General features: G+C 42.7%; 2 protein-coding genes across 5 annotated transcripts; both read left to right on the forward strand.

The window, feature by feature from the left end:
* Positions 1 to 12,828: 12,828 nt before the first annotated feature.
* On the forward strand, positions 12,829 to 66,280 carry PTPN12 (protein tyrosine phosphatase non-receptor type 12). Of its 3 annotated transcripts, none has more exons than XR_014026792.1 (19): positions 12,829 to 13,046; positions 35,868 to 35,976; positions 39,303 to 39,379; positions 42,351 to 42,446; positions 43,599 to 43,637; positions 44,143 to 44,214; positions 44,828 to 44,887; positions 46,463 to 46,605; positions 50,294 to 50,360; positions 50,675 to 50,752; positions 50,857 to 50,955; positions 53,373 to 53,458; positions 56,045 to 57,027; positions 59,555 to 59,626; positions 60,133 to 60,224; positions 61,545 to 61,575; positions 63,511 to 63,647; positions 64,110 to 64,226; positions 65,403 to 66,280. XR_014026792.1 is itself a non-coding variant. In XM_081330344.1 (19 exons), exons 1-19 carry the CDS (start codon positions 12,945 to 12,947, stop codon positions 65,462 to 65,464), a joined length of 2,472 nt encoding a protein of 823 aa, XP_081186470.1. In that variant the 5' UTR covers positions 12,829 to 12,944; the 3' UTR covers positions 65,465 to 66,280. The 3 variants fall into 3 exon arrangements, 2 of the variants coding, with proteins under 2 accessions (XP_081186470.1, XP_081186471.1); XM_081330344.1 differs by having other exon boundaries at positions 63,511 to 63,597; XM_081330345.1 differs by lacking the exon at positions 63,511 to 63,647.
* Positions 66,281 to 71,890: 5,610 nt separating this feature from the next.
* RSBN1L (round spermatid basic protein 1 like) lies at positions 71,891 to 106,050 on the forward strand. Of its 2 annotated transcripts, XM_081330910.1 has the most exons (9): positions 71,891 to 72,504; positions 79,756 to 79,875; positions 83,660 to 83,935; positions 84,254 to 84,318; positions 94,522 to 94,659; positions 95,601 to 95,743; positions 97,680 to 97,847; positions 104,642 to 104,750; positions 104,844 to 106,050. In XM_081330910.1, the coding sequence occupies exons 1-9, from the start codon at positions 71,934 to 71,936 to the stop codon at positions 105,495 to 105,497; spliced, it is 2,244 nt and encodes a 747-aa protein (XP_081187036.1). In that variant the 5' UTR covers positions 71,891 to 71,933; the 3' UTR covers positions 105,498 to 106,050. The 2 variants fall into 2 exon arrangements, with proteins under 2 accessions (XP_081187036.1, XP_081187035.1); XM_081330909.1 differs by having other exon boundaries at positions 83,660 to 84,318.
* Positions 106,051 to 116,856: the final 10,806 nt, after the last annotated feature.

A 116,856-nucleotide genomic window follows, 5' to 3' on the forward strand; every position in this document is an offset into this window, starting at 1 on the left:
GGGCAGAACTCAATAACTGTCTTGCTTAGTAATGGAAATTTTGGACTTTGATACTTTAAATTGGCACTGTATTATTGTATCTTGTTTTATTCCATGTCTGTTAGAGGCTGATCTATGAGCCTATTCCTTGCACTAAAAGCTTTGTGGCACTTGAAACATTGTTAACCCAAAGAAAAAAATATTCTTGCCTAATCAAGCCAGGATTTAGAAAAACAGTTAAGCCAGCTTGCAAGTTTCATCTAAATAATCATAGATCATATTGTAAATCAAGCTTAGGGAGAACAGAATTTTGCCAATTTTGACAAGCTGAAAGACAGAACATTCATTAGTTGCAAACCTATTGTTTTTTTTTAATTAAATATATTTTCCTCCTGATCATCTGATGTTATTCAGGCTATTAAATGTACATGTTTTGAGACTTGAAAGTTGTTTTAAAGTATCATTCTATGTTACTGTTTAACATTGTCATTAAAATTAGTAAGAAATATATCGTCCTAATCAAGGGATCAAATTGATTCAACAGGAGGCGTAAGAGTTATCCCTAATTTGATGAAATGTGTGGAAGAACTGGAGTGCACGTGTTGATTAGCATTACTGTATAAAATTAAATGAACCAATGTGACTTCACAATTAATAATTATATTTGTCTATACAGGTTTAATTGCATCCAGAAACTTGATTTAATATGCTCTTGACAAAGGTGGCATGTTTGGAAGCAATAAATTTTGCATGCTATATTAAGGTTATAATTCTGCATTAAATAAATTAAATTATTTTACTTTGTCAAAGTTTCTTAGTTATTTGAAAAACACAATATTAAAACATTTTGACAATGCTTGCTGGCATGACAATTGAAAGTTGTTGTCATATAAACTTGAAGAATACTGGATGCTTTCAATATTTGTTAAAATGAAGATAGGTAGCAGTGATATAAGTTATAGTTAGACAATCTTTAGTCAAAGAAAAACAATAGATTTTTCTGAATAGTTTTGTTAGGTAACATCATCAGTGTTAAGAGTTGCCTATTGTTGCTTTCACATTAGCTCCCAACTATTCTATTCTATTCTATTCTATTCTACTCTACTCTACTCTACTCTACTCTACTCCGGTCTGGTCTAAATCTAGTCTAGTGTAGTCCATTCCATATTTTCTATTCTATTCCATTCCATTCCATTCATTATTCTATTCTATTCTGTTCTACTCTACTCTATTCCGTATTCTATTCTATTCTATTCTACTCTACTCTACTCTATTCCATATTCTATTCTATTCTATTCCATTCCATTCCATTCATTATTCTATTCTACTCTACTCTATTCCCTATTCTATTCTATTCTACTCTACTCTATTCCGTATTCTATTCTATTCTATTCTATTCCATTCCATTATTATTCTATTCTATTCTATTCTATTCTATTCTATTCTATTCTATTCTATTCTATTCTATTCTATTCTACTCTACTCTACTCTACTCTACTCTACTCCGGTCTGGTCTAAATCTAGTCTAGTCTAGTCCATTCCATATTTTCTATTCTATTCTATTCCATTCCATTCATTATTCTATTCTATTTACTCTATTCCGTATTCTATTCTATTCTATTCTATTCTATTCTATTCTATTCTATTCTATTCTATTCTATTCTATTCTATTCCGTATTCTATTCTACTCTACTCTATTCCGTATTCTATTCTATTCCATTCCATTATTATTCTATTCTATTCTATTCTATTCTATTCTATTCTATTCTATTCTATTCTATTCTATTCTATTCTATTCTATTCTATTCTATTCTATTCTATTCTACTCCATTTCATTCCATTCCATTCCATTCGCAATGCCAACCTCAGCCACTAGAGGGCTCTCACTGGCTCGCAATAACAACCACAACAACAGGCTGCAACAGGGAGCAGTCGAGTTGCCAGGAAGAAGCAGGCAGCCATGATAGGGGCTGGGAGCGAATGAGGGGCACTGGCGGGCAAGGGGGAAAGGTGCTGATTCCCCACGAGCAATAACCACATTGTGTCTACACGCTTCCAGCGCTGTTTCTGAAGCTGTCGCTATTGTCGCGTGGCTGGCGGGCGCCGTCAGGAGGAGAAACGGGAGACTTAAAGAAACGGACCGGATGCGGGCTCCGCCGTGCTAGGAAGCTGCAATAGAGACAAGTTCGGAAGAGCCAGGCAGCCATGTTAGGGGCTCTTGAGTGGAAACAGGCGGAGCGAAGCGAAGAGACTTGTCGCCTCGATCTCCTTTCTGTTCTGATCAGCCTTCGCCGCCAACATCACGAGGGGGCAGCCACGCCGGGAGGATAGTACAAAGCAGAAGTGGAGGACTGCAATAGAGGTAGGACAGGAGGAAGCGGATAGCCATGTTAGGGGAGCTGAGTGGGAACCGGAAGAGTGCTGCGCGCAATCCTCCCACCACTCCCCTTGGGCTACGCTTAAGCGTACAAGCGCAGAGAACGGGTAGCTTTTGCATCCATGCCGCACTTCGGGGGTTATTTCTGGAGCTTCTCCTCTGCGTGGTTGTGAGGTTTGTCTTCCCCGCAAATCTCCGGGAATATTTCCAGAATTTGGGTTTGAAATTATTTTACCTCCCCACCCCGCACTGATACACAATTTGCACAACCCCAATTTGTGGCCTGAGCTGCAACTGGAGGGATTTAATTCAGACAGCTCAGTGCTGAAACCTCATAGCAAAACGCCAAAGCCATATCGTGGCTTAACGCGATGCTGTAACTTTAACCAGGTTCCTTTAATCCCCTGCAATGCTGCTGCTGCTGCTATTATTATTATTATTATTATTATTATTATTATTATTATTATTATTGTTATTGTTATTGTTATTGTTATTGTTATTGTTATTATTAGTAATAGTAATAGTAATAGTAATAATAATTTCACTTCGCAGTCCTCACCTTATGACAGTTCAGCCCAAAATTTCCACCGCTAAGCGAGGCAGTTGTTAAATCAGCTTTGATCCACTTTACGACCTTTCTGGCCACAGTTGCTAAGTGAATCACTGCAGTTTTTAAATAGTAACGTGCTTGTGAGGGGAATCTGGCCTCCCACTGGGACACTGCAACCGTCATAAATACGAGTCAGTTGCCAAGCATTTGAATTTTGATCGCGTGACCCTGGGGATGTTGCGATGGTCATAAGTGTGAAAAAAACGGTCATGAAGTAAATGATTGTAAATTAAGGACTACTTGTGCTTTCATGCCTCTGAACAAGGGGAAACTGTCCAAAACAATGTGTGTGGCATTAATTTATAACCTGTTTTTTGGTAAGTGAAAAACGGTCAAAGTAATATGCAATCAGTCATTTTAATTTGGTTCTGAACCTCACTCATCTACTTTTTAAACCATCAATACCAGCAACTCAAGCAATATTGATTTTTTCAGTTTAATGCTTGTTTTGTATGGATTTTCTTTTTTTTTTACCAAAAGATAGATTTTGGTAAAATTTCTTTTACCTAAAAATACTTATTTCAGTTCAGCACAAGTGTACTCTGAATTAGTCCCGATTCTGTGGCTCAGAAGTAAAAACTCCCCAGAAAAAAATAATACATTCTTAATGTTTATTTTAAAAGATGCTATCCAAATACATTACGCGGTTTCTTCTATATTTCCTCCTCAGCAGATTTTTTTTTCCCCTCTGGAAAGAAAAATGATGGAAGAAATGAGAAAAGCCGAGTGGTTTCCATATGAAGGATGTGACACAAACGAATGAATAAATGTATACAACGGAATGATTATCTGTAAAAATCTAGTCTGGAAGCTTCTTCTCCCTGAATGAGTAATTTCTATTTCAAATTCAGCACAAAAGGTGACAAAGATAGGGTCCTGATTATTATTTTTTTAAACAATTGCCTTTTTTTATTTTCAGCCGGGTTCCTGCATCATGCGACTTTTTCTTTTATCTATTCATCAAATTTCATCTTTCGGATTTAAAATTGATTCTAAAATTCTAATTCAGTGGGAAGAGATGCTGCAAAGCACAAGGGACAGCCTCCATCGTCAGCTCTTATTTCAAAGGATGCTTGTGTCATTCCACTTAGACCACTTAGATGTCTTTAGAAAATTCCAGAAAGTCCACAGCTCTCATTTGTTTTATTTATTTATATTGGTTATAAGTAGCCAAGTCCAACAGACGCTAGTATTTAAACTATACCTCCATACAGGTCATCCTTGACTTACAACCACAATTGAGGCCCAAAATTTCTGTTGCTAATTAAGACATTTGATAAATTAATTTTGCCCCATTTTATGACCTTTCTTGCCACAGTTATTAAGTGAATCACTGTAGTTGTTAAATTAGTGACACGGTTGTTAAGCGAATCTGGCTTCCCCCGTTGACTTTGCTTGTCAGAAGGTCGCCAAAGGGGATCAGGTGATCCCGGGACGCGGCAACTGTCATAAATACCGGTCAGTGGCCAAGCGTCTGAATTTAGATCACGTGACCGTGGGGATGCTCCAACGGTCGTAAGTGTGAAAAACGGTCATAAGTCACTTTTTTCAGTGCCGTTATAACTTTGAATGGTCACCAAATGAACTGTTGTAAGTCAAGGGCTACTTGTATACACAATGTCAGCTTAAGAGTGTGTACACTCAAACAAAACACACACACACACACACACACACACACACACACACATATATATATATATATATATATATTCTTTGTTAGCAAGCCAAAAAATTTACACAAATATGAGCTGCCACTGCTGTGGCTACTGCCTGTAGATGGCCTTGGGCTAGGCTGAAACAGGAAATAAGATTTGTCCTGTGTCTGGGACTAAGCAAGTGTATTCTGAATGCTTAACAAACATTTCACACACACACACACACACACACACACACACATACACACACACACACACACACACACACATTTGTATTGTATTACAATCCGTTATGTATTCCGTTATGTATTCAAGATGGACAGTGATTAATATTTATATGTTACTTATATGTAAGGGTATAAGTAACATATATATGTTGTATATAGTGTGTTTAAATGTGTATTATGTATGTGTTCACTTTGAGAGCAAGCCACTAAGTTTCATTTTTAATGTGTGCCATTGTGCCTACAGTAAAAAAAAATGACAATATTAATTCTTTGTTGGTAAAATCTAAATATAACATATAAAATCTAAATATCTATCTATCTATATATATCTCTATATATAATTATCATGCACAAGGCCCTAGATGTTACTACATGATGACAGGCCATCTCTAGATTTGTCTTGCGTGTAGCGATAACCCTACCACGAAGGCTGTTGTTGGCAACCCTGTTAGTTTTAGAGCATTTTAGATTACACCAGAATTCTAAAGATATATTTAAAATCCTGCCCTGCCATGAAGACACGGTGGGAGCTGCTTGCGAGGAAGATTCTCCAGGGGTCATTTTGAACACTGTCATCAGCCCTTAAAGATAGCTTAATGCATTCCACGCCCCACACTTCAACCACAGTGGAAATAAAAATGAAGAGTTAAGAAAAGGACACTTGGGTGTGAGTTAGAGAGTCGGCAAGGCTCTTTCATGGCATGAAAAAGGAGGTTTTCAAAGCTCGGGAGTGCTACAGAAAATTCACCTCAGTTCCTGCAAACAAGAGACACCTCCTGTACGGTAGTCAAAATACATGAGCCCAGTTGAAATAATAGGTCAAAGACAAAGAGGAAAATCTACATTAAGGGTGCTGGAAGCAAATAACATGGAAATCGGTAAAAATGATTATTATTTTTGAATGAACAACGTGCTCCCAGGACTCTTATAGATGTACTTGTGTATACAACACCCCTATGAATAATATTACGCGGACCACATTTGAGGTAAAAATTTAGCACGTCTTTTTCAAGTCCGGAAATTAGAATATTTTCGTTTTCCACATCGTATTCATCCTAGCTTTATACTATGCATTGAATACAATTCAATATTATTGCATGCGTACACACACACACACACACACACCTGTTAATAAATCAAAATCAGTAATTTAATACAGAGAGGCCTCGACTTGCAAGGGTTCATTTAGTGACCAAATTTGCAATGGCGGCGGAAAAAAAGTGACTTAACAACCAGTTTTCACACTTCATGCCGTCCGCAGTCTCCCCCACGATCACGTGAGCGAAATTCAGACGCAGCCTCCCCCACGATCACGTGATCGAAATTCAAATTCAACTGACATATTTATGACGGTTGCAACGTCCCAGAGTCAGGTGACTTTCTGACCAGGAAAGTCAATGGAGGAAGCCACACTCACAATTTAACAACTGCAGGGATGTGGTCGTAAGTCCGGGACTACCTGTGGCACAAGTGCTCTTGTCTTATATATTCAACACCCGGTTGATGAAGATCTTAAAATGGCATTTTTGGTGATAGTTATTTTCCAGTGGCAGCTTGAGAAATTGGAATAGGATCTGTCAACGGTGCTTTGATTTTTGAGACAAGAAATGAAATATACTTCAAAGAGTTACCTAGCTTTGTTCCAAGCTTTGAATTCGCTACAGGATTCTTTGTTTTTCCAATTCTAGCCCAGAAATTAGTAGAACACGTTGCCTTGGACTGAAATATACATGAGACTCTTAGTAACCAAGGCCGGGCTGCCTAATTTCCCATGATTAATGGTTTCCATATGCTCAGGAGATGCATAGAAAAAAGAAAACTAACAACAGGCAGAAAATTATATCCCAGCCTTCAAAGAATATTCCCCAAAGCATTGACGGAGGCCAGAGATATTTCAGTATTTAGGATGAGTGAATATAGAACAACCTTATCGAGATACGTTCTTTTTTAAAAAATTGTAATTTCTACCTAATTGATTGGGAATTGTGGAAATTAAGGGGCTAATGGATCACAGGGCTCCATGTCTTGAGCTGTTGGATACAATAAATTTCTTTTCTCCAGCCCGTTATATATATATATATCTTTTTTTTAATAACAGCTGAAATTAATTTAAGGTCTGATTACAAGAAGTTAAACCATTTTAGGCTTCTGATTGAGGACCACTGTCAGAATCCATTTATATCACATTTCATAAATGTATAGGTAGAACAATGTGCTTATTCTGGGGATTCTGCCATCTCTCCGAAGGGGGGGGGAGAGGATAGACTTAAGGTGATCTTCAAACAACAGGGAACATTTGAACTGGGGGAGGGAGGGGGAGAGACAGATCTGGATTGCATCTTCATTTACAACTGAAAAAGGAAAGTAATAACCATAAAACCAAGGAGAGTTCCCTTTCCCATGGAAGGGCCTGACACCTAAGCAAATGATGAGAGCCTGACCAAATGGATGAGGGGAGGGGCTGAAATGGGAATGCTTTATATAGGATTGAAATGTAACTTTGTTAGATTCCGTCTTGTATTGCCACAATCGATTCCATCCTAGTAAACATTTTCCTTTTAGACTAAACTTGCATCCAAGAGTTCTTATTTCCTAAGATGTGGATTGAGGTGGGTCCTGACAACCACAGACATGAGGTATAATTTCAGGGGTACATGTGTCGTGTCTGGAGGACAAAGTTGGTTAAGGCGTGAGGCGTGACAGCTTCCCGGGTTAGCAAATGTGTTTTGTTATTCACCTGTCCCAGGTAGACAGTAGCCGTGCTCAAGAAGGATCGTCAAAAAGCTGAAACGTTTCTTTCACCCGTTTCAGAAATGCGAACTTTTTTTTTACGATTGGGACACCGGCTTGTCATAAAGTGGGCCCGTTTTATTCTCACAGGTCAACGCGCCACAGAAATACACACCTAAATGAATGTGTTGGTATTTATGTCAGATTGAACGATTTTGGGGGGGGGGAACCAAAACCTAAACCTGGGTTTGTCTTGCCCAGGATCAGAAATTCATTGGTTTTTGAAATTGCAGGCTCCTTTTCTTGAGATTCCATTCAGGCGTTGCTTGGAGGACAGTTGAAGGTGTTCATTGTGGTTTTCAGTGCCCGACAATATACGAAGGAAAGTATATTGGGAGGGAGAATGCAATAAAGAGGTGAAACACAAGGGCAGCTGGTTCACCCTGACTGCTCTAGGAACGCTTTTTTGTGTAATGCATGTTGCAGGAAGAAATTCGTCCGAGCTTCATTTCCTGACACAATAGCAGTGAGAATGCACTGGGCACAAACAAAATATATTCAGTAAGCCTTAATGAACTAAACACCTTCATTTAAAGGCTAAAGCATATGAAGAACGGTTGCAAGAATGGGATATGTCTAGTACAGGGTTTCCTGCCTGAGCAGAGGGTTGGACTAGATGACCACCAAGGTCCCTTCCAACTACTACTTCTTCTTCTTCTTCTTCTTCTTCTTCTTCTTCTTCTTCTTCTTCTTCTTATTATTATTATTATTATTATTATTATTATTATTATTATTATTATTATTTATTTATTATTATATAACTTTTATTCATTAAACATGAAACTCAGTCATCTGAACACTCAAATTGACTGGCACTAATGATTGACACGGGTTGCTGCCAGCATCCTAGGTATCAACCAGGTATCTCCTTAAAATGTAAGATGTTCCGAGTAGCGCAGTTTTTTGTAGCTGTGCTTGATGTATTTTGCAAAGTTTTTGGACATAGTTCCCAGTGCCTGATGACAATGGGTATTACTATTACTACTACTTCTTCTTCTTCTTCTTCTTCTTCTTCTTCTTCTTCTTCTTCTTCTTCTTCTTCTTCTTCTTCTTCTTCTTCTTCTTCTATTGTTATTGTTGTTGTTATTATTATTATTGACATCCATTTAAAAATAGCAGACCTATTTTCAAATTGGGTTTGAAAGGAGCTAAACATTGTTCTTCTTAAGTTACATTTATTTGTAGCCTGCCTTTATTATTTTTACAAATAACTCAAGGCGGTGAACATATCCAACACACCTTCTTATTTTCCCCACAATCACAACCCTGTGAGATTTGTTGGGTTGAGAGAGTGACTGGCTCAGAGATACTCAGCTGCCTTTCATGGCTAAGGCGGGACTTGAACTCCTGATCTCTCGCTTTCTAGCCCTTAACCAATAGACCAAACTGACTCTAATAATTTTAGTATATGCCAATATACTGTATTTTCCACTGTTTTCTACTGGTCTGCGTTGATATAAGTCCAATCCAGCTACGCCAGCCTAACGTTTAATTTTATAACACTGTTGTAAGTGAAGTTAATGTACCTTAACAAATAAACCTCTTCTGCATTGTTCCTTATCTTAAGATTTAAGGACAAAAAGACTTTTATCACATCTTCTTATTCCCCATATACAGCAGAATACTAAGGCCATAGACTTATTTTTAATTCTTATTTCTGGACAGGGAAGCTGTCCACCTTACATCCTGATTCCATTTCCTGTTTACTTTAAATAATTTTGCATCTGCATCATGAAAAACACGTCACTCGGCTTCTTGGGAAGTCAGCCTATACTTCCTTCCGTGTCTCCAGCAGAAATTGTCGAGCTGTTGGACTTTCAGAGAAAAAAAACCTTCTGGTTAACGGCTAGCTGGATTCCTGTTTGGCCCGAAATAAGATTTGAATTCCAAAACGTTTTAGTATACGATGCTGCAGAAAACCAGTTTGTCGTGGCCTGAAAATCCCGACACGCGTGCACGTTTGTTGCACGAGGCTACCCAATTACAGCCTATAAAACCATGGTTAGTTAAGTCCTTGGTGGTTTCTGAGTTTGGTGGTTTCCTTCCCGATGTTTCATTACCCAACTCGGTAACGCTGTCGGTGGTGGAACGGAGGGGGCTTGTCTTGTACATAAGCAAAGAGCAAATCACACTCTCTTCTAGCACTGATGACATTATTTTATTTATTTTATTTTTTATTTTAATTCCATTTATATCCCGCCCTTCTCCGAAGACTCAGGGCGGCTTACAAGCTTAGCAGTAGCCTTCATTCTATGTATATGCCTGCTTATTAGGGCTTTCACACACACACACCCAAGCGGCATTATTACAAAGTCAGCTTAATTGCCCCCAACAATCTGGGTCCTCATTTTACCTACCTCGGAAGGATGGAAGGCTGAGTCAACCTTGAGCCTGGTGGGACTCGAACCTGCACTAATTGCAGGCAGCTGGTTGGGTCATGAAACGTTTGCAAGAAAACCACCCAGCTCAGAGAGCACCAAGGATTCTTGAGTTCCACTCCTCCTCCTCCTGCTCCTCTCTGCAAACTCCACCACCTTCTAGAACTGATGACGTTACCTGGTTGGGTCATGAAATGTCTGCAATAAAACAACCAACTCAGAGAGCACCAAGGACCCCACAGTCCTCCTCCTCCTCTTCCTCCTCTGAACAACCCTCCCTCCCTTCCTTCTAGCACTGATGACGTTACCTAGTTGGGTCATGAAACATCTGCAAGAAAACCACCAGGCTCAGCCAGCACCAAGGACTCCATAAAGGAGAAGCCGCAGCTAACTAAACCCCATGTTCCCATTTTCCACTTCTAGCGTGGCCCTTTTGGAGAGGTCAAACTTGAAACCCAAAGTGCTGAAGTGGCCCTTATTTGTGCGACTTGCTAATTAAGCAGCGCAGCAGCTAGAGAAACCCTATTGATATAGTCACAGGCAGCCTTGCGTGTTATAATGCGGCCGCGCGAGTTGTGATGGGGGTTTCCCGATACTCCCATGTAACACCTCTACTCCGCGAGCTGCATTGGCTCCCGGTTGCCCTCCGGGTGAGATTCAAGGTGCTGGTGATGACCTATAAAGCCCTGAATGGCTTGGGTCCGGGATATCTGAGGGAACACCTGCTGCCGGCATCAAGCTCCCTTCGTCCTGTGCGCTCCCACAGGGAGGGTCTTCTCAGGGTGCCGCCGGTAAAAGACTGCCGGCGGATAACACCCAGGGGTAGGGCATTTTCTGTGGGTGCGCCTGCTCTCTGGAACCAGCTGCCCATGGAGCTTAGGACTGCCCCCGACCTCCGTTCATTCCGCCGGGACCTGAAGACCTGGTTCTTTCAGCTCTCTGGCCCAGGCTGAGAATTTTAATTTTAATTTTAATTGGGGTTTTTATTTGTTCAGGGATTGATATAATTTTTAAATTGTTTTTAACTTTTGTATTTTTCGTTTTAATCACCCTGTAAACCGCCCTGAGTCCTTCGGGAAAGGGCGGTATATAAATACAATAAAATAAATAAAATAAATAAATATAAGATCTGCAGTTGCTTCCCAGTGGCACATACGTCCCTGTTGTGTCCCCCACCCTTTGTGTGCATGCTTATGAAGCCCTTCCTACATGGTGACGTGAATCAGGAGTCAGTCTGTGTATTGATTACGAGGGCTAATTTATTATTTATTCAGTAGGTTCCAGTTCACCCTTTGCTGAAGGATTTGGGCAAGGGATTCTCTCTTAGCCAAGCCCACCTCGCAGGGTTGTTGGGAAGAAAGCTACAGAAGAGGGACTGCTGGACCTTTTGTAATCTGACAAGCAAAGTCAACGGGGAAGTCATATTCACTCAACAACTTGGGGGTCAATTGTGGTCTTTAGGGCGAGGATTACCTGCTGTACAGGCGATCCTCACTTTACGACCACAATTGAGCCCAATACTTCTGTTGTTAAGTGGGACACTTGTTAAGTGAGTTTTGCCCCCCCCCTTTTACGAGCTTTCCTGCCACAATTGATAAGTGAATCATTGCAGCTGTTAAATTAGGAACCCGGTTGTTAAGTGAATCCGACTTCCTCATGGACTTTGCTTGTCCGAAGGTCGCAAAAGGGGATCACGTGACCCCCCCCCCCCCAGGACACTGTGACCTTCATAAATCCGAGTCAGTTGCCAAGTGTCTGGATTTTGATCGTGTGACCTTGGGGGGGGGATGCTGCAATGGTCGTAAGTGTGAAAAATACTCATAAGTCACTTTTTCCAGTGCTGCTGTCACTTTGAACAGTCACTCAAGGAACTGTTGTAAGTCGAGGACTATCTCTACATCCCAACTTTAGCTCTGTGCAAAAGGTGGGATAGGAACCCAGGAAGCGCCTAAAGAAATCAAGACCTCCTGTGCATTGCATTAAAGCCTAGCCCAGGGGTAGGCAACCTCGGCTCTTTTATGACTCATGGACTTCAACTCCCAGAATTCCTGAGCCAGCATGGCTGGCTCAGGAATTCTGGGAGTTGAAGTCCATGAGTCATAAAAGAGCCGAGGTTGCCTACCCCTGGCCTAGCCCAACCCCAATTTCCCTCTGCGAGGCTTGCTGAAAAAAAACCCGCATCTTTGGCGGCATTCACACAACACCCTTGACCCGGGTTGGCAGAGCCCCTTCAGGACCGCATGCAAAATGGCAAAAGGGGTCCCAGGTGAGCTCAGCCATCCAGCCCCCCCCTCCCCCACCCGTCAGCATCAATCACAGCCTCGGAAGATGAAGCCATCCCCCGCCTGGCCGGGGGTGGCCAGGCTTCCCTGTGCTTTCAAAGCCTCCCCCCCCGGCTCCTCCCAAACCACAATGGTACATCCCAGAGCCCCAGACCCGAACCCGTAGGACGAGCCCATTCCCAGGGAACAATTTAGGGGTGGGCAAAAAGGAAGCTCTCCCGCGGTACGCCGAGAAGGCGGGACTAGCGGCCGAGCCAATCGGCGTGGACCGGCCGCCGCCGGCCAATGTCGGAGCGGCGCGGCCCTGAGCCCCACGGCGAGGGGCGGGGCCGGGCGGACGGGACGGCGCTTGCGCGCGGGGGGCAAGGCAGGCCAGCAGGGAGGGAGCGTCGCGCCGTTCCGTCTTTCGGCGTTGGCGGCGGGGGGGGGGGGGTGAGAGAGAGGGAGAGAGAGAGGGAGGGAAGGAGCGGCCGTCGGCGCGGAGGAAGTCGGGGGGCCTTCCCGGCGGGGGGGGGGCGCGGCTGGCTGAGGAGGGGCCGGAAGTTGGGGCGGCGGCGGCGGGAGCGGCAGGCAAAGCCGGGCGGCTCCTCAGGCTGGGTCGCCGGCGGCGCTGCTGCTGCTGCTGCTGCGGAGGAGGAGGAGGAGGATGGAGCAGGAGGAGATCCTGAGGCGCTTCATCCAGCGCGTGCGGGCCATGAAGGAGGCCGCCGAGCGCCACGGGGAGGACAACTTCGCCGCCGACTTCATGGTACGCCGGGAGGGGGGAGGGCGGGGAGAAGGGCGGGGCCGGCTCTCTGCGGGAGGGGGGAGGAGGAGGGGGGATGCTCGCGCCCCCCGGGAGGGAGGGAGGGAGGGCCGCCCGCTCTTCCCTTTCCTGCTTCCCCGGGCTCGGCGGGCGGGCGAACAATCGAGCAGGGTGTGTGCCGGGATGGAGCCCCCCCCCCCCGGGCAGGAGATGGGCTGCTGCTGCCTTGGGCCCTGCCTGGAAGGGCCCCCCCCTCGGCGCCCCTTTCCCCGCGGAAGCCCCCCTCCCCTTTCTTTTCTTCCCTCCTCCCTCCTGCCCTCCACCTTCCTTCCTTTCCCCTTGTCCTCCCTCGCGTCTTTCCTCCTCTTCCTTCCCTCCCACTTTCCTCCTTCCTCCTCCCTTTCCCCTTTTCCTCCCTCCTTTCCTCTTCTTCCTTCCCTTCCACTTCCTTCCTTCTCTCCCTTTTTTCCTTCCTTCCTTTCCCCTTGTCCTCCCTCGCGTCTTTCCTCCTCTTCCTTCCCTCCCACTTTCCTCCTTCCTCCTCCCTTTCCCCTTTTCCTCCCTCCTTTCCTCTTCTTCCTTCCCTTCCACTTCCTTCCTTCTCTCCCTTTTTTCCTTCCTTCCTTTCCCCTTGTCCTCCCTCGCGTCTTTCCTCCTCTTCCTTCCCTCCCACTTTCCTCCTTCCTCCTCCCTTTCCCCTTTTCCTCCCTCCTTTCCTCTTCTTCCTTCCCTTCCACTTCCTTCCTTCTCTCCCTTTTTTCCTTCCTTCCTTTCCCCTTGTCCTCCCTCGCGTCTTTCCTCCTCTTCCTTCCCTCCCACTTTCCTCCTTCCTCCTCCCTTTCCCCTTTTCCTCCCTCCTTTCCTCTTCTTCCTTCCCTTCCACTTCCTTCCTTCTCTCCCTTTTTTCCTTCCTTCCTTTCCCCTTGTCCTCCCTCGCGTCTTTCCTCCTCTTCCTTCCCTCCCACTTTCCTCCTTCCTCCTCCCTTTCCCCTTTTCCTCCCTCCTTTCCCCTTCTTCCTTCCCTTCCACTTCCTTCCTTCTCTCCCTTTTTTCCTTCCTTCCTTTCCCCTTGTCCTCCCTCGCGTCTTTCCTCCTCTTCCTTCCCTCCCACTTTCCTCCTTCCTCCTCCCTTTCCCCTTTTCCTCCCTCCTTTCCTCTTCTTCCTTCCCTTCCACTTCCTTCCTTCTCTCCCTTTTTTCCTTCCTTCCTTTCCCCTTGTCCTCCCTCGCGTCTTTCCTCCTCTTCCTTCCCTCCCACTTTCCTCCTTCCTCCTCCCTTTCCCCTTTTCCTCCCTCCTTTCCTCTTCTTCCTTCCCTTCCACTTCCTTCCTTCTCTCCCTTTTTTCCTTCCTTCCTTTCCCCTTGTCCTCCCTCGCGTCTTTCCTCCTCTTCCTTCCCTCCCACTTTCCTCCTTCCTCCTCCCTTTCCCCTTTTCCTCCCTCCTTTCCTCTTCTTCCTTCCCTTCCACTTCCTTCCTTCTCTCCCTTTTTTCCTTCCTTCCTTTCCCCTTGTCCTCCCTCGCGTCTTTCCTCCTCTTCCTTCCCTCCCACTTTCCTCCTTCCTCCTCCCTTTCCCCTTTTCCTCCCTCCTTTCCTCTTCTTCCTTCCCTTCCACTTCCTTCCTTCTCTCCCTTTTTTCCTTCCTTCCTTTCCCCTTGTCCTCCCTCGCGTCTTTCCTCCTCTTCCTTCCCTCCCTCTTTCCTCCTTCCTTTCCCCTTTTCCTCCCTCCTTTCCCCTTCTTCCTTCCCTTCCAATTCCTTCCTTCTCTCCCTTTTTTCCTTCCTTCCTTTCCCCTTGTCCTCCCTCTCGTCTTTCCTCCTCTTCCTTCCCTCCCTCTTTCCTCCTCCCTTTCCCCTTTTCCTCCCTCCTTTCCTCTTCTTCCTTCCCTTCCACTTCCTTCCTTCTCTCCCTTTTTTCCTTCCTTCCTTTCCCCTTGTCCTCCCTCGCGTCTTTCCTCCTCTTCCTTCCCTCCCTCTTTCCTCCTCCCTTTCCCCTTTTCCTCCCTCCTTTCCCCTTCTTCCTTCCCTTCCACTTCCTTCTCTCCCTTTTTTCCTTCCTTCCTTTCCCCTTGTCCTCCCTCCTTTCCTCTTCTTCCTTTCCTCCCTCCCACTCAACTCCCTCCCCCTTTCCTCCTTTCACCTCCACCTTCCTTCCCTCCTCCCCTTTTTCCTTCCTTCCTTTCCCCTTTTCCTCCCTCCCTCCTTTCCTCTTCTTCCCTCCCTCCCTCGCTCCCTCCCACTCACCACCACCTCCTCTTTCCTCCTTCCATCTCCACCTTCCTTCCCTCCTCCCTCCCCTTTTCTTTTTCCTTCCTTCCTTTCCCCTTTTCCTCCCTCCCTTCTTTCCTCTTCTTCCTTCCCTCCCTCCCACTCACCTCCTCCCCTCTTTACCTTCCTTCCCTCCTCTTTTTCTTTTTTCCTTCCTTCCTTTCACCTTCTTTCCTCCTCCCTCCCCTTTTTGTCCCTCCCTCCCCTCCTTCTTCTCTTCCTTTTTTTCTCCTCCCTCGTTCTTTTTTCCCTTCCCTTCTTCCTCTCCCCATTTTCCTCAGTGGGGATGCAGCCCTCATCAAGGTGGGCAAATTAACAGCAAAGTCTTTTTTCTTTTTTTTTGGAAATCTTTCTCCGAACTGGTGATGTAATTCTTCCCAGGGCTTTTCATCTCTCTCTCTCCTCACGCTAGGCTGTGTTTGTGAGACTCTTTCCAGGGCTTGCTCACCTTAGTCCCTAGCTTTAAAAAAGGGGGACTCTGGCCTTTTCTCTCTCCTTGCCCTCTCCAGCTGCATTTTTCTTAACATTTTATCTTTTTTTAGGAGACTTGCGGCCCCTTTAGCTGTAGGCTTAACAGCATGCGCTTACCCATATTTAGCCAAACAACTGGTTACAGCTACCTCTTCTTCAGATGTATTTTTACATCCCCTGGGCTATATGGACGTGATGGGCGACATCCGTTTCTATGGTGGTGCAGTTCCTTTTAAGGATCAGTCTTAAGTGCATCCTAGGCAACTCTCCGAACGAACGGGTGGAAGAGTGTGACCACCCTTTCTTCCTGCCCGTTTTGGTTTGGAAGATAGAAATTTTGAAGCAAATGTCAAACTGGGCTGCCTGTAGTACGGGGAGGCAGCTGGGTGGGTGGGTGGGTGGGAATAACATTGTGAAAGATCAAAGGAGCTGTTGAAAGTTGTGTCAGGTTTGAGACATGGAAGGGGAAGTGGATCTAGGAAGTCGTTTCCTCCTCCTCATTTAAGCCTGGAAAGAAGAATGACGCTTCGGGCTGAAAAGATCCCATTGTTCCTCAAGCAAACGATAATAATAATAATATTTTAAAAAGGGATCTAGAAAACCGATGCAGATCTAGCTTTTTAACTTGCTCCGGAGGTTTTCTCCAAGCTGTCAGACGGTTTCATAAATTTGGAATATGTGTTGCACAAAGTTAAGAATGTTATCACTACGTGTTTCCTCATAGCTCTTGTGCTCTGCGTGTTGTTGTGAAATGAAATGTGCAAATCCTTCTGCTCCAATAGAAGAGAATATATGGAGCTCTGGAGTTGCTGGTGCTGGTGAGTGTGGGGTTTGCTCCCTGTATAAAGTCACAGGTAGTCCTCAGCCATACGACCATAATTGAGCCAAACATTTTTTTGTCGCTAAGTGAGACACTTGTTAAGTGAGTTTTGCCCCATTTTACCACCTTTCTGGCCACAGTTGTTAAGTGAATCTGGCTTCCCCATTAACAAGTGGGGTCGTCGCATGATCCCGGGACACTGCAAGCGTCATAAATATGAATCAGTTGCCAAGCGTCTCCATTTTGATAATGTGACTGTGGGGATGCTGCAAAGTGTGAAAAATCGTTTGAAGTTGCTTTTTTTCCCAGTGCCGTTGTAACTTTGAATGGTCACTAAATGAACAGCTGTAAGTTAAGGACTGCCTGTACGCTGTTTACTGCAGGAAGCTAAGTAACTTGGAAATTGCAGCAAATTTCTAGGAAGTCACAGCAAGATTCCATCCTAATTGTACTTGAAATTACAGAGCATTTATTAAGGCCTTAACTTGCCTGTTACCAGAGCAACAGATGTTGGAAAATAATGTTGAGAGGAAGTTTGTTTTTATTTATGAATTTATATTCTAAGGAGTACAAAAAAAAAATTGAAGGGGAATTTCGTTTAGGCTCATTGCCTGCAATTTGCTTTGACCCCTGAATTAGTGCAGCTTTTGAAATATGTAGTGAATATTACATATTTTACTGTAATAAAAATTTTCTTTTAAGAGACCTGCCACAAATAATATGCCTTTACAATGCATCTTCCAATAAAGTTAAATGTGCTTTCCATTTACATGTGAAAATGGGAGGGGGGGGAGGTATTTATCTGTATTGATTTCATAAGCTACATTTCAACCAATTGCTTTCCAGCTGTATTAAGCTTATGCAGCAAAACCTCAATTTAATGGACCATTTGGAGTGCTTGTCCATTAAATCCAAATTTATTTCTCTTACATCAGTTTGCATCAATTACACAATTATGTAATTGACATTAATGGCACCATTTGCAATAAAGCCTCTATTTAATGGACAGGTCTTTGATTTAATGGCTATTCATCCATGAAAGACAGATGAAGTTTGAATGATTTATCCGTTGTATCCTACTGCAAAATGGAGGTCTGGTAAACTTGTGGGTTTACTACACAGGCTTGCGTTTTCAGTCAATCTAAATGTCTTAATATTCAAACAGATTTAGTAAGGTAGGTTTGCTCCAGGTCTCCTGCCTTAGGTAAAGCTCAAGGAGTTGAGTCTTCTCTGTTGCAACTGATTGTCCAAGATTACTCGTAGGTCCTTGACTTACGGCCACAATTGAGCCCAAATGTTGGTTTGCTACATGAAACATTTGTTAAGTGAATTTTGCCCCACTCTATGACCTTTTGTGCCACCGCAGTTGTCATTAGTAACACGGTTGTAAAGTGAATCTGGCTTCCTCATTGTCTTTGCTCGTAGGAAGGTGATCACATGACCCTGGATCACTGCAACCGTCACAAATATGAGTTGGTTGCCAAGCATATGAATATTGGATCATACGACTAGGGGAATACATCAATGGTCGTAAGTGTGAAAAGCCGTAAGTCACATTTTCCAGTGACATTGTAACTTTGAATGGTCACTTGTTTTGGTCACCACGATGTTAAAAAAGATGTTGAGACTCTAGAAAGAGTACAGAGAAGAGCAACATAGATGATTAGGGGACTGGAGGCTAAAACATACAAGGAACGGCTGCTGGAATTGGGTATGTCTGGTTTAATAAAGAGAAGAACAAGGGCGGACATGATAGCCATGTTCCAATATCTCAGGGGCTGCCCCAAAGAAGAGGGAGTCAAGCTATTCTCCAAAGCGCCCGAAGGCAGGACAAGAAGCAATGGATGGAAACTAATCAAGGAGAGAAGCAACCTGGAACTAAGGAGAAACTTTCTGACAGTGAGAACAATTAACCAGTGGAACAACCTGCCTCAAGAAGCTGTGAATGCTCCAACACTGGAAGTTTTTAAGAAGAGACTGGACAGCCATTTGTCTGAGTCGGTATAAGGTTTCCTGCCTGAGCAGGGGGTTGGACTAGATGACTTCCAAGGTCCCTTCCACCTTTACTACTACTACTACTACTACTACTACTACTACTACTACTACTACTACTAAATGGAACTGTCCTATGCCAGAGTTCTACCTGTAGCTTCTATGCTACTAGTATCTTAGTAGAGGCATTAAAAGTTGGCTTTTTCAGAACATCCTGGTGGATATGAGGTCCTAGGGCAGGGGTCTTCAAACTTGGCCCTTTTATGACTTGTGGACTTCAACTCCCAGAATTCCTCAGGCCAGGCATGCCGGCTGAGGAATTCTGGGAGCTGAAGTCCACAAGTCATAAAAGGGCCAAGTTTGAAGACTCCTGTCCTAGGGGATATTAGACTTTTCCCCCTGCCCTCTTTGGCTGTTTTTGTTCTAAGTGGCCTTAATGTCAGTAATGTTGGTTGTCCTCGTCCGGTTTAGTTTATTTAATTTTTGTCATATTTGAGTGACAGTTTGGTGTAGTGGTTAAGGCGTCAGGTTAGTAAATGGGAGACGGTGACCTCTTGCCCTGCCTTAGGCATAAAAGCCAGTGACTTTGGGCCAGTCACCAGGTGCTTGTGAGTTCTAGTCCTCCCTTAGCCCTGGAAGCCAACTGAGAGACCTTGGGCCAGTCACTTTCCCTCAACCCAACTCACCTCACAGGGCTGTTGTGGGGAAAAATAGGAGGAAGAAGGAGCATTAGGTACATCCCGTCCCCTTGAGTTACCTATGAGGTAATAAATGCGGGATAAAAAAAATCTAACAAAATATTTTATCTTTTAAGCGGTTCACAGTAAAGAGGGAATATTAAGCCAAACCTCCTGGATTGGGTGATGCGTGATGCCCAGTTAATAAATAGAAACTTAAAACAGCTCAACCTCCCATTTCCCAGGCTTTAGTGCAATAGATTTTGTACCAAATGGATTATTACTGTTGTGACCACCTACTTTGTGTAGTGGCAGGTGTTACGTGGACGATGTCGTATGCATCGCCGCAGTGATGTAGACTTTGCACAACACGCTGACTCCTGAATTCACCGTGCTGTCTGCATTTGTACTGAGCTGCAAACTAGGCAAATACATTTTAGTTCGGGGTGAGCTTCTGCAGTTATTTATTTTTTTGGAAGGCCTGGAAAGAAGTTGAGTGCGATGTTTTATTTAGGCTAGGGCTTTACCCCACGTTGTGGAACTGACTGCATTTTCAAACGTCCATTCAGCGCTCTCTCCCCTTTTGATCGTGTTCTTTGGTTAGGCCTGTTTTGAGCCTTTTCATACTTACTAGTTGAAGTTCCTATAAAGATGCTTTTAGAAATCAATTTCTGTTGAAAGCTACAGTATTCAATTTTAGGGTGATGTTTATGCATGCAGCAGGCTGCTCGTGAGATAATTTAGTAGAAGAGCAGGATATTGATGATTAAGGGTTATAATAGATTTATGAGATTTAGAGGCACAGACTATAGGTCTGTCATCAAGCTAGCTCTCATCTGACTATCTGTCTCCATCCATATCTATCTATCTATCTATCTATCTATCTATCTATCTATCTATCTATCTATCTATCTATCTATCTATCATGCCTGACTGTCATGCCTGCCTGTCTGTCTGTCTGTCTGTCTATCCACCCATCCATCCATATCTATCCATCTCTATATCTATCATCTATCCATCCATCCATATCCATCCATATCTATATCTATCTATCTATTCATCCATCCATATCTATTCATCTCTATATCATCCATCCATATCCATCCACATCTATCTATATCTATCTATCTATCATGCCTGACTGTCATGCCCATCTATCCATATCTATCCATCCATATCTATTTATCCATATCCATCCATCTCTCTCTCTCTCTCTCTCTCTCTCTCTCTCTCTCTCTCTCTCTCTCTCTCTCTCTTTCTCATGCCTGACTGTCATGTCCGCCTGTCTGTCTGTCTATCTATATCTGTCCGTCCATCTCTCTCTCTCTCTCTCTCTCTCTCTCTCTCTCTCTCTATATATATATATATATATATATATATATATATATATATATATATATATATATATATCCATCCATCCATCCATCCATCCATCCATCCATCCATCAATCCATATCCATCCATATATATCCATATCTATTCATCCATATCCATCTATCTATCCATCCATCTATATCTATATCTATCTATCTATCTATCTACCTACCTACCTACCTACCTACCTACCTACCTATCTATCTATCTATCTATCTATCTATCTATCTATCTATCTATCTATCTATCTATCTATCTACCTACCTACCTATCTATCTTTATCTATATCTATATCTATATCTATATCTATATCTATATCTATATCTATCTATCTATCTATCTATCTATCTATCTATCTATCTATCTATCTATCTATCTATCTATCCATCCATCCATCCATCCACCCACCCACCCACCCACCCACCCACCCTCACTCACTCCTCCATCCCAATGCCTCTCTGGTTTTCTGTAGGAGTTGAGTGAGACACTGTTAGTCCAGGATCCTGGGCTCACGGTCTTCCCATTACAGAATTGATTGATCGTTAGGTTCATCAGGGAGTTGCTGCTTCCGATGTTGAGACTGACCTCTTGAGTTGTTGTTGTTGTTTTTTTCCTTTCCTTTTTTTGTAGATAGGCCTCCTGCACCCTGCCATGCTTTGTGAGGTGTGTGCTGTTACGTCCTTCAGTTGCCTTCCAAAGACTTTCTCTTTCTCTAGGCCTCTCCTGCAGGAATGGCACTTATTCTTGCTTTTGTTTCTCCCATTCCTGGAAGGCAAAACGCACCCTGAATTGTTTTTATTTGAAGAAACCTCACATTCTGTCAAATTCTATTTCACAGAACACAAATCAGAATTTTATAATTTTATTGTAAACTTCAAGAAACATTCCTGAGGCGAGCGGCATAGCAGTACCTTGAATATACGCTGGAATTATGTGCCGAGCCACGGTGATAGGATTTCTTACGGCTGCAGTTCTCAGCACCATGGGGTATTTTAAATTTTTGAGAGGAAAAAAATATTGGGCAACGTCTATCAGACAGTGGGCAAAGCCCAGGTTTCGGCCTAGTGGTATGAATTTTGATCCTTTCTCATAAGGATTCCCTAAGAGAGGCAGCTTGGTCTAGTGCAGGGGTAGGCCACCTTGGCTCTTTTATGACTCGTGGACTTCAATTCCCAGAATTCCTAAGCCAGCCATGCTGAGGGAAAAGCGAGAGGTTTCCAAGCTGAGCCATGCTGGCTCAGGAATGCTGGGAGTTGAAGTCCACGAGTCATGAAAGAGCCAAGGTTGCCTACCCCTGGCCTAGGCCTAGGCCGCTTTATGACTTGTGGACTTCAACTCCCAGAATTCCTGAGGCAGCCACGCTGAGGGGAAAGGGAGAGGTTTCCAAGCTGAGCCATGCTGGCTGAGGAATTCTGGGAGTTGAAGTCTATGAGTCATAAAAGAGCCAAGGTTGCCTACCTCTGCTCTAGTGGTTAAGACACCAGGCTAGAAAGCTCAAGTCCCCTGCAGTTCAATACTCACAAATTTACTACAGCAAGCTCTGCAGCATGCCACCGTCTGACTCGGGATATTGGTTGTCCTCGTCTTACAACCGTTCATTTAGTGTCTGTTCAAAGTTACAACGGCACTAAAAAAAGGGACTTACGACCATTTTTCACACTTAGGAACATGGCAGCATCTCCTGGATCACGTGATCACAAATTCGGATGCTTGGCAAGTGACTCACGCTTAACGATGGTCGCAGCGTCCGTGTGTGTGTGTGTGTGTGTGTGTCACATAATCCCCTCTTGCGACCTCCTGACAAGCAAAATCAATAGGAGAAGCCAGATTCACTTAACAACCTTGTTACTAACTTACCAACTGCAATCATTCGCTTAACAGCCGCGGCAAGGAAAAGGTCGTAAAATGGGGCAACCCTCACTTGACAAGTGAGCATACATTTTGATCTGAACGGCGGTCGTAAGTGGAGGACGACCTGCACCGCACCCTGTCTTGTCTTTTGCCAAAGGGAAATGCCTCCGATTAACAGTCCAGTTGAGCGTCTTCCTTGCATTGCATTAATAATACCAGTATTTAAAAAAAAACAACCTCAGCATTTTCAATCTAAGGGCTGATTTTCTCACCAGCTCTAGAGAACTTTCTCCGAGGGAAATTGGTCCGTTCTGGCTTTGTTGTTGTAAGAAGACTCGACACGACCTCAGATGCCTGTTTTGTAATGTGATTGTGCAAAGGATGTCGATCATCCTCCAATTGTTCTCTCCCATTCTGACTTGCCGCAGTCCACCGGATGTCTAGAGACTCTCTTCCTGTAAGAAAATAACAGCGTATTTGTTTTAGTTGGCTTTCAACTATCTGTGGCGGTTCAATAGTGGCTCAATTTTTCTTGCCCCCGTAGAACATCCTTACAATGAACGTATATATTCAGCCCTTGATTATAAACGATCAAGGTAGAACATAAGTTGATAGAATGTTCCTGCTTGAGCCTGAACAGAAATTTCTAGGTTTTTGATAACATTACTCTGGTTGTTTCTCCCATTTTTCTGTCTGTGTGTTTGAAATACCGGTAGTCCTCAATTTACAACCGTTTGCTGAGTGACCGTTTGAAATGACAACAGCCCTGACAAAGTCACGTGTGACCCTTTTCTCTCTCTAATTAGTCCTTGACTTCCAGCAGTTCAAAGTTACAACGGCACTGGGGAAAAAGGGACTGGTGGCTGTTTTTCACACTTAGGAGGACCACTGCAACATCCCCGTGGTCCCATGATTTATATTCCGATGCTTGACAATTGACTCACATTTATGACGGATGCAGTGTCCCCGGTTCACGCTAATCACCTTTTGCGACTTTCCGACAAGCTAATCTGGGGAACCAGATTAGCTTAACAACAGTGTTACTAATCTAACAAGTGCAGTGGTTTGGTTGACAAATGCGGCAAGACAAGTTGTAAAATGGGGCAAAATTCACATAACAAATTTCTCACTTAAGAACATAAATGCTGGGCTCAATTGTGGTCATAAGTTGAGGACTGCCTGCAACAGCATAAAATCCAGGATCCCTTGACTGTATATTGGGTGATTGGCTCTGATGCAACCGTATCCCACCCCAGTTAATTGTCAATTGCTGGTTTACGTCTGGGTGGCACAAAGGAAGGGGCTAACCAGTGTCTCATATTTTGCCCATGTTAGCTGGCCTAACAGCTGGCAAGTCTTCTAATGATGATACTGCTGCTAATGTCCTTTTAATAAGGGTAACTTCCTTTCCCTGTGTTGGTATATATTGTCAGCATAGATCAGGGGTCTTCAAACTTGGCCCTTTTATGACTTGTGGACTTCGACTCCCAGAATTCCTCAGCCAGCATGCCTGGCTGAGGAATTCTGGGAGTTGAAGTCCACAAGTCATAAAAGGGCCAGGTTTGAAGACCCCTGATTTAGTGATTGTTTGACAGTCCTTAAAAAAATGACTTATGGCTGATTTTCACACTTAGGATCGTCGTAGCATTGTCATGGTCACGTGATGCAAATTAAAACACCTGGCAACTGTCTCACATTTATGACGGTCGCAGCGTCCTGGGGTGGTGGTCACGTGATCCCCTTTTGCGACCTTCTGACAAGCAAAGTCAACGGGGAAAGCGAGATTCACTGAACCAACTGTGTTCCTAGCTTAGCAGCTGCTGTGATTCACTTAACAACTGTGGCCAGAAAGGTTGGAAAATGGGGCAACCCCCCCCTTCACAACCGCCTCGCTTAGCAGCACAAATTTTGGACTCCCGTTACGGTTCCACCTCGAGGACCCCCTCGTAATCTTTTGAAATCCTCGAAGCTCCGTTTCTTGCTTTCTTTCGTAAAATGGCAATTGACGGGACTTTTTCGGTAAAGCGAAATCTGAGTAAAGCGATGGGAGAATGCTCGCCGTCGCTTTTGAAACTGTCACTACGCAACTCGCCAATCTGCCTTTCCTAGACCCATGAAAGTTATTTATTTTAGACCATATTGCCAATCTGTCCTGGATATGGGTGATCGAGGCTAAGAACTACAGACCTAGCGATTCGTAATTTCTGCCCTGCCAGTGTCTCCGTCAGAGAATCCCCACGATAGAAAACGTAATCCAGTTATGTTCTGGGAAAGACGTGTCTTATTTATGAAGGTTGTGCAAAACATCTGAACACAGAGCATCTGAGCTTTGGGCAAAGTCTGCTAAGGGAAATGAAGCAGTGGCTGGAAATGAGTCCTTCGGGAAATGGGACAGTTGCTTGGAGACTTCCTGGTGATCACACACACACACACACACACACCTACCTTTGCTCTGTGATTGTTGGAGAAGTTATCTGAGAAGGCTTTGGAGGGTAACGGATTTGTTTCATTGGAGAAAGCTGCTTTTTGCTCGTTCCAATTTACAAAATTCCCTTTCGAGTTCTTTGCATTGGGCCGAGGGGCAGTCCTCGCCTGCGTGACCGCAATGGACGCCAAGGTCTTGCTAAGCAAGACATTTGTTAGGTGAGTTTTGCCCCATGTTACGACCTTTCTTACCCCAGTTGTTAAGTGAATGACTGCAATTGTTAACTTAGTTAATACGGTTGTTAAGTGGAATCTGGCTTTCTCCATTGACTCTGCTTGTCAGAAGGTCGCAAAAAAGGGATCACAAGAGACTGCGACTGTCATAAATATGAACCAATGCCAAGCACCTGAATTTTGATCATGTGACCCTGGGGATGCTGCAGCAGTCGTAAGTGTCATAAATCGCTTTCTTGGGTGCCGTTGTAACTTTGACTGGTAACTAAATGAATGGTTATAAGTCAAGGACTTCCTATATTGGTGGTTGAGTTTGAAATTTCTGCATTTTGTTGAATGTCCCATCATATAAATCAAGGGGAAGGAGAAGGTCAATGTGCAAAACGTAATGCTAGCTAAACAAGGATTATGGTGAAATACAGTCGAAAAAGACAACTGTGAATTATAACAGGGGGTCTTCAAACTTGGCCCTTTTATGACTTGTGGACTTCAACTCTGGGAGTTGAAGTCCACAAGTCATAAAAGGGCCATGTTTGAAGACCCCTGAATTATAACTTCAATTTGGGTGATACTTTGATTAAAAAATCTGAGGCAGGAAGGGAGGATACGTTAATTTATTATTTTGCACACCAAACTGGAAAGTGTGGAAAGAAGTTGTATGTTACAGTCATCAGGGAAAACGACATTCGTAGTTGTCAGCAGCAGAAAATAGAAGATAATTCTATTTTGGGCATTTTGCAGCGGTGCTGATTGTGATAGGCTTGTCAAGAATGTACGACTTTGTGAGTAGTGCATGGATTGACAACCTGAACCAATTTAATATAGATACCTTTCTTTGATTGAATACACACACACACACACACACACACACATTTTTTTATTTTATTTATTACTATGGTATATTTTATTTTTATTATTATATTTATATACTGCCCTTTCCCGAAGGACTCAGGGTGGTTTACAGGGTGGTTAAAACAAAAAATACAAAAGTTAAAAACAGATTAAAAAATTATATCCGTCAATGAACAAATAAAACCCCAATTAAAATTAAAATTAAAATTCAAAAATTCTCAGCCTGGGCCAGAGAGCTCGAAGAGCCAGGTCTTCAAATCCTGGCGGAACGAACGGAGGTCGGTCCTAAGCTCCACTGGCAGCTGGTTCCAAAGGGCAGGCGCACCCACTGAGAAGGCCCTATCCCTGGGTGTTGTCCGCCGGCAGTCTCTTACTGGCGGCACCCTGAGAAGACCCTCCTTGTGGGAGCGCACTGGATGAAGGGAGCTTGATGCCGGCAGCAGGTGTTCCCTCAAATAACCCGGACCCAAGCCATTTAGGGCTTTATAGGTCATCACCAGCACCTTGAATCTCACCCGGAGGGCAACCGGGAGCCAATGCAGCTCGCGGAGTAGAGGTGTTACATGGGAGTATCGGGAAACCCCCATCACAACTCGTGCGGCCGCATTCTGCACCAGCTGAAGCCTCCGAGTGGTCCTCAAGGGCAGCCCCATGTAGAGAGCGTTGCAGTAGTCTAAACGGGAGGTCACGAGCGCATGAGTGACTGTGCGTAGGGCATCTCGGGGCTTTACCTCGTGAGACTAGAGATGTTGCAGTAGCTATATAAATCACTGGCTTTCTATATTAAAATACGGCAGGAACACACACGGATTCTTGGCCTTGCTCTTATATTATTGCATTAGTGAAAATGGGTCCCTGTGTGATCATATGGGGAGTCTGTAATGTAGCACAACAAATTTCTCTCTCGTTTTGTCTTTTTTGTGTAAATGGTACTGTCTTTTAAGCCCTTAAAAAGTCTCCAAATCTAATATATGTAGATAAAACAGATAAATACCAATAATGGGGATCCTACCCATATTGGAAAAATTGATGTTTTGAATTAAAATGTCTCTCTTTCCCCCCAAAATTACAGGTAGTCCACAAACTTAGGACCACAATTGAGACCAAAATTTCTGTTGCTAAGCGAGACATTTTGTTAAGTAAATTTTGCCCCATTTTACAACGCTTGTTAAGTGCATCACTGCAGTTGTTGAGTTAGTAACACGGTTGGTAAGCGAGTCTGCCATCCCCGTTGACTTCACTTGTCAGAAAGGTCGCACAAGGGCATGACATGACCCCAGGACTCTACACCTGTCATAAGTACGAGTCAGTGGTCAAGTCGCCAAATTATGATCACCGGACCAAGAGAATGCTGCCATGGCCGTAAGTGTGAACAATGGTCACGTCACTTTTTTCAGCACCGTTGTAACTTTGAACAGCCACTAAATGAACTGTCGTAAGTCAAGGACTATACCTGTACAGTATTCGCCTTTACATTGATGCTGTGAAGCACTCAGCACCTAGAGCAGGGGTCTTCAAACATGGCCCTTTTATGACTTGTGGACTTCAACTCCCAGAATTCCTCAGCCAGCATGCCTGAATTATAACTTCAGTTTGGGTGATACTTTGATTAAAAAAATCTGAGGCAGGAAGGGAGGATACCTTAATTTATTATTTTGTGCACCAAACTGGAAAGTGTGGAAAGAAGTTGTATGTTACAGTCATCAGGGAAAACCGACATCCGTAGTTGTCAGCAGCAGAAAATGGAAGATAATGGAATTCTGGGAGTTGAAGTCCACAAGTCATAAAAGAGCCAAGCTTGAAGACCCCCGATTTAGAGGAGCTAATCCTGATAAAAGATAGGATAAACTGCCTGGCTTGTTTCCATCAAAGCAAAGGACCTCCTTAGCTGTAACCATGGGGGTCTCCAATCTTGGCAACCTGCTGGCTGGGGTATTCTGGGAGTTGGAGTCCAAGTTTGGAGACCCCTGGTGTAGCCTAATAAACCCTCCTTTTTTTAATCTGAATTAATCCTAGGTGAAAATGGATTTAGAGGGGGCGTTGCAATACGCTGCATGCCTCTTCAGATTCTTGCCTCGGAAAGTCTCTGGGGAATTAACAAAAGACTGATATTTCACTTGTTACTCGTGGCTTTCCTCGACCATTCGCTTCAAAATGAGTCTGTGGATGCTTTTATTATAAATATTGATGAATAATCTGCAAGGTTTCCACTATTGCTGATTGTCTGGTCTAGGGGGACTTGATCTATGAACTATTGGGGGCTGCTAGAGGGATGGATACATTGCAGGACTTCTGCAACTATATTCTTTTGATCTTTCCTCTATGGCACTAAAATATTTTTTGCCTTGGAAGTTGAACGAAAAATTTACAGTCCTCTGAACCAGTACCAAAAGTTTTGTGAGCGACGTGAGAAAACCTTTTGTTACTTATACGGATTTAAAATAAGCCAGACTCTTTTTTTTTCCCCAAAGGGGTTTTAAGCACGATCAGTGTATTGATTTTCAGTGAATTAACACCTGCAGCCCTAAAATGGGATTGCTAGAAAAAAAAATTCTTACTAGAAAAAAAAAAAGAAATTATATATTCTAGGATCCAATAACCTTTCAAACAATAGTTTATAGATAATATAATAGTAAGATGGATTTATTGCCCATAATGACAACTCTCCGTTATTAGCAATTTTGGTTGGTGATTTAATGGCTGATGTTTTTTTTTAATTTAGTTTTTTTTATGACTCTTATATTGTCCGGTGTCGAGACTTAACAGAATAACGAGAGTTGGAAGGGACCTTGGAGGTCTTCTAGTCCAACCCCCTGCTCAAGCAGGGGACCCTATGCCATTTTCGACAATCGGGTTGTCCAGTCCCCTCTTAAAAACCTTCAGCGTTGGAGCAGCCGCAACTCCTGAAGGCAAGCCGTTCCACTGGGTTGGATTGTGCTTACTGTCAGGAAACCCATATTTGTGAAATGAATGCCGTTAACAATTGGGAAATAAAAAAAAGAAATAAAGAAATAACTTCAGTAATTCAGCTTTTTCAGCTTTGATGATCTTACAGGGGAAGGTGGGAAGAAAATCAGAAGAGAGAAATAACGTTGGCCAGGCATCCATCCGTCTTTTTCATTTGTTGGGGTTATCTGGCAGGTTTTGCAATATTCCTGTAACTCGGTTTCCTGCCCTTGGGGCTCTGGAGAAATGGAGAGAACTGAACCTGTCCTTAAAAAAAAAAACACACACACACACACACACACAAAAACCTGTAATTTATGTAAGGCTCTTTTGAAAGGACATCATAAAACACCCCCTCCCCCTCTTTTTTTTTTAAAAAAAAGACCGGTGTTTTTTTTTACGCCCACGTTCTTCCCTTGAGACCCAAACCACACCACACAGCCTAACACAATAGCCCAGCTTATTATCTCAGCAGTAAAAATAAGGCAACAACTTACAACAGACCCAGTCCTTTCTCTTCCCTCGTCTTTGAACTCTTTGCTTTTTTAATCACTTGCTGACCTCTGGCTATAAATACACCATTTGAACAGGAACACCTTATGTGCCTTCAGTCAGTACCTGCTGCTGTGTGTGGTGTACATTTGCTACCTGTAATTTACAGCTGTCCCAGGGGTGGGGTGGGGGGGAATTCCAGAATTAAAATCCTTTTTACCAACCCTTTTTACGGGTTGGTAAAATCTGAAGCTGCGGTGGTTTTTCCCCCCATGATGTGAATATTAGTATTTTGCCTAAGGAGGCAAAGCAAAGTTTCTAGAGCCGTATTAAATAAGAGAGGACGGGAAAGGCGTTCTTGATGAGTTTGTGATATATTTTAACTCAGAGGTCCCCAACTTTTTGGGGCACCAGGGACCGGTTCCGTGGACAGAGGTTTTTCCGCGGACGGGAGGGTGCGTGGTTTTGCGTGCTGCCTGCATCCCACGGATGGGGCTTTGCTTGTTTGTGCGGCCCGGTTGCTGGCATGCCGCGGCCCGGTACCGGTCCACGGACCCGGGGGTTGGGGACCCCTGTCTTGACTGATGGAGAAGTACGGGGTAGCACAATGGAGCGCAAAATTTTCTGTTGTAAAGTGGCTCATTTGTTAAGTGAATTTATACCCGGGTTTTGAGGATCGGTTGTCTGTCAACGCAGCCGCCGCCAAAAAAGCTAGTACAATCCTGGGTTTGCATAAATAAACAGAGGCACAGAATCAAGATCACGTGAAGTATTGGTGCCGCTTTATAAAACCCTAGTGAGAGCCCACCTGGAATACTGCAGCCAGTTTTGGTCACCACACTGCAAAAAAAAAAAAGATGTTGAGACCTTGGAAAAAGTTCAGAGAAGAGCAACTAAGATGATCCAAGGCCTGGAGACCAAAACATAAGAAGAACGGCTGCGGGACTTGGATTTAGCTAGTCTAAAGAAAAGAAGAAATAGGGAAGTCATGATAGCAGCGTTCCAGTATCTGAGGGGCTGCCACAAGGAAGAGGGGCGTCACTTTATTCTCCAAAGCACCTGAAGGAGGGACAAGATGCAATGGATGGAAGCTGATCAAAGAGAGAAGCAACCTGGAATTAAGGTGGAAGTTCCTAACAGGACGATTAACCAGTGGAACAGCTTGCCTCCAGAAATTGTGGGCGCTCCATCACTGGAGATTTTAAAGAAGAGACTAGAGTCACCTGTCTTGAGCAGGGGGCTGGACTAGAAGACCTCCAAGGCCCTTCCAGCTCCTATTCTATTCTATTCCATTCCATTCCATTCCATTCCATTCTTCTAATTCTATTCTATTCTATTCTATTCTATTCTATTCTATTCTATTCTATTCTATTCTATTCTATTCTATTCTATTCTATTCTATTCTATTCTATTCTATTCTATTCTTCTATTCCATTCCATTCCATATTTTCTATTCTATTCCATTCTATTCCATTCCATTCCATTCTGTTCCATTCCATTCCATTCTTCTAATTCTATTCTATTCTATTCTATTCTATTCTATTCTATTCTATTCTATTCTATTCTATTCTATTCTATTCTATTCTATTCTTTATTCTATATTCTATTCTGTATTCTCTATTCTCTTCTCTCTTCTATATTCTATATTCTCTTCTCTTCTATATTCTATTCTGTATTCTATATTCTATATTCTATTCTATATTCCATATTCCATATTCCATATTCTATTCTATTCTATTCTATTCTATTCTATTCTATTCTATTCTATTCTATTCTATTCTATTCTATTCTATTCTATTCTATTCTATTCTATTCTATTAAAATATAATAAATGTTGCTCTCCTGCATGAACAGAGCAAACTTTGAAAATATTACTTACGTTGATTTCCAGAGCAGCATTTTTGCAACCTTGTCGAACAAAGTTACAGAAGCGGTTTATCCATCAACCCTGCAAATGCCCGGCAAACAACACTTTTCTCTTTCGAGACAAATCACTTGCTTCCTATCCTTGTCTCCAAACCTTTCCTCTACAAATGTACTTCATTGGGTTAGGCAAGGCGATTCTTTCATTTGGGGAGGAAAAATGTACCAGAAAAAGAAAAAAAGAAAAAACCAAAGGCTAAAACTCTTTTAAAGAATGGCTTAGCTGTGGTTGGGTGACCTGGAAGTTCACTTTTTAAAATGTAGCCTGGTGGGATCATCCTTGGTGGAGCAGTGGGCTAATGCCTCCTTAAGTAACACCAGCTGCCTGCAATTAGTGCAGGTTCGAGTCCCACCAGGCTCAAGGTTGACTCAGCCTTCCATCCTTCCGAGGTAGGTAAAATGAGGACCCAGATTGTTGGGGGCAATTAAGCTGACTTTGTAATAATGCCGCTTGGGGTGTGTGTGAAAGCCCTAATAAGCAGGCATATACATAGAATGAAGGCTACTGCTAAGCTTGTAAGCCGCCCTGAGTCTTCGGAGAAGGGCGGGATATAAATGGAATTAAAATAAAAATAAAAAATAAATCCCAACGAGTCCCGTGTGTGTGTGGGGGGGGGGGTTGTTGTAAATCTTGGTGGGCTCCAAACAGGCCTCCTGCAGATTTGCCCACCCAGATCGCTGAGGTTTTTTATTGTGAGTGATCGAAGGAGTGCTCCCCAATTATTATTTTTTTTTGGGGGGGGAGGGAGAAAGCTTCTGGGAGTTGAAGCCCACAGGTCATAAAAAGGGCCACGTTTGAAGACCCCCGGTGTTAACTGGTGCCACCGAACCGTTCTGTGTTCTTTTGGACACATCATCATTGGCCTCCAGTCCTAAATATGAGCCATGGCAACATTACATTACTTCTTCTTTTTTAAAAAAAAAATTGCAGCATTCAATCAGTTGTGGGGTTATTAAAGTTGAAATCCCAAGTACAAGGGGTTTTCTAGGCTGTGGGTTTAATCTCTTGCTGAGCTCCGTCACAAACGGGCCTTTTGTAGAAAAAGTACGTTCCTGGGTGCTTAGCGGGAGGCAGATTGGAAGAAGGCACAGTTTTACACACGTTTCCGCCATTAAGAGCTGGGTTTTTAAAGGAGTTTTATTTTATTGTTCGTGGAGTGAGATTGTGACCTTAAGAGTCTCGTACATTAAGCTTGTATTTCACCCTCGGTTCCTTTCCTATCCTTTCCTTTCCTTTCCTTTCCTCCTATTTTCTTCCTTTCCTTTCCTCTTATTTTTTCTTTTATCTTTTTTCCTTTCCTTCCCCTTCCTTTCCTTTCCTTTCCCTTTCCCTTATTTTTTCTTTTATCCTCTTTTTTCCTTCTTTTCCTTTCCCTTCCCTTCCGTTTCCTTCATCTATCTTCCTTTCCTTTCCTTTCCCTTCTTCTATCTTCCTTTCCCTTCCCTTCCCTTCCCTTCCTCCCTTTTCCTTTCCTTTCCTTTCCTTTCCTTTCCTTTCCTTTCCTTTCCTTTCCTTTCCTTTCCTTTCCTTTCCTTTCCTTTCCTTTCCTTCCTCCCTTTTCCTTTCCTTCATCTGTCTTCCTTCCCTTCCTTTCCCTTCTATCTTCCTTTCCCTTCCCTTCCCTTCCCTTCCTCCCTTTTCCTTTCCTTTCCTTTCCTTTCCTTTCCTTTCCTTTCCTTTCCTTTCCTTTCTTTTCCTTTCCTTTCCTTTCCTTTCCTTTCCTTTCCTTCATCTATCTTCCTTTCCTTCATCTATCTTCCTTTCCTCTTTCCTCTTTTCTTTCCTCTTATTTTTTCCTTTCCTTTCCTCCCCTCTGCTCCTTTCCTCCCCTCCATTCATACAAGAGGAAACACAATTCTGTCTTTATCTGGGATGCCAGGCTCATTTAGAGCTGCCGTTCGCACAACTAGTGTACTCACCTGACCCTGTGGATTGAAGCCCTAACCCTTCCTTCCTCACAGCGGGAGCCTCTGGCTGGATCCGTGGAAGACCTACGCTTATCTAGGAAAGGATGCTTTCTTCAAACCATTAAATAAAAGGTCAACCTAAGAAAGATCAGGCTTAAAATGCTGAGGTGCTTGGACTTTTGCCAGTTCTGTTGGTAAACTGCACCACTGCTGCTTAACTCACAACTCACTCTGTCTGCAGTGTGGCCTCAGGAGATGAGTCAGGGCTCATCTCTGATAACAACTTAAAAGTATTTTATTACGGTTCTCCAGGAATTGCTAATAAAGAAGTTGTTGACGCCAGGCATGCATAGTATACATTCTACTGACACCGTTGTGTTGAAATACTTTTTATAACGGAAGGCGTTCTTTTCTGTAGCACGGTGGCCGACCTTTATTGCTAATGGGCTGTCCATATTTATTACCAGCCGGTAGCCCTTGCAAGTATAAAAGTTGTCGCTTTGTGTGATTTACAGATTATCATTTTAACACTAGGTTGTTAAAGTTTAACTCGTTTTACAACTTAAGCCACAGTTGTTTATGCAAAAGGGTAATTCCTGGTTCATATCCCAATACAGTTTCTAGTACAAGTAGTCCTTGACTTAACAACCATTCGTTTAATGGCCATTCAAAGTTACAACGGCTGGGGGGGGGGGAAGTGATTTATGACCAGAGTTTGCACTTATGACCGTGGCAGCATCCACGTGATCAAAACTCACAGCACTTGGCAATTGACCCGTATTTATGCCGTTTCCAGTGTCCCAGGTCATGTGATCTTTTGATGAGCAAAGTCAATGGGGGAAGCCAGATTCACTTAACAACCTCATGATTCACTTAAGAGCGTCAGTGATTAGCTTAACAACCATGGCCAAATGATGGCAAAAAGGGGCACGATTCACTTAACTGTTTTGCTTGGCATTGGAAATTTGGAGCTCAATTGTGGTCATAAGTTGAGAACATCCTGGAACCACAAATTATAAATAAGTGAAGTCTGGTTTATGCTTCTTAGTCATACTGAGAGAGGGCAAATATCTGATGTGTGTTCCTCTTCATGAGGTTATTCGTGCTGCTTTAGCTAAAGTCTGAGGTAGCAAAAGGTGGGACATCTACGTATCATCCTGAGAATTGTAAGCTGTAAGACAGAGGTTCGCAAACTGTGGGCTGCGGCCCAGTATTGGGCCGTGGGCTGCTGGCCATTGGGCTGAGGGATAGGCTGGCCAGTGTGCACAGGTGTGCGTGCACATCCCCCCACTCGCACTAGCTGTGCAGCCACGGGGCACAAAAACAGGACGCCGCACCGCAGGGTGCATAAACAGGCTGCTGCCGTTCCTTAGGCTGTGAAAACGGGACGCCGCGCCGCCGTGTCATGCAAAAACGGGCCGATGCCGTGCCTTGGGCTGCAAAAGGGACACTGCACGGCGCAAAAACAGGATGCTGCGCTGCTGCGCTGTGCAAAAGCAGCTGGACGCCGCACCTCAGTGTGCGAAAACAGCCGACATCGCACTGCGCGGGGCACAAAAACAGGGCTCTGTGCCGCACAAGAATGGGGCAAGGCTAGCAAGACTCACTTAACAAATTTCTCACTTTGCAACATAAATTTTGCAAATTTAGATGTATAAAATTCTTTAGGGTCCTGGTGTAAATGAGCCCTAAGGTGAAAGTTATTTCTGAAGGAGAGTTAAAATCAGTTTCTTGTGCTTAACTTGAAAATGAATTAATCACTTTGACCAAAATTCAAGTTGTCTGTTCACCAGCAATTTACTAGTTCTTGGAGTACTTGATTATTCACATTGAACTTCTGTTGCACAAAACATTCTATCATTTTCTTTTATATATATATATATCAGTTAGGGACCACTGCAGTGGGAAGGTAACAGCGTTCCGTGCGCCTTTGGCGTCTAGTCATGCCGGCCACATGACCACGGAGACGTCCTCGGACAAGCGCTGGCTCTTCGGCTTTGAAACAGAGATGAGCACCGGCCCCTAGAGTCGGAAACGACTAGCACGCACGTGCGGGGGGAACCTTTACTTTTTTAATATATATTTCACCTTAACAAATAACGTCGTGTATGTTTTTGTGACTTAGAATCTGTACAAACAGTTACAATTGATAAAACAAGTGCTAGCAATTCCCTAAAAATTCTTCTCTATTCTTAGGCATTACTATATTACACGACTGCATTCCTGTTTAAAGCTCAGCAGATGAAAAAAGAATTGAGTGTCAGAAAATTGTGTACATTCCTGTGCCTTAAATCTCACTCTCATTTGGCTCCCAGTTACATGATCAATTTTTAATCAGCAGTAGCTCCAATAATTTTTCTGAACGCAGTAAGGAATTGGGTAGCTCATCCTAAAGTGCTCCCCCCCCATTAGCTTGTCCTTAATTTTGGAAATAAATGGTTCATGGTGTGTCAGTGAGAAAGCCATTATAGTTCACATAAAGAAAAAAGTTACAGAGGAAAGGAGAGAGAAATATTCCTTTGTAGCAGAGATACGAAGTGGAAAAGGGATTCGGAGCCGTTAAAGAAGTAACAGTTTGGAACATTTTAATTACAGAGATTGAGGAGGTTATCAACAAAATATAGAGCAGAAAAGATCTATCCAACCATGACTGGAGAAAAGGAAGAAAATGTGAAAAAGAACAGATATAAAGATATACTGCCATGTAAGTCGCAATCTCTTCTTTTTAATAATGTTTTTCATCTGTTTAACATTTACCGTCTTACACATAGATGAATTAGATGGTAATCATTTTTGGAAATGAATATTTTTCCTAAGCTTTTTCATCTGCCTATATTAATGCTTCTCTCTGTTTTGCTGTACTTGCATCTTCTATTTAAAAAACTTATCTCCAGTGTGGAAAGAAATATATTAAGTTTCGTGGCCAAACTAATGTAGCAAAAGTGGTTTGTCTGAATCATCAAACATGGTATTTATTGATAGATATGCCCATCTAAAGGTAAAGGGACGCGGTGGCTCAGTGGATCCTGTTCTCCTGCAGTCATGGCATTTTAAATAATGATAATTGCCTGTTGTTGTTTTTTTACTGCTTTTTATCTTCTTATAAATACAACAAAATAAAGAAATAGTTTCCTTCACTGCCTATTGTGTGATTAGATTAGCAGGATGCTAAGACTGCAGACAGTCTTTGATTTAGGACTGGTCCTTTAATGACTGTTCAAAGTTATAATGGCCTCTGAAAAGTTGCTTTATAGAATGCATTTCCAGCCATGATAAAATGTCACATTTTTATGTCAATGCCATTTGCATTTACAACCCATTGCCATGTGATCGCCTTTTGCAATCTTTTTTCCAAGCTCCCTAGAAAGTCAGTTGGGATGCCAGCAGAGGGGAGGGAGGGGAGCTGAAATTTCCCATGGGTTGCAGGAATGGAGCTGAAATCTTCAGTTGATGCCTCACGGCTGATTTCCCCTCCATGCACAACAAAAAGGGGAAGAATCTATTGTGGGACTGCAGGAACAGAGCTGAATTCCTAAAGACTTCTGTTCCTGCAGCCACCCCAAAGGATTTCCCCCTCTGTGTATGGAAAAAAGGGGAAGTCCTTCAGCAGGCTGAGAACAAAAGGGCTGCCTGCTGGAAGGATTTCAGCTCCACATGGAGTTGGAATCCTTTAGCAGCAGTCCAATTAATGATCTGGGAGAGAGCTTAATGACTGCAACCAGAAGTGCCGGGATTGTGGTTGTTGAGTGAAGGAGTCAGGTGGCTGTTTTGCCTAACGGTTGCGTTGCTCAGCAACCAAGATTAAGGTGTCAATCATATTCTTACTTTGAGGACTACTTGGACACATATCTAGAGTTAGCTAAAAGAATTGAGTTGAACTCCATGATATTTAAGAGGACAACTCTAAGCATTTCATGTTCTAGGGCTCATTTGCCTCTTTTCCTTATCGCAGCCCAGGGTGTTCTTAAAAACACACATACCCACACCCCTGAGGTTAGTGATCTTTGAAATAAAATGGAGGTGCATTTCACTAATCCAAGATATTGGTTGTCTGAAGTGAGATATAGCACAACTCCTGCTCATTGCACACACAGAGAGTAGACTGGATTTCTTCAATTCTACCGCTAGGGTTGTGTTATCCTCTGAATTTAAGAATAACACACTAACTTACAAGGGTACAAAGCAAGTTGTGTTGTAAAGCTTTTCTGTTCCCCCAACATAGGGTGAAACAGCCAAGGGCTGTCGCTAATCTCTCCCCATCCTCAAATCTGCTGCTTCACCTCCGAATGGGAAGTTGATTCTATGGTGTAATGGATTTTGGATGGTTGACATTCAAAGCTTTTGTGGAAGTGACTAATCAGGACAGGGAGTCCTTGAATTGCGACCACAATTGAGCCCAAAATGTCTGCTGTTAAGGGAGACATTTGTGAGGCGGGTTTTGCCCCCATTTCACGACCTTTCCTGCCACGGTTGTAAAGTGAATCGCTGCAGTTGATAAGTTAGTAACCCGGTTGCTAAGTGAATCTGGCTTCCCCGTTGACATTTGCTCGTCAGACGGTCGCACAAGGGGATCACGTGACACAGCATCCGTCATAAATATGAGCCAGTTGCCAAGCGTCTGGATTTGGATTGCGCGACCATGGGGACATCGAGAGGTCGTGACTGTGAAAAATGGTCATCCATCATCCTTTTCAGTCTGTTTTAACTTTTAATGGTTACTGTTGTAAGTCTATAGGTCTATAGCAGGGGTAGGCAACCCTGGCTCTTTTGTGACTTGTGGACTTCAAGTCCCAGAATTCCTGAACCAGCCACGCTGAGGGGAAAGGGAGAGGTTTCCAAGCTGAGCCATGCTGGCTCAGGAATTCTGGGAGTTGAAGTCCACGAGTCATAAAAGAGCCAAGGTGGCCTACCCCTGGCCTAGGCCTAGGCCGCTTTATGACTCGTGGACTTCAACTCCCAGAATTCCTGAGCCAGCTACACTGAGGGGAAAGGGAGAGGTTTCCAAGCTGAGCCAAGCTGGCTGAGGAATTCTGGGAGTTGAAGTCCACCAGTCATAAAAGAGCCAAGGTTGCCTACTCCTGGCCTAGGCCTAGGCCGCTTTATGACTCGTGGACTTCAACTCCCAGAATTCCTCAGCCAGCCACGCTGAGGGAAAAGAGAGAGGTTTCCAAGCTGAGCCATGCTGGCTCAGGAATTCTGGGAGTTGAAGTCCACGAGTCATAAAAGAGCCAAGGTTGCCTACCCCTGGTCTATATTCTGTAGAACTACAGGTAGTCCTTGACTTACTACCACTCGTTTAGTGACTGTTTGAAATTACAACGCCACTAAAAAAGTGACACGACCTGTTTTCCATGCTTATGACTATTGCAGCCTCCTCATGGTTACATCATCAACATTCAGATGCTTGACAATTGGCTTGTGTTTAGGACAGTTACGTACTCCCGGGGTCGTGTGATCGCCGTTTGTGTCCTTCTGACAAAGTTAATGGGGACGCCAGATTCATGTAACAACCGTGTTCCTAACGTAACAATTGCAGTGGTTCACTTAACGGCTGTGGCAAGAAAGGTCATAAAACGGGGCAAAACTCACTTGACAATGGTTTCGCTTAGAGGTTTTGGGCTCAACTGTCGTAAGTCGAGGACTGCCTAAAATTGGCATTTGATCTAGGCCAGGGGTAGGCAACCTTGGCTCTTTTATGACTCGTGGACTTCAACTCCCAGAATTCCTGAGCCAGCCACGCTGAGGGGAAAGGGAGAGGTTTCCAAGCTGAGCCAGGCTGGCTCAGGCATTCTGGGAGTTGAAGTCCACGAGTCATGAAGGGGCCATAGTTCCCCTATGCTGGCTCAGGCATTCTGGGAGTTGAAGTCCACGAGTCATGAAGGGGCCATAGTTCCCCTATGCTGGCTCAGGCATTCTGGGAGTTGAAGTCCACGAGTCATAAAAAGAGCCAAGGTTGCCTACCCCTGGGCTAGGGAGCACACGTCTCAGCTTGCAAAGTAATTTTGTTTCCCAAAATCTGCTGTATTTCAGTTGATCACAGTCGAGTTAAACTGACGTTAAAAACTCCCCCACAAGATTCTGACTACATCAATGCAAATTTCATTAAGGTATGTATGAATGTAATTGTATGGCCTTGTGGGATGTACATGGGAATCCTTCAAAATACTGACTTAAATTTCTCCCCGGAGATCATCCTTGGGAGGGAAGAATTGTGTGTGATCCTGTTGAGCTTTGAATGCAAAGAAGCTGAAATCCCCCAAACCAAGGGGAGAAAAGATAACCTTGTAAGCCATGAGTGCAGGAAACAATAATTGCCAAGCTAATGTAGCAAAATTAGTCACAAAACCAGAGGAAATAAAATCTCTAATTTTAGCAACGTGTAAATAACCTGTTTGACTGACTGTAGTAAGTTGAAAGTGGATAAGAGGCCTTAATTAAGAGATTTGAATAAAGTATATTAGTAAATGTATAATTTTTAATTAATCGCCTATTAGCATGTGATACATACGTTGTAAAGTACAAGCAATTTTTGAAACCTTTTTATTTTTGCCTTTAACATGTCAGTCATAAATTAACTTGTAATTCTTCAAGAAAGCAGAATAGGATAGAATAGAATAGGAATAAGAATAGAATTAGAAATAGAATAGAATAGAATAGAATAAATGGAATAGAATAGAATAGAATAGAATAGAATAGAATAGAATAGAATAAATGGAATAGAATAGAATGGAATTGAATGGAATAGAATAGAATATATGGAATGGAATGGAATAGAATGATAACTTTATTGTCACTTTGAATGTAAACTAATCGGCATACATTAAAATGAAACTTCGTTGCATTCAGCTCTCAAAGGATCACCACCGATATACACTACATAAATATGACAAAAATAAATACAGAATTATGCATATACCCACATATATTATATGGCACAGAGAAACAACAGTCTAGTTTGGGTTATGTATACATGTTAATTAGAATTAAAGTAACATCATTTGGTTTGTGTATTTATATTGCAGAAGCAATAATGTGTATTATTACTGCAATGGAATGGAATCACCAAAGCAGCTTATTGTTATTTTTCCTAACAGATTTATTAAGCATTATGACTGAAGAGAATCAAAGCAAATACTAATTACAAACATGCACAGTAAAATGCAAAAAAGTGTGGGGGAAAAAGAAAGTGTAACTTCCCCCTTTATTCCTCGCAAGTAAAAACAATTTTAATAGCATATCACCCTCTCTAGGTATAATATAATCTCTCTTCACCCCACAGTTTTGCTTTTTAAGCAAAAAAACAAAAACAAAAGGCAAACATTTTGTCAGTGGTTCATTGACAGTAAAAGTCCAATAAGGGCAATCATACATAACATTTTTTTTCCTTTTAGCCCTGCTTGAATAAGCTGACTTTGTTATTCCTTAAGTTTTTAAGAACCCTACTTTTTAATCCCTTCAAAAAAAGAATCCCAGAGCTAGCTTTCTTTCTATCTGCCTTTTTCAAGCCAGGCATTTTTCAGAATGTTACATTTATTTATTTTTATTTTATTTATTTTATTTTAATTCCATTTATATCCCGCCCTTCTCCGAAGACTCAGGGCGGCTTACAAGCTTAGCAGTAGCCTTCATTCTATGTATATGCCTGCTTATTAGGGCTTTCACACACACCCCAAGCGGCATTATTACAAAGTCAGCTTAATTGCCCCAAACAATCTGGGTCCTCATTTTACCTACCTGGGAAGGATGGAAGGCTGAGTCAACCTTGAGCCTGGTGGGACTCGAACCTGCACTAATTGCAGGCAGCTGGTGTTACTTAAGGAGGCATTAGCCCACTGCTCCACCAAGGAGCAGTGTATCCAGTATGTAAAATTTGTCATTTTGTTTGTTATTTCTAATAAAATCCTTCAAGATCTTAACAGATAAACATCTTTTTTTGTTTATCCGGGAATGAAAAGTTATCCAAGTAATGCATCTCCTTTAGGGAATACTGTAGGTCATCCATCAGCTCCATTTGTGTATCCATGAGCAGCTTATATAACGGAAGATAGTTATTATGGGTTAGCATTTAGGGCTTTGGATCCTTGCATCTGTAGTGTCTTTTCCTCAAAAATCAGATGAGGCACTTCTTAACAGCATCCTGTATCCTTTAAATGAAATCTTAAAATTGGACGTTGAATTTGCTTTTTTAAAATCAACTGTTTCACTTTAGGGATATTGAGGTCAAAACGAAAAGCAATCGGTTAAAGAGGAAACAATTTGTACATTTTGCAGCCTGTAGCTGGAAAGAAAAGTTAACAGTGCTCCTTGAGCATTTGGACTGTTAACAGGGAATTTTTATGGGAGGGTTTGCTATTAACTTGTATTTCATTAATTTAAAAAAAATGGTATTGGTCTAGCATTTCTTTAACTTTTCCTTTCGGCTTGAAAAAGTGAGTTTGTGGAGACTTTGCATCTATGTTTAAAAATCTACGGAGATTCTCAGTCTATCCAAGTCATGGTTGTCCCAAAGGTGCTTTTTTGCAAGAGGCAACTGGACTTTCTTGTTTTTCTCTGAAGACGTTTTGCTTCTCATCCGAGGAGCTTCTTCAGCTCTGACTGGATGGTGGGGAGTGGAAGGATTTATACTCCTTGCAGACAGCTGGTCATTTGCGTCCTTTTAGGAAGCCGTTGAGGTCACCTGGAGGATTATCTGTGTCCTCAGGGTCACCTGAGTGGTGCAAATGGGTGTGTGGAGCCTTCTTGGAACTGTTGAAAGGACTGTGTGGTAGACCGGAGATAGATGATGTCGCATCCTTTGGGACTCTCTAAAAGGATGCAAACGAACAGCCGTCTGCAAGGAGTATAAATCCTTCCATTCCCCACCGTCCAGTCAGAGCTGAAGAAGCTCCTTGGATGAGAAGCGAAACGTCTTCAAAGAAAAACAAGAAAGTCCAGTTGCCTCCTGAAAAAAAGCACCGTTGGGATATTTTTAAAATTCACCTTCCACTCTTTGGAACAATCGTGGACGTTTTATGCACAAACCGCCTTAGAACGCCTCTCGTTCCGTTCTTACTATTCAGTTGCCTGTTGCAATTTTAGGGAGTACACGGACCAAAGGCCTACGTTGCTACCCAGGGACCACTAGCCAACACAGTAATCGATTTCTGGAGGATGATATGGGAGTACAATGTTGCGGTAAGTTAACGTTAAGTACTGAATTGATTATACTACGTGAAATTTTGTTCCCTGGTTCAACTGGGGTAGAGATTGTCGCGTCCTCACATTCGGGAGCAGATTGGACGAATGTCAGTAGTGTCCCCGCCGTTCATATTTCTTTCAGATGACTTCAAGGCGAATGAGAGCAGGAGGCTTCTGGAAGGCCCGATGCTCTACAGCCGTGGTGGCGAACCTATGGCACGGGTGCCACAGGTGGCACACAGAGAGAGCCCTCTCTCTGGGTACGCGGGCCGCTGCCCCAGTCCTAGGCCTTCAGCTGGGTTTTATAAAACGTTTTCGCTTTAGGCCTCCGCCTCCGTGTGCAAAAAAAAAAAAAGGTTCAGTCAATCAATTTCAACTTCTCGCGGGAAAAAAAGAATCTCGCAAAGTTGGAATTGATTGATTGAGCATTTTACTCCCACCCAGTCTGCCGTTACCACTGCAGCCACGCCCACCCAATGGGCCACGCCCACCCAATGGGCCACACCCACCCAATGGGCCACGCCCACCCGGCACCTGATGATATAAGTGGGTTTTGGGTTGCAGTTTGTGCACTCGGTCTCTGAAAGGTTCGCCATCACTGCTCTACAGGAAGTCCTCAACTTACAACAACAGGTCATTTAGTGACTGTTCAGTGGTACCACGGCACTGAAAAAAAGTGACGTATGACTGTTTTTTCACACTTACGACCTTTGCAGCATCCCCGTGTTCCTTGTGTTCAAAATCCAGACGCTTGGCAACTGACTCGTGTTTATGACGGTTTGCAGTGTCCCGGGGTTATGTGATCCCCTTTTGCGACCTTCCGACAAGCGAAGGCAACGGGGAAGCCAGATTCACGTAACAACCGGTTTATTAACTTAACAGCTGCAGTGATTCGCTTAACAACTGTGGAAGGATAGGTCATAAAATGGTGCAAAACTCAGTTAACAAATGTCTCACTTAGCAAGAGAAATAAATGTTCAGCTCAATTGTGGTTGTAAGTTGAGGACTTCCTGTACCTTTTTATGTCCAGGGGGCTGAAGATTACATTGGAACTGTCAGTTGATTCAAAATGCGACTCCCCCACATATTGGCATACAATTTTGGCAATGTTTTCTAGACCCATTTGGGTTTTTGTTTTTTCCTCCCCAGATTATTGTAATGGCCTGTCGGGAATTTGAAATGGGAAGGGTATGTATGAGTCACATTAATTTCCTTGCCACATTTGCTGTGGGTGATAATGAAATTAAACCTTGATTTAGCAGTTTTTGATTTACTTAGCGATTTTAAAAAAAAATATCCAAAGAGAAGAACGCAACTAGTTTATTAATTTTGTTTATTGACCTTAGGAGTCTCTTTTAAATCAAATAGCATTTAGAATTGCATTGTGCCACTTCAATCACAGGTTTATAAAAATGTATATGTACCCTGCTGAATTTTAAGACAGATCCTAATACTGCTCTAAAATTTCAAGTTTCAAAACGATTAAATGCAAAAAATGAAGAAAGTAGACTGGGAACTGCCCTGTAAACCACCCTGAGTCCTATGGGAATAGGGCGGTATACAAATCCAATAAAATAAATAAATAAAATAAACTAAAAAGACTGGGGGGGGGGGCTTTATGCAGATAAAGTGTAAAATGTATGCATTCCAAAGTGTGTATATTTTTTTTAAAAAAAACTCATTTTGCTAACAGAAAAAATGTGAACGTTACTGGCCACCGTATGGAGAAGAAGGCACTTCCTTTGGACCATTCCAGGTTTCTTGTGTAAGTGTTTTTATGACTGATAAGTCTTTTAATGGAGTTGTAGTTTGTGCTTAATGTGCGCAGTTGTGTGAACATTGAACACATAAACCTATTTTGCGTTCTTCTGCAGTTACATGCATTAATCAGTAGTGGGTTTGAAGCGTTTTTTTTTTTACTTTGAGTAGATTCATGCATGAGTAGCAAAAGCAGATATTTAAAAGTCTTGGTAATGCTGCATCGATGCATTGTTCAGACAATAACTTAGAATGAAAAAGAAATGTTTTCCATTAATAACGGAGCATTTTTTCCCCCTCAAAATTATCCTGACAAAAAAGAGGAATTGTAGATTAGTCTTATTTACATTATAGTTTAACATGAAACCATGCTATGGGTTATCTCTTGACCTGGCCTCTCTTGTCGACTCTGATGCGACTAGAAAATTAGCAGATTTTATTTCCTTTTTTTTTAAACTGCCACAGTTCGATGATTTGCACAAATCTGGATAGACTGGTCAATCTATGAGCCAAATTTACTGTCGCTTTTGTCAAGCTTCCTAAACCACGGTTTGAAGTTGGCTCTTGGGTGAGTGTGTCAAAGTGGGCAAAGTCTTAAATCTGCTTTCTTTTCTGTTTAGGAAAGTGAACAGGTCAGAACAGATTACTACATTAGAACCCTGCTAATTGAATATCAGAATGTAAGTAGATTAAAAAAAATACATCTCTTTCTCCAATTAAGCTAAACAGGGTATAATTCTTATTTCGGTTAACCCTTGTGTGAAATTGCTTTTGTTCTTGGTAGCTTGTGAGTGGAATAATGTTGGTGAACAGTCGGCAGGTAAATTCTGTTCAGCTTCCAAGAATAGGCATTTGAGAATTTGAGATTTGAGAACCTGCAGGAATTGTGAATGATTCGTCACTTTTAAGAAGAGACTGGACAGCCGCTTGTCTGGAACGGTAGAGGGCCTCCTGCTGGAGCAGGGGGCTGGACTAGATGACCTCCAAGGTCCCTTCCAACTCGATTATTCTGTTATTCTGAGTGTCTCAGACCCCCGAGAAATGATAAAATGTTCCTTTTTTTGTTCTTTGTTACCTGCCGCTCTTTTTTTCTTTTTCATTTTTATATATAGTTGTGCATTTAGCTGTACAGTGTCCCCTTTTCAGGTAAAGCGGCGGGGGGGGGGGGAACGAGAAGAGGGCAGTGTGCTATTTGACTTATTTATGTCTGGTAGTTTGGAAGGACTAAGGTAAGGTGTCCCGTTTTTTTTTCCACTCGAAACAAGGCAGGAAGAATCTGAGGCAAGCTTTCCTTTAGCTAAAGAAAGACTTAATGACTAACAGTAATAGCCTTAGGGCAAAATGCCAGTGTAGTCACTGGACTAACAATGAGAATGAAAAGCTAAGCAGTTGCAAATGAGAGGATGCTTCTTGGGTAGACCCCCCCCCCACTCCCCACCCCCCAGCAGGGGGTGATGGAAACAGAGGAGCTTCCAAATCACTAGAGCAGGGGTCCTTAATCTTTCGGGCACCGAGGACCGGTTCCGTGGAGAGAGGCTTTTCCGCGAACCAGAGCGGGCTTGGTTTCATGTCCTGCCTGCATCCCACGGATGGGGCTTTGCTTGTTTGCGCGGACCGGTTTCTAACATGCCGCGGACCGGTGTCGGTCCAAGGATTTGGGGACCCCTAACGTAGAGGGATTGCCTCAACTATTTCGATTTTTTATTTTTTTATTTTTTGGATCTCGACTTTCACACGATAACCCCTTCACTTACTAAGAATTCTGAGGAATTGGCTGGCTGGGGAATTCTGGGGGTTGGAAGTCCACAGGTCTTAAAGAGGCCAAAGTTGGACCCGTCGGATTGAGATGTTTGACCTCGCAGTTTTACAGGCAGGTTTCCAGTTGAATATTAAACCTGGAGCTTTTTTACCAAACCTACGTTGTTGTTTCCCCCCCCCCCCAAGTGCAGTTCTTTAATTTATTTTGATAGACTATTATTGCATAGTATCCCAAATATAGATATAGATATATATATATAAGTTGGAGAGCGTTTTTTTTTAGGTTCTGTCTTTCTCCCGTTATTGTAAAACTCAAAAGAGAGCCTCCAGCAGATGTTCCAACTAAATCAGACTTAACCAGTTGATGCCAAGCTATTTATACAAGTTCCTTGAGTGTGGCACAATTACCCACGGCTAGTGAGAAATTTGAGAAAAAGTAACACGCTTAAAAAGGAATGGTTTTTTACAAACAATGCGACATCCTTCTCATCCCTCAGGAATCACGAAGAGTCTACCAGTTTCATTATGTCAACTGGCCTGACCATGATGTTCCTTCATCCTTTGATTCTATTTTGGACATGATCAGTTTAATGAGAGAGTATCAGGAACATGAAGATGTTCCTATCTGCATACACTGCAGGTATGTTTGTTTTTTTCATCGGGATTATTTCAGGAGTTCCAATGACTCACCGTAGGAAATATTTGAATAGTTTTTCATTCCCTTTATTAAGGAAAGGCTTTCCCAGTTCCTTTTCATATTTTTTAAAGTCTGGTAAACTGAAAAATTTTAAGTCCCACACATACATTAAAAAGGTAAAGGTAAAGGTTCCCCCGCACATGCGTGCTAGTCGTTTCCAACTCTAGGGGCCGATGCTCATCTCCGTTTCAAAGCCGAAGAGCCAGCGCTTGTCCGAGGATGTCTCTGTGGTCATGTGGCCGGCATGACTAGACGCCAAAGGCGCATGGAATGCTGTTATCTTCCCACCGGAGTGGTCCCTATTTTTCTACTTGCATTTTTACGCGCTTTCAAACTGCTAGGTTGGCAGAAGCTGGGACGAGTAACAGGCGCTCACTCTGTTACACGGCACTTGGGATTCGACCCGCCAAACTGCCGACCTTCTGATCGACAAGCTCAGCGTCCTAACCCACTGAGCCACCGTGTCCCCTTACACATAAATTATGGGAATATAAATAAAGCTGTATTAGTTAGGTGTCCCAGAATGCCACAAAATTAGAAACATTTTGGGTAATAGATTTGTTGGGATAGTTAGTATGTATTTTCTACGCTTATTTCCTGTGGCATCCTTTGCATTTGTGCGTGGTTTGCTTGCTACATAGTAGCAGATGGGAAAGCACTCCAGAGGGGCATTACCATCACCCAGAGGATTATTGGCTGACCCGATCGGGACGAACTGTACCATTCCCATTGTCTTAGGAAAGTTCAAAACATTCTTAAAGACTCATCTCAGACATTTCTTTTTCCGAACTATTTCCATCCGGCAGACGGTACAGGATAATAAAAACAAAGACAAATAGGCTGAAAAATAAGTTTTTATCCCAGAGATGTAACCATAATTAAATACCACATATAGTACAACATTGAAGTGCGATATTAGGAGCAGGGCAAGGGTGAATAGAATGTGAAGGATGTGTGTATATAATGTATGTTCTTATTTGTGATTTTTACTTGTATATAGTGTGCACTGTGGACAGCACTTAATTTCGTTGTGAGTTACACAATGACAATAAAGATTATTCTATTCCATTCCTTTCCATTCCTTGATAGTAATTACTTGATAAGGCGAGACGAGTGACTAGAAGAGAAAGAGTGCCTTTACATAATGTTTTTCGTGCCAGATGAATAGTTCTTTTATATGTTTCCAGTTACTTTAAAAGCCATTTTTTACGTCTCTTCGTTTATTTCTTTGGCTTGCAGTCTGTTTCCATTGTGAAAGTCTTTAAGTGGTGTTCTTCCCAGCCGTATTAAATAAATTGAGCTAAAAACAATACAGTATAAATTAAGAAATAGTAATGTAACACAGAGTACGTATAGACTTGGAATAATCGTCAAACCTCAGCATGAGCCAGTTTGGTCTAGTGGTTAAGACACCAGGCTAGAAACCAGGGAACTGTGAGTTCTAGTCCTGCCTTAGCCATGAAAGTGGCTGGGTTCCTTTGGGCCAATCCCCAGGAGACTGGGAGTTCTAGTCCTGCCTTAGCCATCAAAGTGGCTGGGTTCCTTTGGGCCAATCCCCAGGAGACTGGGAGTTCTAGTCCCCCGCCCCAGCCATGAAAGCCAGCAGGTTGTCTCTGAGCCAGTCACTCTCTCTCAGCCCAACTCACCCCACAGGGTTGTTGTTATGGGGAAAATAGTAGGAGGAAGATACGTTGGCTATGTTCGCCGCCATGAGTTTTTTGTAAAAATAATAAAGGCGGGATACAAATGAACAAAATTTTTAAAAAATCATTTAGAAACCAGAGGGCACAAGGCCATAACATTTCAACCCCCTAAGACTTGACGGAGTGAAGTTATTCCTCGACTTAACGACCGCAGTGGAGCCCAAAATTTGTCTTAGTTAAGCATTTGTTAAGAGGGTTTTGTGACCTTTCTTGCCCCTGGTGTGAAACGAATCACTGCAGTCGATAAGTTAGTAACCCGGTCGGTCGTTCAAGCCAATCTGTCAGAAGGTCGCAAAAGGGGATCCCGTGACTCCGGGACGCTGCAACCGTCATAAATATGAACCAGCTGCCGAGCATCCGAATTTTGACCACGTGACCCGGGGGGAGGGAATGCTTTATTTATTTTATTTAATTTTTTAATTTTAATTCCATTTATATCCCGCCCTTCTCTGAAGACTCAGGGCGGCTTACAAGCTTAGCAGTAGCCTTCATTCTATGTATATGCCTGCTTATTAGGGCTTTCACACACACCCCAAGCGGCATTATTACAAAGTCAGCTTAATTGCCCCCAACAATCTGGGTCCTCATTTTACCTACCTCGGAAGGATGGAAGGCTGAGTCAACCTTGAGCCTGGTGGGACGCGAACCTGCACTAATTGCAGGCAGCTGGTGTTACTTAAGGAGGCATTAGCCCACTGCTCCACCAAGGCTCTAGAGGTCGCAACTATGAAAAACGGTCTTAAGTCACTTTTTCTCAGTGTCCTTGTAACTTTGAATGGTCACTAAACGAACTGCAGTAAGTCGAGGATGGCCTGTAAAAGTACTTCAATAGACTTCACACAAAAAAAAACACCACAGGAGATTTCCAAGGGGAATGCTGTGCTATCTTAAGAGGGAGATTGACAGAGAAGACTGACTTCCATGGTCCTTGAGGATAACATTCCCTGAATGAAGGGACCTGGAGGATGTCCACGCTACCAGGTTTGCTGGATGGGCAAGTACTGCTGAGAGCTGATGCTTTCAGATAAATTTTGTTGTTGTTAGCAGCAAAGTCGTGTCCAACCCATTGCGACCCCATGGACGATTTTCCTCCAGGCCTTCCTGTCCTCTACCATCTTCTGGAGTCCATTTAAGCCCACGCCTCCTGCTTCAGTGACTCCATCCAGCCTAATTCTCTGTCGTCCCCTTCTTCTCTTGCCCTCCACCTTTCCCAGCATTAGGCTCTTCTCCAGTGAGTCAGATAAATATTCTGGAGTATTAAAGGTGAGAACAACACCGTGACTTACACCCTGAAGCCATCTGGCAAACAGTAGAACTCTCCAAGTATTTGATTATATGGATGAATCAGGTTTGTTGCAGTCCTTGACTTACAACTGTTCGTTTAGTAAGCATTCAAAGTGAAAATGGCATTTAAAAAGCGACACGACCGTTGCAGCGTCCCCGTGGTCACATGATCAAAATCCAGAGGTTTGGCAACTGACTGGTATTTATGACAGTTGCAGTGTCCCGGGATCACGTGATTCCCTTGGGCAAACCTCCGATGGGCAGAGTCAGTGGGGGAAGCCAGATTCGCATAACAACCGGGTCACTAACTGAACAACTGCAGCGATTCACTTACCGACCCTGGTGAGCAGTGTCGTAAAATGGAGCAAAACTCACTTAACGAATGTTTCACTTAGCCACATAAATCTTGGGCTCGGTTTTGCTTGTGACTTGGGAACTACTACACTTGTGTATACGCACGCCTCTGGAAGTACACATGTTTGTATGCGTTACAGTTTATTTGAACGGGTTGGATGCCACCCAAGAATTCTTGGATAGAATAAAAATGCAGCATGTTTACAAAACGAACATGTGGAGTTTTATTTAAATCTGCTTTCCACAAACTGTGTGTGTCTCCTTTTTCTTTTTCTTTTTGTGTTACACAGCGCAGGATGTGGACGAACTGGAGCCATCTGTGCGATAGATTACACATGGAATTTGTTGAAAGCCGGGGTAAGGAGGATTTAGAGCAATCGACTTGCTGAAAAACTAGGTCATCTTATGCAAGTGATTAGAGCTTTATAGAAGAAATAATCAGTTGAACTGCCATGAGCGAAACTGAAAGATAATTTGGAGAAAAAGCAGATGGCTTACTGCTGTCGGGGAAGAAAGGAAAGGCAGTTTTAATTGTTGAAGTGTACAGTGTTGCAACACAGCAAAAAAGATAAAAAAATAAAAAAATTAAGCAGTTTGTAAAATGCATTATAGAGAACGTTTGAAATTAAGTTTCTCCCGTGGAAAAATCCATTGCTCGTGTTCTGTTGCAGAAAATTCCAGAGGAATTCAATGTATTTAATTTAATTCAAGAAATGAGGACTCAAAGGCATTCTGCTGTGCAGACTAAGGTAATCTTGTCTTCGGAACGATGCGGTGTGAAGGATTTCGGTGGGGGGAACAGCGTCTATTCCAATGAGCTAAATTAATCCTTGTCTTTATCCCACGCACCTAGGAACAGTATGAACTTGTTCATAGAGCCATAGCACAGTTATTTGAGAAACAGTTGCAAAAATACGAGAGCTGTGCAGCCTGGAAAATTGCAGACGGATTGGTATGTGGCTTAAGTCATAGTTTTGTTTATTTTAAATATTTTGAAACCGTATCATTTCCACGAGTTGAATTACCTTTGCTCTGTTTTAGCCTCGTTTCCTTTCCCGGTTAGCAGCTTTTGAAAATACTGTGAGTGCACAAATCAACTTCCAGCTGCGTTGGACCCAGTTTAATCACAATCTTAAGCCCTGCAGAATGCTACCATTATTTTCTCTTTTTCTCTTTCGACTTTTCTTGTTAAAATTCCCCACACGGGCTCTTTTGAACTCGGTCTGCAGCAATTGTGTATGTGACACTTCTGAGACACCAAGGTTTTGATACTGACCTAGCCAGCGCTAAGTAACATCCCCAGCCAGGAATTCTGGGAGTTGAAAGTCCACAAATCTGAAAGTTTTCCAAGTTGGGGAGACCCCCTGATTTAGATCACCCAACCTACTTCACTTTACTAGCTTTGTTTTGAAGGCCTCTTGTACATAACCTATTAATCGGAACTGGCCTTGATACTTGGTACAATCTTTAATTTGTACTTTGCATTGAGTAAGTCAAAATAAAACTGGGTCTGACTTCTGCAGTCGCTGCCTGGGTGCCAATTTTCAATTTTCGACAAATAGTAAATCCATCCTATCCAGAACAAAGTTCGAAACACACATACCGGGGCACACTGTAATTGTAGGGTCTGTTCTGGTCTGTCTCGTTTTACCTGCCTTTGCTCAAATTTCTTAGACACATTTTATTTCTAGACATCAGCCGTTTCAAAGGCAGTTGTGCAATATCCAATTTCAGTGAGTAACTGGAGCAAAGTAACCACAGGCAGACAAAGCGCTGGTTTGCAAACTGAAACTGACTTACGAGTGACCACATAAATGAGTTCTTAAAAGCTTCTGAATTTCTCTAGTCTCAGACATGAACAGTTGGACTCTGATGAAGGCTTCTCACGCTTTAGTCATAAGTTAATACGTTTGTGCCATGCTGAAATTTCCCATGACATGCTTTAATGTCAGTAGTTTTGAAAAAAAACAACAACCCCTAAGCAACAACCCCTAGCATTCTCCTGTCTCATCATGCTGCTTCTGCATTGTGAAATCGTTTTGCTTCTTGGTAGAAAAATAATGTAAAACAGGGATCTTCAAACTTGGCCCTTTTATGACTTGTGGACTTCAACTCCCAGAATTCCTCAGCCAGTGTGCCTGGCTGTGGAATTCTGGGAGTTGAAGTCCACAGGTCATAAAAGGGCCAAGTTTGAAGACCCCTGATGTAAAACATACAGGTAGTCCTTGACTAAAATTTCTTTATATTTTTTTAAAATATATTTTATTGATTTTTTTTTTACATGAACAATCTTTAGTGTTGTCTGGGTTCATATATTTAACAGCGACCAAGAATAGTTAATTTCTGTGATTTCACAATCAACATATTAGCTAGAAATACCTTTCCTTGATCCTCTCTTCTTCTTAGTATTTTCAATACATATAAAGTTGAATATAAAGATTTTTCTAGTATTTATATGAATAACAATAACGTCAATATGTAGCGTCTTTTCTAATCAGCTTATTTCACAATTGCATTTGCAAAAAAATAATAATCTTACATTAATCGCTAAAAGTCCTGTTAAGCTTAATTTTCCCTCAGCAATCAAAACATTTCTTATCAATTATAATTTTCTCAAGATTGATTACATTTAAATATCCAAAACATTTCCTATATTTAAATCATCCCAATTATTTTACGTTTCCCATATCATAAAAAAAATACTATGCTACTTATATGTGACATTTCTCTTATTATAAAACCCATCCGTATCCAAAATTTATTCTTTTAACCCTATCCAAACAAGTATTTGGTCATATAGTAAGTACTCCATCTGTTAGGCCACATTGTTTCAGTTGTCAAGTGAATTTTGCCCCACTTTACGACTTTTCTTGCCACAGTTCGTTAAGTGAATCACTGCAGTTGTTAGCTTAGGAACCTGGGTGTTAAGCGGATCTGGCTTTGACTTTGATTGTCGCAATCACTTGACCCCACGACACTACAACCGTCAGGAGTACATGCCAGTTTCCGAGCCTCTGAATTTTGATCACGTGACCATAGGGGGATGCTGCAAGGGTTGCAAGTGTGAAAAACAGTCATAAGTCATTAGTGCCGTTGTAACTTTGAACGGTTCACTAAACGAACTTCGCTACGTTGAGGGCAGCTTGCATTCAGTTTTATTTTTATGCTGCCCAGAATCACCTTGTGCGGAGATGGGCGGCGTAAAACGCTTGTAAAGGAACACATCCAAGATAAGCTCAAGTTTCCGTAACTTTTCATTCTCGTTTTGTTTCTAGAAGGTTTAATTTAATTTTCTGCTTCTGGTGGTGGGGGAGGCGCTTTAATAAAAATTGAATAAAATTCCCCTCCGTCTCTTTATTCCTTGGACAGAAGGAAGGCAGCGCAGAGAACGCCGTCAGCTCTGCAGACCCAGAGAAACACGATTCCCCTCCTCCTAAGCCCCCTCGGATACGCAGGTATGTCGTGGAACCACCTCTTGGCAAATCATTAGCAATCCCTTCAATGTGGATTCCTTCATTTTCCATTCAGCCGCATAAACGCAATTCAGGTGTTGTTCTGGGGATGGAAAGAGAGGAACATGCCAGCAGATTTGTTCGGAAACACCCAGGCAAGCAAGGAGGCGGGGGGACTCCTAAAATAAAATAAAAGTAGCTTTTATTAAAACGAGGCAGGAAGGTAAGAGCCGGGGGGGGGGGGGGAAGGGAAAAAAAAGGCATTGACTTCCAGACTTCCTTTGGTGCAATAGAGTATATCGACTTCAGACCTCAACTTTTTTGCTTTCACAAAATATTATCAACTAGCCATTTCAACCACCTCTAATCTATCTTGCGCAGCGATGGCGAACCTTTTAGAGACCGAGTGCCCAAACTGCAACCCAAAACCCACTTATGTATCGTCGGGTGCCGGGTGGGTGTGGTCCATTGGGTGGGTGTGGCCCATTGGGTGGGCGTGGCCCTTTGAGTGGGCGTGGCTGCAGTGGTAACGGCAGACTGGGCGGGACTAAAGAGTTCCATCAATTCCAACTTTGCGAGATCTTTTTTTTTTCCCGCGAGAAGTTGAAATTGATTGATTGATTGAACCTTTTTTTTTTGGCACACGGTGGCGGAAGCCTAAAGCGAAAAGGTTTTATAAAACCCAGCTGAAGGCCTAGGACTGGGGCGACGGCGCGCGTGCCCACAGAGAGGGCTCCGCGTGCCACCTGGGGCACCTGTGCCATAGGTTCGCCACCACGGATCTAATGGATAAAGCCCCTAATCAAAATAATTCGCTTTTTCCCAGTTTGTTTAGGGACCGTTCGAAGTTACAACACTAAAAAAAAAAGTGACTTAATGACCGTTTTCCACACCTACGGCCGTTGCAGCATTCCCTCCCCCGGAGGTTCACGGGGTCAAAATTCAGACACTTGGCAACGGACTCGTATTTATGACGGTTGCAGCGTCCCGGGGGTGTGTGTCATGCGATCCCGTTTTGCGACCTGACAAACAGAGTCAATGGGGGAAGCCAGATTCAGGGTCGCTAACTTAAATGCAGCGGTTCCCTTAGCCACTGGGGCAAGGAAAGCCGCAAAACAGGGCAAAGCTCCCTGAACAAATGTCTCGTTTAGCGACAGGAATTTGGGGCACAATTGTGGTCGTAAGCCGAGGACCACGTGCATAGGATGACGACGGTGACAATTTGCCTGGAGTTGATTCCAGTGAAGTGACAGCAGGGCTAGGGATGGTCCCTGCTGAGTACAGAGATGGCGTGCTGTGGCCACCTCCTGGCATGGTTTTTCCAGCTTCCTAGGATTCTGGGATTTCTTGGTGGATTGCCACGCAGGATGAATTTGGGAGATTTGTCCGAACTCGGTCCTAGTCGATCCTGGGGAGATCTGCAGACTTCTGGGACATGAGCTGACTCAGTGTGCAGAGAGGCCTGTTCCGTTGACGGAGAGTTAACGTGGAATCCAATAGCTTTGTCATATTAAATTAATTGCATTGATATGCCCCCGGACTCCCGGTGACTCCGGGTGGCTTACAAACGATTTAAAAAGTGAGAGTTGGGACAATTAAAATAGACGAAACAAATAGACATGGCAGAAGAACAAAAACGGACAATTAGTTTCCAGCGAACCATTTTGGAAAACGAAAGGAAACAGGCTAAATGGGGACGAGGTCCCTTCCAACCCTACTATTCTATGCTCTTTAGTTATTCCCACCGAATAGATACTTTAAAGTCTGCCACTAGACAGTATTACTTTTTGGCTGACTGTAAAGCTAAAATGAAAATATCCAGAGGAAGCAAATGGATCTTGGTAATTCCCAAAGGCAACAAGATCCATCTTTTTCTTTTTTCACAGTGTATTGCAAAGTTCTTTAAACTTGGTCCTTTTATGACGTGTGGACTTCAACTCAGGATCGAACTCCTGGCAGTTGGCAGAATTAGCCTGCAATGCTGCATTCTAACCACTGCACCTCCTGGGTCCTCCCTCCCTCCCTCTCTCTCTTTCTCTGCTCTCCTCTCCTTTCCTCTCCCCTCCCTTTCCTTCTTCTTCCCTCCCTCTCTCCCTCCTTCCTTCCTCTCTTCCTCTGCTCTCCTCTTTCTCCCCTCCCTTCTTTCTCCCTCCCTTCCTCTCCTCCTTCCTCCCTCCCTCTCTTCCTCTGCTCTCCTCTTTCTCCCCTCCCTTCTCCCTCCCTCCCTCCCTCCCTCCCTTCCTTCCTTCCTTCCTTCCTTCCTTCCTTCCTTCCTTCCTTCCTTCCTTCCTTCCTTCCTTCCTTCCTTCCTTCCTACTTAGCAATAGCACTTAGCCTTATATACCATTTCACTCTGCTTTACAGCCCTCTCTTAAGTGGTTTGCAAGTCAGCCTGTGGCCCCCAACAATCTGGGTCCTCATTTTACCGACCTGGGAAGGACGGAAGGCTGAATCACCCTGGAGCTGGTCAGGATCAAACTCCAGGCAGCGGGCAAAATTAGCCTGCGTGCTCTAATCTGTTTTATCTCCTCCACGCGTGGGTCTGTGCATCTGAAACACTCATTACCCTGTTCTCATGATTGTTTTTAGTTGCCTGGTTGAGGGAGATGTAAAAGAAGAAATCTTGCAGGCCCCAGAGCCCCACCCGGTCCCACCCATTCTAACCCCATCGCCTCCTTCGGCCTACCCAACCGTGACGACTGTTTGGCAAGACAACGACCGATATCACCCCAAGCCCGTTTTGCACATGGTGTCTTCACAGCAGTCGACCGACCTCAACGACAATTACGGTAAATCCAGGGAATATTCAGGGAAGCCCGAATCATCAGATCCTGCCGATAAAAAGCTGGAGCACAACTTGAGTTTCGAAATTAAGAAAGTGCCCCTCCAGGAAGGCCCACGGAGCTTTGATGGAAACCCCGTTCTAAGTCGGGGCAACGCGCTTAAAATCAAAACGTGCCCCCCGCCCGGCACAGCGGAGGTGACCTCCAAACCACAGGAGTGCGGCTCCGGTGATGCCCCTATGGAGACTGTACAGAACCCTTGCATCGAATGCGACCTGCAGCCAGTTACTCCGGTCGCAATCTCCTCTCCGGAAGGACATCAGGGTCTCGTGACAACTCCCGATGCGCTGGAAAGGCCAGACTGTTTGCCCCTTCATAAGGAGAAGGGACATGCCATGTGGTCCTTAGAAGAGGCTAAACACGAGCGGCCCCTCTCCGAGGAGGCCTCTCTACCCGTTCTGTGCCACGAAGTCAAAAATCTGCATGTGGACTCGGCCGTGCCAGCGCAAACGGGCCCCCCTCCCAGTGAACCAGCAGTTCATTGCCCCAGCGGCCCGCTCCCTGTCAGAGCGCCCCTGTGTTTCACCAATCCTCTGCACTCGGACGATTCTGATACGGACGAGAGAAACTGTGAGGGGCACGTGGCGCCCAGCCTGTGTAACGTTTCCGTGGCGAGTGCCACAGTTTCCGCAGCTACTAGTGCAGAAAACGTTTCAGCTAGAAAAGTATGGTCGATGTCCATCGCGAAGCAGGACAACCCGGTCCCAATGCATTCCGAATCCGATAAAGGTAAGTTTGCGCTAAGTTTCATTTTTTACGAATTAGGAAAGACGCGAAAAGAAACGAGAGCAAATTGCACACAGCGGGAAGTGGGGCCATTGGCATCTCTCCGTGCAGGGTAGTTTTCTCGCAGACGTTTCGTTACCAAACTAGGTAACGTTATCAGTGCTGGCAGGGAATGGAGTTTGCTGCTTTTATACTAGTGCAGGGATCCCGAACCTCCAGTCCGTGGCATGCCAGAAACATGTGCAAACATGTGAACCCCCCATCCGTGGGATGCAGGCAACGCGCGAAACCATGCCCCCTCCATTCCGTGGAACAACCTCTCTCCGTGGAACCGATCCCTGGTGCCCAAAAGTTTGGGGGCTTCTGCACTAGTGGCTTTCCTTTCTCCCCAGCTGGGAGTATTCTTGCTGGTTCCTTGACTAGGCTGTTTGTTTACTGTTGGTTTGAATTGGTAGTTTCTTGTTTACTTGTGGATTTGTTGGTCTAGCGCAGTGATGGCAAACCTTTTAGAGACCGAGTGCCAGAAAACTTCCCTGCCTCCCGCGGGGCCACCCACCACGTCCAAGGCCCGCCGCGGCAGATTGCCCAGGCGGGCCTGCAGAGCCATGGCAGTCACGCGCCCCCCTCCCGCCGTGCCCCGCAGCATCAACTGCGCGTGATGGGGCACGAGGGCGGAGTCTTGTCTCCGCTGCCCAGCTGCCATGTCCTTGGCTGCGCTGCTCCCTGCAGGCCATGCCCAGGGGTGACTCTTTCCTGGGGGGGCTGCTGGTGAGGGGGGCGCGGGGGGAGGCGGGGCTTGGGCGACGGCGCGCATGCCCACAGAGAGGGCTCTGAGTGTCACCTCTGGCATGCACGCCATAGGTCCGCCACCACTGGGCTGGTGTTAATCTTGGTGGTAATCTCTGGTCATCTGGGTGTTGATTGCTGGGGAGGAGGTGTTTTGGTCTGTTTCCTCTTTTGGCTTGTTGAGACAAGTCTGCCATCAGCAGGCACATAGGGATAAACAACATCTACATACCATTCAGCTAGAGCAGGGGTAGGCAACCTTGGCTCTTTTATGACTCATGGACTTCAACTCCCAGAATTCCTGAGCCAGCCATGCTGAGGGGAAAGGGAGAGGTTTCCAAGCTGAGCCAGGCTGGGTCAGGAATTCTGGGAGTTGAAGTCCATAAGTCATAAAAGAGCCAAGGTTGCTACCCCTGGCCTAGGCCTAGGCCGCTTTATGACTCGTGGACTTCAACTCCCAGAATTCCTGAGCCAGCATGGGGGAAACTATGGCCCCTTCATGACTTGTGGACTTGAACTCCCAGAATTCCTGAGCCAGCATGGCTCAGCTCGGAAACCTCTGCCTTTCCCCCTCAGCGTAACTGGCTCAGGAATTCTGGGAGTTGAAGTCCACGAGTCATAAAAGAGCCAAGGTTGCCTACCTCTGGCCTAGGCCGCTTTATGACTTGTGGACTTCAACTCCCAGAATTCCTGAGCCAGCCACGCTGAGGGGAAAGGGAGAGGTTTCCAAGCTGAGCCATGCTGGCTCAGGAATTCTGGGAGTTGAAATCCACGAGTCGTAAAAGAGCCAAGGCTGCCTACCCCTGAGCTGCTAGAGATAAGCAACGTCCACGTTAGCCACTAGTATATAAAAAAGACTAAATCTGGTCAGCCTGTCCCCACGTCGGGTAACTCGTTGCGCTTCGTAACGGCAAAAACTGTCCGCAATCGTGAACTGTGAAATCAAAAAACAATTTGAAAAAATAGCACGACTAGATGCGCCAGCTCTGGGTTGTAGCCAGCCACGTAGCTTTTAACTACCGGTGACCCTGTGGAATAGCTCCGCTTTTACCGGTTTGCGAATTGAGGTTAATGCCTGTGAGACTGGCGACGGGGGATTCCTCCGTCAGGCTCAGGATCAATTAATCTCTCTTGCCGGCTTGAGCACACTGGGCAGGATTGTTACAGACAAGTTCCCCTTCCTTGCCAGTCTTAAATTCTGCCAAAATCCTCAGCTAATTTGATTCGTTAGCTTGGTTAAAGGCCCGGGGGGGGGGCGGGTTTCCTTGGCGATTACGTGATTACCGTTTTTACTCTGTCCCAGTTGTGGAACGGCAATCTTGCAAAGCGAGTTCATAAATCACGGCAGCTTCTTACAGGGGGCGTCACTCTAAAGCAGGGGTTCCCCCGTATTGGGCAAGGGCCCGTTCGGAACCGGGCTACGCAAGTGGCGGGCGCTTCGCTTGCTCGAACGGCAGGTGCGCCTGCCTGCCGCTTGCACCCAATAGAGCTGCACGCGCTTGCTGCTCACATGGAACCATCTCCTTTCTCCTCTTCCCCCCCCCCTGTGCCCGCCCCCACTTTTTGCCTGTCCACCAAGCCGGAAAAGTTGGGGAAACCGCTGTTCTCAAGTTCGTTTCCTTGGTACGTTATAGAATCCCTTACTTAAAATATTTAGGCGATCGGACTTAAGGTTTCCTGGCCCTCCTGCTCACTTGACACGTTGTTTTTTGTGTGTGTGTGTGTGTGTTCAACTCGAACGCAGGTGCAAATGATGACTTTTCCCCCACCTTGCCCGAAAGAACGCTGGAATTGCTTGTGCTAGCAAGTCAACAGGGTGAGTTTTATCTTGCACTGGGAGCGCAGGTACACAATGCAGGTTTGGGGTCAAATAGTCAAGGGAGAAATGGCCCTTGCCTATTGGTTTATTTCGGTGGCTGGGTTGTCGCTTCTGTTGAATAGATCGCATGTGGATTCTTTTTTGAGGCTCCTTCTGCTAAACCAGGGGGCTTCCAACTTGGCCCTTTTGTGACTTGTGGACTTCAGCTCCCAGAATTCCTCCGTCAGGCACATGTGCCTGACGGAGGAATTCTGGGAGTTGAAGTCCACAAGTCACAAAAGGGCCAAGTTGGAAGACCTCTGCGTTAAACAGTCTCTCTTGGTCCAGCTAATGGAGCCTTTCCTGCAGCTACTAAGCTGGAAAAGTTGAATTAGGAAGCAGAGTATCTGGTCTCCCCACTGCAGCTTTGTTTAGTTTTAAAAATGCAACCGCTAATGTTTTATGGAGGTTACTTCTTTTAGAAATAATATGGTTTTGTTTTTTTGTTTAAATTTTTTTCCCAGTCACGGCTTTGTCAAAAAGTCCTGCTCTTCAACAGTCGGCTGAATGGAATTTGTTACAAGACCAGAACACCTCTGAACAACCAAAATGTACAGTAAGTACGATAATACAGAGAAAGAAACACACAGCATATGAATAAGATACTGATAATGGCCTTTGGGAATATGCTGTGTGTGTGTGTATAAATGTTATTTGGCAGCTTCCTAAGTGATCACTTGATTTATGAATTCCTTAGTAGTATGTTAGCTGCGGAATTTTGTTGTGGGTAATTATAGACAGCAGAGACTGAATATGTCCTTTGTGGAATAATAAATAATTACTACGTGGTTCTGAACCTCATAAATGGAATGAGAGCATAGTCTGTCCTTCCTCTTATTCTTCAAGAAGCTCCCTCAACTCTTTGAACCAAACTTTAAAGTGTTTTTGGGTGAAAGAGAGCAGAGCAGAGCAGAATTAGGATTACTGCACCTTTAATCCAGTGATGATAGGATAAAAGGTAGTTTTCATGTTGAGCTGTGTTGAGCTTCAACGTTGACTCAGGTCTAAGAAACAGATTTCCAGATGTTTTGCCAGCAGCTGTGTCTGCAACCATCACAGGAAACTGACTAGGCTACTGTCTTTAGAGCCAAGGGTCTTGAAATCTCTTTTCTAAATCAGGGGTCCCCAACCTCTGGTCCGTGGACTGGTACCGGACCGCGGCATGCCAGCAACCGGTCCACACTAACAAAGCCCCATCCGTGGGTTGCAGGTGGCACACAAAACCACGGACTCTCCAGTTCGTGGAAAAAGCTTTCTCCACAGAACCGGTCCCTGGTGCCCAAAATGTTGGGGATCATGGTCACTAACCCTGAAGCCCAGCACACACTAGCCATTAAAGCACTTTATGATAGCTTTGATCTTAGACATCCACCCATCAGTTTGCTCAACAATGAGGGCAAGGATATGGAATTGCTGCTTTATTTTAATTCTACCTTTTTGCAGGTACTTGTAACTTTTTTTTGCAGATGTTTCATTATCCAACTAGTTAATATCACCAGCGTACGTTAAGTGTGCTCCCTGTTTAATGAATAGGCAGGAGAAGCTATAGAAACAGAGAACAAACCCCACACTTACTCATACAAGCCGAGTCAACCTTGAGCCGGTCAGAAACGAACTGCTGGCAGTCGGCAGAATTAGCCTGCAATACTTCATTCTAACCTCTGCGCCACCAAGACTCTTCTTCTCCTCTTTTACCTAGTTAGATAACAAAACATCTGCAAATAACCGAATTCAGAGAGCACCAGGAACTCCGTAGTTCAATGCTGAGCCGTGGAGATTCTCTTATTTTGGAATATATAATGCTTATGATTCCAGTATGTGCATTTAGCTCTCTTACGTGAAACCACAATTCTTATATGTATTTTTATGTTAACAGGGAATGAAAATCACTGAGTCTTCACAGCTTGGTAAGCCGGCCAAGAGCTTAAAGAATACAATTCGCTAATCAGATTCAATTCAGACTGTTGTGGGTTGGGAATTGTATAACCACAGAACTATATGAAATCAACTCTGGTGCATAAATAGAAAGCATTTCCACTTATACATGGAAAGGAAAACTGCTGTTACTAATTGTTAAGCCTTTACTGGGTGAACCTCTAGGAACTGTGAATGGAAGCTAAAGAAATATGGCCTAAGCAGTGCAGTTACTTATGTTGGTTTGGTTAGGAATCTCGGTTATAAACAGTAACTGCCTGTAAGGGGCAAGCAGTTAGATTGTGATAGGCCAATGAAGAGGGTGAAGTGAGTGTTTTCAAATTATTTTACCACCCAACTCCAAATGACTCTTGGCACCTCACAATGTATTACCATAAATATCCAATGTAGACCAAAGCAAGATGAAATTCAGTTACTGTATGTTAAAAAAATAATAATAACAACAATATATCCAATAAGCGCCCCCCCCAACCCAAGATTTGGGGAAAACAACCAGAATATATTAAAGGAGTAGAAGCAGTCAAATTATTTCCATTTTATTTAGTTTCTCCATTTTCTAGTTTTACTTTTTTTTTTCCTGCAGGAGCTTGCAATTTTACAGTATTGCACTCAGTTTTAACTCATTTAACAATACTTTCCCCAAACGGCTTATTCTTAAAAGCACTTTTCCCAGAATGTTTTAAAATGCATCACAAAAAATTGAGGCTGTAGCCAAGAATCCTTGCAAATGAGTTTACTTATTTCATTAAAGTGCACATTTGGTAAGTCTGTACTAAACTACAGACTAAAGAAGGAAAAAAAAAAAGCTCTTAGGTCAGGGGTGTTAAACTGCTGGCCCGCAGGCCAGATGTGTCATACCGAAACTGCGCCCGCCGCATTGCCGGCAATGGAAAAAAAGTCGCAATACATCCTGTGACATTGCAAGTTTGGCATCCCTGCTCTAGGTTATCATTCTACTATGATACCAAAGAACTGAAACTCAAATTCAAGGTGCTGGTAATGACCTATAAAGCCCTGAATGGCTTGGGTCCGGATTATCTAAGGGAACACCTGCTGCCGGCATCAACTTCCCATCGTCCTGTGCGCTCCCACAGGGAGGGCCTTCTCAGGGTACCGCCGGTTAAGGAATGCCGGCGGGTTATTCCCAGGGGAAGGGCGTTCTCTGTGGGCGCGCCGGCCCTATGGAACCAACTTCCCATGGAACTCAGGACTGCCCCCGACCTTCGCTCATTTCGCCGGGACTTGAAAACCTGGTTCTTCGAGCTGTCTGGCCCAGACTGAAGGGTTTTAATTATTTAATTTAATTGGGTTTTAGTTTAACTTCAGGGACTGTAATTTAATCATAGTTTTAACTGATTTTAATTTGTATGTTATGTATTTTAATTTTCCCTGTAAACCGCCCTGAGTCCTACGGGAATAGGGTGGTATATAAATTTAAAAATAATAAATAAATAATAAATAAATAAATAAATAAATGTTCCAAAAAACAAGAAAAGAGAACCGGGAAAAAGCTGAAAGATTTGAGTCTCCCACGCTCAGATTAATAGCTTTCACTCGACTTTCTACTGTATTCGGGTTTTAGAAGGCTTTGCTGTTCACTACTCATTCAGTGCTACTGGTTTACTCATTATTTACAGAATAACAAGAGTTGAAAGGGACCTTGGAAGTGTTTTTAGTCCAAACCCCTATTTATGAAATGTACATTGACACATAGAAAATTACGTTCATTCGAGGTAGCTAGATCTAATTTAAGATTATTTTTTTTAAAAAAAAGAGTGCAGTGCTGTAGAACAGTGGTTCTCAACCTTTTCTCTACTACGGACCCCCTTTAAATACCTTTTGTGGCCAAGGAACATGGCCACGGACCCCCAAGACTTTTAAGATTTAAATCATAACATTTCTTCAAGGCTTCACGGACACCTCCCCCCCCATGATGACATTGCAGCCTCCCAGGAACCACTGCTCTAGAACTGGACCGCTACCTACTGGAAATGGTATGGGATCTGCTGCTCGAGCAGGGGTGTGGACTAGAAGACCTCTTAAGGTGCCTTTCAGCTCTATTCCGACTGAAGTTTCTTGTGCACAAGCGTACCCACCCTTTCAGTATTGCAAAAATGGTAGCTGCGGCGAGGAAAGATGATGCTTTGCTTGCAAGAAGCTCTGGGTATTTTATGGCTTCTCGTGTCAGATTATATAGGAGGTGCTTGAAACGCTTCGCTTTCATTCACCAGAATTTTCCTTGATAAGGGAAGTATTTTTGCAACCTAAGGGATACATTTTTCAGCAAGTTACATTGTTTACTTGCACTAAATTTTACTAAACACCCCCCCCCCGCTTACTAGTAAAAGAGTTGATTTTTTTTTAACGTAAGAAAATTTTGCTTGCACGCAAGCGAGATATTAAAATCTAGATCCCTGCAATATCTGGAATGGTAGATCCACGAATCTGGATATGAACATTTTGCTTTGAAAAACTGCCCCATTATTAATGGTTTCTTTTCTTACAGATAACTCAGAGCTGGGAGACAAATCTCCAGCTGATATAATACCTCAACCATCTTCTGCCAGTCTAACTCCTAAAGGACAGCCCTCACCAGACATTGCAATTGAGACTACAGATATTGGTAAAGCGCTGATTACTATTCTGCCTGAATTCTTAACCCCTGGAGAATGTAATGAAAAATAGCATTAGCCGCATTTGTGTCCATTGCACCAGAGGTCCCCAACCTATGGGCTGCAGCCCACTACTGGGCCGTGGCCACTGGGCTGCGTGAGTGGCTGGCCAGTATGCATGCACATGTGCGCATGCTCATCTCGTCCTAGCGTTACCCGAGCCGCAAGCCTCTCGCTGGCTGAGCTGCGAGCCGTCTCTCGCTGACACTAGCTGACCTGTGAGCCTCTCGCCAGCACTGGGCAAGCCGCAAGCCTCTCACCGGCTCTAGCAGCCCCATTTGCGGAGCACGCATGCTCACAGCCCACGTTTGCGTCTGTGCGCATAAAGCTGGCTGTCCCTCCCTTTCCCACCAGGCCGTCAACCCAGAAAGGCTGGCATCCTCTGGTATTACACAATTTGAATGGTGCTGTGTGTTTTCTCATTGGCCTCAAAAGTGTGAGAGGTCCGTCAGTCAAGCCCTATTTGCAACAAGAGAGCTGCATCACGCTGGCCCCTCGGATTGTATGTTCTTGGGGATGGGGCCCAAGTTAAGCATAGATCCTAAATTCACAGATTTTTAGAAGATTATTTTTAGGCAGAACTTACAAGCAGGAATTTTATTAGGGAATCGGTGACTGTTGGGGAAAATATTTTAAGTTTTACGTTTCCCTCCCATCAGAAATAATAAAAGTGAAATTAACCTGGCTGTGGTTTAAGCAAGAAACAGAACATTTGCTTAATTTTAGAACTCACTGCCTTTTAGCAAGTGTCTTTCATGTTTTCCAAATAGTAAATGTACCTTTTTCTTCGGATGATCTTATTGTATAGTTTTGAAGCTACGCTGTGCCCTGTAGGCATTGTGACAAAAATGCTGATGCTCATCAGTGTGAATTTTGGGTTGGATTTACTGACTTTCCCATAGAGAATTCTAGTAAAGGGATGTGTTGGGTTATGCTGCTTCCGTTCCTTTGATCTTTGGGTTGTTTCGTGAGGTCTCCCACACCTCCTATCTGTGGCTCTTTGAAAATTATACCGTCACAGTAGCAGCACGTGCTAAATTGGCTACAATAGTGAAAAGTTGTGAACGTTTAGCTAAGCATATAATTGTTAGTGAGGTACTTTCTTTAATAAATTTGTTCTCCTTTAGGGTTTGGTAGCCGCTGTGGAAAACCAAAAGGACCAAGAGACCCTCCTTCAGAATGGACATGAAAGCGAGAACGGACGGACACATATTAAATTATACTGGAAAATTCAAGTGCCACTGAACAAGATCCATAGTATTCCAACGCTTTTATTATTATTTTTTTGGAACTATCAGTGTACATATAGCTACACAATGGTACACTTTTGTATACAACTACACAAATGTTAAAGATTCAAAATGGTGGATTCTATACTTCAAACTTAACTTTTTGCTGGGGCCATCAATCTGCCTTATTACATTTTTTAAAAAAAGTATTACTTATGGTTTGTTACTTCAAGTATTATTGCCTTAATGTCTTTTAAACCTGTTAAAACGCTGTTTATAGACATGTTAATATGGTGAAACTTTTGACAAATTGAGTTTATGGACTTTTTTTTTTGCAAATGTTTGATTACCATGTACATTTTATTTTGTATATGTATAGGGCAAGCCAGGTATATAATTTGATAAAGCTGCAATCATAAAGTATTAACAGAAGGTGTAAGAAATCTCTGCATGAACTAAAGTTGTGTACCTTGTAAATTATTTGCCCTAATGTTTTAGAAAATAATTTTTTTTAAGGAAAATGTTGGGTGCACATTCAGAATTACAGAAAAGCAGAGATGAAGATTGTAATACATTTTGTAAATTGTAAGCAAAAGGTTATTTTTATATTATATACTGTTTCAACTGTCAATCCTAATTTGTCCTGGTTTTCATCTAGTCACTGATATTCCATAAGTGCCTTGAAAGACCAGATTTTTTTCGCATGAACAAGTTACCTATAGAGACTAGTGTTATCAACATATTTGAACTGTCAGTAAAAGAATATTTTAAAATCCTTTAAGTTATCCTTTATATTGTATTTCAATTTAAATCTTTAGAATTTTTGAAAGAAAAGCCTTGGTAAGTATCATCCGGATTAAAATTATAGACTAATAATACTAGTAAAATATTTTCCCCAAGACAGTTTTATGTAAAAATTTGAAAGTACCAAAATTCTTACTGCATCACTCTTTCTTGACAATCTTCACTGTCAAATTCCCAAAAGACCTCCTACCACTTTGTTTCAGTTTATGGTAGGGATTCTTCAAGAAATGATTTAATTATTCATATATATATTCTAAAAGTAGCATTACTGACTTGGGTTTAAATGTCCTTCTAGTTATAAAATATTTTTGCTCCAAGTCCCTTTTCTGCCCCTCTTCGATTTGCATGCTAGTGGTCACACCCTAAGAATATCAAATTAAAACTAAAGTACCTAAATAGAGTTGACAGCCCATGGCAATTTCTGAAGGCTGCCAACTCTCAAAAAATACAGATAATGGTAAAGATTTCTAAAATTGTTACTTGGGTTAGCAAGCCATCCTTTTCCCTTACATTGATTGAACTACCATGCTCGGGCAAATTCTTTAGGAACATGTATAGTTCCTATATGATGGCATTTTCATTTGCTTTTTGGTCTGCTATAGTGTAATACATGCAGTTAATAACCTAATTCAAAGCTAATTATTTTACTGAAATATCCAGCAATGTGTATGCATGTATCTCTTATACACACACACACACACACAAAATTGGAATGTTATGGTTTTGCCACTGGAAGGCCTGGCTTAAACTGTTCTACATAGACGAATATCTGAAGTTTGGTGGGTCGAATCCCGAGTGCCGCGTAGCAGTGAGCGCATGTTACTCGTCCCAGCTTTTACCAACCTAGCAGTTCGAAAGCACGTAAAAATGCAAGTAGAAAAATAGGGACCACTATGGTGGGAAGGTAACAGCGTTCCGTGCGCCGTGCCGGCCACATGACCACGGAGGTGTGTTCAGACAAGCGCTGGCTTTTCGGCTTTGAAACGGAGATGAGCATCGGCCCCTAGAGTTGGAAATGACTAGCACGCATCTGCGGGGGAACCTTTACCTTTAATACAGGGTGTGCAATGTCTTATGTGGCTGGAAGCCGCATTTCAGAAAATCAAGGGGGTGCTTACAATCTGGGTGCGGATGACATATGCTATGGCCAAACAATGTAGATTTTTCCCCTCAAGTTTCTTGTATTGAAGCTAACGTGCTTTTTTTTCTCTCCAGCAAAACCTGGTGGGAGATCACGGTTCCCTTAATTGCAATTTGCTGCTATAATAGTGCAGCTCGTTTCCAGCAACTGATATTTCAGCTGATTGTTGTGAGTTTTTTAAAAAAACATTCATTGCTTGCTTGCCTTGGAAAATATATTCTAGAACAGCTCAAAAACTGTCACACAGGTATAATACATCTGTCATAGTAACATGCTAATTTTATTAGCACTGTCCAAAGTCCAAGTAAAGGTAATTTAGTCTATCCTTCTTCCTGAATTTTCCAAGTAAAATGTAAAAAAAATTTTTAGGAATATATTACAAAGGTTTGCAAACCCTTTTGAATTTCCATTATTTCTGCCTAAATATGACTTAACATGTCATCTGTTTTCCCCATAAGTGCTAAAATTGGATAAAGAGAACCTAAACAGTCAAAACCCTTTTTTCCCATTTGCCTTGAATGCTGAGATAATAATCTGGAAAACTAGTGTTTGCTAAATTTTTATATGGGGACTACAGCTCAATTTGGAAATATCCACTATTATACTTACAACTCTCTTTAAAATATGAAGCATACTAAAAGATACCATCATGGACATTGTGTGTTTAGAACAATATGCCTTTTCGAAAGCACCAATAAAAACCTTGAGTTTTAGTATTAAAAATTACTTCCATATCTATGCCTTCTCATGAATTACAATGCTTATTTTCAAATGCTTCTATGTACTTATTCTAAAAACGCATTCTGAGTTTCAAAGGTAACCTCAAAACGTTTTTTTAAACAAAAGGTTATTTTTAAACAAAACTTTTATTTAAGCATTCTGAGTTCCAATAGTTCCTGCAAATATAACAGAAATACAAATTTAGCTAATACTGTTATTACACCATTAAGATAAACTTTTAATCTTGCAACAAAAACCAAGGCAAGTTTTTAAAAAAGGAATAACAGGAACTTGACCAATTCTACATTGTGAAGGTTGAATAAAATTATATTGAGCAGTTGCAATACCTGCACTATTATACAAACACATCAGGAAGCTATAGTTCCTGGATGAATTTGTGTTGCTGGACCATGAAGTTTATACATAGGATTTCCAATCTTAAATAAATGGGGTACTTTCAAATGATGCCTGTGTGTGTTGTTTTTGCAGTCTGGAGGAAAGTGGTGGTTCAGAACTCGTTCCTTGATGTTGAATTTATTAATATGAATACAAATCTTAACAAATTTCACCTGCAGTGAAAGTTTCATAATTCTATCCTATAGTTTCACACAGTAATGCAGTTAACAAAAACTTGTATTATAGAATGATTCATCTGACAGATTTCCAATAGAAATACTGGAAACATTCATGTGATCGTCTTAATTCCCCAGGTCAGGTCTCACTTTTCAGTTAATACTTTTGTTCTGATAGTAGTTTTTGAAAAACTTGTTAAAACTAGTTCTACTGTTTATGTAATACATTTCTATCTAGCTAAAACTTCAAGTTTATAGTTAACTTTTTTGGTCCTTGAAAATTTTCAGTATATTCTTCACTTCAAACATTTAAGTGTCTTCTAAACCTCAACATTTGGGCTGCTACAGTGGCTTCATCAGGTAATATTCTACCCAAACGCTCAGGTACCATTAATTACCTGGAGATGTCAAGGGACCCCCTGGTTGGGTCAGGACCAAATAAGGTGATTAACATCTATGGCTTTTTCCCCTGGGAAGAAAAGCAAGAACAGGAAGTCATAGAACATAGAATAATAGGGTTGGAAGGGACCTCAAGAGGTCTTCTAGTCCAATCCCCTGCTTGAGCAGGAGTCCTGATACTATTTCAGATAAATGGTTGTCCAGTCTCTTTTCGAAAGCCTCCAGTGATGGAGCAGCCACAACTTCTGAAGGCAAACTATTCCATTGGTTGATTGCTCTCACCGTAAGGAAATTTCTCCTTAGTTCTAGGTTGCTTCTTTCCTTGATTAGTCATAACTTGGGCCTTCTAGTGGGTGAACAAAGAGAGGGAAAGGTTTTGTTGCCCTGGATCTCTCCTGATTTCTACAATCTTGATGTGATCTTCACAGGCAGAAGAGTTAAGGCCATGGGATGTGTGTGTAATATCTAGTGTTACCCATAAGTTATGTTCATCACCAATTAGCAGTATCACCAGGGTGTCAAAGAAAAAAATCCAAGAGGGCAGTTCAGAACATAGCTGAAGCAAGGTATGAAGAAGCTAACCAAGGCTATTGGACAACCATTTGTTTGAAATGATAGAGGGCTTCCTGCCTCAGCAGGGGGCTGGACTAGAAGACCTCCAAGGTCTCTCCCAATTGCTAGTCTGGACAGAGGCCAATTCTCAAAGACCAGATATCCTCTATGTCTGAAAAAACAACACAGAGCAAGTCAGACTTACTTTGAGGCCTGCTCAAAAGTTGCAGGCTATTTGGAGAAATTCTGGGTGACGCAAGTTCAAAACAAATCTCAAGGGCAATAGAGCAACAAGCACACCCCCATTCCCTGCTGCCCCCAAGACAAGCCCTTGGCGGAAATGGGTGGACCATTCAGGAAGCAAACTCAATCACAATCTTAATTTAGGGGGCTTCCCAGATCCATAAAACCTCTCCTCTCAGGCTCTGCACCTTGCTAAGGGAGCTTTGAAAGGGGAAGTCACTGGAAACCGACCCACAAAGTGCCTGATTGAACTTGTTATATAGCATGCAAGTTAAAGGGGCCTTAAAGATACATAGTAAGCCCCAAAGTTTCACACCAGACTGAACAAACTACATAGTAGCTTGCGCCTGCCAAGATTTCAAAGCAATTCTCAATTTCTATAGGATTTTGTACCGCAATTCTCAAACTTCCATGGAATCACCTTGCATTGCAATTCTCCACTTCTACAGAACCATCTTGTATTTTAGAACTATCTTGCATTGCAACTCTCCACTTCCATAGAACCATCTTGTATTTTAGAACTATCTTGCATTGCAACTCTCCATTCCTATAGAACCATCTTGCATTTTAGATCTCGCATTGCAATTCTCCACTTCTACAGAACCATCTTGTATTTTAGAACTATCTTGCATTGCAACTCTCCACTTCTATAGAACCATCTTGTATTTTAGAACTATCTTGCATTGCAACTCTCCACTTCTATAGAACCATCTTGTATTTTAGAACTATCTTGCATTGCAACTCTCCATTCCTATAGAACCATCTTGCATTTTAGATCTCGCATTGCAATTCTCCACTTCTACAGAACCATCTTGTATTTTAGAACTATCTTGCATTGCAACTCTCCACTTCTATAGAACCATCTTGTATTTTAGAACTTATCTTCCATTGCAATTCTCCACTTCCACAAAACGATCTAGTATTGCAACTCTCAATTTCTACAGTACGATCTTACATATTGGAACCTTCATCTTGCATTGCAATTCTCCATTTCTACAGAGCGATCTTCCATAGCAATTCTCCCATTGCCACAGGAATCCTCTCCCTACCCCGCAGCCTAGGATGAGTTTGCACAGCCTCGGCTAGCTACGACCCCTTCCCTAAGACCGACTTGAAGCAAAAACATCTCTCTCTTTCTCCTATCCCCCAACGTTGACTTAACGCTCTCCCTTAAAGCAAGCTTATACGTGGGCCCGGCTATTTTTTTTCGGCCGTAAGCCGCCTTTACAAGCCGGCTCCGCGGTCTCCCCGGGGAGGCTTTGCAGGCCGCCCCTTCTTCCGCCACCCGAGGCCGACCGAAAAGCGAAGCAGGCCCAGGGGCGCGTGGATCTTTCCACCGAAAACCAGCTTCGCCGGCGTTCAAAAAGAGTTTATTCCCTTTTGCAGACGGAAACGGGCCCCGAGCATTTCCTCCCCCCCTTTCTCCCAGATTCCTTCCCGCAAGCCGGCCTCGGAACCCCCTTTTCTCCGCGCTCCCGGCTCGTCGGGCCTTTCCGGGGCGGGTCGCCGCCGCCGCCGCTTCTCCCGGCCGAGGCCCCATCTTCGCCCGGGCGACTCTTCAAGATGGCCGCCGCTGGCGGTTGGGGATGGGGGCTCTGAGGAGGGAGCTTCTCCCTCCGGGTGTCCTCCTTGGCGGGGAAAGGGAGCCACGCCACCTCGCCTCAGCTCGGGCGAGGCCGGCCGCCCTCCGCTTCCCGCCGGCCAGAGCCACGGAGCCTCGCCCGCGCTTCTCCCCGCTTCCCCTCACGAGATAGGCGCCTCAGCGCCGACAAGCGCTCTTTCCTCTCCCTTCTTCCCTCCCGCCGGCGGCAAGGGCTCGCGCCCCTCCGCCATTGGCGGCGCCGGGCGTCTCTCCGAGGCGGGCGGCGCTCCTATTGGTCGCCGCAAATGGCGCTTGCCGCGTTCGGCCCGCCTCTCTCCCCCCTCCCCGCCCCGCCCCTCCCCTCCCGGCTCTCTCCAGCGACGGGCGCTGTGAGGTAAATAGAAGCGGATCGCAAAATGGCGGAGCTGCCCAGTCCCGTGCGAGGGGCGACGGTGGCGGCGCCGCCTTTGCCGCCCTCGCCTCTGGCCGTCGACGCCCGCGTCTCCCCGCGCGGGCTTCCCCCGCCGCCGGCCGCCAAGCGCCTCAAGGGGGACGAGCGCGGCTTCAAGGCGGCCAAGCGCCTCAACGGCGAGGGCCACAGGCAGCCGCCGCCGCCTCACATCCCCGTGGCGTCTTCCCCGGCAGGCCCCGCCGTGTGGAGCCTGGCCGCCTTCTCCTCAAGCGGCGGAAGCGGCGGCCCGGCGAGCGGCTCCTTCGTCTTCCAGCCTCAGCTGCCCGCCAAGTTGCTCCTGCCGCCGCCGCCGCCGCCGCCCCTCTGCCTGGCCGGCGTGGAAGGGCCCGGCGGGGCCAAGAGCAAGCGGCCCAAGGAGAAGCGCGAGAAGGAGAGGCGGAGAGCCGGGGGCCTGGCCGGCCCCGCGGCCTCCCCGGGAAGCGGCCGGGAGGAGAACGGCGGCGACCTGAAGATGCTCCTCCAGCAGCAGCAGCAGCAGCAGCAGCGCCACCATCGGCACCACCATCGCCCGGGAGGTGAGGACCCCTGCCCCGCGGGGAGAAGGAGGGGAGGTGGCGGGGCTGGAAAATGGCCTTCCTCTTTGGGGGGAGGGGGAGGGGGGGGAGGAGGAAAGGGGGCGTCTGCCGTTGCAGGGAAGAGGTTGCGGGGGGGGGGGCTGGCTGGGCCCCTCTCTTGTTGGGCCGTTTAGTGGGGTCCCCGTGTCTGCGAATGGGGGGAGCCGCCGCCGGCGGGTCCCCTTTGCAGAGGAGGCGAAAAGGGGGTGTGGGAAGCTGCCTTGCGTGGCAGCCGCCTGCGGGGGCGGGTATGGGGTGTGTGTGTGTGTGTGTGACACGTCCGAATAGGATAGAAAAGAATGAAGGAGATAGGATAGGATGGGATAAGGAGATATAGAATAAGGATATCGAATAGAGTAGAATAGGGAAAGGATAGAATAAGGATATAGGATAGAATAAGGATAGAATAGAATAAGGATATAGAATAAGGATATAGGATAGAATAAGGATAGGATAGAATAAGGATATAGAATAAGGATATAGGATAGAATAAGGATAGGATAGAATAAGGATATAGAACAGAATAAGGATATCAAATAAGGATATAGAATAGAATAAGGATATATAGAATAAGGATATCGAATAGAGTAGAATAGGGAAAGGATAGAATAAGGATATAGGATAGAATAAGGATAGAATAGAATAAGGATATAGAATAAGGATATAGGATAGAATAAGGATAGAATAGAATAAGGATATAGAATAAGGATATGGGATAGAATATGGATAGGATAGAATAAGGATATAGAACAGAATAAGGATATCAAATAAGGATATAGAATAGAATAAGGATATATAGAATAAGGATATCGAATAGAGTAGAATAGGAAAAGGATAGAATAAGGATATAGGATAGAATAAGGATAGAATAGAATAAGCATATAGAATAAGGATATAGGATAGAATATGGATAGGATAGAATAAGGATATAGAACAGAATAAGGATATCAAATAAGGATATAGAATAGAATAGAATAAGGATATATAGAATAAGGATATCGAATAGAGTAGAATAGGAAAAGGATAGAATAAGGATATAGGATAGAATAAGGATAGAATAGAATAAGGATATAGAATAAGGATATAGGATAGAATAAGGATAGGATAGAATAAGGATATAGAACAGAATAAGGATATCAAATAAGGATATAGAATAGAATAGAATAAGGATATAGAATAGAACAGGGGTGTCAAACTCAATTTCATTGAGGGCCACATCAGCATTGCGGTTGCCCTCAGGGGGGCGGGTGGGTGTGGCCTGGGTGGGCGTGGCCTACTGGGTGGGCGTGGCTAGAGTGCGTCTGGCCTACTGGGTGGGCGTGGCCAGCTCTACATCGTTGGCATCAAGGGTGCCTATGGGGGCCTGGGCAGGAGTGGGACAGATCTGAGGGTCTCTGGCAGGAGGAGGATCTCTGGGCCAGGGCCAAGGCAGTGGGGGCCGTTCCCTCACTGTTTCCAGGATGGCTTTGCGGGCCGCATGAAACCACTTTGCGGGCCAGATTTGGCCCCCGGGCCTTGTGTTTGACATGTCTGGAATAGAATAAGGATATATAGAATAAGGATATAGAATAGAATAGAATAAGGATAGAGTAAGGATATAGAATAGAATAAGGATATAGAATAGAATAAGGATATCAAATAAGGATATAGAATAGAATAGAAAAAGGATAGAATAAGGATATAGGATAGAATAAGGATATAGAATAGAATAAGGATATATAGAATAAGGATATCGAATAGAATAGAATAAGGATATAGGATAGAATAAGGATAGAACAGAATAAGGATATAGAATAGAATAAGGATATATAGAATAAGGATATAGATTAAGGATATAGAATAGAATAAGGATATAGAATAGACTAGAATGATAGAATAAGGATAGAATAAGGATATAGAATAGAATAAGGGTAGAATAAAGATAGAATAGAATAAGGATATAGAATAGAATAATAACTTTAGTGTCATTTTAAATGTACACCCATCTGCATACATTAAAATGAGATTTTGTTGCATACAGCTCGCAAAGCATACCCCCCCATATACACTGCATAAACATGACCCCCACAAAAAATTATGTGTATACCCACATCTGGGATAACTTTGGCCCCTTCTGCTTGGGGAGCCTCCGGGCAAGATAGGCAGCCAATAAATCTACCAAATAAATAGCAAATATTAGAGTGCCAGGGAAGCATATGTCTATGGAGAGTCTCCCATCATCCCCATCAACATATCTGATCGGTAAAACCCAAAATCAAAGTTTTATTTCCCCCCCCCCACCACCACCACCTTCAAGTCCAGTTGTCTTTTTGGAAAAAAGCACCTTTGAGATATGGAAGCATATGGACAGCCATACCCCTAATTATGCACTGGATGCTTCTGGGTTTAAAATACTATTTCTAGTGAGCAAGAAAGGAGTGACTTCTGTTTCTTTATATAAGACCCTTTAGCAACATCAAGTTTTAAAAAAGTGATTCTTTGCTATCCGAGTCCACAGTGGTTTTGACATTCTAATGGGGGCGTTTCTACAGAAGCTGGAAAGAGTGCACTTGAAATTCAGTGCTGGCAGGATGTAGGTATGTGAGAGAGGATGTAAAAGCCTTAAATTTTTGGTTTTTTATTCAGAATTAAGATCTACTAAATATACAGGTCCTGGTTGTTAAATAAATCTGAAGCTAGCTGGTGTTATCTTGAATAATTGCTACAAATTTTCCTTCAATATGGATGCATCCTTTTTTGTCACCATTGTAACTTAAGGAATTTGTGCAATCCAGCTGAACATTGCATCAACCTGAAAGGAAAAGAAACAAGATTTGGTATTTTTGAACCTGAAGTTTGAAAGTTAAAAAAAACCATAAGTGCTATAAAAATGGACCCTGTAATGTAATCTTAAAGAACATGCATGCCCTTTTCTGTTTAATTGGCAAAATTTCCAAGAACATCACATGGATTCCTATACTCATTATTGTTGAACAGAAAAGGAATTGAACTTTCTTTAAGTTGATACCAGCTGATTTATGCAGGTGTAAGCCAGGATTTTAATGACAGCCATTTTAGCTGGAATAAAGACATAGGCAGTGATTTCAAATGTGCCAGTTTTTAACATGTTAAGAGGTCTTGAAATTCTGTGCTTAAATTTTTGAACTTCCATCCAAGTATTTCTCATAACTTTTCAGTATGATTTGGAAAGAAGTAACCAAATTAGATACTTTTGCTAAAGACTATTCTAAGGAGAACTTACTTTATTAGAACCTCGTGGTATTTATCAGTGAAACATCTAGTGCGAAAGGATGAAATAAGTGTTGACTAATAACCATGTATACTTTATTTGTATGTCTGTATAGTTTATCTTTGATTAATTAACATGACCTATCCACTGTTCATCTTGCTCTTAAAGCCTTTTTTTCAAACCCAGCTTTATGGCAGAAGGGATGGGAAGATAAAGTTTCCTTCAGGGAAAAAACATTGCTTTAAAGAGCAGCAAAATAATGTCAAGGAAGGTTTTACCTTCCCACATGATTCTTTCAAGAAAACAGTGAATATTGCTTTATTGGTGAAATGAACAGATATGGGGGAAGAATCATGGTTCTCCTGTCAACATCTGGTTTGGCTCAGTAAAACTATCTACTTACGAAATCAAGCTGGAATTAAAAATGAAATTTAATTTTAATAGTCAACAGCGAAACGCTTCTCTAACCTTTCTAGAATGCTATTAATATTTTTAGGCTTATAGAAATCTAATCTGAATGCAACAAATCTGCTGGCTTCTGGAATCATTGGTGCTCTTTTGCATCTAGCAATGTTCAAAGCCGTTTGGAAGTTTGAGCTTTAACAAGTCAGTGTTTGCAAAGCTTGCAAGAACAGGAGGCAAGTAGGATACAGTCAGTGGAGCGATTTAAAAGGACTATCACAGACCTGTCACGTGACTAGTTTTCTTTTAGGTAAATTGAAAAACAAATGTAATGGTAAAATGTCTTCTTGGCCTGTTCGGCTTCTGTCAGTTTTTGGCAGTGCCTGTCTTCATAGCACAGGGCTCACTAGAAACCGCAACTTCTAGTTCAGTGATGGCAACTTTTTAGAGACCAAGTGCCCAAACTGCAACCCAACCCGCTTATTTATCGCTGAGTGCCAGGTGGGCGTGGCCTACTGGGTGGGTGTGGTCACCTCAATGTCACTGGTGGGGAGGGACACCTGTGGGGGGCAGCTGGTTGAAGAGGGACAGTTGACACCTCCGAGGCATGGCGTGGGTACCCACAGGGAGGGCTCTGAGTGCCGCCTCTGGCACCCGTGCCATAGGTTCGTCACCACTGTTCTAGTTTCCTTGACTGGATCTCACAATGCGGAGGGTTTCTCTCACAGCAACTTTCTAGTGCTTGCATGGCCAACCTGGAGGCCTCTTCCCCAGCTCCAGTACGCTAGAGAGCAACTAGAAAGGCATGTGACAGCCACCCATTTTGATAACGCATCCACCCCATGTCATCTGAGCTCGGATAATCAAGGGCTGAATGCTGGTGGATTCCACATGATCCAAGATCCTCACGTTAAGAGACACGATCTTGTCACTGAACGCCAAGGATGGATCGGAGAGGGTCCTTGTGAAATTTCTCCAGCTGTTTGATGTGCCTTCCGTACATAGTGCAGAACTCTCATCCGTACAGGAGAGAAGGTTCCACAGCTCTGTAGACTTTCAGCTTTGTGGGGATGCAGGGGTTAATATTGATTGAGCCCTCTAATATGCAGCCACCCAAGTGCCTGGCTGGCCTTCCTAATCAATTTCTTCACCTAAAAACCCATCGCTTGACATGATGCTTCCCAAGTATTTGAAGCTGTTTACATTTGTCCTTCCTTCTGACCCTGACACAAGCCACCATGAAAGCAAAGGGTAGAATGCTTCAAGTCTTTTCAAATTTCTAGCTGGGGTGTGGATCAATTGTTGTGTTACTGTATTACCTATTGAGAACTATGCCGTATGGATAATTGACTATAGGCCAGAACATACTAGATTATATATTAGCGTGCATTTAGGTTTATTAGAAAGATTAATAGTTTCTAAATAAATTTATGGCCAAGGCGTCCACTTAAAGTAGCGTTTCCTTCCACATTATTTTTAAATACTGTTGTCATTGATGTTTCTGTTAAACTTGTCAATTTTGTATATACTTCTGAACAGATTGACTATAGAGAAAGTGCTGAGATTTTTAAACATGTCTTATTCTCTTGTTTGCCTGACAGAGTGACATGCCAGGATGTTCCCAGCAAGCTTACCCCGTGACAGCTTATATCAATCTAAATACCAATTTAATCCAAGCAATAAAATATCAGAACTGGTAACAAGAATTATTTACTCTTTCAAAAATACCTTTCAGTTCCTCCTAATCTGATAATATCTTGTTACTACTTCCTCCAAAATACACACACTTAGTTTAACATGAAGGCAGATGAATCTTAAATGCAAAAAAAGACATTCAATTGAATAGTTAAGAGGTTGTGTGCCTATAGAAAATGAGAAGATTAAGTCCTGGTATGTTTTTAGGTTTTTTCTTGTTGGGATACCATTACTTTTTTTTTTTGTCTCTGAACTACTTCCCCCACAGTGAGTTGTCTGAAACTACAGTTTCACCATTGGTATCTCAAATACTTAATTGTGAGGATATACTTGTTTTAAAATGTGTGTAGCATCAGACAAAAGAAAAGAAATGTCCTGTAGTAGATGCTTTAGGAAGCAAATGTAGAATCCTCCTATTTTACTCTAAGGATGCATTCAATAACTTAAGACATTTGTAGAAGGTTGTAGCCTATTTTATTATATTTTACATTTCATTTTCCTAATACAAATCTCAGTTTTTCACCTCTACATTCTTAAACAATTGTGTAGAAATTCTTGTCACATGTAAGATGATGATTGTTATACAGGATTTTTGCATTTTCAAAAAAAAAGGCAATTGAAGTTACAGAAAGCAGATGCGATTATGCAGCAGTTTAAATAACATTACATTTCAGGGAATATTTGCTTGCTATTATGGCTAATAAGAAACTGCATAATTTTAATACAAAGGATGCTTGAGATGGTTTAATTTTGTATGCAGCACATACAAGAATGTAGAGAATTTAAAGTACAAATGCAGTAATGTTTTCATTGAATATAAATGCTTATGCATTATTGTGGCTAAATTTTTACTCCTAAGTTTTGCATTATTTAAAATGCCCATATATAGTCACTGCTTTAAGACTTTCATAAGTTTTAGTCAGTTGTGATTCTATCTTGAATTTCAGCTTTGCTATTGATATGTGGGACTCATAGAATGCTGCAGCCCTAAATAGAAAGAAAGAAATCTAACAATATATCCTATTTTAATCTTGAAACGATCAGTTGTTCAGTGTTTGACCCTAAACATTTGAAGTTCAGCATGCACAGGTGCTGGATAAAAGGAATTGGGACTTGCAGGAGGGTATTGATTTACTTTTGTTTATTCATCCAGTTTAAAACAGTAAGCAACCATTAAAGTCAAAAGTAAGAAATGACATATAGATACAATGTTGATCATATTTCTTCCTGTAGCAATTTTGTAAAAGAGTACAAGTTAACATTCTAATAAATACATTAGGTATTTCTTCAAGGGCTTCCATATTCTGTAGAATTACATATTCTATAACCTAATTCACCTGCTGTAAATTGGAGCATATTGGTCAGGAGCTGTAGTTGAGATTGCATGCTGAAGATTGTGAGCACTTTGCAGTTGAAAAGTGGTATATTAATGGGTTATACAAATTTCAATTTCTTGTCATTGCACTTGCATTTTGTGAAATAAAATTCTGGTTTTTAGTTAAGGAATGGCGATCTGTAGATTACTAAAAAAAAATCTAAATACATGTAAATGAAACCTGTAATATTTTTGCTTATCTTTGAAAATATCAGGCACACAACTAGATGGCTATAATGAAACCTGACTGTCAGTCTGTTTCTGAAGTACAATGTTCTGGCTAATTATCTCTTTTTATTCATTTATGGTTTAACAATAATCTTTCAAACTCTCTACTGTAAGAAGAAAGGCATTCAAATACTGTTTTTGGAAGTTGTGCTGATCTAAGACCAATTTCTGTCCTGCATTAGTCCATAACTCAGTCACACTACAAATGATTAGTTGTGTTGATGGTGGCTAATTTTTTTAAAAAACCTTCTCATCTTAATTGAATACGAACATGCTTTTTCAGATGAAATCATCAGAGAGAAAACCACAGAACGAGACAAGGAAAAGCAGAAAGAAAAGAAGAAGCACAGATTAATGTCTGAAATAAAAAAAGAGAATGGAGAAATGAAATTATTTCAGAAAGGTGAGCATAGTATTTTTCACACATGATGATGGTATATACATGTAAGAAAGATATTTTTTTTAAATGCTTATGTTCTTAAATATTTTTTAATTCTGATTCGTTATGATAAGAGGCAGCATGACCTAGGGTTTTCATTTCAGGTTTATACTGGAAAGGAAGGGTATCATGTTTTATCTAGTTACAAGTCTGAAAGCCATTACTTACAAGCAGGAATTTGAATACCAAATGTGAGATTTAAAGGCAACTACACAATTTTTGTCCCTGAAATGTGAATTTGGGGTATCTTTTTAGGATTCTACTCTTACATGAAACAAAAAATATTTGTAGCACTATTAAAAATAGGATGTATGTGTCTGTCTGTCTGTCTGTCTATCTATCTATCTATCTATCTATCTATCTATCTATCTATCTATCTATCTATCTTTGGTTGGGTTTCTATTAACAGTGTCCACACTATTATTTTGTATTGCCTATTAAATTGGTTTTCAGGCGTCGTTATATGGTGGCCTTGATTGTGCTTGGGATTAATTTCAGAATTAATCTGAAATTAGAAATCTATTGGGGATGAAATTTGTGGGGCTCTTTTATTCTGCCATGCTACATTGATGAATTCATATTTTATTGCCATGAAAAATGCTCTGCAAAAGTAACCTCACACTTAGGCTGCAAATAACCACCTCAGGAAGTTGAACAGGTGCATAAAAGTGATTTTGCATGGATAATGGCCAAATTGAAATTAATATATCCAAACTTAAAATACAATTAGTCGTTAAGGATGGTGGCAGGGGTGGGAAGTGATGACTACTCTCAAACATGTAGCCATATTAAATTGATAATCCATGACAGTAGTGTAAATAATATAAATGGCCCAAACTCATATGATTTACAAAAGACTCTTACATGTAGGTATTATCCAAACACCACACCAACCCACCAAGCCAAAATCCACAAGTATTTGGAGTCCATCAAGCCAAAATCTGGTAAAACACTACTAATCTGGATAGAAGGGTTTAATCAGTATTGGTTTTTTATCTTTTAAAACCTCGACTGAGTCCAGCGTATTTGAAAAATAACTTCAGTCTTAGATGTTTTTCCTTCTGTGTGCTTGTAGGTTTATACCCTGCTGATATCGGCACGTAAGGCAGCTTACAACAATAATAGAAAATCTAAAATGCACTAAAGTCAAAACGGAAAGCATTACCATAGATGCAATTAAAATACGTTAACCGTTAAAAACCTGGTAGAGTTTGAAATTTTAGGACAGAAGGAACCAAATGAGGCCACTTGGAAAAACCTCCCAGTAGCCTGGGACCTACTTAGGAGGGAAAAAACCCCTTTCTCCAGTTCACCAGACAGCTGATCTGCCAACGATAGAAGCATCTTCTGAAAGCTGCTCGCTCATGATCTAAATACAGGGCAGGTTCCTAAGCAGGAAAGGCAACCCCTGAGGCCATAAGCCATTTAGGGTTTCCAAAGCCAGTATCTTACACAACTTTGGAGACAGTTCTCATGTTGTGCTTAAATCCTGATCTGAGCTGTTTTGCCAAGAGTTGGCCTGGCATTTGAAGGCAGAACTTGGAGGATGAACCCTTGACTTCCTTGTGTGGACCGTCACTTGAAAGGCAGGAGAAGAAATAACTGCCTCCCTTTCTTAACCCTGCGGCAGTCTGGTTGCGGTCTCCTCGGATATGTCCTTATGCAGATAATACTTGGCTTACAACCATTCGTTTAGTGACCGTTCAAAGTTACACCGGCACTGGAAGAAGTTCAAAGTTGGCACTGGGGGAAAAAAAAAGACTTATGACCATTTTTCACACTTTGTTGCAGCATCCCCATGAGCGTGTGATCAAAATTCAGACCCTTGGTAACTGATTCATATTTGTGACGGTTGCAGCGTCCTGGGGTCACGTGAAACCTCCCCCCCCCTTTTGTGACCTGACCAGCAAAGTCATTGGGGAAGCCAGATTCACTTAACGGGTGTCTTACTGACTTAACAACTCCAGCGACTAACTTAACAACCGTGGCAAGAAAAGTTGTAAAATGGGGCAAAACTCACTTAGCAACTGTCTGGCTTAGCAACAGAAATTTTGGGCTCAATTGTGGTTGTAAGTCAAGGACCACCTGTTCCAGTTCTGCCATCAGAATTTATTTCCAGGACATGCGCCGTTCCCCCAGGACTGCAAAAATCCAGATCAGCAATACACGGCAGCGTGTTTTCTGTCTGTCTTGGTTTGCCGTTGGCTGGCTTTCCTAATTTTCCACTCTTCCCCATCTCCTTCATACATCCTGTAACACCAGATCACGATCAATAAAAGAAGGAACAATTCTCTCCCATTGTGTCTGCATAAAGACGAACAGAACGATCTACCCAAGGAATCCGTGTCGAGAGTTCCCAGAAGAAGCTGACTGCAGTCTCACTGCTTCAGGAAGTAGATGGTGTAATTTTTTGCAGTCTCTCTTCAGCTAGCAAAATTTAAGCAATTGAGGTCCAGGAAACAAAGTGAGAAGCAGCTGTTACCTTTGCAGCTTTTCCCCCAATAGTTGCTGCATGCTGATATTGCTGCTTTCTAGCCTGCAAAACTCCAAACAACTCTTTGATGGTAGCGAAAAGAGACGGAAAACATTCACTTTTTCCTGCCATCAAGCACTCATTGGAATATTTTATTTAATCACTCATTGTGCTACTCTTGTTGTCGAGCATCATGCAGACCTCTGAAACAGCGATGAGATATACTGGAAAAGAACAATACATCGGTAACATTTGCTACTGCTGACGAAAAACTGTATCCCATATACACAACTGCCTCCACCACCACCATCAGGAAAACAAGAATAATCCCTCTGAATCCAAAGACTCGCTGAAACAGCAGCCTAGTCGTAATGGCAAGTTAACAGGGTTGGGACCTGTCTGCCTTCAGGGGGATCCTATTCTGGAGAAGAGAACCAACAACATAAAACGCCAAGAACTCTGCGGGTAATATTTGTCTTTAACTAGGAATCCCAGTGTAGATTCCAGCTTGATGTCAAGTTTCCGACGTATGGGCTTTTCAAGTGACTCTGAGGCATTGTTTACCTTAAAAGTCCTTTATTAGCCTACTACACCGGCAAATGCTTGCTCGAAAGAAGCTGGAATCTGAAATCTCCGCCCCTTGCACAATATATTAAAACACAATTCTCCACCTTTCTAATTTTTGTCATTAATCATATTCTCCAATTAATTTAAAGAATCAGTTTCCCTTCCGTTGGAAAACACGCCAAGGTCTTATCTTCTTTAGTTAGAGATGGCCTTGAAGGTGCAATCCTACTCGTCCCCCCTCCCAACCTTAAACTCAATCTCTTAAAGCAGTACACAAATTTAACATATGAAATGGCTACTTCTTCATCTCTTGTCAAGCAATGACATTCGATGTTAGCAGCGTTGACACCTGACCTTCTAGCTTAACACAGTGGCCCCCAACCTTTTGGGCACTCTGGGGACCGGTTCCGTGGGCAGAGGATTTTCCGTGGACCAGAGGGGGGCGTGGTTTCGTGTGCTGCCTGCATCCTGCAGATGGGGCTTCACTTGTTTGCGATGGCCTGGTTGCTAGGATACCGTGGCCCGGTGCCGATCCACGGACTGGGGCTTGGGGACCCCTGGCGTAACATATTAATGACTGAAGTTAAAAGTGATATTGCCGTTCTTCAGGATTCATGTGTATGATGTTTATTAATATAGGATATTGTTCACCTTCATGTAGCTCCAGCTTTTGATAAATTAAAGCAAACCTTTTCTTTCTTTTCATAGACGTAAAAGAAAAAGTGAAAAGCAACGCGGACGATCTGCAGATCAAAAAAGTGAAGAAGAAAAAGAAAAAGAAACACAAAGAGTGTGAAAAGCGGAAGCGTCCAAAAATGTACAGTAAATATATTCAGACCATCTGCTCAGGACTGCTTTCCGATTTCGAGGATCAGGAAGCCAAAGGCATTGTGGATCATCACCACCACCATCACCACCACCAAGATTTCAGTGAGAAACATAAGAATCCCAAGAAGGACTCTGAGTCCAAGAGGGCGGACAACAGTGAGTTTCCCTTTGTCTCGTTAAAGGAGCCACGGGTTCAGGATAAGCTCCAGAGGTTGGACGCGTTGGAGTTCAGAGAGTTCATTCACGTTGAGCACCAGCCTAACGGAGGTGCCTCAGTGGTTCATGCCTACACTAAGGAGCTCTCCCACTTGTCTCCTGTGGAGATGGAGAGATTTGCAGAAGAATTTCTGGGTTTGGTTTTTAGTGAACAGGAGAACTGTGCAGCTTACTATGTAATGGGAATTGTTCATGGGGCAGCTACTTACTTACCTGACTTTTTAGACTACTTTTCGTTTAATTTTCCCAATTCGCCAGTGAAAATGGAGATTTTGGGAAAGAAAGATATAGAGACTACGACTATGTCCAATTTTCACGCTCAGGTAAGAGGTTATCTTTCATATTTAAAAAACAAACAAAAACAAAAAACATTTTGCTTCGTATTCAATGTTCCAGTTGTTTCTCCTTTTCTCTAAAATAAATATATTAAGCAAGATCGAGCTTTCTAATATATATATATATATATATATATATATATATATATATATATATATATATATATTAGTGCCTTTTCTCTTTATACCATGTCACAATGTAGAAAACAAAAACGATAGCATAACTTCTATTTTTGATAAGGCAAACAAAAAGGTCCTGTGAATTACCCGCTCGACGTTTAGATTGCCTACCTAATTCATTGAAATTCTGTGTTTGTATTCCTTGTTGGCTCTGGAGCAGGAGGTGCTAGTTTTGTATATATTCTGAATGTCTGTGGACCTTTCTCAGGGGTGTCAAACTCAATTTCATTGAGGGCCGCATCAGCATTGCGGTTGCCCTCAGGGGGCCAGGGTGGGCGTGGCCTACTGGGTGGGCGTGGCTAGAGTGCGTATGGCCTACTGGGTGGGCGTGGCCAGCTCTACATCGTTCTCATCAAGGGTGCCTATGGGGGCCTGGGCAGGAGTGGGACAGATCTGAGGTTCTCTGGCAGAAGGAGGGTCTCTGGGGCAGGGCCAAGGCAGTGGGGGCCGTTCCTTCACTGTTTCCAGGATGGCTTCGGGGGCCATATGAAACCACTTCGCGGGCCGGATGCGGCCCCCGGACCTTGTGTTTGACATGTCTGACCTTTCTCCTTTCATTAAGGTTGGGAAAAAAAATAGAATAGAAACTGTAGGGGAAAGCACAATTCTTAAAAGTGATTAATAAAAGTCAAAGCGGGTCACTTTGTCGAAATGTGAAATGGCTGCAGTCCTGTATATGCTTATCTGAGAATCGGCATGCCTGGATCCAGCAAAGCCTTGAGCCCACCTTGAGGCGTGCGTGTGTTACGCTAACTGAAGGGAAAGAAAAGCAACATATCCCAACCCTTCCATTGCAAGTATAATTCATGTTTGTTTTATGCCTGCAAGTGGATTTATGAAAGATTGATAGTTTCTGATTTTAGATTTTGCATTAGACTTTGTGTAGTTTGTTTTTTTAAAAAAAGATTATTCTTGATTTTTTTTCTTCACATATTAGTATTTGTCGATTGCCTGTAAACAAACATCCAGCAATTTTCTGCTTGATTGAAAGAATGTGGAGGCTGTTAAAGCAAAATGGAACTGAAATAGTGTGGGGTATAAAGTCCTTTTCAGGTTGTAGAAGCCGTATGGTTTGGCTGATGTTTTGAGGTTATTTGGAAGCATTTAAAAGAAAAGAGACCAAGAGTAGTATTCATTGTTTAGTATTCATTCCATGGGAAAGTTCAATGTTACAAGCAAGATGGTTACATTTAATTAATAAGCTTTGCTGTATATGGGATGGGGGAATGTGGCCACAGAGACGGACACACATACACATGCGTGTGCGCACGTGCACGCGCGCACACACACGCATGCACACACACACGTACACAGAGATTGCCCATATACCCATTTATAGGGCAAGGAATCTCTACAATTGGTTTGAGCTGCACTTGGAAACCTTAGGTTGAAAAGGTGAGAAAGCAAGGTGTTTTACAGGATCTTTTGCCTGTTTTTATCATTTCATTTATTTATTTACTTGTTCGTTTGTTTGACCAGTATGCTGCCAGTCTCACCTAGAGGTGACTGAATTTTATTTCAGTCTACTTTTTTTTCTGGCAGAAGGACATCGTCTCAAATTCAGATGCCTCTTCATTTCAATTTAAATATAATTTAATCTCTTACCTTAACTTGTAGTCTAAAAATAGTAAAAGGACCTACCTGAGTAATGGAGTGCAAAAATGTCGAAATATTCATTAAAGGGTTAAAAAATATTTTCCAACTCTGGAATTGGAATGATGTTATAATTTATAAAAACATTTATGCCATCTTCAGTAGGAATTAATTACATGTTTATACAATAGCTGAACATAAGAAATACTATAAAATGCAATTTGAAAGAGGCATCAAAGAAGCAAGGTTAACAACCAATTAAGCTGTTTAAAGCCTGTAAAATAAGAATTTCTTGGCTGCTTATCTGTCTCAAAAGTATCAAGGCAGGGCAAAATCAAATTGAAGTGCTGCATTGAAAAAACCTGTACTGTCACCATCTGGCATTGGCATAGCTTTTCTTGTAAAGACCAGTTTTTCAATGGCCCCAGCTGTCAGGGCAGATTCTTTGGGAATAGATGGACTTTCCAATATTCTTATACCAGGCAATTTAAAATTCATACCAGTTATATGCAACACTTTGAATTGAACCTGAAAACTATCCACTAGCAAGCTGTTAAAAAAAATGGTTGGGTGACCACATCTTGTTCTGTCCTCCTTCTGGATACTCCTTAATGAGTGTTTCATGTAGAATATATTACAGTAATTTAATTTGGATGTGAAATTACACAGCTTTGTCAAATCTGGGAAAATTCTCATTGAAGAGAATTTTGGAATTCCATACATGTGAAAATGACTCATTGGAGAAAGGTGACCTAAAGATAATGCTTAGAAATATGTTTTACAGGAAAGAATACAACAGCAGTGACTGAGGTTGACAACAACATTCATAGCCACAGTCACCTTGATATTGAGGAGTATTTCCAGAACATACCGAAATTCTTCACAGGGACTAGAGCCCCAATCACAATAACTACTCTTCGTATGAATTATCACACAGTCAGTTGATTGTCTATTTTGTCAGAAGCTTAGCTTGTTTACATCAGTGATACTTGGTGTTGTTTGGGGGGGGGGGAAATTAACAAATTGTGAGGCGAATTATGTAAGGCAGAAAACATTAGTAGAATTTTATGCCAATACCTTGTGGTTTATTTTGGAGAACTAGCTCAAAACTGAACTCTTTTGAAATTTATATATATGTGTGTGTGTGTTTTGCCTTTTAGGTATTTTCTTCTTGTGAAAACTGTATCAGTTTTGGTTTGTATCAAGTATGTGTTTAAGTGTTTGCAAGTTAGTTTCTGCATTTGCAAGTTAGTTTCTCCACTCTTGTGTTCAGAGAGGAATTATATTATGAAAAGAATATTGCTACTAGGATGAATAAGGGGCTTTGTGGGGAAGAAACCCAGTTGCACTTTTCACAAATTGGAGTAATGAAAAAGCTTGGCAGAAAATTAACCAAGTTTATTGGAGATGTGAAAGGCAGGCGTTGAGTTCCTAGATTGGTCTGTTGATTACGCACCAGTTGCTGAATTGTTTAGTTCCTAACTTTCATTCATTCGTTATCTATTTCCTATTTTTTTTAAATGAAAGTTTTGTATGTTTGAGGGGTGTTGTTAAAATGTTTATCTTTTGGCTATACACACACACACACACACACACACACACACACACTCTAGACAGCACACTAAAAAGCAGAGACATCACCCTGTCAACAAAAGTGCGTATAGTCAAGGCCATGGTCTTCCCAGTTGCAATGTATGGCAGTGAAAGCTGGACCATAAAAAAGGCTGAGCGCCAAAGAATGGAGGCCTTTGAACTGTGGTGCTGGAGAAGACTCCTGCGAGTCCCTTGGGCTGCAAGGCGATCAAACCGGTCAGTCCTAGAGATCAACCCTGACTGCTCTTTGGAAGGCCAGATCCTGAAGCTGAAACTCAAATCTTTTGGCCACCTAATGAGAAGGAAGGACTCCCTGGAGAAGAGCCTAATGCTGGGAAAGGTGGAGGGCAAGAGAAGAAGGGGACGACAGAGAACGAGGTGGCTGGATGGAGTCACTGAAGCAGTAGGTGTGAGCTTAAATGGACTCCAGAAGATGGTAGAGGACAGGAAGGCCTGGAGGAACGTTGTCCACAGGGTCGCGATGGGTTGGACACGACTTCGCAGCTAACAACAACAACAACAATATATATATATATATATATATATACGGTGTATATATATATATATATATATATATATATATATATATATATATATATATGTATATGTATATGTATATGTATATGTATATGTATATGTATGTATATGTATATGTATATGTATATGTATGTATATGTATATGTATATATATGTATATGTATATGTATATATACACACACATACATTATTGTATTAATGAGTGGAGGATTTCCAAATGACAAAGGGGGAGGAATTCTATTCATGTAATGGAAAACGTGGAAGAGATGCTGTCTAGCAAATAATCAGACGAGAGGCAGGAGGCCCCCACCATCCTTAACGACTGATCAAGCAGCTCAGAGTGGCAGGGAGGAAATTTGTACTTTCAGACTTTCAAGATTGACATCTTCCCTCCCAAGTAAACTAGACAGGAAACATGAACTAATTCTATTTTACGGTAAGGCCACCTTCACAGAATCTTGCAAGTCTGAAAATACAAATTTCCTGCCAGCATCTTTAACTGCTTGATACATTAGGGCAGGTCCTTCACAAGTTTCTTTTCTTGACTGTCCTTTTATTTGTACTTACTTAGTTGTGTTTTTTTTTATCCTGCCTTTATTATTTTTATAAATAACTCAAGACAGCGGACAAGAAGCAGTTATGGGGAGTCCTGGCTCTCTTGTCTGATTGTTTCCTAAGAAGAATCTTTTTCCCTCCTTCCCCAAAATCATCCACACACATTCCATTACAGCAAATGACATGATTTTTTGCTCCTGCGTGGAGAGACCTAGGATTTTGCCCAGTTCCATTGTTTTTGTAGGATATAATTTGCTGCTTGTCAAACTTGTTCATTTCATTCTTGTTCTAAAAATAGAACGGGTTCAGTCACAGCGTGTGTAATGCATTCTATATTTAGAGAGTTGAACAAAATGCCTGCTAGTCTTAAGAAGAGCAGATTTGCCCCATTCGTGATGCACCACTCTCCAACCATGACCCATAATGAAACAGCTTTTAAGATTATTAAATTTTGAGGTGGTACCTTTTAATGAATAATTAATTTACTTTAGAATGTTTTCCGTTGAAGGTAAAAATTATACAACGGTATTAAAAAAAATTGTTCTACGGTAATATTTTTTAATACCATGTTAGTCCTATAATATAGTCCTATGCCCCAAGTCCCAAAATTAAATCGCGAGAACCCAATTTAAACAAAGATGTCAAAACATTACACTTATTCATTGATGTGAGCAAAATTATCCAAAGCTACATATCTGTGATTGGCAAAAGTATGTGAAATAAAGATGTAGTGAGAGTAACAGCTCTTTGTATCAGGTGATGTGAGAAGACTTTAATTCTCCCCCCCCCCCCAACTTGGGGTTGAAATAAATGTTGGGAGACCTCTGGGACAAAAGTTACTCCTATGTCCGTGCCCCAATTATCCTGAAATCGTGTTATTGGATTTAAGTAACAAAATGGCTGAATGTGATGGTGTGGTTTCTGATGATGAAAGATACTTTATCTCCCAGAGGTCTTCCACTTCTAGTTCCTTGTTTGTTTTCAGTGAGGAAATCAGAAACTAAAAATTAAAAATCCACCCACTCTTATAACACAAATGGCTATTTGGCCATTGAATGTTGGTGGCGTGATCTTGGCGTACTGGGTGTGGATAAACAGGATTTTGAGAGACAGTATTACGTCTCTTCCCTCTCTCTGGCCAGGCTCCCACAAAGCCTTTCAGCCAGCCCTGCTACATACTTATTAAATAACATTTGCTTTCATTACAGGTAGTCAGTCCTCGACTTACAACGGTTTGTTTACTGACTGTTCAAAGGTACAAGGGCACCGATAAAAGCGACTTAATTGACTGTTTCCGCATTCACGACCATTGCAGCGTCCCCATTGCCAGGTAATCAAAATTCAGACGCTTGGCGGCTGACTCATATTCATGACAGTTGCCGTGTCCCAAGATCACGTGATCACCTGACAAGCAAAGGCAGTGGGGAACCCAGATTCACTTTAACAGGTGCAGTGATTCACTTAACAACTGTGGCAAGAAAGATTGTAAGATGGGTTAAAATTCATTTAACAAACGTCTCACTTAGCAACAGAAATTTTCGGCTCAGTTGTGGTTATAGGTCGAAGATTCCCTGCCACTCTCATTCAGAGAGATTCAGGGGTTGGTGGAAGCAGAGTTCTTATTAGTTGCGCTCTCTCTCCCTTCTCCCCCCCTTTGTGTGTGTGTGTGTGTGTGTGTGTGTGTGTGTAAAGAGAGTTTTATTTATGCGGTTTTAGATTTTTCTCTTCTATTTATTGTATATTAAGTGGCACAGAATATATGAGGCAATTAAAAGCCAATTAACTGCTTCCTGATGAGCCAGCAACAAAGCAATCCGATTATTGCCTCAGCAGAGCTTTCAGTTGAGAAGTGTGTGGGGGGGGAGAGAAAAAGGAAGGAAGTGAAAACAATTGCTTAGCTGTGAAAAATCATTTGAAAACACTCTAGCAGATGACAACAATTGGCAACGTGGCATGCTCACCGCAGTCTTTGCCTTCAGACTTTATACTAAAGATGACAAAACAGAGGGATGGAAGAGAAAGATGGAAACTAAGGGAAACAAATTACCGTATATACTTGAGTATAAGCCGAATTTTTCAGCCCACTTTTTGGGCTGAAAAATTCCACTTCGGCTTATACTCCAGTCAACAAAAAAACTTACCGAGGACTTGTGCGCGGCCGAGGCTTTGGTGCTTCCGGGATCGCGCGCACCTCTCCCAAGCCACCGCCGTCCGGAGACCTGCCGAAGTTTGGGGAGGTTTGGGGAGGTGCGCGCGCACCTCCCCAAACCTCCCCAAACTTCGGCAGGTCTCCGGACGGCGGCGGCTTGGGAGAGGTGCGCGCGATCCTGGAAGCACCGAAGCCTCGGCCACGCGCAAGTCCTCGGTAAGCTCCAGGCGGTCACTTGCTTCGCGTCTCCTGAGGGAAGGGGGGGCGACTGGAGCGGGCGTGTTTCCTCGCCTGCTGGGCGCCGCGATTTGCCCGGGGAACGCGCGGGCCCCGAATGGCAGCGTGGAGCGAGGAAGCAGACAGCCAGGGCTTCCCCGAGAGCCGCGGCCACACAGGGTATTCCTGTGTATTCAGGCTTGCAAAATGGCGGATCGAGCCTCTGCTGGCGGCAGAGGCTTGCAGAGCGCGGATCCAGCCTCCGCCGGCGGCGGAGGCTTGCAGAACGGCGGATCGGCTTATACTCGAGTCAATAACTTTTTCCAGTTTTGGGGGGTGAAATTGGGGGTCTCGGCTTATACTCGAGTCGGTTTATACTCAAGTATATACGGTAGATGGTACAGGTGGTCCTCGGCTTATGACCACAACTGAGCCCAAAATTTTTATGTTGCCAAGTGAAACGTTTGTTAGGAGAACTTTGCCCTCTATTTATGACCTTTCTTGCCACCCTTGTGAAGTGAGTCACTGCACTTGTTAAGTTAGGTTGTTAAAATGAATCTGGCTTCCGCTTTGACTGCTTGTCGGAAGGTTGCAAAATGTGAACACAGGACCCCGGGACACTGGAACCATCATAAATACGAGTCGGTTGCCAAGCATCCAAATTTTAATCACATGGCCGTGGAGATGCTGCAATGGCTGTAATCCCTTTTTCCAATGCTGTTGCAACTTTGAACAAGTTACAGCTTTGATCTCTTATAAGCAGGACTACCTGTATGAATTGCAATGCACAGCTGAAATGAAAACAATTCAGGGAGAGGAAAAAGATAGGCATCCATATGCCTGTCTGATCTCTTTTTTTGTATTCCACTATTTGAATTGAAGGGACGTGGTGGCTCAGTGGATTAGGACGCTGAGCTTGTCGATCAGAAGGTCAGCAGTTTGGCAGGTCGAATCCCGAGTGCCGCATAACAGAGTGAGCGCCGGTTACTCATCCCAGCTTCTGCCAACCTAGCAGTTCGAAAGCACGTAAAAAGGCAAGTAGAAAAATAGGGACCACTCCGGTGGGAAGGTAACAGCATTCCGTGCGCCTTTGGCGTCTAGTCATGCTGACCACATAACCACGGAGACGTCCTCGGACAAGCGCTTTTTCTTCGGCTTTGAAACGGAGATGAGCATCGGCCCCTAGAGTTGGAAACGACTAGCACGCATGTGCGGGGGAACCTTTACCTTTTACCTATTTGAATCAATTTCATGCTTTTTTCTTACAATCCTATATAGCTAGAACACATGAAAGAGGGCAATCTTCCCTGAAGTGTATTGCATTCTCTACCATCTATAAATAGGTCTGAGTATTTTATGTGATAGCTTTCCATACCGTATGATAGATAAATGCCTGGAAAAGTGTTTTATAATCACCTCTTGTCAAAACATTTGGCCCCACTGCATATTTTTTGGAGAGTGTCTTTGTGGATGTAGGAAATATACAATTTAAGAAATATGGAATAAGCTTTATTTTAACTACATTTTTGGATCAAAATCTAAAACCGAAATTGTTGTAAAAAGGCTGACTAATATTTTTTAAAAATCAGAACAATTACTGCATCACTTTCATATCAATACCAATATCTTTAATTTTAATTTGGATATGTTTTTCCCCCACAATCAGTTACATAGTAATTATCCTGCAGTGCACTTTAAAATGCTCAGCAAGTTAAACCAAATGGTTCTTAGCCTTTAAGATCTGGTCCATTGAGCTGCTTTAATGACGTCCGTTGTGCTAATTGAGTGTTTTTGTGGTTTTGTTTTTTTGTTTCAGTAAGATGCTCAGAGTTTGTGGAATTGAGCCTGTATATGAATGATGGAAAATAAACAATTCCATTTCTCAAATATCTTCATAAATTTACCTCATACCATGTAGGAGTTTGCGTATAAAAATATTGGGACATCCAACTTAGATTAGCGGATTAGTAAATTAAAACCAGCTACAGTGGCCTCTGTGGAAGTACAGGTAGTCCTTGAGTTACAACCACAATTGAGCCCATAATTTATGTTGCTAAGTAAAACATTTGTTAAGGGAGTTTTGTGATTTTTCTTGTCACTTTCAAATAAGGGAATCGTTGCATTTATTAAGTTAGTAACATGATTGTTAAGTGAATCTGGATTCCCCATTGATTTTCCTTGCCAGAAGGTTGCAAAAGCTGATCATGTAAGCCCAGGATACTTCAACCATCATAAATGCAAACCAGTTGCCAAGCACTTGATTTTTAATCATGTGACCATGGAGATGCTACAACAGTCGTAAGTGTGAAAAAACGGTCATGTCACTTTTTTCAGTGCCGTTGTGGCTTTGAACTATGAGTAAATGAACTGTTGTAAGTCGAGGACTACCTGTAGGTTGCTAATGAATCAGGACCAGTATTTTGTTGCCAGGCTGCTAGTGCAGGGTTTATTGCATTTTGGCGGTGGGAACAACATACATTGGGGGGAAAAAATACATGAGAAAAAGCATTGTCTAATGCCCAGAAACCTGAATCTATGATTCTAAAGATGTAAAGATTAGCAGCACTGCATTAGTGACAACTGTACAATCTGTTATTTTAGTGGACAGAAGGTAGGAACTCCGCCTGTGCATTAGATCATCTGGTAATTTAAAAAGCCATTACTGGATGCTGACTATATTCATCTGAATAACCTTGAAGGAACGGTGTGATGACAGCTTGATTGATGGCAGCATTCAAAGCAGTGTTGGCAGAAAAGCGAGATAAGCAACTTAGATGAAAGAGCATTTTCCGCCTCTTATAAATGGAAATGCATTCTTGAAGTTACACCTTGACAGAGAGAGAAGCAACAAAGTAATAAGAAGTAATAAAAGCAAAAGAAAGAAATAAAAGTAATAAAAAGTAAACAATGACTCTCAAGAAATAGTTCTATAAAAATAGGATATTGTGTGTGAAGTATGAATCTTTTCCTTTTCTAAAATTCAGAACGTGCTCTGTCTGTTTCCTTTAGCTGAGCTGAAAGCGGAAATTGATAATTTCCGTTTGCTCTATATAAGTTGCATTATAGTGTTGAGCATCCATCATGTCATTTGCCACCTTTGTTTCAGTATATATATTTTTTACAATAATGCATTTAAGATTATATCCTTTTGTTAAACATATATTGACATAGTAACTTAATGTTGCATTTGCCAGCAATCTGCATTTTAAAATTATGTTTATTCTTTTGTGACTGTTTAATACAAACTACTGCTTGGGTTTCAGAAAATATTTAGGATATTTTTACGTATTTAAATAATTTTGTAAATTATTCTGAGTATAAAATAACCTGGTGCTGTTTTATTTTTACTTTAATTGGCATTTGTTCAGGTAAAAAGAACATATTCCCATGGTACGTACAGAGCCGGTCCAATGAGGCAAATCAGCTTGGTTGGAGCAGTAGATGAAGAAGTTGGGGATTATTTTCCAGAGTTCCTTGATATGCTGGAAGATTCACCTTTGTTAAAAGTAAGATGGCAATTAGAATGTATCAGGAATCTTTATTTCAAATAAAATCATGCTGCTGTTCAGTAATTAATTTCTTCATCTAATGAGTCAAAATTAATAAATTATTTAACACCAAGGAGGAAAATATATTTTTCTGTCAACTTGTATTCGATGCTCATATTTTAAGAGCCAGCCTGTACTTTAATTTCTGAAAGCTGCATCCATTGCACATTTTCAAGCAAAACTTAAAAGTTTTTAAAGTTCCGGAGCTTATAACGTGTAAGTTGGTAGTTTGTCTCTTGCAGAATTTGGCACGCTTGCAGTGCTCACCACTTTGACTTCAAAATATTGTGAATGTACACGTTTCAGTCTCCGTTTCAATCTCCGTTCAGATTGAAAGTTTCCATGCTCGGTGTTAATCAATTGCCAACAATGTTATAAGTCAGTGATGGCGAACCTTTTAGAGACCGAGTGCCCAAACTGCAACCCAAAACCCACTTATGTATAGTCAGGTGCCAGGTGGGCGTGACCCATTGGGTGGGTGTGGCCCATTGGATGGGTGTGGCCCATTGGGTGGGTGTGGCTGCGGTGGTAACAGCAGACTGGGTGGGACTAAAAAGTTTTATCAATCTATTCCAACTTTGTCAGATTTTTTTTTCCCCGCGAGAAGTTGAAATTGATTGATTGATTGAAGCCTTTTTTTTTTTGCACACGGCAGTGGAGGCCTAAAGCAAAAAGGTTTTATAAAACGCAGTTGAAGGCCTGGGATTGGGGTGACGGCGCGCGTGCCCACAGAGAAGGCTCTGCGTGCCACCTGTGGCACCCGTGCCATAGGTTCGCCACCACGGTTATAAGTTGTAGATGGGTACACGGTGCTTTTCATTTTGTAAAATAAATACGTAGTTTAAAATGGTTGCATCAGAAAATAATATCGATTTTTAAACATAAGTGTTTCATTTTAGTGTACTTTACCATGGGGGACTCTTTCTAGTCTGAAACTAGAAAGTCGGAAAGACAGCGATGATGGTCCCATCATGTGGGTACGTCCAGGAGAACAGATGATTCCTGTGGCAGATATGCCAAAGTCGCCTTTCAAAAGGAAAAGGTCTGTTATAATATTTGGTTGACTTCAATAGTCAGTAATATTTAATACTCCGTTCCAGGATTAGTGTAGCAGAAGGAATGGTAGAACTTGAGGGCAGAGTTAAAAGAGGAATCAGCCTAGAATCCTATGTAGCCACAAGTGGACCCTTATCAAACTCTAAGTAGGTTCCAACATGTATCTGAGAAGATTCCTGTGCACAGGCTTTTAGCAATAAATCAGTTTAATGGCAGCTTCACGGGTGGACCTGATCTTTCCTACCAGACAATTGGCAATGCAGTGACTGTGTATTGTCAGTGCAGAGAGGGCACACCCTAAAGAACTGGTTTCCCAGTTATCACATATATTCTCCCAAAGGGCAGCTGAGGTTCAAAAAGGGCTTCAGAGATTGATAGTCAGACAGCTAATTAAAGATTCTGTTACTGTTAATGTTCTTGCTTCCCCCCTACACACACACTTCTTGTTCTTAAAGATGCTATTTCCTGCCAAATAAATTTATTTTAACAGTTATTTCCTTTTAAGCAGCCCACATTTCGTGCAACATGTAGGCAGTTTGATTTTATTTGGGCTCCCCCCCCCCGAATAATTTCAATAATTATTAAATAAAATAGACAAAACAAATTCACCAACCTAATATAAAAATACAATTTTTTTTTAAATGGGGGGAATTCCCTTCCCCCAAATACTAAAAAAAAAAGAAACTTACAAGAAAGAAATGGAAACCCTGGATTTACAAATGAAATTGGACGATCATTTTAAAAATAAAGAAATGTACAAAGAATGTATCAAAAGTAGGGTGCGGACTATAGGTGTTACATTGAAATATTAGAGACTTAAATTTTATTTTAAAAAATTACAAATGGATTTGGGTAAAAATGATAAAGAACTTTGTTACAAGAGCAAAAATTGTAGAGGGAAAACGGGAGGTTAGAACATGGGACTTAAGGCTGGAAGGAAGAAAGAGAAATACAAAATTGGTTTCACCGTGTTTCAGTGATGAGTTGCTGTCTTTGGTGACATTCAGTGGTTAAATAATAACAAATTGGCTACTGCTAAGGATGTCTTAAATAATGCAGGCTATTAAAACAATGTGTGTAAATCTTTCTGTGATTTAATTTCATATGTAAAATACCGATCTTTGCAGAGTTTGATCCACGATATGCTCATACCCTTGACTCCGGCCTTAACGTTTTTATTTAATCTTTAGGCAGACATATTGCAATGTTGAGAACTCTGCCTCAGTGTTCATATATTGACAGTGTGGTGGAGGCCTCTTTTATGGAAAGGGATATTCAGTTATGGCTATGTTAATTAAAGAGTCAGTATCTAGGGATCAAGATGTTGGTTTAGGACAGGGCTAGGCAACCTTGGCTCTTTTATGACTAGTGGACTTCAACTCCCAGAATTCCTGAGCCAGCATGGCTCAGCTTGGAAACCTCTCCCGTTCCCCTCAGCGTGGCTGGCTCAGGAATTCTGGGAGTTGAAGTCCACAAGTCATAAAGCGGCCTAGGCCAGGGGTAGGCAACTTTGGCCTCTTTTATGACTCGTGGACTTCAACTCCCAGAATTCCTGAGCCAGCATGGCTCAGCTTGGAAACCTCTCCCTTTCCCCTCAGCGTGGCTGGCTCAGGGATTCTGGGAGTTGAAGTCCACGAGTCATAAAAGAGCCAAGGTTTAGGATAAGGGAAAACCCAGGTTCTCATCCACTTTCAGCCATAGAAGCTCACTTGGTGCTCTTTGCCCTTTCTCAGCCCATCCTACCCCATGGAAGAATTGGAGAATGTTATATACAGTATGGCTTGGGAACCGGTTTATTTGTGGGACTGTCTCTCCCCAATTGTATCTCCCCGCTGGATGCCGTGAGTGAAATTAAACCGATGAAGCCAAAAATCTTTACAATGTGACTGATGCGTAGTCTTTCCGTCATTTTGTTTTAACAGAACTACCAATGAAATAAAAAACCTGCAGTACCTACCTCGTACTAGCGAGCCTCGTGAAATGCTTTTTGAAGACAGGACACGAGCACATGCAGATCACATAGGACAAGGATTTGAACGACAGACTACAGCTGCCGTCGGAGTGTTAAAGGCAGTGCATTGTGGAGAATGGTATGTAATGGCCGGCCGGTTCAGGAAAATATCTGCGGAATACTAGACATGTTTTAGCAATGAGAAAAACTGCCTGGAAGCGGGTTATGATGGCACCTTTCAAGTATTTGAAGGGGCGTCTCATAGGAAAAGATCCAAGTCTTGTTTTTTGTCATTCCAAAGTGCAAGATATGGAACGTGGATCTTTAGAAATATTTACAGCTCAGAGTTGAATTGTGGGATCCTTGGTGTTCTCTGAGCTTGGTGGTTTTCTTGTAGACATTTCGTGACCAAAACTAGGTAACACCATCAGTGCTAAAAGGGAGTAGAGTTTGCTCTTGTTTTTATATACTAATGGCTTGCCCTGTCGGTGTAAGACAGGGGTGCCAAACTGCCGGCCCGTGGGCCAGATGCGTCATGCTGAAACCCACCCACCCCATCTCCGGCAATGGGGGAAAAAGTCGAGATACATTGCGACACGTCACATGACGTTGCGAGTTTGACACCCCTGGTATAAGAGCAAACCCCACTCCCTCGTAGCACTGATAAAGTTACTTAATTGGGTAATGAAACGTCTGCAAGAAAACCACCAAGCTCAGACAGCACCAAAGACCCCACACAATGATTTTTAATTATAGATCAAGGCAATTTTGGATTAGGAAACATTATCCTATTGATCAGGGCAGGTTGCTAGTTGAACCAATTAAGCCGAGAGATGCTAAGATCTTTTTCACTGGATATCTTCAAACATACCAATCTGGGAGGTTGGGATTAAATATCCTTTTCCCTGTCGTTTTTTTTTAAGACATTTTATCAGTAGAGATACCATTTAGTAAGAATTTTCATCCTAAACAGCATTCAGTAGCATTAAAGAAAGACATTGAAAGTGATACTGGAGGAGGAAGAATTTTTGTTGCCACATTTATCAGTAGGGGTAATCCACACAGCTAGAAAAATGAAAATTATATCTTGACTGGAGAATTGCTAATTGCCTGACACTTAAGGACTGGAAGAATGGAATAATAGTTAAATCTTTTGATTTGACATTGGATTATGCAGATGGTAATAGTAAAGCCTCCCAATTCCTAGTGACTTATTCTATGGATATTTCCATTCTCCATGTAGTTTTCTTGGAAATAATATACTGCTCAAAAAAATAAAGGGAACACAAGATAAGACATCCTACTATTAAATACAGTACATTGTGTTGTTTAAGTGTTCCCTTTATTTTTTTGAGCAGTATACATTGCTTCTGTCTGTTTTCCTGTTTGGTCAACAGCAGTAAGAATAGTCCAAAGCAGGGCTCTCTTCAAACTTGGCCCTTTTATGACTTGTGGACTTCAACTCCCAGAATGCGTGCCTGGCTGAGGAATTCTGGGAGTTGAAGTCCACAAGTCACAAAAGGGCCAAGTTTGAAGACCCCTCCCAGAATTCCTCAGCCAGGCACGCCGTATGAGGAATTCTGGGAGTTGAAGTCCACAAGACATAAAAGGGCCATGTTTGAAGAGCCCTGGTCAAAAGGTTTTTCATCCCTCTACTTAATCAAGATGGTCTCAGCTTAGCTTCAAAGCTCAAGCCAGATGCTAGCCAGATGCTGCCATTTACTGAGTCAGTGGCTTGTCTGACGGGTGAATCCTATTGCTTTACTCTCTTCTCATAACTCAGTGTAAAAGCAACACATTCCTTCAATTCATTTTTGTGTGTCTGTGGCCGAACTATTTGGTTCTCTCCTCACTAAGCAACAACTGTGGGATGGTCCTGCTCAGAAACTAAATCATTGTACAAGAGGCAGAACTTTGGCATCAATTACTACAATGCCTTCCTTGTTGTTGTTGTTAGTTGCGAAGTCGTGTCCGACCCATCACGACCCTATGGACAACGTTCCTCCAGGCCTTCCTGTCCTCTACCATCTTCTGGAGTCCATTTAAGCTCACGCCTACTGCTTCAGTGACTCCATCCAGCCACCTCATTCTCTGTCGTCCCCTTCTTCTATTGCCCTCAATCTTTCCTAGCATTAGGCTCTTCTCCAGTGAGTCCTTCCTGCTCATTAGGGGGCCAAAGTATTTGAGTTTTAGCTTCAGGATCTGGCCTTCTAAAGAGCAGTCAGGGTTGATCTCCTGTAGGACTGACCATATAGGCTGTATACTGTCACCCTGCCTATTTAACTTATATGCAGAGCACATCCTGAGAAAGGCAGGGCTAGATGAATCAAAAGTTGGAATTAAGATTGCCGGAAGAAATATCAACAACCTAAGATATGCAGATGATACCACTCTAATGGCAGAAAGTGAAGAAGAACTAAAGAGCCTCGTGTTGCGGGTAGAGAAGGAGAGTGCAAACATTGGCTTGAAACTTAACATTAAGAAAACCAAGATCATGGCATCCAGCCCTCTCAATTGCTGGCAAATAGATGGGGAAGAAATGGAGGTAGTGACAGATTTTATTTTCCTGGGCTCCAAGATCACTGCAGATGGGGACTGTAGCCAAGAAATTAAAAGACGCTTGCTCCTCGGGAGGAAAGCCATGGCAAATCTAGACAGCACACTAAAAAGCAGAAACATCACCCTGCCAACAAAAGTGCGTATTGTCGAGGACATGGTTTTCCCAGTTGCAATGTATGGCTGTGAAAGTTGGCCCATAAAAAAGGCTGAGCGCCAAAGAATTGAGGCCTTTGAACTCTGGTGCTGGAGAAGACTCCTGCGAGTCCCTTGGACTGCAAGGCGATCAAACCGGTCAGTCCTAGAGGAGATCAACCCTGACTGCTCTTTAGAAGGCCAGATCCTGAAGCTAAAACTCAAATACTTTGGCCACCTAATGAGAAGGAAGGACTCACTGGAGAAGAGCCTAACGCTGGGAAAGATTGAGGGCAAGAGAAGAAGGGGACGACAGAGAAGGAGGTGGCTGGATGGAGTCACTGAAGCAGGAGGCGTGAGCTTAAATGGACTCCAGAAGATGGTAGAGGACAGGAAGGCCTGGAGGAACGTTGTCCATAGGGTCGCGATGGGTCGGACACGACTTCGCAGCTAACAACAACAAGGACTGACCGGTTTGATCGCCTTGCAGTCCAAGGGACTCGCAGGAGTCTTCTCCAGCACCATAGTTCAAAGGCCTCCATTCTTTGGCGCTCAACCTTTCTTATGGTCAACTTTCACTGCCATACATTGCAACTGGGAAGACCATAGCCTTGACTATACGCACTTTTGTTGACAGGGTAATGTCTTTGCTTTTTAGTGTGCTGTCTATATTTGCCATGGCTTTCCTCCCCAGGAGCAAGCGTCTTTTAATTTCTTGGTTACAGTCCCCACCTGCGGTGATCTTGGAGCCCAGGAGAATAAAATCTGTCACTACCTCCATTTCTTCCCCATCTATTTGCCAGGAATTGAGAGGGCCAGATGCCATGATCTTGGTTTTCTTAATGTTAAGTTTCAACCCAAGTTTTGCACTCTCCTTCTTCACTCGCAACAAGAGGCTCTTTAGTTCCTCTTCACTTTTTGCCATTAGAGTGGTATCATCTGCATGCCTTCCTTAGGTCTGTTAAATTTAAATTTAAGGTTATGCTAAATGAGCTTTACATCCACAGTATATTCAATACATGGGACATTACTGCTAAGCTTGTAAGCCGCCCTGAGTCTTCGGAGAAGGGCGGGATATAAATGGAATTAAAATAAAAATAAAAAAATAAAAAATTTTCAGTAGCTCATTTTACATTTAGTTGTTGTTGTTAGTTGCGAAGTCGTGTCCTAAACTGTACATTTAGTACAGTTACAAAAAACAATACCACTGTATGACATTTAATTTTTTCCAGTAACTGTGTGTCGGGATCAATTTTCTTTTAGTTACAGAATGCAATAGGAGAAGCAAAACCAATAGACATACACAGACGCACAGAGGGAGGGAGGGAGAGGGTGAGAGGAGAAAAAATAGTTTTCTTTTTTCTGATTGGCTTGAAGAAAATCTCCAATTTTAATAATCTTGGAAACATGCCGTTCCTGTATGTTTATCTCTTGAAGAGCATGTACACATGGATAGTACCGCTGGCCATTATGATGGGATGAGAAACCAATGATAGGAATAAACATGATCGAGGTGGACTTCAGTGCCAGTAATTTATTTTGGGATTTCCACAAGTTTTCTTTATCATCCATCTTGATTTCTTGATCCATGTAGTTTCTGCATTTCACTCTCTGATACCTCTACCTCTTAGTCGCTACAAAATAGAACTCAACAGCTTTTTGGGTGGCTTTGCAGTAGTCATGGCCTCCAAGTCCTTCAAACGCCAGTTATCAACATTGTAAGACATTTTTGTTTTCTTAAAGAAGGTTAGACACTTTAATTTGCTTTTTTTTTAAGTTGTAAACTGCTGGCTTTCAGAAGTGGTTTATGAAATTCATTAGAATAGCCCTCCCTCTACAACTTTTACCTGCTTTATCTTCCAACACAGCTGTCATCTCTTCTTGGTTGCAATAATGTTTCATTGGCTTGGTGGATTGAATTAAATATTAAATTTTTCATCTTCACTCTCAATGTTGGTTTTTTTGTCTGATGGATGAAAGGGAGTGCTTGGAGGAATAGAATTTTCATTTGCTAAAGTGATATTTTCAGCATCCTCTCCTAATACTTCCTATTTTGGGCCCAAAGAAGAAGGGCTATTTTTGAAAGAAAAAAAAAAGATAATGTCAATTACACAAATCGTACATCAGTAAATTGCAGTATAGAATTGGCAAATGGTTCACGATGGCTTTCAGCACTACTGGTTGATGCAATTTGCCTACTGCAATCAGCTGGGCGCTCCATCTGTGCTTGTGCAGCCCAATGCCAAGATCATCATCTGGCTGATTTTTTCTCTCTCCTCTTCTATTGATCTTTCCTCCTCAAATGCCTGAGTGTTTTAGGAGCTGTGTGCCAGAATAAACCAGTCTCATCTGCATTGCAAATCCAGGCATCGTTATGAGTCACTCATTATGGGCGATGTTATGTAACTTTTTCCTTAAAGCCTAAGTCTCATTCATTCGCCATCTGCACGCTCACAGTTCCAAGATTAGACAGTTCCACAGACATGCAAATCTAGATGTGCCGTTGCAGTTGTAATAGCTGCTAATTTCTAGTTTTATTCTCCAGGAATTAACATCAGCCAAACATTAATGTTCCACCACTGCTTTGCTAAATGTGGTTTTCACGTCCCGCTTTGAATGTTTTTCACCCCAAGTGCAGTTTATACAGGTAGTCCTTGACTCATGACCACAGTCGAGCCCAAAATTTCTGTTGCTAAGCGAGCCAGCTGTCAAGTGAGTTTTGCCCGATTTTACGACCTTCCTAGCCGCGGTTCTTAAGGGAGTCACTCCAGTTGTTCAGTTAGTAACACGGTTGTTAAGTGAATCTGGCTTTCCCCCATCGACTTTGCTTGTCAGAAGCTCTCAAAAGGAGATCACGTGACACCCCCCCTCCCCCGGGACACTAACCGTCATAAATACGCATCAATTGCCAATAGTCTGAATTTTGATTGCGTGACCCTGGGGACGTTGCCACAGTCGTAAGTGAAAAACGGTCATAAGTCACTTTTTTCCAGTGCCGTTGTAACTTTGAATGGTCACTAAATAAACTGCTCTGAGTCAAGGAGTAGCTGTACAAATATTAAAAATGGGGTGTTTTTCCCCCCACCCCATACTTTTCTCAAGTCCATGCAATGGGCATTTCGGAGTTTAGGGTATCCGTCAGTTATAGCCTGTGTTATATGGTGAAATTTATTCTTTGGCTGTTTCCACCCACTACTATCGGTGCTCAGCTTGGAGGTGTCTTCAGCATTGCCTCTAAGCTTAGTCAGGTTTTACTTTTAGGCATCAGCCAATGTTCCAGAGGATGTGGCTACACTGCTATTATTGGTTCATGCAGGTCTAACAGAGGTTGGGTTTTGGGTGTTGGTCTGTGCTGCTGTTCCATGAAAAGAATTAACAATTTCGGTTGCTCTTGATTGCTTAGCATTCTGGGCTTCCCCCAAACTGGAATACAGGTGGTCCTCAACTTACAGCCACAGCTGAGCCCCAAATTTATGTTGCTAAGGGAGAAATGTGTTAAGTGAGTTTTGCCCCATTTCACGGCTTTTCTGGTCAAGTGGATCCCTGCAGCTGTGAAGTTAGTAACGCCGTTGTGAAGTGAATCTGGTTTCCCCCTTGACTTTGCTTGTCAGGAGGTCACAAAAGGTGATCACATGACTCCGGGACGCTGCGACCGTCCTAAATATGAGCCAGTTGTCAAGCATCTGAACGTAAATCCCACGACCACGGGGGATGCTGCAACGGTCATAAGTGTGAAAAAAAGGTCATAAGTCACTTTTTCCAGTCCCGTTGTGACTTCGAGCGATCACTACACGGACTGTTGTAAGTCAAGGATTACCTGCACAGGTTGGAATAGGACAAGACACCGCAGCCCATTTGCCACGGCCAACTCAGCATGGGACATGTTGCGGTGGGACAGTTGTCACAATTCAATTTGATTATTTAAAATAAATAAAAAATTAGTTTTTGTCATTCCTATTTCATTCTGTCCCTCCTTTTGAATATTCTTTTAACGATTTCTATTCCACCATTTTTTTGGATGTTAGCGTAACTCTTCTCGCACAGCACGTTCAGACATGGCGAGTTGTCCCACAGGGTGTTGGCTGTGGCGAGCTGGCCACGGCGAACTGTCGTAGACCCTTTACAGGTTTTTTTTTTTGTATTTTTGTAGAGTTTTGCTTAACTTGCTTATAAGTATTTAGATAGTTGCATTTTTTAATAATCCTGAATGGGAACTTTGTTTTTTTCCCCCTCCGTGTGTAGGGTTGAACAGCCTCGCATAACCAAAGACGTAATTTGTTTTCATGCGGACGATTTCTTAGACGTAGTTCAGCGACTGCAGTTGGATTTGCACGAGCCTCCGCTTTCTCAGGTAACCCGCCTCGATCGATGGGCGACGTGGGAGAAGGTTAAAGGAACATTTGAAGGAGGTCCTTTTTTTTATTTTCTCCCTTTTTCCTTCTAGTGCGTCCAGTGGGTGGACGACGCGAAATTAAACCAGCTACGAAGGGAAGGCATCCGATACGCCCGAATCCAGTTGTACGATAACGACATTTATTTTATACCGCGGAACGTTATACATCAATTTAAGACCGTTTCGGCTGTGTGCAGTTTGGCGTGGCACGTGCGCCTCAAGCCGTACCACTCGGAGGCGGCAGAAAACCAGACCGCCTGCGAAACGGATCCCCCAACCGACCCCACGTCTTCTGTCCCGGGACTTCCGGCTGGCAGTGCCATCCATCCCACGGACATCCAGGCCTCCGAAGAAACCAAATTCTCAAGTAGCCTTCAGACTAACTACGTGAAACAGGAGGTTCCATGCGGGCCACACGAACCTGCTCTCTCGTTCCAGAATCCGGAGGAGCCCCATCCCGTCGACCTTCCCGAAAAGATGACAGCCTCCAGGGCTGCCGAATGTCAGAAAGCTAAAGCGAGACTGGATCACGCTCACTTGGCAGGGTGGAGACTTGAGACTGACTCGAACCCCGAGCCTGGCCACAAATACACACAGGACAGCATGTGCCCCGGGGGTAGTCGTGTGAATCAGGAAGACACGAGGCAGAGGAGCTCCACTTACCCAAGTCTGCATGGCAAACCAGAAGACGATTTTTTGTGTTAAGTGCGTGGGTGTGGGCGTGCGTGTGCGTGCGCATGGGCGTGCATATATGTTTTTAAAATACTTTTAAAATATAACGACACGATGTAAGGAGGCTTACATTCTGTGAGGCAGGTTTGGTGGGTTTTTTTTGTTTTTTTTTAACCTGCCCTTGCAGCTGTTGCAGCATAAAATAGTTTATGTAGCTTTGTAACATTCCTCAGTGCCTGTCCGTAACTGTAAACGTTTGAAAGCACTTAGGGCCAGATGCACTGTAAACACTGCAGGTATAACATAAAAGTCTTTAAATATGAGTTGTAGGTTTTAGAATAGAGCTGACATTTAACATATATATTTTTTGTAAGATAAGCCAGAATTCTTTTTGACAATTCCAGGCTTTTCCATAGAGCTTATTTATACCATTTTTTTTTCTTTTTCTGTTTAATGTGTCAGCACTGTAGTGTAAATAGCTTTTTTAAAAAAGAACAAAAGAAAACGAAAGAAAAATGAAAACTTTTTAGCGTGATTTATATTAAAATCTGAGCCGCTTAATAAAGGTTCATAATAATTATTTTCATTTTGGAAAAAAAAATCAGTCCTGGTTAAAAAAAAAGGGAAATATTCTTATATTAAAAGTGTATAGATGTATTAAGTAAGATAGAATTTGTTGTTGAATTTCCACAAAATCTTATCTGGAGAAGAATAAGAAGATACACTTCCTTTTGGTTGGATGCTAGACAATATATCAGAATTAAAACATTCTCCCCTTTTCCCATCTATTGAACATTAGACTTCAGCAAGGATTGAACATTTGATTACTCTTGACAGGTATATCACTAAAGTGGAGTCCTAATGAGTGGTAAATCATAAATACAAAACAGAGGGATACAAAAAACAACAGTACTACAGTTTACCAGTTATTTGAACAAAATGCATCAATAGACCAGCACTGATCCACTTATTTCTTCCCCCCCCCCTGTCATTTGTCTGAGCACTCAATTCTGCAATGGCAACAAGCAGATAACTAAAGAGAGTTTTACAATACATGTAAGAAAGGAAAAATAAAGAGCAATGCATTTACAACCAAGAACATAGCACCAAATCAATATGAATTTCCCTCATGCATCTGGCTAAATAAAATTAGGAATATGCTTAGTTTAATTCCGTCTGTGCCAGAACTTAAAAGTATAACAGAACACAAGAACCGCTGTCGATTTCTGCCCTCTTTTATGGCACAAACACTCTTCCATTAGGTAAAGGTAAAGGTTCCCCCGCACATGCGTGCTAGCCATTTCCGACTCTAGGGGCCGGTGCTCATCTCCGTTTCAAAGCTGAAGAGCCAGCGCTTGTCCGAGGACGTCTCCGTGGTCATGTGGCCGGCATGACTAGACGCCAAAGGCGCACGGAACGCTGTTACCTTCCCACCGTAGTGGTCCCTATTTTTCTACTTGCATTTTTACGCGCTTTCAAACTGCTAGGTTGGCAGAAGCTGGGACGAGTAACAGGCGCTCACTCTGTTACGCGGCACTCGGGATTCGACCCGACAGACTGCTGACCTTCTGATCGACAAGCTCAGCGTCCTAACCCACTGAGCCACCGCGTCCCTTTTACTCTTCCATTATTCCCAGCTATAATATGAAGAGTATCCACTAAAATATTCACCCGTCTTGTCAATTCCATTTTGAGTCTTCAGCTTTGCCATCCGGGTGATGGCGATCTTCACCGCAACCCTGGCCTCGCCATTTGGTTGAACACGCAATAAACGTCTCCTTGTCACATCATCGCTGAGTTTCCGGTGCTGTAATTGTGGCAATTTTAAAGAGAAGCAAATCCTTAAGGCTTCATTTGTGAGTGGGGTTGTTTTACAGCGAGGTTTAATGTGTGGGGCTGCATCCAGTTGGTGACAAAAGGTCACAGAAGCCAGTGCTTAGAAAAAGGTTGAGAATCAGCTAGCCTTCAATGGGAACTTAAAATTGATCTGGGGTAAGGAATACATACTGCCCTTTTCCGTACAAAAGAGAGGCAGAAGCCCAGTGAAAATATCTGCTGGCGTGCTTTGCTATACTGTGTGAGTATACATGGAACTGCTGAGGCTTACATTGCAGTCATAGAACTGTGAAAATTTAAAGAAAAGGCAGAGATGCAGAGATTGGATACAAGGAGAGCGAATAATTCACCCATGGTAACCGAGCATTTGATAGAATAAGTAAAGGTAAAGGTTCCCCCGCACATGCGTGCTAGTCGTTTCCAACTCTAGGGGCCGGTGCTCATCTCCGTTTCAAAGCTGAAGAGCCAGCCCTTGTCCGAGGACGTCTCCGTGTTCATGTGGCCGGCATGACTAGACGCCAAAGGCGCACGGAACGCTGTTACCTTCCCACCGTAGTGGTCCCTATTTTTCTACTTGCATTTTTACGTGCTTTCGAACTGCTAGGTTGGCAGAAGCTGGGATGAGTAACAGGCGCTCACTCTGCTACGCGGCACTCGGGATTCGACCCGCCAAACTGCCGACCTGATCGACAAGCTCAGCGTCCTAACCCACTGAGCCACCGCGTCCCTTATTTGATAGAATAGTCATGGTTAATTCTTAGCCTCTTCCACTTTGAGCTCTATGGGTATTTTGAAGCTTTAATATATAGTCTTAAAAAAAAGAAAAGCACAGCCAGAAAAAAATACCTTGGGGCCTTTAAAACATATAAAACCAGATAATAATGGCTGTGCATTTTTAAGCATTGAGGATGATTTTTAAAGAAGGCTCTTGCTGTGAATGTAGGAGCCAACATGGTTTCCCGTACAAAGCGATGGCTATAGCCCTTTTCAGATCGCCGATGTCAGCAAACGGCACGCTTTTTGTGGGTTGTGTTGTACACAGTTCGATAAACGAGTCTTATTCTTTCTGCTGTCATCTAGTGCTTATCTCCCATCTTTACAGCCCAAATATATTAGCCTTAATCTTTTGTTTTTCCTCCAGAAATATGTCCTAGTCTCCTTCCACTTACCTGCTTTGACTGATGCAACAACAGATAAATGCTACTTTTTTTATATTAAAAAAGGTGCTCTGAGCTTCTTCATATTCTCCATCTCACTCTGTAATTTAAGAAGAAACTACTTTCAATCTGTATGTTTCCCAACTAGGATTTGAATTGTTGGGATTAGGCTGGTTATGACACCCTAACCTTCGGCCACAATTGAGCCCAACCTTTCTGTTGCTAAGCGAAAGTGAGTTATTAAGTGAGTTTTGCCCCATTTTATTTATTTATTTATTTATTTATTTTATTAATTTAATTTATATACCGCCCTTCTCTCAAGAGACTCAGGGCGGTGAACAGGGCAATACATAAAAATTAGATACAAAAGTTAAAATTAGATTATTAAAACATAATTAAACAATGCCCAGAGATAATACAAATTTAAAATTGAAGTCGTTAATAAAAATCCCACCCCGTCCCATCAGGCCAGGCCAGCTTGTTTAAAGAGATAGGTTTTAAGGTCGCGCCGGAAGGAGCGGAGATCGGGCGCCATCCGGAGCTCAACCGGAAGATGGTTCCATAAATTTTACAACCTACCTTGTCGCAGTTAAGTGAATCACTAGTTGCTAAGTTAGTCAAACTGTTGTTGAGTGAATCTGTCTTCCCCCTTGACTTGGCTTGTCAGATGGTTGCAAAAGGGGATCATGTGACCCCGGGATGCTGCGACCATCATAAATGTGAGTCAGTCTCCAAGTGGCTGGATTTTGATCACATGACCGTGGGGATGCTGCAATGGTTGTAAGTGCGAAAAACATGCCTTTCTAACTTTGGTCAGTGAATGAACTGCTGTAAGTCGAAGACGGTAACCCGTATTATGTAGTAGGCAAAGAAGAGCTTAAGCAATTGTAAATCATTAGGGATTGGATTGAAGAGATTGGTGCTTAGACATTTTTCCCCCCCCTGATTTTGGAATTTGAGATCCAAATGAAGTATAGAAAAATATGGCTTAGCATCTCCAAAAAATGAAGGATTTGTCAAAATTTGGATCCTAGACCTATTGTTTTGCTGGAATGTAACTGACTACATAATTTGTTTTGAAATGGAAAATGTTTGTATCGTGTATCCTAGACAACAGTGGAGCATTGCAAAACTTAATTCATGGATTATGCTTAAAACTTGGTTTAATCATGGTATGCAAATCATTTTTGGTTCATTGAGAAGGTGAAGAATGCTTATAGGCCCTTCCTGATGGAACGGTCCTTTAACAACTTTATTATTTCTACCAGGCCAGTCAAACAAAATTGTAATTCTTCTGAAAAGACCGAGGTGGGGAAGTATGCGTGAGTAGACTTTGAGTAGCTCTGATTAAAAAAAAAAGCCAGTTGCCTATTATCTGGTCCTCAAGTCAATTAACAGTGGGAGGAAAGAAAGAAGTCATAAAACATTTCTATAAATATAAACTTGCAGAGGCTAGAACAAGCAGGAATCCGATCACAGCCGTAATATTCTTCCTGTTAACAGTTGCCTGTATGCTTCCTTCCAAAAATTCTTCTAACCATACCATAAAAAAAAAGAGGCCGTGTTGTTTTGCTTTCACTAGAAAACAAACCCTGTTGAGTTGCTATATTTTTTCTTCGACAGCGTGGAATACAGTTGGGTTACCTTTATCGACAACAGACAAAAACACTCCATCTGTGTTGAAAAATATGCGAACCAGCACATAAAACTCATTGTCCCATGTCCTTGAATATTTCATTGCAGGTAAGGCTAGTTTAATACAGGCTAAGCTGGTTTGAGTATGGTTTAAATATGCCACAATGGCGGGATTTGCATTTCCCTAATCTGTGCAGTAACAAAACCTATGTGTTGTGAATGTGTGAGTTCTGGGCATGAATGGAAGAGGTAAGAAACAACGAGGAAGCAATATATCTTCAGAATATCTTACTATAGAGGGCACTTTAATGTCAATTGCTTTTATTGTAGCAGTCATTGAGAAAAGAAGATTAGACAAAATCATTGTTCACACAGAACTTAACTAGTGACATGTAGATAAAATATACATGCATTTTTCCCAAATTTACATTCCTGAGAGTTAATGAATTATACGGAATAATGCAGACGGTTTTTTATCAGTGGAAAGGGGCTTTTCCCACTAAAATGTCTGGATTTTCTAAGACCATGGTGGCAAACCTATGGCACGCGTGCCACAGGTGGCACGCAGAGCCCTCTCTGTGGGCACGTGCGCCATCGCCCCAGTCCTAGGCCTTCAGCTGGGTTTTATAAAACCTTTTCGCTTTAGGCCTCCGCCTTCATGTGCCAAAAAAAAAAAGGTTCAATCAATCAATTTCAACTTCTCGCGGGGAAAAAAGATCTCGCAAAGTTGGAATTGATTGATTGAACTTTTTAGTCCCACCCAGTCTGCTGTGACCATTGCAGCCACGCCCACCCAGTGGGCCACGCCCACCTGGCACCCGATGATACATAAGTGGGTTTTGGGTTGCGGTTTGGGCACTTGGTCTTTAAAAGTTTCGCCATCACTGTTCTAAGACCTCAGAAATTTGTGTGAAAGGAACTAGCAGAGGTTGGTTAGGGTACCTTGCACAAAGAGAGACTGCGCTTGTCCAAACTGCCTCCATCGCTGTTTCTGTTTTTGTAGTACAACGCAAAGTGAAGTTTCCACTAACTGAAGGCCCCTCTAGTTTTCCCTGGTAGCCTGCATGCATTGGTTGGCTTGCCTGTTGCATTAAATTACGGTTTATTTAATACAATGCACTTGGCTAGACGAAAATATAAACCGTAATGTTACATACCAGGGCTCTTTCCACATCGAAAACTATTTAAAATCTAGCCTGAGCAAAGCACATTGGTGCCGCTGCTGCTGCTGCTAATTAAAGCAGCCTTGCCTTTTCTTGGGCTACTGAAGGAGACGGAAAATCATGCCTACTTGAGTAAATCAACTCATTAAAATGACCTTCAAAGCAAAACACATGGATTGCGGTGGCCTGACAAAAGTTGTGGTCGCTTTAAGGAAGAGCAGGGAAGTCTCATGCTCATGTGAGCTTTAAAGCACTGCCGTGTCATTTTTAAAGCATCCGCAGCCCTCATTTTAATGTTAAGCTCAAAACCCTGTGATGGCTTAATCCTCTCTCAGATACACATGACATGTAGCACCACTTAAAAAACTTAAGAAAGCATTCTCACCACCCCCAAGAAAATAGCCTCTTTCTGGACCGTTCCCAATCTATGGTCCAGAAGGTCCTGATCTAGGCATAAAAATATTTGGGAGGCTCATTAGGTAAACACTTGTGACAGCATCTTGAGGCCAGTCCACTGCTCAGGAGTTATTCCCTCCCATATAATTTCGAGGTACCCAGTTGAAGGCCAGTCTCTCTCTGGATAATATAAGTAGCCTTGTACTTGGAGAGGCCTTCCTTGGTCATCTCCATTTTGAAGGACCTAGTGTCTCCAGAATTAATAAGGGATAATCGGGATGAGCTGAATGCTCAACTGTCCTGTGGGCCAACCTGGCAAACAGTCCTGGAGTCGACATGATGCAGTTGTCTTATTGCTGCGGTTCTGCTGTTTTCAAGGAGGACGAAGTACTGCTAGATCCATTGGTTGACGTTCGTCAATGGAGCAGCTCGGAAGAGGTGGCCGTTTCTCTTGAATTGGTTGGAATTTGGGGGGGGGGTGTTTAAGGTCCATTGTTGGCAGTGAAATGCTTCCATGTTTGCCGATACGTTTACATATTCTGTTATGAAATGTGGCTTCATTATGAAGTTGTCCATGTCTAAGGGAAGTGTTGTATTGGGACTATGATTCTGGACTGATCAGCTCCAAAAACGGTTTCCCAATCGTACAAGCTGACGTTCATAATATTCTGGTTATCTTTGACCAGATCCCTAAGTAGTGTTTTTTATGATATATCAACACCAGCCTTCGTTTTCATGATTGGGCCAGTTCCTGGAGTATTTTTTAGCAGAGTACGTTCTCTGTTGAGGAGGTCATTTTGAACGCTAAGAAGAAATTGGGTGTAATGTCTGTAGGCCTAGGTTTATGATTGCGATCACAGTCTGGGTACATACCAACTTTATAATGCTTTGATAACGTTGATTTCAAATTTCCTGACTCTTTCTCTGTATCTATTTGTCTGTCGTGACTGATTTTTTATTTTTTTATTTTTTTATTTTAATCCCATTTATATCCCACCGTTCTCCGAAGACTCAGGGCGGCTTTCAATCTAAGCACAAATCAATGTGCTTAGCAGTAGCCTTCATTCTATGTATATGCCTGCTTAATTAGGGTTTCCCCCCCCCAAGCGGCATTTTTACAAGGTCAGCTTATTGCCCCCAACAATCTGGGTCCTCATTTTACCTACCTCGGAAGGATGGAAGGCTGAGTCAACCTTGAGCCTGGTGGGACTCGAACCTGCACTAATTGCAGGCAGCTGGTGTTACTTAAGGAGGCATTAGCCCACTGCTCCACCAAGGCTCATATCTTGATATCCAGGTAAAGGTTATTTTAGTCTGGGCTTCCAGAGGCAACATCTGAGATCTTGACCTAATTCTTTATGAATCCTTGCTTTTCTAGATGGTTGTTGCCCTGCCTGTCCCATCAATCTGATCCCAGTCAAAAGCTTTTCCGAATATATGTATACTAGGCACATGGCCCTACCACTGCATTTGGATAAAAAAACAACTGAAATCTGCCAGATTAAAAAGAGAACTTCTCGAATTGAAACTGGTTATCGGGAGGGAAGTTCGGATGTACTAGTTTGATAGGAATTTAGAAATAAGCCTCCGTTAAGTCCACTAATGTCAACAGATCGCTTTCTTTATCCATCCTAATAAGAGTCAGGATCTCATTCCTGAATCTTAAATTGCTTCATGAGTTTGCTTTACGGCCCCGAGGTTTCACACCCATGCTATCTTGAATGAACTAAACTCTCCTTCCTACGCTTGTTCTGCATACTGACGTCTAACAAGCAGTCCCTGGCTTAGACGGTTATTTAATAATGTCCCCCATCCTTGTATGCTCTGATAATGCCGGTAGTAACATGTCGGGCTGGCTACTTTGGAGTTCTAGTTAATTCTACTTAAACCCAAATTCTAGTTAACTGACAGCAGTCAGATAATGTTGTGATTCAGGGTCAGCCTGTGGGTTCGGCAGTTGGGTTGGACGACTCAGAGGAGGAGGAGGGGGGTGTTGAAGACCTTGCTGAAGGGGTTGAAGATCTTGCTAATGAGAGCCCTCAGCCAGGCCCCTCCCACTTGGTCACCACGGAGACCCAGCTGTTTGAGCCTGACAGCGTGGATGAAGATGACCCACAGCTGGCCCTGTTCAAGGACGCCCGACGCAGGAGGCAGTCAATTAGGAGTAAACAGAGGAAGGCAATGGGGCTTCTCGAAAGGAGGCAGAGAGAAGCCACGCCCTGAACTCTATATAAGGGGAATGTGTGGGGAGGGCTGGTTTGCTGAAGGCTACCGCTTGGATAGTTCGTGTTTCTTAAAGCTCCTGTTTCTTGGTTCATGTCTTGTTTGTTTTTGTAGCTATAAATTTGGCAGGCGTAATTCCAGCCTCTTGCCGTTTGTAAAGGGGTTGTCCCTGCCTTTTCTGCAGGGCCGGTAGCAGGCTGGTACAGAACAGATAACATGTTTTCACTCAGAATGGGTTGGGATGCAAGTATGGCTTTGGGTTGGGAATTGGTTACTGCAAATCAACACTCCCAGACCCATAAACCTGTGCTAAATCAGACAGGCATTTGTACCCAAGTGTGGTCAAAATGGTTAGCGCTAAGGAGAGAAAGAGTCGGAGAAGATTGGTGAGCGTACCGCTTGCAGAACCTTGTAGAAGAGAGAGTTAATAAGGGCTCAAGACATCGCCTACTGCAGGGCTAGGCAACCTTGGCTCTTTTATGACTCGTGGACTTCAACTCCCAGAATTCCTGGGAGTTGAAGTCCACGAGTCATAAAAGAGCCAAGGTTGCCTAGCCCTGGCCTACTGCATCCCTCGAGATTATTTTTTAAGCAAACGTTCCAAAGGTTTTGGATAGCCTTTATTGGGGTTCAACATCTTCTGTTGCGTGCACCTTCTAATCAACGTTAACTGCTGAAGTCATACCATGGTTTTGTTTTAGCCCAGCTTGAGATGCGAAGCCAGTTGTGGCTTAGAAACCCTGCATAAGGCAATGAGTAAATGCTGTCATTAGAGCTACCTGCATTTTGACAATGGAATACACTTGAGATGCGTTCCTGGTACTCTTCAGCTGAGATCTAGACGCCCCAATTATCGGGGCTTCGAACACAGCAATATCTCAGGCTTGAGGTACCCAACCTTGGCAGCTTGAAGACCTGTGGACTTCAACTCCCAGAATTCCCCAGCCAGTCATGCCAGAACTCTGGCAATTCTGACAATTGGAAGTCTGCAAAAAGTTGCCAAAGGTTGGATACCCGTCTTAGGTGATCAGGAGCCCAGCAGATGGCAACCTTTTCCTGTTGCATTTGGACAAGGATTGCAAGGGGGTCAACTGAGGCAGTGGCGTTACTAACACCCTGTCCCTGGAATTAGTTCTGTCTCTGCAGGATGTTAGTAACTCTTTTTCTTAGCGTTTACATTTCTCAATGCTGACTTAAAAGCAAACTCTTCCACAGATTGGGCATGTGCAGCATGCCTTCCCTTTGAATAGCGCACCGGCCTTTCTAAGACAGCCTGTTCCCAAATTCCCAAGGCCAGCTGTTTGATCCATCCCTTTGGCATTTTCTTAAAAGCAATTTTCAGCTGCTAGGCCTTTCTTCGGAGAAAGGGTTGGAAGACCGGTACACGCTGTTGTTAAACTTGACACCAAAGTTGGGGACAAAAAGTTCCGTCACCTTTCTGAACTTCTTTCATAACAGCCTGAAAAATATCTCTTCTCGCTGCTTAGCTGAATGGTTGATAAAGAACATTTCAAGCCTCCTAGCTGTCCAGTAACCAATATTCTCATTTTTATTTTTTTTTAATTTAAAAAGCAAAATTTGGGAGTAGCAGAAAAATTAAAGAGTGACGTAAACTTGACTGGATGGAGTAGCTAAGGCTTGGCTCACCTGCAGGGTAATTATTTTCATAATGGCGAGAATGAAAGATCCTCATTTTTATATAGAGGAAATGAGAGAGGTGACGTTTCTTGTTCCCAGTTTGAAACCCTGTTATGTATAGGAACAAACTGGTTTTTATTCTTTTATACTGCCCAATAACTTCTCTTAAATGGAGGGGTATAATTGAAACACCTACAGCTTAAGTATAAATCCTTTGTAAGTGGATACTGCATTGTAAGTTTGGCTTCCAGATTGAAAAGATGGTGGTGCCACAGTGTGCAAAAACTGAGCATTGGTGATCGGATGCTTCTGAGGTTATTTATTACTGAATTTACTTTTTAAAACAACTTGTTGAGATAGGAAGATTACAAGCGTGGTTTGGAAAGCAGAAAGATCTAAGTACAGTGATGAAATCTACAGATGTTCGTGCGCATCATATGGTAAGATACCTGTATTCTGCTCAAGTCGTTTAGATCTATTTAGCTATAAAATCTTTCACATTCTCTTCCAGATCATCCTGTAATTCAGGAATTTTTAAGTGACTTTAAAAGTCACTACAGTGCCCAGTGCGGTACAGTTTTATAATTTTTGTATACTGGAATCATTTTACTGCTTTCAAACTGATATATGTGTGTGTGTGTGTGTGTGTGTATGTATATGTATATACATACACGGTACATATATAAACTTCCTGTGAAACTATCCATTTTGTCATCGGACCGCTTTCCATTTTGCTCTCTGAATACCCCAGCCCTGAATTTAACTAATATGTGCGTAAATCAATTTCATCCGTATTCAGTTGTGTTACAGAAACTCTCAGTAAATACGCGAGTTACTAAATGAGGAATTGCCAACTGCTATAGGAAGCCTTCTTTCAGATGATGTGTGTTATCAACTTCCCTGGCACCACAATGTACAATCATGAGTTGTGCCCAGGCATCCCCCCCCCCGCCCCAGTTTTTCACAGCTCCTGCCGACAAGGCTTGAAGGATATTTCTGCTAGCTCAGGGCACTTCAAACTTGGCAACTTTTAAGGCTTGTGGACTTCAACTCCCAGAATTCCTCAGCCAGCCAAGGCTGAGGAATTCTGGTAGTTGAAGTCCACAAGCCTTAAAAGTTGCCAAGTTTGAAGAGCCCTGTGCTAGCTCTTTTCTCTGGAAGACACCCCCTCTTCACTCTTTCTCCCCACATTTCCCACCATGTGGCTGCAAGGCAAGTAAAATGGAAAGTGGCAACTCTGAAAAGCTCCATTGTCATAAAGCTTCCCTAGAATGCTGTTTCCGTCTTAGAAGTGGGAAGGGGCTGTTAATAATTTGATACTTTGCATGACGTAGCTGGGAAAAG

The sequence above is a fragment of the Vipera berus genome, assembly GCF_964194415.1.
Source record: "Vipera berus genome assembly, chromosome: 6".
Classification (NCBI taxonomy): Eukaryota; Metazoa; Chordata; class Lepidosauria; order Squamata; family Viperidae; genus Vipera; species Vipera berus.

What these genes read in the sequence shown, in the direction of transcription:
- PTPN12 (XM_081330344.1), top strand. Translation starts at nt 12,945, where the DNA reads ATGGAGCAGGAGGAGATCCTGAGGCGCTTCATCCAGCGCGTGCGGGCC. An exon ending in ATATAAAGATATACTGCCAT is followed by an intron (nt 35,977 to 39,302) that starts GTAAGTCGCAAT and finishes GCTGTATTTCAG; the next exon opens with TTGATCACAGTCGAGTTAAA. An exon ending in ACCGCTACCTACTGGAAATG is followed by an intron (nt 63,598 to 64,109) that starts GTATGGGATCTG and finishes CTTTTCTTACAG; the next exon opens with ATAACTCAGAGCTGGGAGAC.
- RSBN1L (XM_081330909.1), top strand. Translation starts at nt 71,934, where the DNA reads ATGGCGGAGCTGCCCAGTCCCGTGCGAGGGGCGACGGTGGCGGCGCCG. An exon ending in TGTCCAATTTTCACGCTCAG is followed by an intron (nt 84,319 to 94,521) that starts GTAAGAGGTTAT and finishes GCATTTGTTCAG; the next exon opens with GTAAAAAGAACATATTCCCA. An exon ending in TCGCCTTTCAAAAGGAAAAG is followed by an intron (nt 95,744 to 97,679) that starts GTCTGTTATAAT and finishes TTGTTTTAACAG; the next exon opens with AACTACCAATGAAATAAAAA.